The sequence below is a fragment of the Arachis hypogaea genome, chromosome 12 (genome assembly GCF_003086295.3).
Source record: "Arachis hypogaea cultivar Tifrunner chromosome 12, arahy.Tifrunner.gnm2.J5K5, whole genome shotgun sequence".
In the NCBI taxonomy this organism is placed as follows: Eukaryota; Viridiplantae; Streptophyta; class Magnoliopsida; order Fabales; family Fabaceae; genus Arachis; species Arachis hypogaea.
The window spans coordinates 4,144,651-4,260,961 of record NC_092047.1 but is presented as its reverse complement, the minus strand read 5'-3'; the positions used below and the strand labels follow the sequence as shown (position 1 = coordinate 4,260,961).

Sequence of the window (116,311 nt, the reverse complement as noted above, 5' to 3'; positions counted from 1 at the left end):
AACCAAGAAGACACAACGATATTGTGACATCACAAATTAGGCCATATGTCAGAATGTGGTCTATAGGTTCTTGCATAATATAATCTCCTTCCATGGCTTAAAACGGTGAATCTACCTTTCTATGAGCACTTGTGACAAGCAAACAGCATAGATTAAAGTTGAAAGATCAACCGCTAAAAGCAAACGCATACTAGACTTGATTCATTCTGATGTGTGGGAATCACCAGAATTATCATTAGGAGGAACAAAATATTTTGTCTCCTTCATAGATGATTACTCACGAAGAGTCTGGGTATTTTCCATCAAGAAGAAGTCAGATGTGTTTCTAGTATTTAAGGAGTTTAAAGCACGAATATAGCGTGAAAGTGAGAAGAAAATAAAGTGCTTGAGGACAGACAAGGGAGGAAAATACACTGATGGTGATTTCACTATATTTTACAAGCACGAGGGTATTCAGAGGCAATTCATAGTTGCATATACAGCTCAGGAAAATGGTGTTGTCTATTTGCAGAAAAGAAAGAAACAACCGCTATGATTAACATAAACAAAAAGAGACAAGAAAGACTGAATCTTCTTAGACCGGTATGCTACCATGTAAAGGAAGTAATCGTTTGGATTCCACTATCCACAAAGTATTTCAGTAGAGATGTTATATTGATGAAAACGAGTACAAAAGAGAAAAAATAACAGTAGCACTAAAGAAACTAATACAATATACATGAATAAAAGTCTAGAGAAAAGGACACTTCTGAGCAGAACCTGAGCAAGTTGAACAAGGACAGCTGAAGCTCACAGACAACACGTGAACTGAAAAATCACATGATGCCATATGATACTTATCATGATCATATTTTTTGTTATTGAAACCATCACCTTTAAGAGTTTGAAATCCACATTTTTTTATGGATGAGCCATGCAAAAAAAAGAAGCACTAGTAAAACAAGACGTGAGCTTGTCCACTCGACAGAAGAAAGCAATATAATATACGGATCCTACACCCGAACGGTCCCCACCCGTTACCAGGTCCGACTACTTCGCCTTCCAGGCCGAACACCACCAGAGCTCCGAACCACTTTCGAATTCAATGTCTCCCTTATCTTAGCCAAAAAGAAAGAAAATAAATATTTACCATCACTTATAAATAGAGGACCCAGGTCCTCCAGGTATTCATTCATTCCTCACACCTTATACCTCTTAGATCCATTCTGACTTGAGCGTCGGAGTGTCTTTGCAGGTACCACCCCCATTGCTCCAGTCAATAATCTGGCATCCGCCTCGACCCGCAAGTTCTCGATCCATCTCTCAACCCGTACCGGAGACATCTTGTACAGTAACAAATGGATTTAAAAATAAAGTGTGACAATCACGACCAGATAGAAGTTATCGTGCAAAACTAGCGGTGAAGGGATTCTTCTTTTCGGTCGATCTGCTTTGTCATTCTCCATCGTTGCTATGTCTCCTGGCTGTCGATCCTTGTCATCACAGCTGGCCATCGTTGTTGGATACCTAGTCATTGCTGCATCTAGTTTTGATTCATTGAGTTGAGCTTTTGAGTTTGCCCCAGTTTCCTTACTTTGAGCCCCTACTTCTGATAGGTTTTTTTTCTCTTTTAATTTTTTTTGCTTTAGTTATTGCATATTATATTTTTCTATTGTAATGCAAAAGAACATGCTTGGTTTATACTGCGAGGTGTTTTACCAAAACTAATTCTTACAAAGATTAATTGCTTTGAATTGTCTTTGTTTTTAATCCCATGATAATTCTCAAGGCTAAGCTGTTTATATATTATTTCTCTTAGGTGCCTCAGTGAGATGTTAGCATCTACTTATTAATTCCTCATTACAGTATTATAATTAATTATAATTTATGTTTATGCTAAATTCTTATATGTTAATAGTTTATTTAAATGATGGTTCATGATTGTTAGTAACTTGATTAAATTTAATTGTCAATAAACTGTTGAACTTGAATGTTTAATTGTCAAATGTTTTTTTTTTAAGTTAAATACTTTAAGAGTGGTTGTTGAATGATTTTGAATTTGTTAAGGACAGGCAGAGTGCTTGAGAATGTTGGTTATGGAATAAGTTCCTCAATTTATGATGCCATGAAGATTGATGTTAGAAGATTTGAGTTTAGTCTAATACAACTTTTAATCATTGATTAGTTGTATTTCTTTTATTTTGTCTGCTAGCTTTGATTATCTTTGTGTATGTTTTATGTTGTCTTAATGTTGAGATTTAGACTCAGAGTGCTTAATTATAAGTATTTATTATATAATTGTAGAGGATTTGAATGTATAATACTTATTATAACTTATATTACTATATATTTTAGTTTATTATGTGTTTTGGGTTAAAGTTATTAATTTTAAATGCCTAGATTTAAGTAAATATACATATTTTATGTATGACGATATATACATATTTTCTTTAAAAATTCATAACAAGTAAACTCATGCAAATTTATTAGTCTCATGCAAGTTTACTAGTCTTAGGTGAGTTCTACGAATTTTTTTAGGTTTGTGAATTTGACAACTTTGATATGAATTTAGAAAAGACAAATTTATATAATATAATTATATAAATGGCGAAGGTTAAAACCTATTAAGAAACTTTATGACTTAATATAGTAATAGTCTAAATTTTACTATTTATTTTATTCTCATTATAAATCATCGTTCTAATGTGAAATGATATGCTAACAAAGAATGAAGGACGAGATACAAACCTGGTAAGTTATAATATAATCTCCAAATTAAACCTGATAATCCAAGTGAACCTTCAAGAATCTTAGGACTCGAATCTAATTGCCACAATAGAAGAAGGAAACAAATCATGATTATTTCAACATTGCTAATAGAGGTAGAACATATGTTCATCAAAATAGGCCAAGTGTTATAAAGATGTATGTATTTGTACATTTCATATATACAAAATAAATCTAACTCTAACTCTATATTAAGTTGACACCGTATATATTAGAGGAAAAAAGATTTGACATGAAATTGAAAGGGGTGTTAGCCAACTTCAAGTATTTTGATAATCCATTAAAAAATAACTAGTTTTTTTAGTGTTTAATGCATTGAATTTTAATTTAAAAATTATTTATCCATGAAATTTACTACTTTAATAACCTTAACAAATGTTTTTAGGATCCTCGTCATCACTGGTATAAATTAAATAAAAATAATAATAATAATAATAATTACACATTGTAGAGAAAAAAAAACCACTTACGGAAGAGTGTCAAACTTGTGTGCCACAAATAAATTGAGGCGAAAATAATGTATGATAAGTTGCTGAATGGAATTAATTAAGAGTAAGAGTTTAATTTGAGAATGGGATAGATGAGGTGCTGAGAGTGAGAGAAAGGGACTTTGTTCTTTGCAGGATAACATAAATTAAAAGAAGAGCAATTATATTATGAAATCAAACAAAACGGTTCTTAAGAGAATATATCATAAAGCACGCAAAATAAATCTTTCTTCTTGAAATCATTTTAGAAACATTAAACAATAAAGTTAAGTTTGCATTGGATTACTTGGATGATTTCTTCATCAAAGTATATACTATATAAAATGGGATTCTAAACCTTCTCAGTCAGAAAGGTATATGAACTTTTAAAAGTAATAATACATAACATATGAACTTTACTCTACTAATATTGTTTTTTTATCCCATTATATATATATAATGTCAATCTTATTGATGATCAATAATGATACCGAATTAAATTATCATAACAAGAAAGTATAAGGAGCCAATATATGTATATTGTACAATGTGTACAATAAGAATTAAATTATAATTAAAACCAAATCATAATCAATTAATTTTTGAATAGTTTTTAATTTTAAATTTGAAACAAATTAGGATTGCAATCAGTTATACCAACACACAGACTCTCTCTTTATACAGTCTTATCCTCTCTATCTCTTTCTTCTCGGTACTCCCAGCTGTGCGTAGAGGTCACCCACCACCATTGCCTTCCGATCGTGTGCGTTGTTCTCGTCGCACCGCACCAGCGCAACGACTCCAACCAACACCTTTCTCACCGCCGTGCGCAAAGGCCACCCACCACTGGTACATTACGATCGTGTGCGTTATTCTCGCCGCACCGCAGCAACCCACGTTGCAACCATCGCAGCAACTCCAACCAGGACCATAACTGAAGGTTCATTTCAATATGTATCTGGATGGTTAATTATTAAACAAAATAGATAGTCAATAGTCATTCTGCGTATATGATACCACTTATTGCTTACATGATTATCTTTACGCACAAATGTCGGATGTTCTTGTCTACGTATAACTGGATGTTCACAATTACTTTACGCGTGGATGGTTGGTTTAGGAGGTTCGGTTCTGCGGTTTGCGTGGGTGACGATCACTATTCCGGTTCACGCGGCGCCGCAAAGGTCGGATGTTCAACTGCTTCAGGTGCGAAGCAGTTCCTTCCTGCGACAGGAGTAGGCGCGCGGAGGCTGAGCGCTGCAGTTTGGGTCGGGGATGAGGGATGCGCCGGTTTGCAGTGGCGGGATGCAGCTTGCAGCGCACACGTCGGGGTGGGGATGGGGGGTTTTGCGGAGCAAAGTGGGGGTTTGGGGGACTAGGGAAACGGTGGGTGCAAAAGGGTTAATGATGGATAAATTTGAATTAGGGGTAAATGGGTGGTCAATAACACAAAATTGAACAGGCTATTTGGGATTAGGGTAAATAAGGGTTAATTTGCATTTTTAATTTAGATTGGGTCAAATAAACAACCAATTGTACATATTATATAGATATCTCATTGTCTCTCTAGCAGGACTCACAACCAATTAAAAATAAAATATACTTAATGAGAGACATTTCGAATAATTAAGGTTTAATTACTCTGTTGGTCCCTATAGTTTCGCGAAATTTTCAATTAGGTCCTTATACTTTTTTTCCTTTTAATCAGGTCCCTATACGTTAATTTTTTTTTTCAATTTAGTCCCTATTAACGTTAAACGTCAAAAAAAATGTTAGTAAATTGTGAAATTACTTTTATACCTTTAGGAACCTAATTGAAAAGAAAAAAAATATAAGGACTTAATTGAAAATTCGGTGAAACTATAAATATTCAATGAAAAATATTCCTATAATCCCTATTCAATGATTCATTATGTTAAACAAATAATTTTTTTATTAAAATTTCATAATAATAAAAATTAATATCCATAAATAAAATATTATATAACTCAAACAAAATCTTAAAAATATACCTTTTATTATGCTTTCGCTCATTTTCTAACACATAAGGCATACAAAATGTTGCTATCTCTACTCTGAATTAAATAAAACAATGTAAAACAATGAGGCATAGAAAGTCCATTTCTTTTTGCCTCAAGCTTCTCACATAATCTTGGATTTAAACAGTCTCAAATCGTCTGCAAATTTCACATGATTTAGATTGCTCCTTAGAATATTGTTAGGTTGGCAAGCTGAAATCAGAATATTTCTCTGATGACGTTCTTGTCACAGCTACTTTTGATAGTGTCTGTTTAGCTCTTGGCATTGGCTGAGAACCAGCACCATTCCTCCCACTTAAAGCATCCAACTTCAACAAATTCTGTAAATAAGAATTAGTATATATGACCTCCTGTTGTCAATAAGAAGCACAAGATAGCTTGCTTGATATATGGAAGTTGAGAAAGGCACAATAATAAGATAATGAAAATTATCCATCTATAGATATTCCAGAAATCATTTTTTCTATCTGTGATGAAAAAAAGCTCACCTGCATATTAAAATAACCTAAAGCAATAAAAATCATGGGTCAATGTCTCATGAAATCATAACTTGATGATATTAAGGAAATATCTTGTTTAGAGATTAAAGAAGATGCCAAATTTACATACCATCAAGGGATCACGTAGGCTCAGTTAGAGATTCCATAAGTGAAGGATCACTCCCAGCAACACAGATGCGCTTGTGGATCTCTCTGTATGAAACATTAAGATAATTAAACTCCAAGTTGAAAAATAACATATACAAATATCCCAAATCAGTAACTCCAACTATCATCAGTACTTGAAAGCCAGATCCAATACACAAAATAAGAGCATAAATGGATAGTTAAAAAGGAAAAATCTTTTAGAGGGACTAAAATTTTTTTATAAGCTTGTATCTAAACAATGAATCAATGTAAGGAATAGTATATTAAATAGAAACTATCAACTATTGAGTTTCATTCCACCTCATTCATAATTAATTCCTTTGTGGTACTATATATTAAAGATCCACATAGTGGATGAATAGGTCCACATATATCACCTTGAATTTTTATAGGAATTCAGGGGACTCAAATCCAATCTTTACTGGTGATGGCCTTAAAATTAACTTCCCTTGAAAACATGCAGCACAACAAAATTCACTAGATTTAAGAATCTTCTGGTTCTTTAGTGAATGTCCATGGGAGTTTTCAATAATTCTCCACATCATGGTTGTTCCCGGATGACCCAATCGGTCGTGCCAAGTTATGAATTCATTTGGACTAGTAAACTTCTGGTTTACAGTGGCATGTGATTCAATTGCACTAATATTGGTATAATATAACCCAGATGAAAGTGAGGATAATTTTTCTAATATAACTTTCTTATTTGAATCATGAGTTGTGATACATAAATACTCATGATTTCCCTCATTCATTGTCTCAATATGATATCCATTTCGGCGAATATCTTTGAAACTCAATAAGTTCCTCAGAGACTTAGTAGACAATAGTGCATTATTTATTATGAATTTTGTTCTTCCGGAAAATAAAATTATAGCTCTTCCGGAGCCTTCTATCACATTGCCTGAGCCAATAATAGTATTAACATATTCTTCTTTTGGCACAAGATGGGTAATATATATCACTTTTGAGAATGGCGTGCGAACTTGCACTATCCGCAAGGCATACATCTTCATTATATATCATTGCTATTTTCTTCAAAGACAAATAATAATAATATTAATAATAATAAAATGAGTAGTATGCACAGTTAAATTGAATACTTTATCGAAATTATTTTTCTAAGAAACACTGTCCATAATGTCATATACTAAAATTTTATTTTGAAACTTGACACATTTAATGATTTCAAAGCATAAACATTAATATTTTATTATTTATATACATCACATTTGAAACTTTAAATACATAGAAAATAAAAATTTACAATAAGTTTCTTACATTATTTATTAACATGGATGCTTAACAATCTCACATATTAAACCATTCCATCATTAATCAAATGACCAATATTTCCTTCAAGATCCTCAAAGAAATTAGATACATCATAATGAGTAGTAGAATTTTCAGCATCATTTGAAACAAAATTTGTTTCCTTTCCTTTGTCATCCTTTTTCAAAGATGCCTGGTAAAGATCGACTAGCTGTCTTGGGGTACGACAGGTACGTGACCAATTGCCCTTTCCACCATAACGGAAACACTTATCCTCTGTTGATTTATTTTGCCCAATATTTCTTTCTTTATCCCACTTCTGGTGAGATCCTCTCTTTTGAACATAATTCCTTTTCCTTCCATAATTTTTCTTGTTATTAAAACCTTGCCATTTACCTCTTCTGGGGTAATTTGCCGCATTTACTTCAGGAAATGGGGTGGCGTCAGCTGGGCGCGCTTCGTGATTCTTTAAGAGCATCTCATTATTGCGTTCAGCAATAAGAAGGCAAGAAATTAACTCAGAATATTTTTTAAATCCTTTTTCTCGACACTGCTGCTGCAGGTGCACATTCGAGGCATGGAAGGTCGAGAAAATTTTCTCTAACATATCATTATCAGATATCATTTTCCCACATAATTTCATTCGTGAGGTGATTCAAAACATTGCTGAATTATATTCATTTATGGATTTAAAATCCTGTAAACGCAAGTGCATCCATTCATATCGGGCTTGAGGAAGTATCACCGTCTTTTGATGATTATACCTTTCTTCAAGGTCTTTCCAAAGATCTGCAGGATCTTTTAATGTAAGATATTCATTTTTCAATCCTTTGTCAAGATGACGACAAAGAAAAATCATGGTTTTGGCTTTATCCTTCTGGGCAGGGACGGACTTAGAGGGGGGCGAGTAGTGGCCTCGGCCCCTCAAAATTTTTAAAAACTATATTTATATACGAGATATGTATTTAAAAATATAAAAAATATTATATAATTCAGTATTTTTATATGTATTATTTTTTATTATGTGATAGATTTATGTCTTAATTATTTAATGCACTAATATTTTTCACTTAACTAATTTAATATCATATAACTTTTAAATTAGTTTTTATATAATAATCTCTATATTTATTTAAAAAAAATCATTTGTCTATTTTATATTAACATATTTAAAATTTATATTATTATATTAATAATAACTTACGTAGTTATATTTTGGTAATCACAGTATGTACTTTAGATATTCTTTTCTTATAAAAAATACTTATTTTTCTTCTAAATTTACGTTGTTAAAAAAAACTTTTATAAAAATATCTTATATCTTGTATTCTATAAAGGTATTGTATCTTTTAAATAATTAATAATTTATCATTTATTTTCAAATTTTTAAAAATTTTTGAAAGAATTAATTTTAATTGATAAGATATGTGATCATTTTTAACTAAACACGCTATAAATTATTGATACTTTATAATTTTATAATGTACGATTGATATTGTTATATTTTTTTATGTAACTATCATATTAAAAATAAAATTGTGAAAAAATTTATAATTATATATATATATATATTTGATAAATTTTTAAAAATTAACTCTAATAACTATATGTTAATTATTTTTATGAAATGAAAAAAATTTATCTAAAATTCGGCCCCTCCATACTAAACTTTCTGGATCCGTCCCTACTTCTGGGATGCATTATTTTCAGTCTTAATGGTATCTCCAAGATTCATTGAATCAAGATGGATTTCAGCATATAGTATCCATGATAAATAGTTATTTCCAAATATATCAAGAGCATTAAATTCAAGATGAGAGAGTTTCGACATAATGAAAATTGTTACCTGAGTCTTCCTAAAATTTGATTAGAGTCTCGTGCTGATAACATGTTTTAGAATAAATAAATAAGACTCTAATATTAATATTTACCACAATTACTATCTCAATATAATACATATAATTAATGTATTTATTAATATATGTAGTATCTTATATATAAGAGAGAAGAGTATTTGATAGTATAAAGGAGGAATAGAGAATTTTTATTACTGTTGGTGTGTTTTGCTCAGAGGCAAAAGCCTCTATTTATATGCGTATATGATAGTAGTTTTTTAAATTATATTAAATAAAATTCTCCTTAAAAACCTGAGCCTCGTAAAAAATGGACATCCACCTCAAACTATCTTATCACAATCGTTCCTAATATGTTTCTTTCTAATTTTTCAGTTATGGTCAATTTTTTATTGGATAATCTTCACATTACTATGCTTTGATATTGGTCCCACGTTTTTTCTTTTTGTGTAACACCCTAACTACCAAAGCTCGCACTTCCGGCTGTGCGACTCTGATAGCTCAGACATTACGACGACACTTATATTATTTAATACTAAAATATGAGCCTGTTTAAAACTTTAAACCGCAATACCGCTCCCAAAGATACTTTCATTCGATAACGTACATCCATAAATACCATTCAACTTACAACAACTCATACAGAGTACATCCATATATATATATACATAAATATATATAAATAATATTACAAACATAATACAATACAATTCCTATCCCTCTTACAGATTATATCGAGATAAAGGCGAGGGTACAATAAACCATAACTAAAACAATATAGAGCATCATAACAACAATTAAATAAGCTCTTCGTAACTTCTGCGCCCATATCCTGAAAGGGGAAAAATGTAGGGGGGTGAGAACATCATCCTCGAAAGGGTTCTCAGTAGAGGGTTTTTGGGAATTACTGTAATAGGATACATGAAGATAATCGCACCAGTAATTCATAACCGTCTTATGCCTCTTTTCAAAAATAACGGTTTACGATGAAAGTAAAGTCGGAAATCTTTTCAGAAAGAAGAACCGTTCAATTCTCAAAAACTCAAAAGCCTTTCAAAGCGGTTTATCTAAGCGAAACCAAAATAGCCTTTCATATTTTATTCCAAACCAGAAACACAAAACCGAAATCAACCGTCAGTTCATCTCTTTCCAACCACGGCCCTAGGCCCAAACAATCCAACCAACAACCAATCACCTCAATCCAACAGAGTCCCAGATGCAAACACAGATAGGAAGTTCAAGCACAAACAAACAGTTATTACAAGTAGAACAGTTAGCAATTAATCACATAGGCAAACCAAGTATAATATGCACACCCAACCAATGTCACACAAATGCATATGATGCATGCCTGTCCCTAGTGGCTGATGATATCATCTGTCGGTTATAGAGCCAACCCGACAAGTCCTGGTAGCTAACCATTGGACTGTCCCTCTGTCGTGCATCCCCAACTCGAGTTATACTCATCATAAACTTGATCATAATCATGATCCATATCCATCACCCTCACTGGTGAATATTTATCCATCACCATCACTGGTGAATATTTATGGGGGCGAGCTCATCCGGGCCTTTCACAGTGCCCGGCCACACTTACGACATAGGGTCAACAGAGTATCAAGTCTCGACCTGGAGCACGTGGTGGCTAGCCACTGCTACTACCCAGGGAAACTCGTATCTCAGATAGTGGAAGTGCAACATTCATATATATCAATGATTCAGCATAAACATGCATTCAATCTCATCCATGGATCAACATCCATCTCAGCCATCCGGCTCACGGTTCAGTCCAGAACCAGCCAATATTCATATCATACACAGCCATTCCGGCTCACGGTTCAATCCAAAACCAACCAATATGTATAATCATACACAGCCATTCCGGCTCACAACAAAACATCACTTCCACCATTCAACATCATTAAATTCATAAAGTCGGCATTTAAGCCATAAATTATTTTCTCAATTCATTTCACTTTGAAATCGAGTTTCAACTCTTTTCAGCCTTGGCTTTAAAGATCTCATTTCTCAAATCATCTTAGGCTCATAAGCCACTTTTACTCAAGGTAAATTCCCCTTTGAAAACAATGCCACTCTCGGCATCCTCTTTCCAAACTTCCATAACCATGGCAAGTTAAAGATTTATTTTGAAACATTCAAAATCATCCATTCAACAATGGGATTTTATAACAAAGTTTCTCGACAGAGTCCCAAGTCTTTAGGGGAGAATAACATATCTCATTTCACCAAATTCATTTAAAATCATTAAAACATTGGCTTTCTGATTTGAGTAAGAAAATAGGATCTAAGCCAAACCGAGTCACGTAATCTTTACTTCTTTCAAAACCATTTCCTTTACTTAAACAAAACCGGCTTCAATTCCATAATTAAATCTGAAGCGTTTCAAACTGATAAGAGAATCATTTTTGTTGTGTTAAACTTAGAGTTCAAAAGATACTTTGAATCTTATTTAAAACGTCAAAATAATGAGGCTCATCACTCGAAATCCAATTCCTTTTAAAATCACGAAAACTCTCCCAAGGGACAATCTTTGTGTTTAATAGAGAAAAACATAAACCCGTTTTACCTTTTAAAACAGCCTCAAAGCAAAATTCTCTTTCGAATGACTTGTACCCAAAGACATACTGTTCTTCTTGGAAAATAAGGAGAAATCATGATTCTCTTTTCAATAATTCTTTCAACGCATAACTTCATTGCTTTCTTAATTGTTCTAAGTAAAGGTAATAAAAGAAGCCATAATTTCACAATCCTCAAAATAGATAGGAAAGGCATTAAACTTAAAATTCCCCAATTAACATTTCAAATAAGGACTCGGATTCTATAGAAATTTCGGCAGCACCTCCCCTAAAACTTGGACTTTTGCCACCCGGTTCGGGTCCCAACTAAACCGTTTCTCATTCCTTTTCAACAGCTCAAAACCAGAAATCAATTCAAAAGCAAGCTAAATCCAACAATCGCCTCAGTGGCATATCTCAAGGAAACCATTTCAAATATCAACTCAATATCAACCGATTTAACTCATTTCTAAAGCTTTAAAGAATCGGTTCAGCATTAAATCATTTATCAAAACCAAATCAATTAAAGCGACCCAGGCTGACTTTCAAGAGTATTCTATCTTTCACATCATCAAAATAATTGACTCAATTCAAACTAATCCTCAACGGATTAAACTCATATTTCAAATCTTTAAAGAATCGACTTCAGACATTACATTTCACAAAGCCGCACCACAATTCAACCAAACCAACATCCATAGTCATTCGAGTCAATCAAATAATACATAAGGCAGATACAATCACCAAATACACAATATCTCGCACCAGTATCCATATGTAATAATTCCAATAATAAACTATAGTTTTTGGAAAGCGCCCCTACCTCAAAACGCAAATCCATAACTCAAACATGTCACAGAGTCCTTTCCGCCTCAACCCGAACTGACGGCAACTAAAATCTCAGCTCCCAGTCACGTTCGCAACAACCATCGCAACACTATTCGCAACATATAATAATCAGGACTCGACCCCACATTACCCAAAACTCATATTCATTAATCAAACACAACCGAATACCAACGCGAGGCTTTTTGAAACATAATTTACTTACTGAGCTAGCGAAACGAAGCAGCCGCAGCTCCATATCAACCCGGCAGCGACTCCGTCAGCCACCTCAAGCGGCAGCGGCGATGAAAGACTCCGACAACCGCGGCTACACAACAACGTCATAGCGATAAAACCCAGGAATAGAAAGGAATGAAGACCAAATGCAAGGACCCTTACCGGCAGTGGTTTTCCGGCGACTAAACTGCGTTCTCCGGCGGCAGAGATGGCGGAGCAGCTCGAAACGGCCAGCAGCAGTGGCGGCGTTATCCCAGCACCAACATCCACCACCGTTTTCCGGCAACCAGAGGCACTGCGGGGTTTCACGGCGGCAGATCTAGCAGGAAAAGGGACCCTCGGCAGTGGCGCGTCGGCGGCGACTGGACGCAACTCCTCCAGCTTGCATCTCCTTCTCTCCCAGCGTCGCCCATTCTCGGCCTTCCTCCTCCTTCGAGTTCGACAAAAAGGGACCCACGGCGGCGCTGTGCTTCCTCCACGATTGCGGACCCGACGATGGCGCAGCAGTGAGGACGACGGAGCTGGCGGCGAGTCCCTCTCTGCGCGACACTGACAGAGCGGCTTCTTCCTTCCTTCGACTCGGACCTGACGGCGGACCCCAAGACGGCGCGACGGCTGGGCGGCGATCACAACGCAGCCCTTCCCTCTCTGCGCGATCTCCCTTCTCAAGCTCCCTCTCCCTCTCTGCCTCAATTTCTTTCTTTCATGGTAAAGGGAAGCCGTGTGGGTGTGGGCCACGAAGCACAGCTCGCAGTGAGGCGGCTGAGGACGATGGCGGCGCGGTGAACTCCCTTCCCTTCCCCCTTCACGCCGGCGACCCCTCATTCCTTCTCCCTCAATTTCACTTTCTGCTTCTGTTTCCTTCCTTTCATGAAAAGGAGAAAGGAAACCGTGCGTATTGTGGCTGCTGGGGTATGGGCAACAACGGGTAACCGGGTAGGGTTTCAGGGTTAGGGTTTTACTTTTGAAAATTAGGGTTAAGGGCATTATGGTAATTTCACATAAAATTGGGAATAATATAGTAATTGAAACCCAAATTAAATCCAACACTAGTTATATATAGAAAATACTATTTGCTCACCAATTTCACAAATTATTTTCAATAAAATGCCCAAATCTAAAAATTAGAAATAGTATACTTAATTTCTTCATTTTCCAAAATAGCAGTAATAATATTTAAAATATTATTTATCTAATCCAAATCATATAAAATCCTTATTATTTCATAACTATCAATCTTATACTTTAAATATAGAAAATAATCCAATAATTATAAAATTGGATAATAATTATAACTCATCTCAAATCCAATAAATCAAAACTTGCCTTAATTATCTTTAATAAAATAATCTCTGAAATTAAGGCTATAAATTACTGTAGGATTTGAGACTTGATCATAATAAGACTTTTCAAAAGTTTTGGGTCTTACATTTTAAACTTGTATTGGTCCTAAATTTGATTGGACTATTGGGTCAATTTATTTGGAATTTAGTTTTATCTTCAACAAAAGTCCATATTTAGGCCGAGGTTTTGTATTTAATTTTTAAATATGGTAGTTGTTGGGCTTTCTGACATATATTAGATTTGATGTTTATTATTTTTATAGTTATGATCAATTTGTCATTTTGGTATTATGTATTTAATTTTTTAAATATTTTAAAAATATTGATATTTCAGTAATTTTAATCATTAATCTATATATTTTATAATCAATGAATAAAATTACTGAAACATTAGTATTCTTCTTAAAAGGCTTCTTAACTTATATTCTACAAAATCCCAAATACTAAGGCCAAGGCTAATATTTGAATTTGTTTTTTTTTTTTTTTGAACAAATGTAGCTCAACACAATAAAGTAGAGCAGAGGAACAAGGACAACCAAATAAACACAGACATAACTAGAAAGCTAGTATCCGTTGTCATCTCCGACATTGCCATCAACAACCAAACGGATCGACCCCACACCATTCCTTGTAACTCAAGAACGACATGATCTTTACTCCTTCAACACTTGTCTCTATCTGTTGGAAGACTCTGTTATTCTGCTCCAACCAGATGTTCCAAATAACCGCACAAAATCCAATTAGTCATTTTTTTCTCAGACTTCTCACATGTAGCTTCGATCCAGCTCTCATAGAACTCTTTAGTGGTTCCCGGGATGGCCCAAACTCTATCAGAATACGTCAGCCATGCACACCACACCTGCCACGTGAAGTCAAAGGCAAAAAATAAATGATGAACAAACTCTATGTCCTTTTTACACAATACACAAATATTGTCATGATGATTAATAATGCAAGTCTACTCAACCTCTCTTTCGTATTTATCCTGCCTACTAGCACAATTATTTATCAAAAACGGTTGAGAACAATGACCAAAATAAATATTCTAGTTTTAGTTAAAAATTACAGGAACCCAAGCAAAATAATATATTTTCATAAAAACTAAAAGCTTAGTTAAGCCTAAAATATTTCATACAAGACTTTTTTTTTAATTCTTAAAGGATGAACAAAACAAGATCCTTGAGCAGTATTAAATTCTCTATGCAATCAAAACCTGGGAATTTTTTAAACTACAAAATCCAATCAAAAATCGAATTAATCTATAGTAACATTCAGAACAATTCAAACTTAACATATTATTCATAGTTTCAGTCTTAAATAATAATGCAAAATTATATAAAGGATAAAAGTTTCGTAGCTAAAAACATGAATTGTACTCAAAACAAAGCAATTAAAACAGAATCATTAGACAAAGACACTACACATAAAAATAATGCTTTTATTTCCCTTTCTTCTCTTCATATTTGATCTTGATTGCATCTCCTCCATCTTCTTCATCATCATCATCATTCTGGTCTTGCATATCTATCTGCAAAAATTCAAGAGTACACTACCAGCTACTAGAGATGATATATGAAATAATAAATATACCACAAACAAGTAAGTGCATGTATGTAAGGATTTTCAACGCTTAAATAGTCAAAATCGTCTCTGAAGTCTGAAAAATTAATCACTCTCTAAATAGGTTTTTGAAAAATTTTTTAAATTAAATTTGTCTTTTAAACATTTTAAATTAGTCACATTAATCTTTCCGTCACTTTCATTGCTGACGGCGTCAAAATTTGCTATTGTGACACATTAAGTATGAATAAAGTTTTAGAAATTTAAAACTTGTGAATGATAAATTTGATTAAAAAATCTTTTAGAGACTAATTTAAAAAATAAATAATCTTTTAGAGATAAATTTGACCATTTACTCAATTTTCATTAGAAATTTTCATGCAAATATAAATAAAGCATTAGAAATTGAATAAACTAACCTCGCAATGTGGGATATGAGCAATTTTTTTCAAATTCAGACCTGTCTTCCTGTTATACCTTGCACTTAGTATAGGACAATCTTCTATCTCTAAGAATTGAAGATTATGAAATTGATCCAAGTTGTTGGGAAGAAATGACAAGAGTCTACAAGAAATGTATTGAAGTTCTTCAAGAGAATTACTTGGAAAGCATGTGGGAAATGATTCCATTCTTCCTCCCCATATTCTCAAATAGCGCAATTTAGTAGCTCTGTAAAGCCAATCAGATAAAGCTTCCAACTTGAATGATCCATTAATCACAAGCACTTGAAGGTTCAAACTATAGGCTGCCACATTTTTCTTTTTTTCTTCTTCTTCGCCTTCGAAATTCACCAGTTCAGTACACCAATGAATCACTAGCTTCTTTAAAGCAGTTAACCGACCAACAGCACTTGGTACATACACTAACTTTGTACAATACCAAAGAAACAAGAATTTGAGTTGTCGAAAGTGTCCTATGTTCATGGAGGACAAACTTGTAACTTTGACAGTTAGAAAAAAATATTGAAGGCTGATGAGATTTTTCATGTTTGTTGGAAGCTCTTGAAGGTTGTAACATTTAGGAAGGTTCAAACATTGTAGATTTTGCAAGTCACAAATGGAATTAGGGAGTGTTTTTAAACTACTACAACCTTTTAGATTGAGGTATCTCAAGTGTTTCTTCATCTTGGCAAAACAATTATCAGGCAATGAGGTGAATTTCATCTCTTCTAAGTTGAAAACCTTTAGATAGTTGAATTTGTCAGAGGCCAATTCCTCCATGGATGCTTCTTCTTGTTTCCCCAGCTGCACAATGCTTCTAGCTTTGCTTGACTCCTTCATTGTTAATTTTGCAAGTTCATGCACAAGATCATGCATTTTGAGCCTTTTAAATGTCATTGAATTTTTCAAATTAAAGGAGTAGGAAGAAGCATCAATTTGAAGCAAAGAAGCTGAAACTAGCTTATTAATATACAGCTCTCCAATGTCTTCTGCATCTTCGTCTTCGCGTGTAGGTTGAAGGAGTCCATGCGCCATCCAAAACATAATCAACTCAATAACCACAAATGGATAATCTTTTGGGAAACAAGAGCAATATGAAAAACATTGCTTTAGTTCTGGTGGCAAGTAATTATAGCTCAATCTCAATGATGGCAAAATAGTACTATTTTCTTGATCTAACTCCCACACCTCACTATCACTTATTTTTTTTTCCACTCATTTTCATCATGGGATTTTGATCTAAGAAGGCAACCTAAGATTACTATTGCTAAGGGTATTCCATTACATTTTTTAACAACATTTTTTCCAATTTTCTTAAGCCTTGGGTATTCCTCTGCTTCCTTCTCTGCTTATTGGAATGAAAATTTCACAAATAGTTTCCAACACTCACCTTTGTCAAATGGTTTCAACTCAAATTGAAGATTGCTTCCCATAATAGAGGCAACATTTTTGCTACGAGTAGTCACCATGATTTTGCTGCCTTTCGATTCTTTATCGCTGCTCGCTGTGAATAGGTAGTCTCTCAATACTTTCCATTCAGAGAGATTTTCATTCCAGACATCGTCTAGCACGAGCAGGAACCTCTTACCATGTAATTTCTGATCAAGAAGAGATTACAAAGCATCCAAACTAGAATTTTGTTCAACTCTACCTGGTTTTGAGGCAACTTCAACAATTTGGAATATTATCCTCTTAACAACAAATGAGTCAGACACACACACGCACATTAGTACATCAAAATTCTTTGACACTTCAATATCATCTATTTAAATGCCTGTGATTAAACGATTTTCTGTTGAGATTAATATGTTGTGTTTGTTATTTAATTGGTTGATTTCTAGATCTTTTGTGAAACGGATTGAATCCGTGACTTTTAGTTTCCTTTGATTTAAATACATAAGGAATGATCCTAAATGATGGATTTGGAAACGTTGATTTGAAATGTTGGTTTTGATTGAGTTGAGGTTGAAAGGAGGGGACTCGTGATGGGTGGCAAACTTCAGTTTTTAGGGGAGGTGCTATCGAAATTTTCTCAAGAATTTGAAAGAGTGTTGGTTATGGTGTTGAAAATGATTTTTTTTTTTAGTAACTTTAACAAAAGAGATGTGTTTCGAATGCTTTTATAGATTATTAAAGAAGATCAGATTCTTATGATTTTGTTAACTTGTTATTTCAAACTCATTTGATTTCTAAAAACGAAGAGGGTTTTGATTAATTAGTCAAAGACTTTAAAACAGCAAGTTATATATAAATTTGAGGGTTTGGGAATAAGAAAGTAAGTCTGGAGGTTATGCTTGGTGTTGAGCTGTGATTAGTGGTAATTGGCTTGATAGAGAGAGAGAGGATAAGGATGGAGTATAATTAAGGCATGGTGATGATTTTTGGTTGATTATAGCGATGTGGGATGATGACTATGATTAATGATGACGGTGATATTATTGATGACATGATTTTAGATTTAATAAGAAGTGAGTTGATGAGATGATGAAAGTAATGAACGAGGCTGTTGGTCAGCGTTGGACGAATGATCGAGATCCTCGGAGATAAAGGAATTAGAGCGCGGCAACGGAAGCGCACTGAGTAAAAAGACCTTGGAACTACTATGCATTGAATATAAAGGCAGAGTACGCTCATGTACTCGTGGTGGCGGATGGAATTTTCGAGGGTGAAAATTTCTATTAGGGGGTAGAATGTAAAACCCGGTCAAACCGTAATTAATTAAATAATAAATTAAATAGGAGCGAATATGGTTAGAAAATTTAGCAATCAGAATTTGATAATTTAAAAATGCGCACTAAAAATTTGACCGGCAGTATCGACTGCGATCTGTCCGGTACTGTGGCTGAGAAAATTAATTAGAAGTGAATGATTTTAAGAAATAAGAATTTATAACTTGGGAAGATAAAAATATTTAAAATACGATTTAAAACTCTAATCTTAAAGGTTTTGGACCAAAATTGGGCCAACGAATTAAACCAAGTGAACCAGGTCTAAGTGGGTCCAAGACCAAGACCCAACATATATAAACATTAGTTATGAGTATTTCAGCTCATTAACCCTAAAGAAAGGGTGTGGGGCGCTGAAATGGAGAAGAGAGGAAGAAGAGAGAAAATCCTAACTTCATCAAACTTTAAATCACCATAACTTTCTCTTCGAAACTCTGATTGACGAGCCGTTTGCAGCCACACGTCGCTCTTCTCATTCTCTACAATTCTATCGAAGTTTTATGGTGAGAACTCACTGTCCTCTGCCCAGTTTTTTTCCTCCTTAAATTCAAGTTTGGTTATGGGTGTTGACTAATTTTATGATTTTGGTTATTTAGGAGTGCTCTAGTATGAGCCATTGGTGAGTTCCATCAACCAATTTTGTGGGTTACGGTAAGGAACCCTCTAACCCTTGTGATTTATCAATTTCATAAACCCTAAGTTGATTATAACTGTGAAAATTGATTATGTAAGAGTATTGGGTGATTTTGGTGCACAATTGGAAGATTGATATTGCTTGTGGGGCTTTGGTGAGGCTTGGAGTTAAGGGTTGGTGAAGACTCTCAAGAAGAAGCTCAATTATTTTGGCTACAAGAGGTACGGTTTAAGTTTTATTTAAGTACCGTATGATGTGATGATAATTCCTAGGTTAGATGCCCCTAGGATTAAGTTTGGATTGTATAAATGGTTGGTACTAATATGTATAGTTGATATGTAAGGTAAATTAATGATTGGATTGAGAATTGTGTGAATTTGTATATTTGGTGTGTTGAGAATTTGACGAATTGGATAATGAATATTGGTTTGTGGAATATGCATTTAAATTGTGAATTTGGGCCGGAGGCCGTAAATCTTGGGCCGGAGGCCGGAAAGAGGTAAGGAAGGTAAGTGATGTGTGTATTGTGTGATGTCATATGAGATTGAATGGATATTGAATATTGAGTGTGTGAATAAATGGGAGGAATGTGGAATAATAAGAAATTAGGAATTTAGGAGTGGAAGGTGACGAAATTGAATTGAATTGTGTAGATGAGGTAGATTTGGTTTTGGTTGAGTGTAATTTTGTGAATGTGGTTGGATTGTGGTCATTTGGATGAGTGGAAATGAATTTGGCTTGTGAACATTGGAATAATTGGTGATTTCTATTTTTGGGTAAAAACTTATTTTTGACCAACTTCGCCGGTCCGTAACTCGGCTGTCGAAGTTAGGAATTCTTCAAAACTGAATTTTTATGAAAGTTCATTCAACGATCTTTCCAACGGTTCAGACATGGTTGAAAAAGGAATTTTGTAGAAGAAGTTATGTGTGGCGGAAGTTTGAGGTTTGAAAATGAAATTCTGCAGCTTTTTAAACTTAGTAAAATTTTTGGTAAAACGTAATTCGATGCGCACGCGTCACTCACAATTTTTACTCTCTCACGCGTGCGCCTGGCTGATGCGTACGCGTCGCTGTATTGATGCAGGTGCGTGGTATAAATTCCAGAGAGTTGTGATGGTAGCGTGCCGATTTTGTGCGAGGAGCACAAAACGCATCCATGCATATGCGTGGCTGATGCGCACGCGTCACCCTACCTCTCTACTTCCCACGCGTGCGCATGGGCAACGCTTATGTGTCACCTGCTTTTCTCCGCTACCCACGCGTGCGCGTGAGCGATGCGCACGCATGACCCTGTTTTCACCAAAAAAATATTTTTTGAGTTTTTAAAGCCGAATTTCAGACTTCTAAACCTCTATTTTCATCGTTTTAGTCCTAAATTTTTATAGTGTGCCTAGTAATGAAAAGAAGTTAGGACATGTGGTAACTTGTGGATGAAGTAAAGTGAGAATCAATGATGAATGGTGAGAAATGATGATTGTATGAGTTGCTGAGGATGATGGTGAAAGTGTTGTGTATGTTATGAGCCGGATGGCTGCGATAAGCATTGAATTATGGCTGAGTATGTATACGTATATGACTAATGATTAAATGATTATGATTGATTGAGGAAGCTTGAACATGTGGCGAGTATGCCAAAGATGCATATATGGTTAATAAATGAATATGGTAAATGAATAATGATGGAAAATGTTGAATGTGAATATGTTTGTGTTTTCTCTCTGGTTGTAAGGGTGACAGGGCACGAATTCCCTCTAATGGTAATAAGGCACAACAGAGAGACTGTGCCCAGGTAGTAGGCAGTGGCATTGTCCACTTGCTTCGGGTATGAGATGGGAAAGGAGAATTATGATAAATGAGTTTAATTATGAAGTTTTGAATGAATGTATGTCTGTGATACCTGGGTAGTAGCAAGGGTTGTGGTTCGTCCCGCTTGCTCCGGGTCATTGTTTGAGAATTGGTAATAATGAAGAGTGCTATGAATGAATGTGTATTTGTGATACCTGGGTAGTAGCAATGGTCGTGGTTTGTTCCGCTTGCTCCAGGTTAATGTTTGAGATTTGATAATAATGATGATTGATTTTAAACTGAATGAATGTATGTTTCGAGATCCTGGGCAGTAGCAAGAGTTGTGGTTCGACCCACTAGCTCCAGGTCAGAGATTGTGACGCCTGGGTAGTAGCCGCAGTAGTGGTGATTCCATTCGCTCCAGGTTGAGCTTTTAAACACCCGCCTGGATAGTAGCCGCAGTAGTGGTTGTTGCACTGGTTCTGGGTTAAACGGGTAGTAGCAAAGGGGTTGTAGCTCAAGCCCACTTGCTCCGCATGGGTGTTTCTGTCCATGGTTAGCTACCAGGACGTATCGGGTTGGCTATATAACCGACAGATGATATCATCAGTAATAGGACAGGCATACATCATTTGCATATGTTTGAATTGTTTGGGTTTGCCTATTTGTTTTGGATTGCTATATCATATATGCTGTGTTACCTGATTATGTGCTACTTGTTCTACTTGTACCTTAATGTGTATTACTTGCCTGTATTATTTGTGTTTGTACAACTGAGAGGTCCCTCATGCTGGTGTCGATTGACGCTGAGGACTGTTCTTGTTGAGATGGAGTAATGATATGATTTTATTTTTACCTTCTTTTTGTCGATACGTGAGCGCTACGAATTCGCGATTTTATTTTTACTCTTTTCAAGCTTCTCGATTAATACTCCTTTCAATTTTATTTGTAATTATGTGTTAAAATTCCCCTTTGAGAGTTATACCACCTTATTATCATTAACTTATGACTCGAGTATAAGGATTTGAATATTACGGTGTTACATATATAATTTTAATTTTAACAATATATAATCACCATAATAATAATTATCGTAGAATCCAAATTATATATACTAGTATGAATTACTAATATTATTATTATTGTTAGATATAATTGTTTGTGTATATTTTTTATCAGTTTATGTTTTTTTTTTAATAGTATTATAATATAATATCATAATTTTTATAACTTAAAAATTTAAAATTTAATTTTTATTATTTAAAAAAATTCAATTTACGCGCCCTCCAAAAGAAAGAATTTGACCAATGTGATATGAACAATCGGAAAAGTTAAAAAAAAATCTTTTATACCATAAAAAAATATAAAAAAGGAGTATAAAAAATTATGGACACATCATTTCTCACAAGTTCTACCTTGTATTTTTTTTAGGTCTTGAAATTATGCTGCACTTTTAATTTATGGTTGTATTATTCTATTAATTTTAAATTTTAATGCTAAATAAATTTTTTATTTTTGGTTGTATTTAATTTTTAAATATGGTAACTGTTGGGCTTTCTGACATATTTGTTCTAGATTTGATGTTTATTGTTTTTATAGTTATGATCAATTTATCTTTTTGGTATTATGTATTTACTATTTAATTTTTTTTAAATATTTTAAAAATATTAATATTTCAGTAATTTTAATAATTAATCTCAACTATATTTATATATTTTATAATCAATGGATAAAATTACTGAAACATCAATATTCTTAAAACATTTCTTAACTTATATTCGACAAAATTCCAAATATTAAGGTCAAGGCTAATATTTCAATTTGTTATGCTAGTATTTAATATGTTACATCATTATTTATCAAAAACGGATGAGAACAATAATGACCAAAATAAATCTTCTAGTTTTAGTTAAAAATGATAGGAACCCAACCAAAATAATATATTTTCATAAAAACTAAAAACTTAGTTAAGTCTAAAATATTTCATACAAGACTATTTTTTTTTAATTCTTAAAAAGGATGAACGAAATAAGATCCTTGAATAGTATTAAATTCTCTATGCAATTAAAACCTCGGAAATTTTTTAAACTACAAAATCCAATTAAAAATCGAGTTAATCTATAGTAACATTAAGAACAATTCAAACTTAAAATATTATTCATAGTTTCCAAACTCAACATACACACTCAAGCCTGAGGTGGCCAAATACATAGCTTTACTTCAGTCTTAAATAATAATGCAACATTATATAAAGGACAAAGTTTTGTAGCTAAAAACATGAATTGTACTCAAATCAAAGCAATTAAAACATAATCATTAGACAAAGACACTACACATAAAGATAATGCTTTTATTTCCTTTTATTCTCTTCATATTGATCTTGATTGCATCTCCTCCATCTTCATCTTTATCATTATGGTCTTGCCCATCAATCTGCAAAAATTCAAGAGTACACTCCTAGCTACAAGAGATGATATATGAAATAGTAAATATAGCCGTAAACAAGTAAGTGCGTGTAAGAATTGTCAATGATTAAATGATCAAATTCGTTTCTAAAAAAACATTTGTTCTCTAAATTGGTTTTTGAAATATTTTTTTAATCAAATTTGTCATTCAAAAAATTTAAGTTAGTCACATTAGTCTTTTTATCGTTTTCATTGCTGATAGCGTCAAAATTTACTTAAATGACACCGCAGTAGCTACATCATACACCTAACCGTCCTAATTAGGTCTAACATGATAAGTTTATCTAATCTAATTAGGACAATCATCTATCTCTGAGAATTGAAAATTATATATGAAATTGGTCCATGTTGTTGGGAAGAAATGACAAGAGTCTACAAGAAATGATATGAAGTTCTTTAAGAGAATCACTTGGAAAGCATGTGGGAAATGATTCCATTCTTCCTCCCCATATTCTCAAATAGCGCAATTTAGTAGCTCTGTAAAGTCAATCAGGTAAATCTTTCAACTTGAATGATCTATATTAATCTCAAGTACTTGAAAACTTTTAGATAGTTGAATTTGTCAGAGGCCAATTACTTCTTCATTCTTAATTTGCAAGTTCATGTACATGATTATGCATTTTGAGTCTTTTAAATGTCATTGAATTTTTCAAATTCAAGGAGTAGGAAGAACCGAAGAAGAATCAATTTGAAGCAAAGAAGCGAAACCAGCTTATTAATATACAACTCTCCAATATCTTCTAGTTAACAACAAAAATATTATTTAATTAATACACTAAATTAATTATTATGTATTTTTGTATAGGTATATAAATAGTTTAATTTATTTTTAATGTGTATTCTTACTATTCTATATTTTAATATATATTTTATATTAGAAACTAATTTTAGTAGTTAATTTTAGTGTACACCTAACATAGTTGAATTAACAAATATATTAATATTAATTAATAGAATTTCAATAATCCTTTTGTTATTTTAATTATTTTTTGCCATATTTTATAAGTCTTTGATTTTCAAGCTACTAAAAGGTTAATAGATTTTATGAAGCTTAGATCAGAAGTTCTTGTGATCATTTATATATAAATATATATTTTGTTGTCCTAAATTGAAGAAATCCAAACACTCCTATTAAATTTTAGTGAATCAAAAGAAAAGTAATTACAAGAACTAAAGCAAAATAACATGTATTTTATAAAAGTCATTTAACCATTTAATAATTGTAATAAGGATGAATGAAATAAAATGCATGCTTGGATGTAAAATTTGTTTGCACAATCAAATGTGATTAGAAATTTTAGCTGTAACACCGAATTAAAAATTGAATAAAATAGATAGAAATCTAGAACAAGTAAAACCTTGACATATTCAAACTACTTCTAAACTCAACACCCAAAAGTTTGAGGTGCCCAGCTACATAGCTTTCTTTCAGTTTTAAAAGAAAATGGAACATACAAAAGCAATCGACCCACACAAATTAAAGCATTTATAAAGTAGTTGTAGCTAAAGACTGTTAGTGTTGTAAGTGTGAGGAGTGTATGGAGTTAGTTCCACATAAAAAAAAAAGAGTAAAAAATTTATAAGATGAGAGACTCATAAACTTAACATCTTAAGTTTGTGAGTTAGATGTAGTATCTACTCTTGCTTAAATACTAGTCTCTGTCTTAAATACTAGCCTCCAATAAGCATCCTTCTTAATGGTCTCCAACAAAAATATAATCTGAGTTGCCAAACAAAGCAATTATTAGAACACAACCATTAGGCAAAGATAATGCTATTATTATCAAGTATATGTAAAGTTGCAATAATACAGACTAGTGCTTATGAAATTAAAATAACTTGAGCTTTAATTCAACCATGCATGTATATATATATATATATATATATATATATATATATATATATACTATTAAATTGTTTTATAATTTTCTAAATTTCCATTTTCTGTCAATTGACAATAAAAAAAGTATTTCACTATCCAAAAATAAAGATTCATGCATCAACTCCTATAATCACAGTAATAATAAAATTTTGTGCTCATTTTAAATAATGTTGAACCAATATTCAAATGGTTAAGAATTATTCATTCTTTGAATTTCACATAACAATTAGCTTATTGTGGTTTTCAATACAATAATTCATAATACGTAGTAATGGAAAGAGTTACCATTATTAGTGGTAATATTAAGATTCATAACTAAAATTCAAGACATGTGCTGCAGGCATAATAATGTTAATCGATTTCATGTATTTATTTAGAAAGATTATTAAAAAGAAATTCAAACAATTGACAATTTAAAAAGTTCTAGAATTAATTATAGGGAGAGTAAGATATAACTCTAACTGGTTAATTAAACATAAAACATCAACAATTAATTATTCATGCATCATAATAATAATAATAATAATAATAATAATAATAATAATAAAGTTAGATTTGTAATATTATGAGATAGACTATTTGAACTAACCTTGCAATGTGGGATATGAGCAATTTTGGACCAATCTGGACCTGTCTCCTTATTGTACCTTGCATATAATGCAGGACAATTATATACCACTAAATACTGAAGATTATGAGTTTGATCCATGTTGGGAAGAGATGACAATTCTTCACACCGATAGATATAAAGTTCTTCAAGAGAGGTCATCGGCAACCTTGTGGGCAATGATTTTATCCCTGTTTTGTCTATACTCAAATATTGCAATTTAGTAGCTCTTTCAAGCCATTTTGGTAAAAAGTCCAACTTTTTTGATCCAATGATAAAGAACAATTGAAGGTTTAAATTATTTACTACCACATGTTGCTTTCCTTCTTCCTCTTCATCCTCAAAATTCATCAGCTCTTCACACCAAAAAAATCCCAGCTTCTTTAAAGTAGTCAAGCGACCAACTGCACTTGGTACGGACACTAACTTTGAACAATTGAAAAGATACAAGAATTTGAGTTGTTGGAAGCGCCCTATATTCATTGAAGACAAACTTGTAATTTTGATCTTCATCAAAAGCAAATATTGTAGATAGATGAGTTTGTTCATGTTTTTGGGAAGTTCTTGAAGGCTGTCACAATAAAGGCCCAAACTCTGCAAACTTTGCAGCTTACAAATGGAATCAGGAAGCTTTTTCAAACTAGGAAAATTTTCAAGAAAGAGAAATCTCAAGTGCTTCTTCATTGTGGCAAAGCAATCATCAGGAAACGAGCTCAACTCCATATCTTCTTTTAGGTGCAACACCCTCAGATAGTTGAACTTGTCGGAGATCCATTCTATCGATGCTTCTTGTTGCCCCTCTTGCACAACGGTTCTTGTTCTGCTTGACTCTTTCATTGTTAATTTTGCAAGATCATGTACAAGATCATGCATTTTGAGTGTTTTAAATGTCATCAAATTTTGAAACTTAGGAAAAAAGAAAGATTTTTCTTCATCAATTTGAAGTAAAGATGTTGAAACAAGCTTCTTAATATACAACTTCCCAATATCTTCTGCATCTTCATCTTCGCGTGTAGGTTGGAGGAGTCCATGAGCCATCCACAACATAATCAACTCAAAAACCTCAAATTCGAACAATTAATTATTCATGCAAAAATTGAAATAATAATAATAATAAACCAGTATGGTTAGATTTGTAATATTATGAGATAGATTATTTGAACTAACCTTGCAATATGGAATATGAGCAATTTTGGGCCAATCTGAACCTGTCTCCTTATTGTACCTTACATATAATTTGGGACAATAAGATATCTGTAAATATTGAAGATTATGAGTTTGATCCATGTTGGGAAGAGATGACAATTCTTTACACCAATAGATATCAAGTTCTTCAAGGGAGGTCATCGGCAACCTTGTGGGCAATGATTTTATCCCTGACATGCTTATACTCAAATATTGCAATTTAGTAGCTCTTTCAAGCCATTTTGGTAAAGCATCCAGGTTATTTGATCCAGTGATTGAGAATAATTGAAGGTTTAAATTATTTACCAACACATGTTGCTTTCCTTCTTCCTCTTCATCCTCAAAATACACCAGCTTATTACAAAAAAGAAAGACCAGCTTCTTTAAAGTAGTCAAGCGACCAACAGCACTTGGTACGTACACTAACCTTGAACATTTGAAAAGATACAAGAATTTGAGTTGTTGGAAGCGCCCTATATTCATTGAAGACAAACTTGTAATTTTGATATCCGCCAAAAGCAAATATTGTAGATAGATGAGTTTGTTCATGTTTTTGGGAAGTTCTTCAAGGCTGTCACAATAAAGGCGCAAACTCTGCAAACTTTGCAGCTTACAAATGGAATCAGTTAGCTTTTTCAAACTAGCACAATTTCCAAGATAGAGATATCTCAAGTGCTTCTTCATTCTGGCAAAGCAATCATCAGGAAACGAGCTCAATTCCGTATCTTTTGTTAGGTGCAACACTCTCAGATAGTTGAACTTGTCGGAGGTCCATTCTATCGATGCTTCTTGTTGCCCCTCTTGCACAACGGTTCTTGTTCTGCTTGACTCTTTCATTGTTAATTTTGCAAGATCATGTACAAGATCATGCATTTTGAGATTTTTAAATGCCATCGAATTTCGAATCTTGGGAAAGTAGAAAGAATCTTCTTCATCAATTTGAAGTAAAGATGTTGAAACAAGCTTTTTAATATATAACTCTCCAATATCTTCTGCATCTTCCTCTTCGCGTGTAGGTTGGAGGAGTCCATGAGCCATCCACAACATAATCAACTCAATAGCCACATATTCATAATCTTTTGGAAAACAAGAGCAGTATGAAAAACATTGCTTTAGTTGTGGTGGCAAGTGATTGTAACTCAATTTGAGTGATGGCAAAATGTCAGTTTCTTCTTGATCGAGATTCCACACCTCACTATCCCTTATTTTTCTCCACTCATTTTCATCATGGCATTTTGATCTAAGCAAGCAACCCAAAGTTGTTATAGCCAAGGGTACTCCTTTGCATCTTTTAACAATTTGCTCCCCAATTTGCTTTAGCCTTGGGTACTTCTCTTCGTCCTTCTCTTCTTGGAATGCACATTTTGCAAAGAGCCGCCAACATTCATTCTCAGGAAGTCCTTCTAATTTCATTACAAGATTACTCCCCACAATGTCAGCAACTTTTCTACTACGAGTGGTCACTAGAATTTTGCTGCCTTTGTCACCACCTACTTCTAACAAGTGATTTCTCAATTCATCCCATTTGTTGTGGTTTTCATTCCAAACATCGTCTAACACGAGTAAGAATTTCTTACCATGTAATGTTTGATTGAGAAGAGATATCATATATTCCAAACTAGAATTTGCATCCGCAACATTCTCTCTCTTTAAGGCTGCATGAATAATTCTTTGTATTAGCTTCTTCACATCAAAATCATCAGATACACACACCCACATTAAGAGATCAAAATGCTTCTTTATTGGGGTATCATTGTAAACCATTTGTGCAAGTGTAGTCTTTCCCAAACCTCCAATCCCAATAATTGAGATCACATCAATACTATTAGCTTCTGATTTTTGTGTCATCAATGAATTTATAATCTCCTCTTTCTCTTCAAGTCTACCACACAAACGGAAAGGCAATGAAGAAGCAGTCTCTCGCCATGCTAAATTGTGCTCCATAGCTGGAGCGTTGACATGTTGTTCAACTATACCCAACTTTCTCCCTTCTCTTATTTTTTCATCCATCTTCTGTTTCATATCTTTGATTTTGTGGGCCATCCTGATGCGAAATGCAAGTGGATTACTTGTATATGAGAAGAACCGGCGGACCTTGGTGCAAATGCTTCCATACATTTTGATCACTTCATTAAGTTTTGCTTCATACTCTATTTCATCTAATATGTCACCAGCGTCATCAAATGCCTCTCTGAGTTGCTTCAACCACTCATCTATACTGTGGTTTTTTGCTTGCTTGTTCTCAGCATCTATGAGATATGCTTTGATGATTCTCAAAGAACTTTCAAAGTTTTTTACATCATCTTTAAGACCACATGCCAGAGCAATCTCTTGAAAAGATTTTGTTGCTAGATTGCCTAAGAGTGTTGATGCCACACCAGAAACAACATCAGCCATTGGAGAATTAGTGAAAACAACCTAGCAAAAAAGTATAAGATGGAAAAGAAAGGTTAACCACACAAAGGGAAAAAAATTACAATTGCTCAATGTAAAAATTACTAGTAAAGTAGTTAATTTCCTAGTTAATAAAAAAACAACATTGTATACTATAACATAAAAAATCTCCTAATAAAATATAAGTGGTTTATTCTTTGAGTTATTAAAATCGATTTGGTATAATCAATTTGGTCACACTGCTTTATGAGTATATCTGTTGTCTGATTCTTGCTCAAAATTGGAAGTAATTTGATCAGACAAGATGCAGACAATCAACATCAATGTCTGGACATGAGGCCCAATTAATATTAATAAATCCTTTCAAACTAAGGTCAGGTGAGACAGGGAATAGAAGTCCAGTAGCAGGGGTGTTTTTAAGGTACATGAGAACTTAAATTGCTGTTTGGTAGTGTGCAGTGGTAGGACAATCTAAGCATGGACTTAATTTGCCAACAACATAGCAAATATCAGGTCGTATTGTTGTCAAATATACTAATCTGTCCACTAATAGACGATAACCTAAGACGTTAATGTAAGGAAGAGCCACTATCTTGGATAGTTTGGATGTGTATTTCATAGGTGTACTCGTAGGTTTGGCATCACCAAGGCCATAGTCTTTCAACAAATTAGTAACATATGTGAAAAGAAGAAGCAAAATTCTTCTTTTGGTTTGAAATCAACAAAAATGGCTAGAGGTTACAAATGATACAAGTAGAGCATGATGAAGTTTTAAGAAAATTAAAGAACATTATAGAACTTAAACTTGGTCTAGAATCAAGTATGATGCAAATGGTCCTTATTAAGTTAGAAGACTCATGAAACTACTTGCAAGTTGTCCAACTTGTATAGTCAAAGTTCTAGTTGTAAAACCCGTAAAATTAATAAATAAGTATCCAATAAATAAATTATTATTCAAAAATATTAGAAAGTTAAATTTTACAGTTAAATCATAGTTATCAAAACCGAACCGGTAATCGATCCGACTAAGTTACTGGGTTAATGGTTCAACCGATGAGTTACTAGTTGAACCGTTTGACCCGGTAATAATTAAATAAATATTTACAATTATAATAAAATTAAAATTTGGATACATTATATTTAATTATGTAACGCTACGTCAGCAAAAATAATTATTTTTTATATTAACAGCATGAAATGGTTATTCAAAAGAAGAGAGGTGATTGATACTTATGTAAAATATCTTATATTGTTAGTATATCAAAATTAACTATAAAATAAACAAATACAATATTATTATAAAAAAATAAAAATAATATTTTATATTTTTAAATTATATTGCTTTAATTTAAATATAATTATTTTTAGTATAATATATATAATTATTAGTCCTTAGTATGATAACTTAATAAGTGCTTGGTTTTGCTTTTATAATATATATAATTATTTATCCTATTACTACTAAAGGACAAGTTGTCGTAGCGGAAGATCCACCTTGCTTTAACGCAAAGACCTCAGGTTCGAACGGACCAAACCAGTTGAACCGGATCTAAATCGGGCCCATGACCCAACCCAACCCCATTTTACTTAAGCAACTCAGCATCCCCTCTCCCCATATGATGAGAAACACGGTGCACAAGGGAGAAGGGGGAAGAATAAAGCACAAATTTACAAACCCTTGGCTAAAGTTTAACTTCATATAACTTTTGATCCGGAGCTCCGATCGCAGCACCGTATGCGGCCACGCGACCGCAGTGTCAAGCTCTACAAAGCCCAGTACTCAATTAGGTAAGGAAGTCACTTTTCAGTTTTGATTCTCTCCTCCCCCAATTTCAAAAATCCTATGATTTGGGTGTTGAGATTTTATTGGTTTTGATGTTTAGGATCAAGCTAACCTAGTAGGCTTGCCGAGTTTTGACCCAATTTTTCGTTGGTAAGGTGAGGATTCTCAAACCATAGTGAATTTCTTGATTAATTGTGGTTAAGTATTAAGTTTGTGTATATGTATGCGATAATGTATATTAGGTAGTGAATATGTAATTGTGGAACATAATTGAGGTGATTGAAAGCTTGGATTGAGTCTTGGTTGCTGAATTTTGGTGGTGAAGACTTGTGGTCTTGCATATTTAAGGTGTCTTTGGCGTAGAGAGAAATCGGTCAAGGTATGGTTTTGGTTTCCCGTATATAATATATAATGTCTTGTGAAAACATAGGCTAGATGACTATAAGATAGGTTGAAGCATGTATGTATGTTATGAGTTAGTAACCTTAATAAAAATATTGAGTGGTCTTAAAATGGGTTGGTGATTGGTGATTTAATGATGATATTTTAATGATTGAGAATGAGATTATGTTGATTATGAATTCTTGGGGTTGAAATTCATGAATTTGTGTATTGATGGGTCACGGAGTAAATGAGAATTGGTTAGGTATGAGTATGAATTGGTTGAATGAGTATGAGTTGTTATATGTAGAAATATTGTTGTGTAATTATTGATGAGTATTGACTTAAAGTATATTAAATTGAGAATCTTGAATGAGTTGAGAAATTGAGAATTGAATAGTTTAAATGGTTGAATGATTGATTAAAGGTTGATAAGCATTTGGCATTGATTATAAGTGTTTTGGAAGTATTTTGGTTGATAGTGGTTTGGTTTGAAAAAGAAAATTTGGTAAAAATAGAGGTTGGTATTTTTGAGAAAAAATCTGATTTTTTACTGAACTTCGGCGGGCCATAACTCGGCTTTCGAATCCTCAAGTTTTTCCAAATTTGTTTCAATTGAAAATTGCGTCCGTGAAATTTACACCGTTTGAAGAATGATGAAAATTTTTTTTTTTACAAAAAAGCTATACGCGTTGGAAGTTTGGTGTTTAAATGTAAATTCTGCAGCATTAACAGTGTTGAGTTTGAAAAACTAATTTCTGTGATGTACAAACATTATAAGCTAATTATCAATTGTTTGTATAACTTATTTGTTTAAGTGTGCAGGAAAATAAATTAAACATCTTGGCCCAAGGAACAAATGATTAAGCCCATTGTAAAACATACATTGGTCCACCATAATTAAGCCAAGTCCCATCACACATCCATGAACCAAAGAAAGATAGATGGCCCAAATCCTTCAAGCCCATTCGGTAACCTATACTTCCCACCTTCAAATACTTGAACCCTAAATTCATTTCAATTAATTTTCTTGAAGCTTCCACTGAAAGCCAAATCCTTTCTTCTCTCTCCTCTCTCCTTTCACTTCAGTCACGTCATAGACAAGGAAGAAAGAAAGAAAAGGAAAGTGCAGAAGCTATGGTAGGTTGAAGAACAAAAGGTTTGTTTCCAAATCTAAGCAAGAAGAAATTAAAAAGCTACAACCAAGTAGCCAGTTTTCATATGGTCAGAGCATTTCAAGAAAGTATCTTCTCTCATTTGGCTACATCGAGGAACCAAGAAGAAATCCACGAAGTCTCAAGCACAAATCAAGCAACCATGGAGAAAGTGAAGTCAACTATAGTCAGAAGCTCATCCACAGTCCAAATCAAAACCTGGAGCCAAAACAAAGCTCTACGGTCAAGATTGAAGAAGCTTGAAGAAAAAGGATGAGAGAGAAGGGATAAGTTGCATTCAACAAATTCGGATCTCTCTCTCATCACTGACAAAGCCGTTGCAAGCTCTGTAAAGAAGAAGAAGATAGTATGGACCTTGAACTAGCTTCAACCTTGGAAGATTCACTCTTCTATAATAAGAGTGAACGGCCAAGGGTTGAAAGTAAGAGAGAAAGAACAAAGCACAGAGTTCGGTTCTCATAGCTTCCTAAGCTTGTTGATTTCTCCTCCTTCATGTTGTTCATTAGTATTTTCTTTTTCTCAGTTTAATTTGTCTGAGTTTCATTGAAAAAGGCAAACATGGTGAGGTTTGTAAGAAAAAGCCAATAAAAGGTAAAAGGCAGTGAGTTAAATTAGGAGAAAAGGCCATAAGATGTCTCAGATTTTCTTTGTACATCTTTCTGTTTTATTTCATAATCCTGTGGGGATTCCCTTACAAGTTGGGTTAGCACTTGGCTGTTGAAAGATAGGTTGAGTCCTAGTCAAATTTAGATTGGGTTAGAATCTGGATTTGTTCCAAATAGGATTGGGTAGATCCTAGGGAAACATTGGTGTATGTAATGTGTTAAAAAAGTTTTGGTGTATGTAATGTGTTAAAAAAGTTAGTGAAATTCCATCATAATTGTGATGGAGACTGGACATAGGCTACATTGCACTAGGTAGCTGAACCAGGATATATCTGGGTGTTACTCCTTCCTCTCTACTTCTCTTCTATTTCTATTACTCAGGAGACAAAAAGAAAATGTCTCTTAATTTGATACGAGACAAAAGTAAAAATATCTCCTAAGTTTATTTGAAAAAGCAAAAAGTAACAGTCACAAGAAAAGGAGGCTAAGATTCAACCACATTTCTCTTAGCTACTGATAACCATCAAACAACTTTTTGAGAAAAAGGTGTGGGGCGCGTACGCGGACATATGGCTGCGTATGCGACCATTCGCCTCTGTCCAGGGTACTCGCGTACGCGGGCAAGGGTCGCGTACGCGAGTTGGGAAAAATCACCCTTCTGCATACACGGGACATGATTCGCATACGCATGCCCTGTTTTTCAAAAACTTGAGTTTTGTGATTTTAAACATGATTTTGAACTTTTAAACCTCTATTTTTACCCTTTAAGACCCTAAACTTAGTTTTATTCATAGTGAGGGGGTTGAACCTTGAGAAAATGGTGACTTGGAAGTGAAGAAAGTGTGTGAAGTGGTGAAATATGGTTGAGGAAGTGCGAAATTGATCATGACGTATAGTTGATGACTAAATTGAGAGGTGAATGTTGAGATTGGCAATGATTGAGTATGGCCGGATTGGCTGAGATGGTAAGATCTGGGTGTGATCCTGCTTACGTGTCACCTCGAAAATTGTATTGGTGCTTACACCAGGGAATGATGGAGGTTCCAACCCGTTTTGCTCGTGGTTGCGGTGTCCTGATGGAGACGGAGGTTTTATCCCGCCCGTGGTGAGGACGGGAGTTTCATCCTGCTCATGAGGTTTGCAAGTTGAGGACGAAGGATTTTCTCTCTTGTCGTGATGTAGATGTGGGGAAGGTAGAAATGCACTCTCCTTCGTATTGTTTTTTCTCACATTCTTCTCCGGTTGCAAGGTGGAAAAGTACACTCATTCGTAATTCCTCCAGGAGAAGGTGGAAATGCACTCTCCTTCATTTGTGTTCCTCCTTGGGATGCGCAACCTAGAGACCATGTCCAGGTTAGCTACCGGATGTGTCGGGTTCTGGTAACTTAACCAACACGTGAACTCACGGCCAGTAGGAAAGGCATACATCATATGCATATGTGTGTTTTGAATGATTGTGCATTAATTGGATTTGCCTATGTGATCATCATGCTTACCTGCTATATTTGCTACTTGCCATATATGTATCCTATTTGTGTTTGCTTTGTTTGTATTTGCTTGTCTGTGTACTAGAGTTTTGGAGGATTGGAGAAAGGTGGAAATTAGGGCTTAAGTTAGAAAGGAATTAGAAATAAGAACATTAGATAACCTACCCTGTTTATGGTTTTTTATTTATAAACCTTAAGATTTAAATCTGAGTGTCGAAGTTCTAGGATTGCTTTTGGCTTTTCCGGGACCTTGTATATTATGTATGTGGGCACTATTACCATACTGAGAACCTTCGGTTCTCATACCATATATATGTTGTTATTTTTATATGCAGGTCGGTATGCACCTCGGTGAGAATTTGAGATATCTAGCAAACAAAATCTATTTTAGGATTTTATATTTTGATATCATATGATATATTATGATTTAGAATTCTCCTATATGTATATATAGCTAACTAGGTCCCTCTTAGAGGTCGACAATGGAGAAACAGGTCGTTTATTTTGTATTTTGGGATTCCTTCGGGTTATGACATATGTATTTACTTCGCGGGATGAGTCAAGAGCTTGCTATTTTGTATTTTGATCCTCCACTTCTTATTGTGTAGTTTATGTTTTATCCGGTTGCGCTTTTCCATGTGCAATGTGTTTTATTTTTGCGGTTTTTATTTAAACCTTCTTTCAAGGCTCCTAGTTATAAATTTTTTCAACTATATTACGTACATGTTTTCTTTTAGAGGTTATAATATCTCACTACCTCTATTTTATGACTTAAGCTTAAACCTCTGCGTAGTAGGGTATTACATGCAAAATTTGCAACTTGAAGATAAGTTATCTTAGTTGCAATATTTGACTTAGTCAAAGAATGAGTTGTTACATAAGTTGATATTTATCAACTTGTCATACAACTTGATAAAGATGAATATAAAAGAAGACTCTAGTACACACACTTGTGCAATTTGTGCACAACTTGATCAACTTGTAAACCAAATGCACCTCCATAAAATACTATATAGGGAGTTAAGGTATTTGCTAATGTATGTCATGTTTTTGCATAGAATTAGTGAGTGAAACTTAGAGAGAAAAGTAGTAAGGTCTCTCATGTGTGTAATCTCTTTGTATGAATTTCTATAATATGTAAGAGAGTATTATAAACTTCTCTATATATTGTGAGAGACTGTAATTTCACCACTTTGTCATATTATTTTCACTATTATCTATATTCTTGTTCAGTTCTATCTATTTCTCGTCCACAAATTATAGTTGTGTTATTTTGTCTCTATTAAATCTGGTACCTAACAGTGGTATCAGAACTTTAGGTTCTTAATCTTCCGCTGCAAAAGGGCAAGTTGGTATCAGAACCATGGAAACAAAATTTAAGATCGAGAAATTCAATGGGAATAACTTTTTTCTTTGAAAACTGAAGATCAAGGCAATTTCGAGAAAGGAGAATTATAGAAGGCAGGCCTACCGACACTCCTGATGACAAGTGAAAAGAGATGGAGGGGAACGTCATTGCCAATTTACACTTGGCTATGGGCAGATTCCGTATTATCAAGCATATCGGAGAAACAGACAGCAAAGGCGATTTGGGAGGCACTCACTAAGTTGTACGAAACGAAGTCACTTCACAATAGAATATTCATGAAAAGGAGGCTCTATACTCTTCGTATGAGTGAATCTACATCGGTGACGGATTATATCAACAATCTTAATACTGTATTTTCACAATTGACAGCCATGTAGTGTCAAATTGTAGAAAATGAACGTGCTGAACTTCTTCTCCAAAGTTTACCAGACTCGTATGATCAACTTATCATCAATATCACAAATAACAATATTGCTAATCAACTTTGATTTGATGATGTTGCTGCCACTATTCTTGAAGAAGAAAGCAGGCACAAAATAAAGATGATCGAAATGGAAAGTTCTAAGCAAGCAGAAGTTTTGTCGGTGATGAGAGGCAGATCAACAAAATGTGGCTCTAGTGGGAGTCAAAATTGTGGTAGATCAAGGTCTCGAAAGAAGAACCTTACTTGTTACAACTGTGGCAAGAAAGGGCACTTGAAGAAAGATTGTTGGTTCAACAAGAAGAGCATAGAAAAAACTGCTAATGCAACTACCTCACATAGTTGTGTTGCAAACACCTTTGATGATGGAAATGTCTTGTGCATCGAAGTTGCTATTGGTCATGAAGACAATAAACCACTAGCTGATGTCTGGATATTGAATTGTGCAGCAACATATCACATGACTCCACATCATGAGTGGTTTAGCACTTATGAACCTGTTTCAAAAGGATCTGTACTCATGGGAGATGATCATGCCTTAGAAATTTTTGGAATCGGTACCATCAAAATTAAGATGTTTGATGGTTCTATCCATACAGTTCAAGGTGTAAGACATGTGAATGGCCTGAGAAAAAATTTGTTATCCGTTGAGCGGTTGGATTCTTAAGGGTACAAGATTAATATTGAAATTGGATCATTGAAAGTGACTAATGGTGCTTGTGTGATCATGAAGGCAAAATGGCTAACAACCAATCTCTACTTGCTTTCTAGAGATACAGTTCGAGACGCAGAAGCATCAGTTACATTTGTAGACCAAGAAGACACAATGATATTGTGGCATCGCAAATTAAACCATATGTCAGAACATGCTCTATATAGGTTCTTGCATAACATAATCTCCTTCCAGGGTTTAAAACGATGAATCTACCTTTCTATGAGCACTTGGGACAAGCAAACAGCATAGATTGAAGTTTAAAAGATCAACCGCTAAAAGCAAGCACGTACTAGACTTGATTCATTCTAATGTGTGAGAATCACTAGAATTATCACTAGAAAGAGCAAAATATTTTGTCTCCTTCATAGATGATTACTCACGAAGAATCTGGGTATTTTCCATCAAGAAGAAGTCAGATGTGTTTCTAGTATTTAAGGAGTTTAAAGCACGAATAGAGCCTGAAAGTGAGAAGAAAATAAAGTGCATGAGGACCGACAATGGAGGAGAATGCACTGATGGTGATCATTGCATTTTGCAAGCATAAGGGTATTCAGAGGCAATTTACAGTTGCATATATACCTCAACAAAATGGTGTTGTAGAGCGGATGAACAAAACTCTTCTAAGAAGAAGTCGAGCTATGTTGCGGACTGCAGGATTAGCCAATTCTTTCTGGACAGAAGCAGTCAAAACATCCTGTGATTAACAGATCCCCGTCAACAGCAATTGGGTTGAAAACTCCAATGGAGATGTGGCAAGGTAAGCCACCTGATTATTCTTCTCTCTATATGTTTGGATGTCCTATTTATGTGATGTTCAATATCGAAGAAAGAACAAAGCTTGATCCTAAATCAAGAAAGTATATCTTCTTGGGCTATGCTGTTATTCTCAGTAGAGATGTTATATTTGCTGAAAACAAGTTGCAAAAGGAGCAAAAAAACAACAGTAGCACTAAAGAAACTACTACAATATAAATGAATGATAAATCTAGAAAAAAGAACTCTTTTGAAGTAGAACTTGAGCAAGTTGAACAAGGACCAGCTGAAGCTCGCAGAACAACACCTGAACTGAGAAAACCATCATGGCATGCCGACTATACCATAACTTGCCATTATGCATATTGTTTTGTTATTGAAGATGGAGAACCATCAACCTTTCAAGAGGCTGTTGAAAATCCACATTCTTCTTTATGGATGACGGCCATATAAGAAAAAATGGAAATACTATGCAGAAACAAGACGTGGGAGCTTGTCCCACTCCCGGATAGAAGGAAAGGAATTAGTAACAAATGGATTTATAAAATAAAGTGTGATAATCATGACCCGATAGAACGTTATCGTGCAGAACTAGCGGTGAAAAAATTCTTCTTTTTCGGTTGATCTGATTTGTCATTCTCTATCGTTGCTATGTCTCCTGGCTGTCGATCCTTGTCATCACAGTCTTGTCGGGTACCTGGTCATGGCTGCATCTAGTTTTGATTCATTGATTCGAGCTTTTGAGTTTGCCCCAGTTTCTTTACTTTGAGCCCCTACCTCTGATAGGTTTTTATTTTCTTTTTTAATTTTTTTGCTTTAGTTATTGTATATTACATTTTACTGTTATAATGCAAAAAAACATGCTTGGTTTATGGTGCGAGGTGTTTTACCAAAACTAATTCTTACAAAGATTGATGGCTTTGAATTGTCTTTGTTTTTAATCCCATGATAATTCTCAAGGCTAAGCTGCTTATATATTATTTCTCTTAGGTGCCTCAATGAGATGTTAGCATCTACTTATTAATTCCTCATTATAGTATTATAATTATAATTTATGTTTATGCTAAATTCTTAATTATATGTTAATTGTTTGTTTAAATAATATGGTTCATGATTGTTAGTAACTTGATTATATTTAATTGTCAATAGACTGTTGAACTTAAATGTTTAATTGTCAAATGTTTTTTTTTTTAAGTTAAATACTTTAAGAGTGGTTGTTGAATGATTTTGAATTTGTTCATGACAGGCAGAATGCTTGAGAATGTTGGTTATGGGATAAGTTCCTCAATTTATGATAGCATGAAGATTGATGTTAGAAGATTTGAGTTTAGTCTAATAGAACTTTTAATCATTGATTAGTTGTATTTCTTTTATTTTGTCTGTTAGCTTTGATTATCTTTGTGTGTGTTTTATGTTGTCTTAATGTTGGGAATTAGACTCAGAGTGCTTAATTATAAGTATTTATTATATAATTGTAGAGGATTTGAATGTATAATACTTATTATAACTTATATTATTATTTTAATTTATTATGTGTTTTGGGTTGAAGTTATTAATTTTAAATGCTTAGATTTAAGTATATATATATATATATATATATATATATATATATATATATATATATATATATATTTTAAAAAAATTTATAACAGGTAAATTTATACGAGTTTATTAGTCGAATTTAGGTGAGTTCCACGAATTTTTTTAGCTTGTGACTTTGGCAATCTTGATATAAATTTAGAAAAGACAAATTTATATAATATAATTAGGCAAATGACGAATGTTAAAACCTGTTAAGAAACTTTATAACTTAATATAGTAATAGTCTAAATTTTATCATTTATTTTATTCTCATTATAAACAATCGTTCTAATGTAAAATGATATGCTAACAAAGAATGAAGGGCGAGATACAAACCTGATAAGTTATAATATAATCTCCAAATTGAACCTGATCCAAGTGAACCTTCAAAAATCTTAGGACTCAAATCTAATTGCCACAATAGAAGAAGGAAACAAGTCATGATTATTTCAACGCTAATAGAGGTAGAACATATGTTCAAAATAGGCCAAGTGTTATTAAGATGTGTGTATTTGTACATTTCATATATACAAAATAAATCTAACTCTAACTCTAAATTAAGTTGAGCACCGTATATATTAGAGGAAAAAAGATTTGACATGAAATTGAAAGGGGTGTTAGCTAATTAATTTCAAGTATTTTGATAATCCATTAAAAAATAACTAGTTTTTTTAGTGTTTAATGAATTGAAGTTTAATTTAAAAATTATTTATCCATGAAATTTACTACTTTAATAACCTTAACAAGTGTTTTTAATAATAATAATAATAATAATAATAATAATAATAATAATAATAATAATAATAATAATAAAAAATTACACATTCTAGAGAAAAAAAAATCACTTACAGATCAGAAGAGTGTCAAACTTGTGTGCCACAAATAAATTGAGGCGAAAATAATGTATGATAAGTTGCTGAATGGAATTAATTAAGAGTAAGAGTTTAATTTGAGAATGGGATAGATGAGGTGCTGAGAGTGAGAGAAAGGGACTTTGTTCTTTGCAGGATAACATAAATTAAAAGAAGAGCAATTATATTATGCTTTCCTTTTGAAATCATACAAAACGGTTCTTAACAGAATATATCATAAAGCACGCAAAATAAATAACTTGGATGATTTCTTCATCAAAGTATATACTATATAAAATGGGATTCTAAACCTTCTCAATCAGAAAGGTATATGAACTTTTAAAAGTAATAATACATAACATATGAACTTTACTCTACTAATAATTATTGTTTTTTTATCCCATTATATATATAATGTCAATCTTATTAATGATAAAAAATGATACCGAATTAAATTATGACAACCAACTAAAAATAAAATATACTTAATGAGAGACATTTCGAATAAGGGAGTCACTCACATAAAGACGTTTGAAAAGTCTTTTTTTAAAGACGTTTTTTAATAATTAAAATTTAACCTATATAATCGATTAAATTGTGTTATTTTTGTCAAAATTAGACCAAACAAACGAATTTGACCGAAAATCGATAAATCAAATCTTGAACCGATCTAAATTAATATTCTTTTTTATAGAAAATGACTATAATACTCTTATTATAAAAAATGACTAAAATATTCTTATTATTTATATTAATTTTGAAAATCTTAAATTCTAATTCTATGATGACATAGAGAGAAGAAAAAGGTTAAAATTTAGAGTTTTAAAATATATAGTAGAAATATTTTAAGTCATTTTCTATAATAGGGATATTATAGTTATTTTTATAAAAAATATTAATTTAAATTGGTTCAAGATTTGGTTTATCGATTTTTTGGTTAAACCGATTTATTTCATCTAATTTTAACAAAAATAACACAGTTTGATTGATTATATAAGTTGAATATTAATTATTAAAAAAAACATCTTTAAAACAGATGTTTTAAGCGTTTTTATGTGAGTAGCTCCTTTCGAATAATTAAAACATAACATATTCAAACACAACACTCCCGAAAAGTTTGGGATGAAGACGCATAGTTTTAATTCAATTAGAGTGAGTCCCTATATCGTGGGGATGATAAATAAATAATAGTATATAATATATTTTAATAAATATTATATTATTTAAAAATTAATTAAAATATATATATAAATTACTATTAAATTTGATTTTTATATTAAAATATTTTATAATACAAAAATTATTTTATATTAAAATTATACAAAATTATATTTTTATTTTTATTTATATTTTTGTATTTATTTTAATTGATAAACTTAATCTTTTTGTATGATATATGTTTTTTTTATTTTTTTGTTGTTATTTGTTAGAGTAGTTTTTTTCTTCTTCCTGTCATATAGTTTTAAAAAAGCATATTTCTTTTTTGAACTATTGACATGTATGTATTTTTTATTATCTTTTTTATTTTATCTTTATATATATGTTCTTCGTCTGAAGATCTGTTTTGAATTCGTTTACTTTTTTATTTTTAATTTCTTGATTGGTATATTATCTAAGTTTAATAATATTATTAATGTTGGTAAATTTAGTTCCTATAATCAATGAAGAATATAAATGAATAATATAAATGATGTTTTGAATAAATAAAATTTTTGTAATATTATCTATTTTATTTATTGTAATAGAGACTGAGTTTTAATATTTTTTATTAGAACAAATATTTTAACAACAATGTATTATTGAGAATCTTTTTTAAAGTTAAAATTATTTACTTTGACTTCAAATATAAGTATTAAGTTGCATATGTTGTGAAAAGATAAGATAGCCTGAGGTGGATGTCCATTTTTCATAAGGTTCAAGTTTTCAAGAGAAATTACATTTAATAAGGTTTGAAAACATAACCTTATGTATGTATATAAATAGAGGCTTAAACCTCTGAGATACACAACAACATAAATAAAAGTATTTTTCTCTCTTTTCTCTCCATATTCTACTAATACAATATCAATATATTATAATAGTATTGGTGAATATTAATATTAGAGTCTTCTATTTATACATATTTATTTTATATTTTATCATATCTTCCTTATTTATTTTACAACATGTTATCAACACGAGACTTTGATCAAATTTTAGGAAGACTTCAGGTAACAAATTTTCATTATGTCGAATCTCTCTCATCTTGAATTTAATGCTCTTGATATATCTGAAAACAACTATTTATCATGGATACTAGATGCTGAAATCCATCTTGATTCAATGGATCTTGGAGATACCATTAAGGCTGAAAATAATGTATCCCAGAAGGATAAAGTCAAAGCCATGATTTTCCGACGAAGGATTGAAAAATGAATATCTCACATTACAAGATCCTACAGATCTGTGGAAAGACCTTGAAGAAAGGTACAATCATCAAAAGACAGTGATACTTCCTAAAGCCCGATATGAATGAACGCACTTGCGTCTACAGGATTTTAAATCCATAAATGAATATAATTCTGCAATGTTTTGAATCACCTCACGAATGAAATTATGTGGGAAAAAGATAACTGATAATGATATGTTAGATAAAACTTTCTCGACATTCCATGCCTCGAATGTGCTCCTGCAGCAGCAGTATCGAGAAAAAGGATTTAAAAAGTATTCTGAGTTAATTTCTTACCTTCTTGTTGTTGAACGCAACAATGAATTACTTTTAAGGAATCATGAAGTGTGCCCAGCTGGCGCCGCCTCATTTCCTGAAGTAAATGCGGCAATTCATAACCCCAGAAGAGGTAAATGGCAAGATTTTGGTAACAAGAAAAATTATGGAAGGAAGAAGAATTATATTTACAAAAAAGGATCTCACCAAAAGTGGGATAAAAAAAAAACTCTGGGCAAAATAAATCAACAGAGAATACATGTTTCCGTTGTGGTGGAAAGGACCATTGGTCACGTACCTGTTGTACCCCAAGGCACCTAATCGATCTTTATCAAGCATCTTTGAAAAAGGATGACAAAGGAAAGGAAATAAATTTTATTTCAAATGATGCTGAAAATTACACCACTCATTATGATGTATCTGATTTCTTTGAGGATCTTGAAGAAAATATTGGTCATTTGATCAATGATAGAATAGTTTAATATGTGAGATTGTTAAGTATTCATGTAAATAGATAATGTAAGGAACTTATTGTTAAGTTTTATTTTTTTATGTATTTAAGTTTTAAATATGATGTATATAAATAATGAAGTATTAATGTTTATGTTTATGTTTAAGAATTTTGAAATCACTAAATGTGTCCAGTTTTAATAATAATAGTGATAATAATAAAATTTTAGTGTATGACATTGTACAGTGTTTCTTAGAAAAATAATTCCAATCAAGAATTTAATTTGACTGTGCATGTATTACTACTCATTTTATTATTATTTATCTTTGAAGAAAATGGCAAGAATATATAATGAAGATGTATGCCTTGCGGATAGTGCAAGTTCGCACACCATTCTCAAAAGTGATATATATATATATATATATATATATATATATATATATATATATATATATATATATATATATATATATATATATATATATTTTACCCATCTTGTGGTAAAAGAAGAATGTGTTAATACTATTATTGGCTTGGGTAATGTGATAGAAGGTTCCAAAAGAGCTATAATTTTATTTCCTGGAGGAACAAAATTCATAATAAATAATGCACTATTATATACCAAGTTTCTGAGGAACTTGTTGAGTTTCAAAGATATTCGCCGAAATGGATATCATATTGAAACAATGAATGGGGAAAATCATGAGTATTTGTATATCACAACCCATGATTCAAATAAAAAGGTTATATTAGAAAAGTTACCATCACATTCATCTGGGTTATATTATACCAAAATTAGTACAATTGAATCACATGCTATTGTAAACCAAAAGTTTACTAGCCCAAATGAATTCATAACTTGGCATGATCGATTGGGTCATTCGGGAACAATCATGATGCGGAGAATTATTGAAAACTCCCATGGACATTCACTAAAGAACCAGAAGATTTTTAAATCTAGTGAATTTTGTTGTGCTGCATGTTCTCAAGGAAGTTAATTTTAAGGCCATCACCAGTAAAGATTGAATTTGAGTCCCCTGAATTCCTAGAAAGGATTCAAGGTGATATATGTGGACCTATCCATCCACCATGTGGATCTTTTAGATATTTTATGGTCATAATAGACACATCTTCGAGATGGTCACATGTGTGTTTATTGTCTTCTCGCAACCTGACGTTTGCGAGATTACTTGCTCAAATTATTCGATTAAAAGCACAATTTCCAGAAAATCCAATCAAAGCAATTCGTCTTGATAATGCTGGTGAATTTACTTTCCAAGTTTTTTATGCCTATTGTATGGCTAATGGAATAAGTGTTGAACATCCACTAGCTCGTGTTCACACACAAAATGGGTTAGCAAAATCACTTATTAGACGCCTCCAATTAAATGCTAAACTCTTACTTATGAGAACAAATCTCCCAACTTCGGGTTAGGAGCATGCTATTTTACATGCCGCAGCACTTATTCGTTTAAGACCAACGAGTCACCATAAGTTCTCTCCTATGTAATTAGCTTTTGGTAAGCAGCCAAATGTTTCCCATTTAAGGATATTTAGGTGTGCGATATATGTTCCCATTACACCACCTTCTCGCACCAAAATGGGACCCCAAAGAAAATTGGGGATATATGTTGGAAATGATTCTCCCTCTATAGTAAGGTATCTTGAGATACAAACTGAGGATGTATTTAAAGCCCGAATTGCAGATTGTCATTTTGATGAATCAAAATTTCCAACATTAGCGGGAGAGAATAAGCTTCCTGAAAAGGAACTTAATTGGAATGCATCATCCTTGATGCATTTGGATCCTCGATCAGTGCAATGTGAACTAGAAGTTCAAAATATTATATATTTGCAAAGAATAGCAAATGAATTGCCTGATACATTTTTTGATACAAAGAGGATAACCACGTCTTATAAACCAGCGAAAAATGCCCCAATTCGAATTGATGTCCAAGTCGGACAAATAGCCACTGACACAAATTCACGCCAGAAGCATGGCATGCCTGTCGGTTCCAAAGACAAAAATTCTCGAAAAAGAAAAGAGGTAAATACTATTCCTGTTGAAAAAGACATAGTAAAGACACCTACAGTTGTCCAAAATTTTGATATAGTTTTAACGCCAGAAGACGTTCAGGTACCTGAAAATTGAGAAAAAAACGAGATCTCGATAAATTATGTCTTTACGGAAAAAAATGGGACCGAAATAAGACAATTGTCAATGAAATATTTACATATAATGTGGCATTAAATATCATGCATGAAAGTAAGGATCTTGAGCCAAGATCAGTCGAAGAATGTCGATAAAGAAATGATTGGCCAAAATGGGAAGAAGCCATGAAGGTTGAGCTAGACTCACTTGCAAAACGTGAAGTCTTTGGACCTGTAGTCCGTACACCAGAAGATGTAAAACCTGTTGGATATCGATGGGTATTTGTGAGAAAATGAAATGAGAAAAACGAAGTTGTACGCTACAAAGCTCGACTTGTAGCACAAGGTTTTTCACAAAGTTCCGGTATAGATTATGAAAAAACATATTCCCTTGTAGTGGATGCAATAACATTGCGTTATTTGGTCAGTTTATCTGCATATCATAAACTACATATGCATTTAATGGATGTGGTAACAACCTATTTATACGAATCATTAGATCGTGATATCTATATGAAATTCCCCGAAGGACTAAAGATATCTAAACTATCCAATGAATATTAATAGGGATTATACTCAGTTAAATTGCAAAGATCTTTATATGGTCTGAAGCAATCTGGACGAATGTGGTATAATCGTCTTACTGAGTATCTGGCCAAAAACGGATTCAAAAATGATGATATCTGCCCATGTGTTTTCATAAAGAAATCTGTATTTGGGTTCATTATAATTGCTGTGTACGTTGATGATTTAAATATCATTAGAACTCCTGAAGAGATTCCAACAATTATAAAAACTCTAAAAGAAGAGTTTAAGATGAAAGATCTTAGAAAGACTAAATTTTGTCTCGGCCTGCAGATCGAGCATACAAAAAAAGGGATCTTTATTCATCAAACAACATACACAGAAAAGATCTTGAAGAGATTTTATATGGATAAGTCACATCCATTAAGTATCCCAATGATCGTAAGGTCTTTGGATGCGGAAAAAAATCAATTCCGTCCTAAAGAAGAAAATGAAGATATCCTTGGTCCTGAAGTACCATATTTTAGTGTCATTAGAGCACTAATGTATCTTGCCAATAATACAAGACCCGATATATCATTTGCTGTGAATTTACTAACAAGATACAGCTCCTCTCCAACCAGAAGACATTGGAATGGAATCAAACAAATCTTTCGATATCTTCATAGAACGGTTGATATGGGATTGTTTTATCCATATGAATCCAAGTCACAATTAGTTGGCTATGCAGATGCTGGATACTTGTCTGATCCAAATAAAGGGAGATCTCAAACAGGATACCTATTCACATATGGTGGTACAACTATATCATGGAGGTCCACAAAACAGACAATAGCAGCAACCTCCTCTAATCATGCTGAAATACTAGAGATTCATGAATCAAGTTGCGAGTGTTTTTGGCTCAGGAGTTTGATCCAATATATTCTGTCATTATGTGTGGACTGATTGATCATAAGATAGCTCCAACTGTCCTGTTTGAAGATAATATAGTATGCATTGCTCAACTTAAGGGTGGATACATTAAAGGTGATAGAACAAAGCATATTTCTCTCAAATTCTTCTTCACTCAGGATCTTCAAAATTAAGGGACAATTGATGTCCAACAGATCCGCTCAAGTGATAATCTGGCAGATTTATTTACGAAGTCACTCCCAAAATCCTCCTTTGAAAGATTGGTACATGAGATTGGGATGCGCCGATTTTGAGACATTAAATGATGTCGACAAGAGGGAGAGACTGTACTTTTTTTTCCTTGGTCAGGTTTTTTTCCATTGGATTTTTCTTGACAAGTTTTTAATGAGGCAGTCCCTATCAAAGAATATTGTACTCTTTTTCCTTCACTAAAATTTTTTTTCCATTGGATTTTTCTTTAGTAAGGTTTTAACGAGGCATAATCTTAAATGGTCATCTAAGGAGGAGTGTTGTGATAAAATAAGATAGCTTGAGGTGGATGTCCATTTTCTATAAAGTTGAAGTTTTCAAGAGAAATTACATTTAAAAAGGTTTGAAAATATAACTTTATGTATGTATATAAATAGAGGCCTAATCTTCTGACGAGATACACAATAACATAAATAAAAGCACTTTTCTCTCTTTTTTCTTCATATTTTACTAATATAATATCAATATATTATAATAATATTAGTAAATATTAATATTAGAGTCTTCTACTTATACATATTTATTTTATATTTTATTATATCTTCTTTATTTATTTTACAACAGCATACAATTTTTAATTCGGACAGTGCTTCAGTGTCACTATTAGGGGTGGCAATATGTACCCTACCCGCGGGTACCCAATCCGACCCCACCCGGTCGGGTAGGGTTGCCAACCCGATCCGCAGCGGGTAGGGTTATCGTGCGGGTTGGGTAGGGTGCGGGTTGTGCCTCAACCCTACCCGACCAACCCGCACCCTATATATGTATATGTTATATACTTATATAAAAATATGTTTTAAGTGGATGTTGAACCAAAGACCTCTCACTAAATGCAAAAGATCCTTAGTCATTAAAAGAAGATCATTAATTGATAATTTAATATTTTTTTAACATAAAAGTCAGTTCTTTTTTAAATTATCATCAAGTTATATAATAAGATTGCATCTTTTTTTATAATTCGCGTGTAGGGTCGGATATCCGCGGGTTAAGAGCGGGTAGGGTTAAGATTGAGATATTCTCAACCCGCGAATAGAATTAGAGTTGGTTCCAAACCCTATCCTACTCCACCCATTGGCACCCCTAGTCACTATTGTCTTAGAGATCGGACCAAATACTTTACAAAAGACTTTTTTAATTCAATGCATTTGCAAAAATTAATGGATCCGTACATTGCACTAAGGCACTATAACTTTGGCAGTCCTTGCACATTAATTTAGCATTAAAAGCATTACATATATTCCACACAAAATTGAATAATTCAAGAGCTAATTAATAGGTTTTCAATAATCCTTTTGTTATTTTAATTATTTTTTGCCATATTTTATAAGTCTCTAATTTTCAAGCTACTAAAAGATTAATAAATTTTATTAAGCTTAGATCAGGTGTTCTTGTGGTGTTATATAGAAATAAATACCAAATCGATATTCGAAAGATTATGACATTGACAAAATAGTACATAATTTTTGTTATTGACAAAATAATCCCTAAAAAATTTTAAAATTTGACAAACGTGTTCCCGAATTCGTCGGAATAAATCTCCGACAAATACAATACTGACATAGTTACCGTATTTTAATAACCTGGCAAACCACTCCCAAACCCTAGCTAATCCCTCCCTCCCCAACCCAAACTCTCCTCCATCTCCCTCCTCATCGCAGCCCTCCCCTTCAATGGAGGAGGGGGTTGCATTGGGTAGAGGGAGGACTGCGATGGGGAAGGAGATGGAGAGGGAGTCTGCGTTGGAAAGAGAGGGATTAGGGTTTGGGAGTACGTAGTTTGCCAGGTCACTAAAATACGGTGGCCATGTCAGCATTGTGCTTGCCGGAGATTTGCTCCGGCGAGTTTGAGGACATGCTTGTTAAATTTTAAAATTTTTTAGGGATCATTTTATCAATAACAAAAGTCTGATACCATTTTGTCAGTGTCAGAATCTTTTGAGAATCGATTTAATATTTACCTCTCATATATATTTTGCGGTTTTGTTGTTTATCCTTCATTGAAGAAATCCAAAAACTTCTATTAGGTTTTAGTGAATCAAAAGAAAAGTAATTACAAAATTAAAGCAAAATAACATGTATTTTATAAAAGTCACTTAACCATTTTATAATTGTAATAAGGATGAATGAAATAAAATGCATGCTTGAATGTAAAATTTGTTTGCACAATCAAATGTGATTAGAAATTTTAACCGTAAAAATTGAATAAAATAGATAGAAATCTAGAACAATTAAAACTTCGACATATTCAAACTCAACACCCAAAAGTTTGAGGTGCCCAGCTACATAGCTTTCTTTCAGTTTTAAAAGAAAATGGGACATACAAAAGCAATCGAAGCATTATAAAGATATTAGAACACAAAGATATTACACAGAGATATTAGAACACAACCATTATATTAGACAAAGATATTACACAAAGAAAATGTTATTATTATCATTTCTCTTTTCTTCATTCATATCTTTTATTCAATCATCATCTTCATCATCGTCATAAATTCTTCATCATCATCATCATCATCACCATCACCATCATCATCATTATCATCATCTTCATCAATCTGCAATAAAGGCCAATAGACTAGTGCTTATGAAAATAACTTGAGCTTTAATTCAACCATGCATATATATACTAAATTTCCATTTTCTGTCAATTGACAATAAAAAAGTATTTTACTGTCCAAAAATAAAGATTCATGCATCAACTCCTATAATCACAGTAATAATAAAATTTTGTGCTCATTTTAAACAATGTATAACCAATATTCAAATGGTTAAGAATTATTCATTCTTTGAATTTCACATAATAATTAGCTTATTGTGCTTTTCAATACAATAATTCATAATACGTAGTAATTGAAAGAGTTACCATTATTAGTGGTAATATTAAGATTCATAACTAAAATTCAAGACATGTGCTGCAGGCATAATAATGTTAATCGATTTCATGTATTTATTTAGAAATATTATTAAAAAGAAATTCAAACAATTGACAAGAACTGCTTTCTTCTTCTTCACTACCATACCTTTTATAGATAAATTATACGCAATTATTTAGAAAAAAAATTAGATTGTCAATTTAAAAAGTTTTATAATTAATTATAGGTAGAGTAAGATATATAACTCTAACTGGTTAATTAAACATCCAACAAATAATTATTCATGCATAAATTGAACTAATAATAATAATAATAATAATAATAATAAAAAACAATCAGTATGGTTAGATTTGTAATATTATGAGACAAATTATTTGAACTAACCTTGCAATGTGGAATATGAGCAATTTTGGACCAATCTGGACCTGTCTCCTTATTGTACTTTGCATATAATGCGGGACAATCATATACCACTAAATACTGAAGATGATGAGTTTGATCCATGTTGGGAAGAGATGACAAATTTTTACAATGATAGATATAAAGTTCTTCAAGAGAAGTCATGGACAACCTTGTGGGCAATGATTTTATCCCTGTTATGCTTATACTCAAATATTGCAATTTAGTTGCTCTTTCAAGCCATTTTGGTAAAGCATTCAACTTTTTTGATCCAATAATTAAGAATAATTGAAGGTTTAAATTATTTACTACCACATGTTGTTTTCCTTCTTCCTCTTCATCCTCAAAATTCATCAGCTCTTCACACCAAAGTAAGCCCAGCTTCTTTAAAGTAGTCAAGCGACCAACAGCACTTGGTACGGACACTAACTTTGGACATTGAAGATACAAGAATTTGAGTTGTTGGAAGCGCCCTATGTTCATTGAGGACAAACTTGTAATTTTGATTCCCATCAAAAACAAATATTGAAGATGGATCAGATATTTCATGTTTTTGGGAAACTCATCAAGGTACAAACTCTGCAAATTTTGCATCTTACAAATGGAATCAGTTAGCTTTTTCAAACTAGGACAATTTTCAAGATAGAGATATCTCAAGTGCTTCTTCATTTTGACAAAGCAATCATCATCAGGCAACGAGCTCAACTCCATATCTTTTTTTAGTTGCAACACCCTCAGATAGTTGAACTTGTTAGAGGTCCATTCTATTGATGCTTCTTGTTGTCCCACTTGCACAGTGGTTCTTGTCTTGCTTGACTCTTTCATTGTTAATTGTGCAACATCATGTATAAGATCATGCATTTTGAGTCTTTTAAATGTCATTAAATTTTGGAAATCAAAGAGGCGAAAATGATCATCTCCATCATCAATTTGAAGTAAAGATGTTGAAACAAGCTTTTTAATATATAACTCCCCAATATCTTCTGCGTCTTCTTCTTCGCGTGTAGGTTGGAGGAGTCCATGAGCCATCCAGAACATAATCAACTCAATAACATGAAAGTCGTAATCCTTTGGAAAACAAGAGCAGTATGAAAAGCATTGCTTTAGTTGTGATGGCAAGTGATTGTAACTCAATTTGAGTGATGGCAAAATGTCAGTTTCTTCTTGATTCAGATTCCACACCTCACTATCCTTTATTTTTCTCCATTCATTTTCATCATGACATGTTGTTCAATTATACCCAAGTGTCTCCCTTCTTTTATTTTTTCATCCATTTTCTGTTTCATATCTTTGATTTTGTGGGCCATCTTGATGCGAAATGCGAGTGGATTACTTGTGTATGAGAAGAATCGACGGACCTTTATGCTAATGCTTCCATACATTTTGACCACTTCATTACGTTTTGCTTCATACTCTATTTCGTCTAGTATGTCACCAGCATCATCAAATGCTTCTCTGAGTTGCTTCAACCACTCATCTATACTGTGGTTTTTTGCTTGCTTGTTCTCAGCATCTATGAGATATGCATCGATGGTTCTCAAAGAACTTTCAAACTTTTTTATTTCATCTTTAAGACCATATGCCAGAATAATCTCTTGGAATGATTTTGTTGCTAAATTGGCCAAGAGTGTTGATGCCACACTAGAAATAACTTCAGCCATTGAAGAATCAATGAGTGGAACCTTATGGTGATAAAAAGTAATGTTAGAGGCCAAGAATATATATATACATATATGTGTGGTGGGTTTTCTGGTAGCATTGTTTTGGGTGGTTAAGGATGATCATGTATTGACTGATAAATAATCTTGTAACGAATTATACATATGGTAAGCAATATATTGTTAATGCTGGTTGATTGAAAAGTATATTAAAGGAGTGTGTGGTAAATGGCAAACTTGAAATGCAATGACAAATATGAAAATTTGCTTCCAAAAAAATAAAATATTTTAACGTGTCATTGGATTAAATTGGAAAAAACAGGACTCAAATCAAATTACTATTTACCACACACTTTTTTAATACACTTTTCAATCATCCAGCATTACCAGTATATTAATTACCATACATGTCATTTAATTTATTGTAAGATTATTTGTAAGTTAACACATGATTATTTTTATTCACGGTGCATTGACGTGGAATATTAATAACACGTATCATATGATAATATGGCCGTATGTAATAATATAATAACGGTTAGTTCATAACACATGGTATTCTAATGTAGACGGTAATGTTATGTATCACAGTATTATTTATTCACATATCAGTTTATTATGTCACATGTCATAATATTATTCGTTCACGTTTCATATATTATGTCATTATTATAGGTATATTAAATTAGTCTTTGACTTTGTACCAAATGATTTATTTTAGTCTCTAAAATTAAATGTCGTGCGCCAAATTAGTCTCTTCATGAGTTTTTTTTCCTCTTATTTGTAAATTTAAAATTCTCAATATCTTTGGATGCACTCATTTCAATCATATTTTCACATATTTTTTAAATACAAGTGCTTTTATAAAATATTTTTAAGATTTTAGTTTTAATTATCCAAATTTTTCTATAATAATTTAATAGACATAAATTTTGTAATATATAAAAATGTTATTTTAGTAAAAGAATTATATGATTGATTAACACACATTTTTTATTTTCATCTAAAAATATGCGTATTTTTCATAAGAAATTAAGAATTAAAATACACAATTTTTTTTTCAGTTCCTATTAAATACACATTTTTTGGATTAAAATAAGAAATATATTTTATAATCAATTAATCAATATAGCTCTTTTATTAATAACATAATTTTATATTACAAAATTTATCGATGTTAAATTATTATAAAAAAATTATATGATTAAAACTAAATTTTGAAATTTTTAAAGAAAAATGTTAGAAGATCATTAGAATTTATTATTTTGGTTAATAGTTAGCCATTAATATTTAAAAGTGTGGGCTAAAGTATATATTGTTGTATTACTAGACTAAAAGAGGTTGGCTAAAAGTGATAACTAAAAACAATACATTCTGATGGCTTTCTAACATTTATTTTCTATAAAAACACTTGTATTTAAATAATTTGTGAAAAATAAGAATTAAAATTAATGCATTTAAATATATTAAGAATCTTAAATTTATAAAAAAAATGAGAAAAATAATGAAGAGACTAATTCATTTATGGCATTCAATTTTAAAAATTAAAATGAGTCATTTAATACATTATCAGAGATTAATTTAATACATCTATAATGATAACATAACAGATGTCAATAAATGAATATTATTATTATACGTGTCATAACCATTTATACCATCATGACACGTGTCATTAATCGACTCATTATTATATTACGTGATATTAATTAATCTCATTATACCGTTATACATAATCAAACTATAAAGTAACATGTAACTAAAGATTTATATATATCATCAAGTCATATTAACGCATTATTAATGAAAATGATATCAGAAACTAAGGTGGTGGTTTTTTGTCAATCTTAAATGCATAATTGGTGTAACTAAAGTTTCAAGAACAATTTAAGTGCATAATATCATTCTCAAGTCTACTTTAAAAATTTACTCGTACTTAGCATAATGTTCAGCTTTCTCTCGTGCCATTGTCTTAAAACATAAAAACAAAGCTTTAATTCAAAATACTTTTTAAGTGTAAAAAGAAAACATGAAAATCTATTTTCAAAAGCAGTCTCAAAATTCATAGTTAGTCATGTTATAATGTATAATTATTTGTTATTTTTAATTTTCAAAAAATTTAAATTTTAATTTTTATGTTATCTTAGAGGACTATACTTTATATTAATTTTTTCAACATCAAAAATTTCGCTAATGATTCTTTAAATACTAATGAGTCAAATGATGATTTTTAATAAATTTTTAGAAATCGTTTGTTGTTCCATTTTAAATTCATAAGTTTATAAAAATACAGATTTTCTGGAATTTAAACTAAAACACAAAATTGAATTTCTATTCTTATTGGTTTTGATTTTTTTGATATTTTATTTGAATTCAAATGGAGGATATTTCCTTATTAATATTTATATTTCAAAGTCAATAATCTGTACAGGTAGTAAATCGAATCAAGCTGATTCGATTTACTATATATGTATTGTGTATTGTGCAGTAGTAAATAGAATAAGTTAGATTCGACTTATATATATTTAGTGTACTAGTAATAAATCGAATCAATTATATTCGATTTAATACTATAATGGTTAATTCGAATTCAATGAATTCGATTTATGTACATATATGAAACACTGCTAATTCGAATCATATTGATTCGATTTACATAAAAATATGCATGGAGACATTTAGTATTGTACACGGATCGGATTAGATCGAATATAGCCTATAATTCTATCCGATCCGCACTGCACTTATTGGATCGGATTAGATATTGGGTATATCCGCATAATTCAAAAAAAAAATTTAAGGTCCTGTCGGGATGTTTTTACAAAAAAAATGTCCAAAAAATCCATTTTTTCACTTGTTTAAGCCTATTTACTCCTAAAATATTATCAATAAAAGTTCTCTTGAATAACAAAAATAAAAAAAAAACACAAGATTTAATTATTCTAAGTTGAAGTATAACATAAAAAATAAAAAACAAAATATCACAAAATTATAAAACAACACACTAAAATTCATATCACATTAGGGTTTACTTTCTTAAACTATGATATTTATATGATGAGATATGCGCATTTGCGGATTGGATCTGATCCGATCTGATGGCTCTATAGATCAGATAACATCCGTAAAATTTGGATTAAATGCAGATAATTACTACGAATATACGGATATTATCTAATTCATGTGCAATTCTAGAGACATTCACATAATATTTTTTGTTTTGAGGAATTTATGTAAAATTGAAATGTGTTTAGTTTATGAACGTCATTTACCTTTTATTTTATGTGTAATTTACCCTATTTAAAATGTGCAATCCAGTATTCTGATGAAGTTGTCAAATAGTACTAGAAAGAGATTTTATTAATATTTTGTCCAAAATTATTAGTTCTTATTTTGTCAATATATAAAATATTAAAAATACTTTTGTACATTGAAATCAGCTATTAAAATTAATTACTATATATATATATATAAATATATGTATAATTTAATTTATTTTTAATGTATATTTTATATTTTAATATGTACTTTATTTTGAGATCAAATTTTAATGTACATCTAACATAATTGATAAAATATTTATGTAAAAAAGATTTATTAAAATAAAAGTTCTGAAAGTCAAATTAACAATCGAATCAGCAGAGTTAAAAATTTAAAAATTCAATCAAACTTAAACCACTTTAAATTAAATATAATAAAATAATATATTTATATATAATAATTTTTTATATTTATTATTTTAAAATAGTTAATTGTTAAAACTCAAACTGATTCGACCGATTGTTTGATTGCTTTTCTTCGTTTTTTTATTAGTTTATTGTCAATTAATTTTTATCCCCACCAAATTGAATCCATAATCAAGTCTGGATTAACCAGACCAATTTCAATTCTAGAACAATGATTTGGAAAACATAGAAATTAGCATCTTTTTTGAACTTCTTAACAATTCAAGCGGTTAAATTGCCCACTAGAAGATTTACGATATTATGTTTTTTTTTCTTCATAGTTTAGTTAGTCTACCATTATTGATATTAATTTATTTTTTAGTACTTAATTTTCATTACTTTTAAAACAATTAAATAAACGGTGGAAATTGAAACATAACAAAAGAAGCATGAGAAGATGAGATCTAGATCCTTACGCTGGAACTAAGACTGAAAATTAAAAACTAAAATTGAAAACTTAAATCTAAATTCTTATTTTAAAAACTAATCAATATATCATACCTCCTGACGTTGCTGAAGTGTGATTAAAGCCAAAGAACATCAAACAACAGCTCATCATATATTTTGCACTGAAGAAATTCCCACCAAAGAAATGTTAAAAAATAAAAACTTTATTAGAAACTTGTTGCATTTGGGAACTACATATTGAGTTTAGTAAACTTAAAAAACAAAAAATAAATTAATATAAATAAAAAAAAATAAGAAAACAAACCCTTCAAGTAGTGAAAATTTTGGTTATTGCTTGCTTGGACACTCTTGTAATAAGTGCAAGAAAATTTAATGAGTAGTGAATATTATTGAAGAAGTGAGCAATGGAGAGATAAGAAGAGTTTTTTTTTTTTTTTTTTTCCGACAGAGAGATGAGAGGTGAGTTCTATGTATGAAGCTATGGAAATTGAAGATAAGGTGTGTAATGGGGGTCACATTCACATACTTAATTGACTTACTATTCCTGATCATGCCCTCATCCACTGATCTTCCTTCAAAAAAACAAGGACATTAAAGAAGGATCACTGGCCTCAGCCCAGACAATTAATACTCAGTCTAAATGATGAGTCATTTTTGCATACATTTTTTTATTTTTAGTATTAAACATAATTAATAGCTAATGAGGTATAGCTCAAATGACATAGTCTATTCATACGCATCAGAGAGGTCGTGAGTTCGAGTCTCTCTATTTTTGATTAAAAAAAATTAAAAGTAATTAATAAAAGATAAAAAAATTTGTATCTTTTATATTATAATTAAAATATTAGAAAATGTGTAAAAAATAATGCAAATAATTTGGTGATTTGATTCATATATACAAGAACTCATTTGAAGAGAAAAAAATATATATACATAAATTTTTTTGCCTCAAATTAATATGATAGCGTTTCGTTTGTGTAATTGTATTCTACTCATAAGTGAAAAAAAAAAAAAAAAACTGACGAACTAAACTTGTCTCAGGATGTCAATTTAAGAATTAAAAGTTATTTTTGACCCAAATAAATATTTTAATTTTGGCCATTATTTTCTTAAAAGGTATATCGTTGTCTTTTATTTTATTTTTTTAATTATAACAAATGTATCCTCTCTCTCGCAACCCATGCTAAATAGTATGAGAGAGACAATTATACTTAATTAATATATATAATTACTAATTTACTACCCACGAATATTACATTGAATCTTGGAATCTATCTCAGCATCAATCGATGTAAGGCTAACCTGATACTTTTGTAAATTACAATCCTTGTCATATATCATATATCATATATATACACTAAAGGCACGAGCAAAATTGTGTTTATTATTATTATTAGTTGATTAATTAATAGCCACTATATAGTAATCAAATTCCGATGAATTAAGATAGTAATTTTTTTTTGTCTCTTTCAATTCAGTGATTTTAGATTCAATTTTCTTTTAAAAAAAGAATAAATTTCAAATAGATACCAAAAGTAGTGATTACGAAGAGGTAAAAAATTGATTATTGTAATCTTCTCTTTTATTTTTTTTTATGTCTATTTTTTTATCTCTTGAAAGTTTTTATATATAAATTAGTAAAATTTATTTATTAAAAAAATTTAATATTTATATTAAACAAATAATAGCAAAAATCTTAAAAATTGTTGATTCCAAGTACCTTTTTTTTATATATAATTGATGTTATAGTGGTTACCATTATAATGATTTGAAAATATTTGATAATAAAAAAAATAGCCAAAATCAGTTAGAACTTATTTTATTTAATATTTATTAATTATTATAAAAATTAATAAATATTAAATAAGATAAATTTTGATTTTTATTTTGACAATCTAACATTAAAGTAATATTTTTTAATATTTAAAAATATTTTTTATTTAAAAATAAAAGTAAAAAATATTGCAATAACATAAAAATGTATAATTTAATTTTAATAATACTACTATAACCGCCATAATAATAGTTACCGTAAAATCCAAATTATATATATATATATTAGTATGAATACTATAATTATTTATATATTTTTTTTATTAATTTAAATTTTAAAAAATATTATCATAACATAATTCAAAATTTTTATAACTTAAAGATTTAAAATTTGAATTTTATTAATTTAAAAAAAAAATTCAATTTACGCACCCTCCAAAAGAAAGAATTTTGACCAATGTGATATGAACAATTGGAAAAGTTAAAATTTTTTATCTTTTATACCATAAAAAATATAAAAAAAAAGAGTATAAAAAATTATGCACACATCATTTCTCACAAGTTCTACATTGTATTTCTTTTTTAGGTCTTGAAATTATGCTGCATTTTAATTTATGGTTGCATTATTCTTTTCGCAAATTGCGTGTGGAATTATGGATCCCTGGCATCATGATCAACTCGTGGAGCCACCACAATAATGATGAAGCTGTCTGATATTTATTAACAAAAATATTATTTATAAACATTAAAATTAAAATTAATCACTAAAATTAATTATTAATATATTTGTATATAGAAATATATATAATTTAATTTATTTTTAGAGTAAAGTATCGTTTTTGTCCCCAACATTTGAGGTAAGTCTCAAAGTTGTCCCTAATGTTTCAATCGTACTATTTTTTTCAAAAGGATCATGCTAGGGAGACAATGGACTATTTGTACAATGTGTACAATATAGGTTATTGAGTTACAAAATGAACATTCCCAATACTATCTAGAATAACCATCCGAGTACTAGGGATAATAAACATCTTCCCAAAACATAAACATCTTCCTCTAATACCATATCATGATACCACTCATCTCAAAAACTTCAGCCGATGGAAAAAAGTAACATTAATGGTTATATCTCTAATACTCTATAAACCTCCATTGTACACATTGGCTCCTCATACTTTCCCTTTTCAAAATTGACTCAATGTTGTCCTGCCATTAGGGATCCGTTAACAGAATTGACAGCGAGACAAAATTGAAACGATTTTGAAACGTTAGGGAGTTAAATAGGACGAAAACGTTAAAGACGAAAACGATACATAAAAATAAATTTTAATTTAATTTTACCTTTTAATAATATTAATTTTTTACTGTACATAATATTCAATTATTTTTTAATTACATATAAATAAATTACACTTTATCACACTACTTTTTTTTAAATAAATTTATTTTTTTTATAATTTTAAAGAATTTTGATACATTAAAGACAAAAAGTATAATTTATATTTTATTGTATATATATTATTTTTTTCTTTTCTGCAAGTTTATATACTAATTATTCTACAAACATTTCACGATAACTAAAAATCTTTAAGAGTAAAATTATAAAAAAAATAATTTATTTAAAATGCAAGTAATATGATTAAGTGTAATTTACTTAGATGTGATTAAAAAATAATTGAATACTATGTATAGTAAAAAGTTGATATTATTGAAAGATAAAATTAAAATTTATTTCTACGTATCATTTTTATCCCCAACGTTTTCGTCCTATTTAAGTCCCTAACGTTTCAAAATCGTCTCAATTTTGTCCCGTTGTCAATTTTATTAACGGATTTCTAACGGCATGACAATATTGAGTCAATTTTGAAACGTTAGGGACTTAAATAGGATGATTGAAACGCTAGGAACAACTTTAAAACTTACCCCAAACGTTAAAGACAAAAGTAATATTTTATTTTTATTTTTAATATATATTTATATTTTAGCATATATGTAAACCCCGGTTAAATTAGTTAATAAATTAGTTTTTAATAAGGAGGATTAGAAATGCGAATATTATATCAAAATAGGGTAGAGCTCATCGAAACGAGAATTTTGACACTAATTTTGAAAAAAACGGCCCAAAATTGGACCGAAATGACCGAACCGGTTGAACCGGATCCGAACCGGGCTGTCGGTTCAACCGGACCAGCCCTATTAAATGAACCCAGCTTTGTCTTCTCCCTCATTACTGCAGCAACGAAGCTTTCAGCTTCCAGGGAGAAGAGAAACGAGAAACATTCCCGTAACCCTCACGTTAATTTCCGATCCCCGTAACTTCTCCGTTCGAGCTCTACATTTCTATCGGAACAATTTCATAGGTAACTTATTTAATCACTCTCAGCTTCATCTTCCCCCAATTTTCGAATTTTAAGTGGGAATATTGAATTTCTTTGATTTCTGATGTTTTAGGATCCAATTAGCTTGAGAAAAACGTTCACTCTTGCTTATGTGAAGCTTGGGTAAGGTGAGGATACGATAATTCTATTTTATTTTCATTAAATTTGAGCTTTGAGTATTAAATTGGGTATATATATATTATGAATGTGTATTAGGTTGAAAATAAATAATTGGAGCTTGAAATTGTGAATACTGGAACTTGGAGGAAGCGGATTAGTTGAGTTTTGAGGGGTTGTCTTGGTTTTGAATAAATAGCTTTGGTCGTTACGTGGAAATCAGCTAAGGTATGGTTTAGGTTTCTTGCATTTAATATATAATGTTCTGTGAAAACTTAGGCTAGACGGCCATAGGATAAGTTGGAATGCAGGTGTATGTTTAATGTTTAGTAATTTGTCGATGAATATATTTGGTTGAAGTTTATTGGATAATTAGTTATTAATCTTGGATGGTGAATGTTATTGTTGATGAACATGGTTGGTTTAGTGCTAATGATTTGGTGAATTATTGATTTGAGATATTTTGTATTAGAAGCCTAGGATTAGTGAACTATGATCCTTAGTTGAATTTTGGTTGTTGGATTTGAATATTGTATGAATATAATTGTTAATCTGAAGTAGATTTATTGTGGTGACTGTTATGATGATGAGGAAGGGTATGTTGAATTGAAAAGAAAGCAGGTTTGGACCCGAAAAGGGTGGCAAAGTCCGAGTTTTAGAGGAGATGCTGCCGAAATTTTATAAAAAATTAGAGATTTTGTTTATATGATTATTTAAAAAGATTTAGATTCAAAAGTTATATGGTTTGATTTTGAGTTATTAAGAAAATGAGCATGTTTTAAGTTTGATTCATTTAGAAAAGAATGAATTATGTTTTGAATTGGAACTATTGATGGACGGAATGGGAGGTGTGATAATGAAGGATAAGGATTGAATATGATTGATGTATGATGATGAATGAAATGCGATTGAGAATGATGTTGATGTTGATGAATTATAATTGAATTATTTATATGGCTTGTGAATTTGAATAATCTGAGATACGAGATTCCCTGGATTAAGTGCCGTGGCTTGCCGCCACGTGTACCAGGTTGAAAACTCGATACTCTGTTGACCCTACGACGTAAGTGTGTGACCGGGCACTATATAAATTCCCGGGAATGTTACCCCCATTGAGTATTATTGATTAATTGAGAAAAAACTATGCATAGACTCTTGGGGATGCACGTCGGGGGACAGTCTAAGTACAATTCAGACTTGTCGGGTTGGCTGGATAACCGACAGATGAGCCTCATCAGCCATAGGACAGGCATGCATCATATGCATATTACTTGAATTACTTGCTTGTGCTCTAATTGGGTGTGCCTATCTGTATTTGCCATGCTAAATGTATATTTGTTATCTGCAGTACTTGTAACCTTCTTGTGTTTGCCTTTGTCTGTTTAGTTGTCTGTGAAAATGCATGATGGAGTTGGAGGTATGGAGGAATGGCAGTATGGGATTTAGATTTAAGGTTAAGTTAAGTTAGGATTAAATATTTTTAGAGAACCACCCTTTATGGCTTCTGTTTAATACTTTAAGCTCTATAATCTGAGTGTCGGTGTTCTAGGATTGCCTCTGGCATTCCCAGGACCTTATATATTATGTGTGTGGCACCTTTACCATACTGAGAACCTCCAGTTCTCATTCCATACTATGTTGTTATTTTTCAGATGCAGGTCGAGAGGCATCTCGTTAGGCGTCTGGACTCTTGAAGCGGAGTGGTTACCGGGATATTTTGTTATGCTATGATGTATATATATGTACTTAGTTTTCTTTCCGCATGACTTATTCTTTTTGATCCTCTTAGAGGTTTATGGAGAGGCAGAATTGTGTATATGTACTTTTGGGTTTTGGATATGTATGTATATATGTGTAAATATTCTCCGGCCAGTCTTGACTTCGCAGGTTGAGTTAGGAGCTTGATATTTTGTATCTTTGGCACTCTATTCCCACTTCTGTTAGCTTATGTTTGATAGTTATGGTTTTCTTAGCATGTAAGTTAACTCGTTCCTTGAGCGTTGCGCCTTTATTGTGCGATTTTTATTTTCCCCTTTTCTTCAAGGCTCCTAGCATATTATAATTTTTCTGCTATTATATGTACTCATTTTATTTTAGAGGTCGTAATACCACACCACATTCGTTTTACGACTTAAGCGTAAAGTTTAGTGTAGTAGGGTGTTACAATATATTTTATACTAATAACTGATTATAATAATCTAATTTTATTGTACTCATAACATAATCATTTAATAATCATTAGTAAAAAAAACTGATGCTGGAACTTGTAAATAAAAACAAAGCTCTACTTCCAAATAGTGTATGGCACGCCATTAGTGTACCTAATCTATTTTATTATATTTATAAATAATTTGTTTATAAAATAATCAATATATATTTATTAAAAAATTTATTTATTTAATATATAAAAAAATTAAGTAATAAATTTTTTTATTATTTAATATTTAATTTAATTAAAAAAGAATATATTAGTTAATATTAATTTATATTTTTTAATTAGTTAATTTTTAAAATACATTTTAATTAAATTTATAAAAAAATAAATAGATAAATTTTACTATTATATAAATAAAAATAACCATTAAAATTATTTTCACAGCAGCACCAACTATGAGAAATTCACCAATCTACATGTAATGTGTGAACAATGATAGTTGGGTCCCATAGTCGGTAGCAATTGCGAAGGCTACGAACTTAGAAATGGAGGGAAAATTGAAGAAATGACTTTAAATTTTTGTGGAAATCCATTAGGTTTTTTTCATCTTTTTTTTCTTTCTTTTTTTATAAAAAAGAAAGAAAAAAAAGATGGAATTTGAATCTTTATCTTTAGAAAAATTTAGAAAAAATCTACATATTGAGAGTAGGTTCAAAGATGTATCTAGGGATTAGTCTTTTCAAAGTAAATTCTCCCTATATACTCATTTTGAGGAGTGCTACACATACAAGTCTTTTTGACTTACAAGTCTTACAAGTTACTAGGTCTTTTAATGCGTTATTCAATGTTTCCTATTTTCAAAGCGCTAGACTCAGAACGGTTCTTCTTCGTTTTTTTTTTCGATTTTCATAGTTTCTGAAATCAAGCTTTGAAATCGTTTTAAAGAAGAAGAAGCAGCAGAAGATGAGGAGAAAGAGAAAGAGTTCTGAATTATGCAACAAATTTTGGGTGTATTTTTTGTAATCCTTTGGGTGTATTTCTGTAATCCTTTTGAAGATAATGGAACTTCAGAAATACACCCAAACGATTACAGAAGTACACCCAAAATTATTACAGAAATAAACCCAAACGGTTACAGGAATTTACCCAAACGATTATAGAAATACACCCAAAGGATTACAGAAAATACACCCAAAGGATTTAAAGAAATACACCCAAAATTTGTTAAAATACATCTTATGCATAATTCAGAACTCTTTCTCTTTCTCCTCCTCATCTTCTACTGCTTCTTCTTCTTTAAAAACGATTTCACCATGAAAAATCGAAAAAAAAAAAGATAAAACAGAGAGAAAGAACGTAAATGAAGAAGAAGAGGAAGACGATGTGGAAGAACGTGCAGAAACGAAAGAAAAGGAGAAGAAGAAGAGTAAGAGGAAGAAGAACGTGCAGCAAGAAGAAGAAGAAGAAGGAGAAAGAGAAGGCAAGAAACGAAAGAAAAGAAGAAGGAGAAGACGAAGAGGAAGAAGAATGGTTCGAAGCGTGTTTTGAGCGTTAGTTTTAATTGAACTTGTAAGGCTTACAAGCCTTAATCGCTTGTATGCCAAGAATTACTCATACTGAATATATATGAGATTTTAATTCACTTATGTAAAGGTATTAACTGTCAATTCTTAAATATTTAAACAAAATATTTCTAATTTTTTTAGATTATTAGTATAAACTCGACTAAATAAAAAGAGAAACAAAACTAGCTAACATATAACAGTTATGTATTTTTTTTGGTATTGCAAACATGGATAACATAGCCTCCAAAAAATAGTTTCAAACAAGAGAAACAACAACTTAATCTAACAATAAAAAAACTATACATCCAAAATAAAACAACAATTAGTAATTTCTTTTGACCACCAATGTTACCATTGTACCCATTTAGTGAAATTGCTTGCAATATTAGAGATTAGCCAAGTACGAATTCTCCTAAGTCAACATTTTAACTTATTACATCAACATTTAATTTATGATATTATCACTTATTTAACAAAACCTCTTAACAGCAATGACTAATAGAAACCTCTTTTATGTTTTAAGTAACACGTATTTTATAAAATCTAAAGCATATTTTAAGCCTAAAATATTTAATTTAATTTGAATATTTATTTTATTTGTAAAAATGGACAAATAAAGTAGTTATTGAATATAAGTTTCTGCAGGGTAAGGTCAAATTTAATTGCAAATCTTTAAACAATAACACCCACTTAAAATTTGAATAAACCTATAAAGAAATTTAGAATAATAATTTAAACTTAAGATATTCAAACTTCAAACTCAATACTTGTACGCGTACATAGCTTTTATTCAGTTTTAGGAGAAGATGGCACATACAAAAACAATAGAAGCACACAAATTAAATTAAGGTGGTCATTATGTGAAGATATATCATTTTGACCATTGGATAATAGATTGTAGGGTTTGATCTTATTTGAAATAAAAATGTTATCTTTATTTAAAATATTACAAAATAAATAAGTTACACTTTTTAAACAAGGATCATCATGAAAAGATGTTTTTAACATCTTCATAGGAGTAGCTGCCTTAAATTAAAAGCATACATAAAGTTGTAGCTAAAAACATGATCCAACTAGCCAAAAAAGCAATTAGAACACAATCATTATAGACTTATTTGGGTGAATTTTTAAGAAAAAATCTTTTTTCGAGTTATTTTTTTTTAAAAGATTTTATGAAAAAGTAAAATAATTTTATATTTGGATATCTCATGCAAAAAGATCTTTTTATTTATCAATTATATTTGAATATAACAATATAAAAGGACATATTTATTTATTTATTATATAAAAAAGATCTTTTTTTTTTTAAAGAAAAAAATATCTTTTATTTTTCTAGTGCTTTTATTTTTACTACTAAAAATTTGTCAAACACATTAAAAAATAAAAAAAATCTTTTTTCATTAAAAAAGATCTTTTTTATCAAAATAATAACACACAAACAAACATTATATTAGGCAAAGACATTACACAAAGATAATGTTATTTTTATTATCTTTTTTTTCCTTCATATCTTTTATTTAATTTTCATCCTTTATCTTCATCGTTTTGGTCAACAAAATCGATCTGCTATAATTCAAGGTAGATCAATCGGAAAATAGATTAGTGCTTATGAAATTGTTCGAATATAATTAGGATCAATTAGCATATCTGAATATTTGATTCTCCAATGAAAGAGACTTGGCATGGACATGAGGAATCAGAGCTTTCACCCCCAAGGAAACGGCAGAAGGATGTTGCAAGAGGGAGTTCTCACCGTCATTCACCTAGCCTTTCTGAAAAGTCCAATGCAGCACCTGTCAGTGACAGAAAAACAGGTTTGATTTCTGGTAAAGATATCAGAAAAGAGATTGACAAAAAGAAGAAGGATGATTTGATGAGATTTAAAATGATGAATCCTTCAATCAGTGGGCGTGGTGCTGAACCAGTGTATCGTGATAAAGTAAAAGGAGTACGCATTTCCAAGGAAGAATACTTGAAGTCAAAACAGAAAGTAGAAGAAAAGCCAAAGGAGAAGGAAATAGAATGGGGCAAGGGCTTGGCTCAGAAGAGGGAAGCTGAGGCTAGGATGAAGGAACTAGAAATCGAGAAGGACAAGCCTTTTGCACGCAGCAGGAACGATCCAGAACTTGACAACATGCTCAAAGATAGATTAAGATGGGGTGATCCTATGGCACATTTGGTAAAGAAAAAATATACAGAGCCTGTTCTTCCGGATTTGGGAGAAGGTGAGAATATGAAAGAATCAGGTTTTGTTGTTCCGCAATTGAAAAGAGGTTTAGATGCTGCACCAAATCGCTATGGGATAAGGCCGGGGCGACATTGGGATGGAGTTGATCGTAGTAATGGTTTTGAGAAGGAAAAAGAGAACAAATGAGAGGCAAGCTCGAGACCCAAAAGTTTGAGTCTTTGAGGTGACTAGCGCAGCAACATAGCTTTAATTTCTTTCACTTCTAAAAGAAAATGGGACATACAATCAAAATTCCCTGAGATTTAAATTTAAAAAACAATCAAAATAAAACATTTGAATCTATTTTAACTTTTTATTTTAATTCTCTTCTTTTATTTTATTCAAAAAAAATTACTTTAGTCTTTTTCTCTCCTCTCTAATCCAATCAGTGAACATCATCTCATTGCCACCTCAAAATGTCGCGCCTCCACCACCGTACAGCCCCGCCACTCGCCACGATGCTGACGCCCTGCCGCAACGCTAGCCTGAGGCAGAGACTCCGATTGCGACATTGATTTAAATTTTTGGGCATCAACTCCCAAACTCATGCGGAGCGGTTAGAAACCAGAAGGAGCAGATGGAGTTTCTAACCAGGCTAAGCGACGGTGATGGAGGTGTTGCGAAACCAGGAAGCCACAGCGATGGAGGTGGGTTGATGGTGGAGGTGGATCTCGGTTTCTCCGGGCCACAGCGACAGCGGCAGTCATGAGAACCACGGATGAGCACTTGAGCAGTAGCAGCCATGAGGATCAAAACTATGGCAGTGGTTTCTCTACAGCTTGAGTGCGGGTGTTTGCAAGCTTCAACGATGGCAGGTCATAATAGAGACACACGAACTACGGGAAAGGATAAAGTTAGATCCGGATCGAGTAGGATTTGAATCGATAGGGGTTAATTTTCTGTTTGTTTGGATAGATTGGGTGTGTTTGAAATTTAAATTTAAATATAAATTTAAATAGTTAAATATAATTTAATTTTTAAAATAATTAGACAATTCTAATAATCCTAAAATGGTATATTTTTATTTTTTATAATTAAAATAAAATGAGTTGTGCTCTTTTTAAAATTAAATTAAAATAAATTTTTAATTCAAATTAAATAACTTTAATTTTAAAAAGTAATATAAATTTTGAATCTTTTAAACAATTAAACAACTCTTATTTTAAAAAAATATTTTTATCTTTTTAAAATTAATTACAAAATTATTTTATTTTTTATAATTAAATTAAATTTTTAATTAAAATTAAATAAATGTAATATTAAAAGATATTTTATTTTTAAAATTAATAATAAAAAATAATTTTTTTTATCTTTTTAGTTTTTTATTTTTGTAATAATTTAATATCAACTAAAAAATAAAATAAATTCAAATTAAAATAATAAAATAAAAAGATTGTAACTAAATAAAATTTTGATGAGACACCAACAAAACAAAATTTTGATGTTATTATTATTTTTTTTTTTGAAAAATATAACCGAAAGAATAATAGATTGAAGAATTTTGGTGCGTAAAAAATTAAAGTAAGATTACTAGTTATTACTATTATTATTTGTTAGTATCGCATACAAAATATATATACATAAATTAGTATAGTAATCAATATCTACTATAAGACGAGCTATGGCCATATCCATATAGGCTCAATTTTTTAGAAATGGGGGCATGTGTGTGCTTTGCTCCGATATGATTTAGGGGTGAAACAGACATATTTGTGGGACAGAATTTTTGTCGGTGTGGACAAAAAGAAATCGGACCCTGCGTTTTTTTTTTAATCTTAAATTTTTAGTAACAAATCGAAGGGTCCGATTTGTTTGAGTGAGAGATGAAAATTCGTATGCATGAAATCGGACCCAACGATATCACAAGGAAGAATTTTGCATGCAACTCGGAGGGTCCGAATTCCACTCCAAGCAGATACAAACGCAAAGAAATCGGACCGTGGGTTTTGCTTGCTGTCCTCGAAGGGTCCGAGTTCCTCCTACCCTGAACCCACATTTTTGTTAGACACCTCCCACCCCCATATCATTCTCATACACCAGCATGGGTCCAATATCAATATTAAAAAGCGTATCCATATATACCTATACTTCCCAGATTTGTTAAATTGTCACAATGCTTCAGAAATTAATATTTAAAATTAAAGCGTTTAAATTTCGTTGGTTTTTAAGATCCTCTAAAATCTGATATATATATATATATATATTGATTTACCTAAAATTGAACTAGTTTTAAGTTGGAGTGTTAATTAACCATACGGATAAGAGAGAAAATAGGGTTATTTTCTGCCTTGTTCCCCAAGGCTCAAGTTCTGACATCTTACTGTACAAGTTGCATTTGATGACGTGTCAAATCCTCATTGGTTCTAACTGAGCAAAACGAATAACTACTTTCTAAGGAATCTCAGGTGGTTACAAACGTAGAAATCTTTCTGCGTATTTAAAAGCACCCGCTAGGAGTTCAGTTGAACTCATCACAATAATATTCATTATTCAGTTATTGATGATGGTCCTTTTTTTATTCCCAAAACAATGACATTAAAAACAAATGCACTTTTGTTGTTTCAAAAGAATTTGCCAAAAACAAGATTGTCTTCGTGCATGGTTTTGCTTCTTCGAGACATGATACTGCCATTGCACATTGCAGATATCCTTCGTTCCGTATTTCTTCCTTTCATATTCACTATTTCTTTTAAAATAACTTTATATTTTTATTTTTTGTTTTAAAATTTTAAAATTACTAAAAATAAAAATACCAATTAAACTGCCCCTAAATTTGAGATAGTTTAATTTTCATGAGAGCTGAGTAATATGCAATGGTGGTGAACCATGTTAGAAATTAATTAAACTTCATGCATGCTATTAATCATAAATAGATCAATATTGTAAATGCTAATATGTATCTTGTCTTTCTCATCAAAGAAATAAAATAAAATGGCATTTTTGTTATGAAAAATGAAATCACATATAACATGTAATTTATAAAATTTAAAAGCATATTTTAAGCCTAAAATATTTTAATATAAATTGCCTATCTTTTTTATTTGTAAAGATGAACATAATAAAGAAGTTGAATATAACTCTATAAGTTTTTTACAAGGAGAAATTTTTAATTAAAATTTGAATAAGCTTATAGAGGAATTTAGAATAATTATTTAAACTTAACATAAAAGTTCAAACTCAACACTTATACTTATACGTACATATTTGTTCAGTTTTAAAAGAAAACGGGACATACGAAAGCACAATCGAAGCACACAAATGAAAGCATTTATAAAGTAGTTGTAGCTAAAGACATGATCTGAGTTGCCAAACAAAGCAATTATTAGAACACAACCATTACACAAAGATAATACTATTGTTATCATATGTTTTCTTCATATCTTTTATTCAATCTTCATCTTCATCAACTTCATCATCATCATATCATCAACGTGCGTTAACATCAACTTCACCATTAATAAATCTGCAATAATTCAAGGCCAGTAGACTAGTGCTTATGAAAGTAACTTGAGCTTTAATTCAACCATGCATGCATATATATACTAATTAATACAATTAAATTATTTTATAATATTCTAAATTTCCATTTTCTGTCAATTGACAATAAAAAAGTATTTCACTATCCAAAAACAAAGATCCTATAATCACAATAATAAAAAAATTTTGTGCTCTATTTAAATAATATATAGGCAATATTCAAATGGTAAAGAGTTCGTTATTCATTCTTTGTATTTCACATAATAATGAGCTTATTGTGCTTTTCAATACAATAATTCATATATACGTAGTAATTGAAAGAGTTACCATTAGCGGTAATATTAAGATTCATAACTAAAATTCAAGACATGTGCTGCAGGCATAATAATGTGAATCGATTTCATGTTTATTTGGAAAGATTATTAAAAAGAAATTCCAACAGACTAACAGAAGGGATTTGTTTTTTTCATTTAATAAAATCAAACTAAAGCGAATGTATAGTAAAAAATAAAATAAAATAAGATTGATTTTAATATCTTAATATCATCATTTTCTTAAAATTAAAATGAAACATGTTTAGGATATTTATAACTTATATATATTATATTGCATTTTCAAAATTTGGAAGTATTCCATATTATAATGACTAATTAGTTCATTCTACGATGCCTTTTATATATAAATTACACACAATTATTTAGAAAGAAAATTAGATTGTCAATTTAAAAAGTTTTAGAATTAATTATAACTCTAACTGGTTAATTAAAAATCTAACAATAATTAATTATTCATGCATCATAATGATGATGATGATGATGATGATAAAAACCAGTATGGTTATATTTGTAATATTATGAGATAGATTATTTGAACTAACCTCACAGTGTGGGATTTTAGCCATTTGGGGCCAATATGGACCTGTCTGCTTATTGTACCTTTCATATAATGTAGGACAATCATATATCGATAAATACTGAAGATTATGAGTTTGATCCATGTTGGGAAGAGATGACAATTCCTTACAATCATAGATGTAAAGTTCTTCAAGAGAGGTCATCGGCCTTGTGGGCAATGATTTTATCCCTGTTGTCCTTATTCTCAAATATCGCAATTTAGTAGCTCTTTCAAGCCATTTTGGTAAAGCATCTAACTTTTCTGATCCATAGATAAAGAATACTTGAAGGTTTAAATTCACATGTTGCTTTCCTTCTTCCTCTTCATCCTCAAAATTCACCAGATCTTCACACCAAAGAAAAAACAGCTTCTTTAAAGTAGTCAAGCGACTAACAGCACTTGGTACGGACACTAGCTTTGGACAACGAAGATACAAGAATTTGAGTTGTTGGAAGCGCCCTATGTTCATTGAGGACAAACTTGTAATTTTTGTCTCCATCATAAACAAATATTGAAGATAGATGAGATTTTTCATGTTTTTGGGAAACCCATCAAGGCGCAAAATCTGCAAATTTTGCATCTTACAAATGGAATCAGTTAACTTTTTCAAACTAGGACGATTTTCAAGATAGAGAAATCTCAAGTGCTTCTTCATTGTGACAAAGCAATCATCAGACAACGAGCTCAACTCCATATCTTCTGTTAGTTCCAACACCCTCAGATAGTTGAACTTGTTAGAGGTCCATTCTATGGATGCTTCTTGTTGTCCCTCATGTATAACGGTTCTTGTCTTGCTCGACTTTTTCATTGTTAATTGTGCAACATCATGTACAAGATCATGCATTTTGAGTTTTTTAAATGTCATTAAATTTTTGAAATCAAGGAAGGGGTCAGAATCTCCTTCAATTTGAAGTAAAGATGCTGAAACAAGCTTCTTAATATACAACTCCCCAATATCTTCTGCATCTTCTTCTTCGCGTGTAGGTTGGAGGAGTCCATGAGCCATCCAGAACATAATCAACTCAATAAGCAAGTACTCATAATCCTTTGGAAAACAAGAGCAGTATGAAAAACATAGCTTTACTTGTGGTGGCAAGTGATTGTAACTCAATTTGAGTGATGGCAAAATGTCAGTTTCTTCTTGATTGAGATTCCACACCTCACTATCCCTTATTTTTCTCCACTCATTTTCATCATGAGATTTTGATCTAAGCAAGCAACCCAAAGTTGTTATAGCCAAGGGTACTCCTTTGCATCTTTTAACAATTTGCTCCCCAATTTGCTTTAGCCTTGGGTACTTCTCTTCTTCCTTCTCTTCTTGAAATGCACATTTTGCAAACAGCCTCCAACATTCATTCTCAGGAAGTTCTTTTAACTTCATTGAAAGAATACCCCCCACAATGTCAGCAACTTTTTGGCTACGAGTGGTCACTATAATTTTGCTGCCTTTGTGACCACCTGCTTCTAACAAGTGATTTCTCAATTCATCCCATTTGCTGTGGTTTTCATTCCAAACATCGTCTAACACGAGTAAGAATTTTTTACCATGCAACATTTCATTGAGAAGAGATATCATATATTCCAAACTAGAATTTGCATCCACCACATTCTCTCTCTTTGAGGCCGCATGAATGATTCTTCGTATTAGCTTCTTGACATCAAAATCATCAGATACACACACCCATATTAAGGGATCAAAATGCTCATTCACTCGGGTATCATTGTAAACCATTTGTGCAAGTGTAGTCTTTCCCAAACCTCCAATCCCAACAACTGAGATCACATCAATACCATTAGCTTGTGATTTTTGTGTCATCAATGAATTTATAATCTCCTCTTTCTCTTCAAGTCTACCAGACACACGGAAAGACAATGAAGAAGCAGTCTCTCGCCATGGTAAATTGTGCTCTAGAGCTGGAGTGTTGACATGTTGTTCAACTATACCCAAGTCTCTCCCTTCTCTTATTTTTTCATCCATCTTCTGTTTCATATCTTTGATTTTGTGGGCCATTCTGATGCGAAATGCAAGTGGATTACTTGTATATGAGAAGAACCGGCGGACCTTCGTGCAAATGCTTCCATACATTTTGATCACTTCATTAAGTTTTGCTTCATACTCTATTTCATCTAATATGTCACCAGCGTCATCAAATGCCTCTCTGAGTTGCTTCAACCACTCATCTATACTGCAGTTTTTTGCTTGCTTGTTCTCAGCATCTATGAGATATGCATTGATGGTTCTCAAAGAACTTTCAAAGTTTTTTACATCATCTTTAAGACCACATGCCAGAGCAATCTCTTGAAAAGATTTTGTTGCTAGATTGCCTAAGAGTGTTGATGCCACACCAGAAACAACATCAGCCATTGGAGAATTAGTGAAAACAACCTAGCAAAAAAGTATAAGATGGAAAAGAAAGGTTAACCACACAAAGGGAAAAAAATACAATTGCACAATGTAAACATTACTAGTAAAGTAGTTAATTTCCTACTTAATGAAAAAACAACGTTGTATACTATAACATAAAAAATCTCGTAATAAAATATAAGTGGTTTATTCTTTGAGCTATTAAAATCGATTTGGTATAGTCAATTTGGTCACACTACTTGACGAGCATATCTGTTGTCTGATTCTTGCTCGAAATTGGAAGTAATTTGACCAAACCGGATGCAGCTCTCTCGCAAACCACATGACAATCAGCATCAATGTCTGGATATGAGGCCTAATCAATGTTAGTAAAGCCTTTCAAACTAAGATCAGGTGAGACATGGAATAGAACTCCAGTAGCAGGGGTGTTTTTAAGGTACGTGAGAACTTAAATTGCTGTTTGGTAGTCTACAGTGGTGGGAGAATCAAGGCATTGAGTTAATTTGCCAATAGCATAGCAAATATCAGGTTGTATTGTTGTCAAATATATTAATCTATCCACTAATAGACCATAACCTAAGACATTAATGTATGGAGGAGCCACTATCTTGGATAGTTTGGATGTGTATTCCATAGGTGTACTTGCAGGTTTGGCATCACCAAGGCCATAGTCTTTCAACAAATTAGTAACATATGTGAAAAGAAAAAGCAAAATTCTTCTTTTAGTTTGAAGTCAATAAAAATGGTTACAAGTTACAAATGATACAAGTAGAGCATGATGAAATTTTAAGAAAATTAAAGAATATTATAGAACTTAAGCTTAGTCTTGAATCAAGTATAATGCAAATGGTTCTTATCAAGTTAGAAGACTCATGAAACTATTTGTAAGTTGTCCAACTTGTATAGTCAAAGTTCTAGTCAAAATTTGCAACTTGAAGATAAGTTAGTTTAGTTGTAATCTTTGACTTAGTCAAAGAATGAGTTATTACATAAGTTAATATTTATCAACTTGTCATACAATTTGATAAAGATGAACATGAAAGAAGATTCTAGTACACACACTTGTACAATTTGTGCACAACTTGATCAACTTGTATACCAAATGCACCTCCACAAAATTCTATATATAGGGGGTTAAGGCATTTGCTAATATATGCCATGTTTTTGTATAGAATTAGTGAGTGAAACTTAGAGAGAAAAGTAGTAAGGTCTCTCGTGTGTGTAATCCCTTTGTATGAATTTCTATAATGCGTAAGAGAGTATTATAGACTTCTCTATGTATTGTGAGAGATTGTAATTTTACCACTTTGTCATATTATTTTCACTATTATCTATATTCTTGTTCAGTTCCATCTATTTCTCATCCACAAATTATAGTTATGTTATTTTGTCCCTATTAACTCTGGTACCTCACAGTGGTATCAAAGATTTAGGTTCTTAGTCTTCCGCTGTAAAAGGGCAAGTTGGTGTCAGAACCATAGTGACAAAATTTAAGATCGAGAAATTCAATGGGAATAACTTTTTTCTTTGGAAAATGAAGATCAAGGCAATTTTGAGAAAGGAGAATTATAGATGGCAAGCCTACCGGCACTCCTGATGACAAGTGGAAAGAGATGGAGGGAACGCCATTGCCAATTTATACTTGGCTATAGCAGATTCTATATTATCAAGAATCTTAGAGAAACAAATAGCAAAGGAGATTTAGGAAACACCCACTAAGTTGTACGAGGCAAAGTTACTTCATAATAGGATATTCATGAAAATGAGACTTTATACTCTTCGTATGAGTGAATCTACATCGAAGACAGATCACATCAATAATCTTAATACTGTATTTTCACAACTGATAGTCATGGAGTGTCAAATTATAAAAAATGAACGTGCTGAACTTCTTCTACAAAATTTACCAGACTCGTATGATCAACTTATCATCATCACAAATAACAATATTGCTGATCAACTTCGATTTGATGATGTTGCTGCCGCTATTCTTAAAGAAGAAAGCAGGTGCAAAATAAAGATGATCGAACGGAAAGTTCTAAGCAAGCAGAAGTTTTGTCGGTGATGAGAGACAGATCAACAGAGAGTGGCTCTAGTAGAAGTCAAAGTCGTGATAGATCAAGGTCTTGAAAGAAGAACTTTACTTGTTACAATTGTGGCAAGAAAGGGCACTTGAAGAAAGATTGTTGGTTCAACAAGAAGAGCACAGAGAAAACTACTAATGCAACTACCTCACATAGTTGTGTTGCAAACACCTCTGATGATGGAGATGTCTTGTGCATCGAAGCTGCTATTGGTCATGAAGACAATAAACCACTAGCTGATGTTTGGCTATTGGATTGTGCAACAACATATCACATGACTCCACATCATGAGTGGTTTAGCACTTATGAACCTATTTCAAAAGAATCTGTACTCATGGGAGATGATCATGCTTTAGAAATTGTGGGAATCGGTATCATCAAAATTAAGATGTTTGATGATTCCATCCATACAGTTCAAAGTGTAAGACATGTGAATGGCCTGAGAAAAAAATTGTTATCCATTGGACTGTTGGATTCTTAAGGGTACAAGATTAATATTGAAAGTGGATCGTTGAATGTGACTAATGGTGCTCGTGTAATCATGAAAGCAAAACGGATAACAACCAATCTCTACTTACTTTTTGGAGATACAATTCACGATGAAGAAGCATCAGTTGCATCTGCAAACCAAGAAGACACAACGATGTTGTGGTATCACAAAATAGGCCATATGTCAGAACGTGGTCTACAGGTTCTTGCAGAGCATAATCTCCTTCCAGGGCTTAAAACGGTGAATTTACCTTTCTGTGAGCACTGTGTGATAAGCAAACAATATAAATTGAAGTTTGAAAGATCAACCGCTAGAAGCAAGCACATACTAGACTTGATTCATTCTGATGTGTGGGAATCACCAGAATTATCACCAGAATTATCACTAGTACTCAAGAAGTTTAAAGCACAAATAGAGCTCGAAATTGGAAAGAAAATAAAGTTCTTGAGGACAGACAATAGAGGAGAATACACTGATGGTGATTTCATTGCATTTTGCAAATATGAGGGTATTCAGAGGCAATTCGCAATTGCATATACACCTCGTCAAAATGGTGTTATGGAGCAGATGAACAGAACTCTTCTAGAAAGAAGTCGAGCTATGTTGCGGACTACAGGATTAGCTAAGTCTTTCTGGGCAGAAGCATTCAAAATAGCCTACTACGTGATTAACAGATCGCCATCAACAGCAATTGGGTTGAAAACTCCAATGGAGATGTGGTAGGGTAAGACACCTGATTATTCCTCTCTCTATATGTTTGGATATCCTATTTATATGATGTTTAATATCCAAGAAAGAACAAAGCTTAATCCTAAATCAAGAAAGTATATCTTCTTGGGTTATGTTGACAATGTAAAGGGGTATCGTTTGTGGGATCCCACTGTCCACAAAGTTATTGTTAATAGAGATGTTATATTTGCTGAAAACGAGTTGCAAAAGGAGCAAGAAAACAACAGTAGCACTGAAGAAACTACTACAATATACATGAATGATAAGTCTAGAGAAAATGACTCTTCTGAAGCAAAACCTGAGAAATTTGAACAAGAACAAGTTGAAGCTCGCAGAACAACACGTGAATTGAGAAAACCATCATGGCATGTCGACTATGTCATGACTTGTCATGATGCATATTGTTTTTTTATTGAAGATGAACATAAGATGTAATAACCCACATTTTTGAAAATATAAATATAAATAAGTTATAATTTATTTTATAAATTGGAGTTCTTTATTTTAGAAATTATTTTACTATAAGTAATTAAATTAATTTTATAATTATTTGAATTCAACCAAATTCATATTTTTATATATATTTTTGTTTGATGAAATATTTTACATAATTAAAACTATAATTCTAGTAATTTATTAATAATGAAAATTATATGTATATGTTAATTTGAGAAATTGATATTTTTAATTTAAAAATAGAGTTTAGTTAATAATATTATTATCGAGTTCGATATCTGTCGATATGAGTAAATATCGATACTTTTCGGTGAACTTAGATTTACTAATACTTCACCATATATCTTTCATCCTTTTGTTACTAATGTCATTTATATTAGCAACTCATATATATTATTACTTGGATTTTAATATATCCAGCTTTCATAAATATTCGTTTATGATATTCATAATTTGATTCACTGACTTAGTAGCTTGGTTTCGTGACACCCAACCCTTTCCATTTAATACTATGACACATAGCCATCAAACCACTAATTATCATCCTCATTCCATCTTCATTCATCGAAAAGCATCTGGAGAAAGAAAAGAAAGAAAATAGAGAGAGAACTTCATGGAAACAAAATTTTTTCGGCTTTGATTTCTTGAAATTCGTAACTACAATAAAAAATCTAATCAAATAAAAGTGTTTGTATCCTCCTCCTCTACACGTTGGCGTCACTTTTATTCGGTAGAAGTTGACGGTGACATAGCTCCCCTTCCCCTTGAGTTCAGCCAATTAGAGTTCTAGGAGGCACAGACGATTTCTGACATTTTCTTCTTCAGCAGCTCAATCAAAAAGCTTCTCCGAAATTTTTGTTATATTGATTTCATATGAAGGTAGGATTTAGTAATTTTATAATAATTAAATATGAATTTGATAAGTGAATGTTGGTTTGATTGATTATTGTTTGAGTTTGATTAAGTTTATGTTAAATGTTTGTTGAATTATTGTTGTTTACTTGAGATTTTGGTTCGGTTATGTATGAACAGCCAGCTGGGGTGTTTTGATGATTGTGGAGCTATTGTGATTTGGTATTTTGAGATAAATTTGATGAGGTTTGATGGCCACAAGATTAAATTAAAAGTTATGAAAAATCGGTTACCGAAAACGTTGAAAAACTAGTTAAAAATCAAGTAATTTTGATGAACTTTTGATGAGTTTGATTTGGTTCTTTGAAAAACACAAAACCCTCATGTTTTGACTATTTCGTGGCCAAAATATGATTAAGAAAAAGTTTTGGAGCTGAAAGTTAAATAAAAGAAAGTTTGTGAGTTAAAATAGAATTTTTAGAAGTTTAGTGATTAAAGTGTAATTTCTAAAAAATTTGGGGGTCAAAATGAATATTCGAAAGCTTTAAGAATTATATTAGCTTATTTTGAATTATTAAAAAAAATGATTTGATTTTGGAAGCAATTGAATTTTGAGTTGGTTTGATTTTGAAAGAGATTTAATATTTGGATTGGTTCGATTTTGTAAATGATTTTGCTGTTGGAAATGGTTTGGATGGGACCCGAGAAGGGTGGCAAGGTTCGAGTTTTAGGGGAGGTAGGTGCTACCGAAATTTTTAGAAGAATTTTGAGAAGTTTTATTTTGGTTAATTTGGATTGAAGAATTGTTTTATTTGATTTTGATTTATTTAAGAAAAGAATGAATTATGTTTGAGTTTAAATAATTTGGTTTTGAAATGAGATTGGTTGTCGCTCCCCTAAAAGTCTAGAGGCCTTGTCGAGGGATTTAACTAATATATGATTATTCTTTTGTATTTTGAAAGAAGAATTGATTTTAAGTGAAATTGTTTTGAAAGTTTTTGGAGAATGTCACAAAGAGGAGATTTAAGATTTGAATTACCGGGTAAGATGCAGTGGCGTTGTCCACTTGCTCTGGGAAATAAATGAGAAAGAAGAATGAATATGATAAATGAGACATGGTTGAGATTGATTGATGACAATTATGTATGTGTTTTCTCTCTAGTTGTAAGGATGACAGGACACCTATTCCCTCTAATGGCGATAGGGCACCTAATCCCTCTAATTGTGACAGGCACATAATCTCTCTAATGGTGACAGGGCACGTATTCCCTCTAATGGTATTAATGCGCAACAGAGAGACAGTATCCAAATTAGCTACCGGACATGTCGGGTTTAGCTATATAACCGACAAATGAGTTCATTAGCCATAGGGATAGACATTCATCATATTTGTTTGTGCATACTTCTCTATGATATGTGTTTTCTGAGATTGTGTATGTGTGCTTCTTGACTTATGATTTTTTCTATATTTCTAGTTTGTTAAAGTTGTTCGTATTATGAGGTTTGTTGCTATTGGCCATCTGTTAAAGATTGTAAGTATTCTATTGTGAAATTTCTATGTAGCAAATAATAAAATCACTACAAGACTAATATTTATTTGAGGGAGTATTTTGGTAAAGATTTTTAAAAACCTCCACAATATATCTTATTTATAGCAATTTAAAAAATCCCACACATAATTAATTAAAATTCAAAATTTTGGAAATAAATCTCATTTTTCCTTATTCCCGAAATAAAAGGCGCTGAGTTAGCTAAGAGAGTGGCTAAGGAACCCTAGGTTTTCTACCGCCATTTTCGCTGTCGTTCCCGCTGTCGTGTCCGTTGCAGTAGAGAGCTTTTGGATTGAGCCACCTCTTCTATCAATGCGTTTTCAGATCTGTTCTCTCTATACTATCGTTGCTGCCACTGCTGCCACCACAGTTTCCACCACAGTTGTCGCCACAGTTTCTGCCGTCGATGCCACCGTAGTTGTCGTGGTATAACGCATTTTCAGATCTGTTCATTCCCGAGCTCCTTCTTTAATGCCGCTTTCTCTCACTCTAATTTCTCCTTTGAACTGCCACTGGTACTTCTTTTTCTTCTTTTTCCCAATTAATTTGCTGATATTTCTTCTTTGTTAACAATAAATTCTCGCCTCCTCAGTTCTGTTGCAACTTTCGTACCGATACCCCATCTTGTTCTCTCAATTTGTGGAGGTTTTAAACTGCCACAAATGTGACTTAAAACAGTCACAAAAGTCCGATAAAAAACTCTCACTAAACACACACAAAACTCCCCACTGAATAAATTGTGGAGGTTTTTAAAAACTCCCACAAAAGATGTTGTGGCACCTCAAATTTTGGGAGTTTTAAAACCCCCCCCCCCATAAATCATTTGGTGGGGGTTATAAACGTCCACAAATAAGAAAGAAAACTGCCACAAATAAACAAAAACTTGGTAGTAAATGAACATAACTATACACTCCGACCCTACTAAGAACTCCGCAGTTCTTATCCCCTATTTCTACCCCCTTTCAGCCACAGGTGCGAAGGTTTAGTGCGGAGCTATAGGAGCATAGAAAATTATGTTTACGAGTTGAGTCGTTAGAATTTATTTTCCCTTCGTCTTATTAGTTAGAGTTTTATTCAGAGGGGTAGGTTTTGTAATTGTTTTTGTATATAATACTATAATGTATTATTAATATTAAATATGTTAATAGGCGATATTTGTTCTTGTTGAAAAATTTTTAAATTTTTAATAAAACCATCAATAGATTTACATGTAAAGGTTCATACTTTATTATTTAATATATGAAAGTTATCGTAATACCTCCGCTATCAGAGTGGCGCACCCGAAAGCGTAATATTCTGATAGTAAAAGTGTTACACAAGATATGAGAGCTTGTCCCATTCCCAAACAGAAGGAAAACAATTAGTAACAAACGGATTTACAAAATAAAGTGTGACAATCACGACTAGATAAATCACGACTAGATAGAACATTATATGTTAATAGTTTGTTTAAATGATGGTTCATGATTGTTAGTAACTTGATTAAATTTAATTGTCAACAGACTGTTGAACTTAAATGTTTAATTATCAAATGTTTTTTTTAAGTTAAATACTTTAAGAGTGGTTGTTGAGCGATTTTGAATTTGTTTAGCTCAGGCAGAGTGCTTGAGAATGTTGGTTATGGGATAAGTTCCTCAATTTATGATACCACCATGAAGATTGTGTTAGAAGATTTGAGTTTAGTCTAATAGAACTTTTAATCACTGATTTGTTGTATTTCTTTTATTTTGTCTGCTAGCTTTGATTATCTCTGTGTGTGTTTCTTTTATGTTGTCTTAATGTTGGGATTTAGACTCTTAGAGGGCTTAATTATAAGTATTTATTATATAATTGTAGAGGATTTGATTGTACAATACCTATTATTACTTTACTATTTTAGTTTATTATGTCTAGATTATTTAAGTAAATATATATATATATCTTTTATATATATGTTAAAAATTCATGACAGTTAAATTAATGCGAGTTTACTAGTTGAAATTAGGTGAATTCTATGAATTTTGTTAGATTTGTGAGTTTGACAACTTTGATATGAACTTAGGAAAGACAAATTTATATAATATAATTATACAAATGGCGAAGGTTAAAAACTATATATTAAGAAACTTTATGACTTAATATAGTAATAGTCAAAATTTTATCATTTATTTTATTCTCATTATAAACCATCGTTCTAATGTGAAATAATATACTAACAAAGAATGAAGGACGAGATACAAACCTGGTAAGTTATAATATAATCTCCAAATTAAACCTGATAATCCAAGTGAACCTTCAAGAATCTTAGGACTCAAATCTAATTGCCACAATAGAAGAAGGAACCAAATCATGATTATTTCAACATTGCTAATAGAGGTAGAACATATGCTCAAAATAGACCAAGTGTTATTAAGATGTGTGTGTATTTGTACATTTCATATATATATATAAAAGATTTAACATGAAATTGAAAGGGGTGTTAGCTAATTCACTTCAAGTATTTATTGATAATCCATTAAAAAATAACTAGTTTTTTGTGTTTAATGCATTGAATTTTAATTTAAAAATTATTTATCCATGAAATTTACTACTTTAATAACCTTAACAAATGTTTTTAGGATGGTCGTCATCACTGGTACAAATAATAATAATAATAATAATAATTGCACATTGTAGAGAAAAAAAATCACTTACAGAAGAGTCAAATTTGTGTGTCACGTATAAATTGAGGCGAAAATAATGTATGATAAGTTGCTGAATGGAATTAATTAAGAGTAAGAGTTTAATTTGAGAATGGGATAGATGAGGTGCTGAGAATGAGAGAAGGGACTTTGTTCTTTGCAGGATAACATAAATTAAAAGAAGAGCAATTATATTATGCTTTCCTTTTGAAATCATACAAAACGGTTCTTAACAGAATATATCATAAAGCACGCAAAATAAATAACTTGGATGATTTTTTCATCAAAGTATATACTATATAAAATGGGATTCTAAACCTTCTCAATCAGAAAGGTATACGAACTTTTCAAAGTAGTAATACATAACATATGAACTTTACTCTACTAATAATTATTGTTTTTTTTTATCCCATTATATATATATAATGTCAATCTTATTGATGATCAATAATGACACCCAATTAAATTATGACAACCAATTAAAAATAGAATATACTTAATGTGAGACATTTAGAATAATTAAAACATAATTTGTAAGACCCATAATTTTCAAAAAAATATTATTATGAGTTAATTTCAATTCATTTATAAATTAAAGACTTTATTTTAGAAATTATTTTACTAGAAGTAATTAAATCAAGTTTTGACAATCAAATTAGAAATTTTACTCAATTTTATAGTTATTGAATACTTTTCTATATTTAAATTATACAGCTTAACAGTTACAAAAAAATAAGAATTTCATACGATTTAGTTAAGTAATTGAGATTCTAAAATTTAATACTTTAATTTTATAAACAAAGAAAATTAATTATATTGTCTTTAATTTTAAATTAAAATATTTGATTAAATGTTAATTAGTAAATTAATAATCAAATAACATTTTCAAAATAATTTTAATAGATTAAATTAGGTTTTAAACTAATACTCTATACCCCTAATTTTATTAAAATTACCTAAACTTTCCTAATCCTAACTTTCTAACCCACCGTCATTCCCTTCCCCCAAACCTAATACCTAAACTACTTCAGGGAACAAGGAACAATACAAAAGAGAGAAAGAAAGGAAAATAGAAAGGGAAAATGGGAAAAAGAAAGAAAGAAAGAAACGTTGAGGGAGAGAGGGAGAAACGAAACACAGTTAGAGAAGAGAGAAGAGGGGGACGGCTAGCACTGGTGGCCCGGGCTGCTCGCCGCCATCGCTCGTTAGCACCGACGCGGAGGAGAGAGCCGAGAGGAGAAGAGGGGAAGAAGGCGCACCGGCGTTGTTGGGTCTCGCCGCCACCGCCACCGTCGCGTCCTCACCGAACCTTGGAGGAAGACCACGCCGTTAAGCCGCTTCACCGCCGAACATGTCCAACCGTGTCACCGCCGTCGGATCTGTCATCGCGCCGCCGAGGAAGAGAAGAGGAAGACCCGTGAGAGAGGGAAAGCGTCAGGAGAGAGGAGGAGCCCGCGGGAGAGGAGCTTGTTGCCGCCGCTGCCATGGCTTCCTTGCCGTCGCCGTGGTTGGGTAGTCACCGGAGGGAGCCGTTGCTGTCAGCACCGCCGTCGGGGTTACCGCCGCCTCTGCCGCCGGAGAACACCTCTGCCGCCACTGAGATCTGCTGCCGGTAAGGTTTTAAGTTGGTTTTTGCTTTCTTTGAATTTCCGGGAGCTTAATCATCGCTGTATGTTTGTTTCAGTTGCCGATGCCGGAGTTCTGGTCGCCGCTGCCGTTCGAGGTGGCTGCCGGAGCTGCCGCTAAACCAATTCAGCGACCACCGCTGTTTCATTTTCTTAGTTTGGTAAGTATTTACGTTTCGGAAAGCCGTGTTAATATTCTGTTATGTTTGGTTATAAACTCTGAGATTCTGGTAACGTAGGGTTGTGTTTTGAGCATTGCATGTTGCTTTTAAGTTGCTGTGAGTGCTGCAAAAGTGATCAGGGACTGAGTTTGCGGTTGCTGTTGGTTTCGGGTTAAGAGAAATGGTTTCGTTGACGCATTTTAAGTTATGGTTTCGACGAGTCGAGGTAGGGGTTTTTCTTAAAATCTAATTTATATTACAGAGTTGTGATAAATAGATATTAATGTGAGAGAACATATGCCTGTGATTATAATTGCCTTCTGAATGTGGTTGTTTGCTGGACTGAATGACTGATTGCTTGACTGCTTGAGTAGTTTGTGATTGCTGAAAAGAAATTAGTTTGAAAGGTTATTTAGTTGATTATTATGAGAAATGGCTTTTCTTGGTTTTGAAGCTATTTTTGATGATGTAAAAGAATTGGCTTTGGAAATGGTTTAATTTTGAGTTAGTGACTTTATAAATGATTTAGTATTTGAGCTGGTCTGATTTTAAAAAGAGATTTATTATGGGCACTGATTCGCTTTGAAAATTATTTGATGTTGGAACTAGCCGAATCTTGGAAAATGATTGAGGTTTTGGAAAGGTTTGAGAAATGTTTGGATGGGACCCGAAAAGGGTGGCAGAATCCGAGTTTTAGAGGAGATGCTGTCGAAATTTTATAAAATTAGAAGTTTCATTTGAAGTAGTTATTTTAAAAGGTTTAATTTTAAGCATTAAATAATGATTTAAGAATACTTCATTTATCAAAGAAGGATGATGAGGATTGATTTGAAATATGATTTTTGAATGAATTTGGAAATGGATATGGATTGACGAATGATGATAATATTGAGAATGGCTTAGATATTGATGAATGATGAATGAATTATTTATATGGCTTATGAATTTGAAATATCTGAGATACGAGGTTCCCTGGATTAAGTGCCGTGGCTTGCCACCACGTGTACCAGGTTGAAAACTCGATACTCTGTTGACCCTACGACGTAAGTGTGACCGGGCACTATATAAATTCCCGGGAATGTTACCCCCATTGAGTAATATTTATTATTTGAGAAAAAGCTATGCATAGACTCTTGGGGATGCACGTCGGGGGACAGTCTAAGGACAATTCAGACTTGTCGGGTTGGCTGGATAACCGACAGATGAGCCTCATCAGCCATAGGACAGGCATGCATCATATGCATTTGTATGCTTTGCTTGGGTTTGAACTTGTTTTGGTTTGCCTAATTGCTAAACTGTTCTTAACTGCTACTTGAACAATTTGCTGTAACTGCTACCTACTTGTGCTTTCCTTGTTTGTCTTGCCTGTGTTTGTCCTGGTGTGCTACATTTAAGAATGAACCTTGGTGCTGAATTAATGACTTTGTTGTTTGATTGTGTGGTTGGTTTCTGATTGAGATTTGCTTATGAGAAAGGAAAGACTTTGAATTTCTGAAAATGTTAAACACTGCCTCTTTGAAAAGGTTTTAAACGATTAGCTATTGAATTTTAGAAGTATTTATAAGACAATGATAATTACAGAATCTGAAAACAGTTTTCTTATTGAATATCTTCTTATGACAACTTTGAAACTCCGTGGTGAGACCGTGTGGTTAGGTTCTCACCCCCCTACAGCTTTACCTTTTCAGGAACCGGATGAAGAAGCGTTAAGAAGAGTTATACTGCGTTTGGTTGATATGTTGTTGTATTAATTAGATTATTTTATTCCCTCGTCTTTGTTATAACAAATTTGTAAGAGGGATAGGAATTGTATGTTCTATATGTATATTATATTATGGGTTATTATGTAAGGAGTCTTGTATATGAATCTATGCCTGTTTGTATTTTTATTAAGATAAAGTGTTTATTTCCGGTTTTTAAGGAAATCAGCGATACAGTGTCGAGTCACAGGCTCCTATTTTAGTATTTAGTATGTAAAGTAGTCGTAATACTCCTTGCTATCAGAGTAGCGCAGCCGGAAGCGTGATTTCTGATAGTGAGGGTGTTACATAATTGTTGAGAACTTTTTCTAGAGTTAAAATCATTTACTTTAATTTTAAATATTAGTGTTAGGTTGTATACAATTTTTAATTCGAATGGTATTTTAGTGTTATGATTGTCTTGGAGTATAATTAGATTTAAGCCAATTGTGTTTAATAATTTTTTTTCTATTAAATAGCACAAAAATTGTTGTAGTACTTTGATATGAAATTTTTAATTTAATTTTGAATTTATAATAATTATTGAGTTAGTAATTTATAATTTGATAGATTTTTTATGATAAGTATAATTTGATGAAATTTTTTATAATTTGAATTTATAATAATTTTGTATGTTGTAGCACAAAAACTTCATTTTATCTATTTTTTGTGGATTTTTCCTTAACATTTGCTTGTTCTTCTTTTCTTAGTACATACAGTTTTTCAATGACGTTTATAATAATAAGAATAATTTTTTTAGTGTATATATATTTTGAATAAGTTATGTTTAGTAAGAATAATTTAATTAAATAGCATAAAGTAAAAATATATAATGTTAATATTTTTAAATTTACTCTATAAGACAATATCTTAAGTGATATAAAATCAAAATAATATTAAAAAATAATCAAAATTGATTCTTTGATTTGAATAGCCTATTAAAATAAGTATAATTATAAGGATTTTAAAATATAATTATATGTAAAATATTATAAAATAATAATAAAAAATATATAAATAGTAGGAGTAATAAGAATATTTTTTTATAAATTTGTTTTAGAAACAAAATAAATATTTTTTTATCTAATCATCTAATACAATTATTTTTAAGTAGATAGAATCTTCTCTATTTATTAGTGTAAATATTTTTCATAAGCGAACTACAAATTATAAAATAAAGTAATAGATATAAGAACTTTATGTATGATATATAAGTAGATCAAATAATATGAAATTTAAATATTTTATAATTTAAAATTTGTTATGATAATATTAACATATTATTATGATACTTTTAATGTAAATATTTATTACATTTAATTAATATTTTATATTTTTATTGAATAATAATATTAATAAATTAATTAATAATGAGAGTTAGGTTTTAATTTTTTTTTAATATTTTGCTTTTTGCTAGAAAAATGTTAGATAATCAATATTTTAAAAAATCGTGTCAAAATAGGATATTGAGCAGAATATCTAATATAGGACAACTCATTTCTAATTTAGTATAGAAACTTTAAAATATGTAATATTAAGTTTTAAAATAGTTGGGAGAATTATTGAGCTATAAGTTGCATGAAATAAATTAACTCAGTACAACGTGAATAGTGCCCAACCTTATATATTTTTAAGATTATTTAGTGCCCGATTTATGGTAGAGACGCTAATTAATTGAAACAAATTAAGTTTATACGCTATTTGCATTTAGGACTGGAAGTGAGTTAAACTGAGTCAAGCTAGACCAAGCTCAAGCTTGCCTCGCAAAAATTGAGCTTGGCTCACGGCTCGACTTATTAACAATCGAGCCTATTTCTTAAACTCAAACTCGACTCACCGAAAGCTCACGAGCTGGCTCGAGCTCACGAACTAGCTGGAGCTCACGAGCTAGCTCAAATAATAGAAACATAAATACATAATCTATAATTCTATATCAATAAATGATAACTTATATATTTTAAAAAATATTTAAAAAGATCAATTTTCTATATTATTATCTATCAATAAATTATAAATTTTTTATTTATGTCCTACATCAAAATTATATGTAAAAAATAAATAACAAATTTTAAATAATTCAGATTATATATATATATATAATCGAGTCGTGAGCTAATGAGCTGAGCTTTTCCAAACTTAAACTTGACTCATTTAATTTATGAGCTCAATTTTAAGCTCAAGTTTGGCTCACTAGCTCACGAACTTAGCTTATCGAGCTATTAACGAGTCGAGCTCGAACTAGCTCATGAGTTGGCTTGACTCACTTCCAGCCCTATTTGCATTGATCACTCTAGATCAAATTTAGAATTAAATAACTGATACAAAAATGTTTGAAGTTTTAATTAAAACAATTATTTAATGCACGTATGTAATTTTTAGAAGCTAAAGTCTCCAGAAGGTGTATCGCCCGATCCATAAAAAGGGGGAAAATATCACAAGTGTTTCATATTTTAAATTATAACATATTTATTATTAATTTCTCTACATAATGATATATGTCGTGCAGCAGTGTACACACTAATATACTCTATATTATATGATCAAGGTATCCTCATGCTAACTGCTAAATAATATTCAAGTGAAGTAATTATACTTTATTGCAACCCAACTCACGAATATTGAAATCGAGATCCCATCATCAATTAATTAATGTGATTGTAATTTGATTATGAGAAAGTATAGGGAACAATAATTTTTTAAATAATAAATTAAAAAAAGTTTATTTTAATTTTAAATTTTAAATTTAAAATTAATTAGATTTATTTATATTTAGTAGAACTAAAATATAATCTATGATTTATATTATTTACAATTTTTGTTATTAACCTAACGAAATTGTTTAATTATACACTGTCATAGTGTCATACACTCATTTTGGATTATAAATTGACTAATTTAAATTGAGAAATTGTAGTTAATTATTTATTATAGTAAACAATTTCTCAATTTAAATTAGACAATTTGTTTTTAAAATAAAATACGGTAAAAAATCTAACATCATAGTTATATCAATTGGTTTTTTAATTAAATCATTTGTATAAAATAAATCAATTTTTTTTAAAAATTAAATGGTAACACGTGTCATTCATCCAAAAATAACTTCATGTGAAATCAACTGCAGGTAAGTTTTCACCTTATTCATTAGTCTGTTTAAATAAGTGTCGAGATTCGAATCACGTTTTGTACATACAACAATTCATTAACCAACGATAAATTGTTAAACAGAATTTTAATTTACAACAAATTAATCTTTGACCTAACAAATTGGAGGTACCCTAAAATAAAATGTAAACCATATATTAGATATTAATATTATGGATCAAATGCTAGATATTTAGAACCCGAATACACAAAAATTAATGTAGCAGTAAAACTTAAGATTATTGCATGAATTGAAGCATACACACTAGTGAATGTTCGATATTAAAAAAAATGTGTCATTATTGGTTATTGTTACTACTCTTAATTAATTAAAAATACAAGTATATAGTTGACCACAACCACGTGAAAGACAACAAAACAAAAGCAGCCACCATTATAACTATTTAGTCTATTTTAGGAATGTCAACGGAGCAGGGTGGGGTGGGAGATGCCTCCCTGCTCTCCATTTTCGCCCTTAGATTTGCTCCTCATTCCCTTTCCTATTTTCCGCTGTGGGGAAATATTGTTCTCCATCCCATTCTCTACGGGGCCCCATTTTTCGTGGGGACCCATTCCCCATCTAGATAATAGTTCTAACTAATTATTAGTTTCCATATGAATATAGTTGCAAGTATCTATCTTATACAAAAACTGCAAGATTTTATACAAAAAGTCTAAATGACACGATGGTGACTTCTTTCGAAATGACGCAATGGGGGGACGCAACGACGAGGCAAAAGACAACGCAGTGGACGAGGTGGGAGACGCGACAACAGAAATAAGAATGAACACGACGGCAGAGTTACGAAAAGGAACATTGCAAATAGAAATTACGACGCGGTAAGGGTGATGGCACGGTGAGGTGTGACGATGCGGTGAGAAGGGTGGCGAGGGGGTGGTTGGCTGGCTGCAGAGAGGTTGGATGAAGTATGGACAACGTTAGGGATCTCTGAATTGAAGAAGAGTTATGTAAATAAAGATTAGGAGTTTTGGGTTTCTATATATATGTGTGTGTGTGACAAATGACTAAAAAACATATATGAGAAATAAACTATTAAGGATAATTCAGGAAATTCATACATTTCGGGGAATAGCGGGGACGGAGTAGGATCCCCGCTCGGGTCCTCGCGCCTGCTTTGGGAGAATTTTGTCTCCCATCCCCATCCCCGCAAAAAAAATTCCCCACAATCAGATCTCCATTCAAAACAGTTCTTGCAGGGATCCCCGCATCTCAAAAAGTTTTGACATCCCTAGTCTGTTTGTGAAATAGACCAATACAGCTATGTACAAGCTAAGCCAACAACATTAGGAGCATCGAAATATCGAATGATTCGTTTCTATTTGTTTTTTTATTTATTTTCGTACCAATGATTTTAATTTTTATAAAAAAATTACCAACGTTTTAGCTTCGAATGATTCGATTATAGCCATGGGAATGGAAATTATTATATATGTGTATAATCATTTGTCTATAAGTTTATTCATTTTAATTTGCATTTTATGGTATATTTTAAGATGAAGACAACTGTGAAGAGAAAATAAATGAGTTAAATCATTTCAATATATAGTAACGAGTAAGACACAGAGATATTCTAATTTATGATTTACTATTTTATTAGTAATAGTATTTGGCTAATTGCTATTGTGATGAATTATTTATTATCTTATACAGCTAATTCTGGTATGTGATTGGATAATAAACTAAAAATTATTTTAAATTGACAATGTATTAATTAAAATAATCTCACAATCATTAAGGAGAGTAATACACCTTAGAGACTTTATTTTTTATAGATATCACGAAACTTGTAATACACTCTTTTCACGTTCATGAATGATCGTTTAGAATGTGAATATTTGCAAGTATATTACAACAAAAATTATTTTTAATGGCAAGTTTTTAGCAACAATAATATAATGACCACTATATCTCTATTAATTAATATTTTTATGGAAATTATATATTTGTCATTATTACAATTCTATAATTGCCGTTAAAATCTTTTAGCAACAAACACCATAAAGGACATGTCGAATAGCGACGATTTTTAACGCCGCAAAACAGCAAACCAGCAGTTTGGTAATTATTGCGGTTTAGGGCGCGAGCATTTGATTTTACGGCAGTTTTTAAGAACCGCTAGTATAACCATCACTAATCAGGTTGATGATTTGCGGCGGTGTATAACCGCCGCTATTTAAGTAAGTGGATTTTAAAAATAATTTGCGATGACCGCAATTTCATACACGAGCTTTAAAAAATAAATGACCAACTATAATAGTTTATACCATTTTTCTTTACTATAACCTATTTTCTTTACATCATATTTACTAAATTTGAGATATTAACATAAAAAATATGAAATAAACAATATTAAACTTTTCTAAAATGTTAACTAAAAAAATACTTATTTGTGAATTATTTACTCAAAAAATATTTAACAATACAAAACTACTACATCTAAAGAGATTGTGAAGTCAACAAAGCACTTACTTAAAGTACTAAAATACATGAAAATGAACATTTTTTGGTGACTAAAAAAAATCAAACAAAACAGGCCACAAAACAAGCCTAAAACTAAATAGGCAAGTCATTATAGATAACAGCAGCAAGAACATCTCATCGCTCTATCCATTCAACATATTCTCTTCTGTTCCTAGCCGCATACTTTGCCATAAAATCCACAGCTTTATTTGTAAAGCGTTGAATTAATTTGCCGCACATGAAGTTGAACATCAAGTCAATGTAAACTGCAAAAAAAAGGACATTGATTATTGGGTTGTTGATGTCATAGGTATTCTTCTGATGCTTGCTTCTTAGTAAATGTAATGATTCTTCTCCGTGCATTATATTCTCTTAGTAAACTAACATTTGTATTTTGTTCATTGCTGTTAGAAAATGGTATGATCTCTTCTATGGAGCTGACTGTTAAGGAGACATTAGCACTTCCTCCTGGAAAGAAGATTGTTCTACACCATAACAGAGAGTTGCAACAAGTTGGTCAGGCAGCGGGCTTATTGAGTGGGTTCTTGGGGACATTGGGGTCTGATTTTCAACAATTACCAATTTGTGCAAAGAGTTGGAAGACAATGAGCAAGGCTTCCAAGGAGCATGCGTATGACCAGGTTAAGGTAATGTTTACTCTTTTGTTTGATAAAGTAAGGCGCTACCAATGCTCGGTGTAAATTGCTGTTTTTTTACATATTAAATGAACAATAGAAGGAAAGGTTCAGACGCACACACATGATATCGACCATACAAATTTTTGTAGAATATTCGATAAATTTCTAAGGAATTTTCTGTATAGTTTAAATTGCACTATATAATTATACATCTTAATCCCCAATTAATCTGATCCTTCGTGTATAGCAATGTAACTAATAATTGTAGTAATAATAATAACAACAATAATGAAGAAACTTATAAACCTCATGAGAATGTTAAAGCTGCTCCTATTGCTATTAATTAGAGAGTGACTAGCTATTATTTATGATTTTTGGTTAGATGAAAATGCCTTTCAAAATTAAAATTGGAACACATCTGCACAAGTTGAATATGTTACCGTTCTAACTTTGAAATTTTGAATGATTATGTGGTTTTAATTTTTTCTTGAGAGATTATTTCATTGTTTCCTTTCTATGGGGATGCTGTTTTTTTATGCAGCAACTCTCCGTTAGTAGGTGGATACACAATTGGTTTTCTATTTTATTTGTTTTAGTCTGGTAAAATAGAGAAGGATAGTGCATGTTGGGTTTCTTGTAGTTGACTTCTGTGAATTTTGTTGTCGAGAATTGTTAATGTCATAAAGTATGTATTTTGATAATACATAAGTCTTTTTGAGGTGGTTAATTATTATATGTTGTCTTTTGATTTGAACTACTTATAGCGAGTCTTCTACTATGAGGACGATAAAAGAGGGTGGATAAAGCAGGAAATTTTACAAAGAATAGAAAACTGCTGGAGGAATTCAAGAAATCATTTGTTCCATAAGATTTATGACGAAGAACTAACTTTTGAGGAAAATATCAAGCGTAAGCCAGTAGGAATAGAGGCAAATCACTGGAAAAAGTTTCTTCAATATCGAATGGATGATGACACGAAGGTAACAAATATGTAGTTAAAATTTCAATGTATGCGATTTTAAATGGTAATGAACTACTACTAAATATGCTGAATTTATTGTGATAGTGGAAAAACTACTACCCAAAAGTTCATCACTTTATCATTTTTTTGTTTCCTGAAGTTGTACGCTCAAGGCTGATTTATAGAATCATTAACAGTGTAGTAATTTATTCCGATAACATTTATTTTTTTCATTTTGTGTGCAGGAGAAGTGTAGAAAAAATGCCGTTAATCGTTCAAAGCAACAATACACACATACCGGAGGTTCTAAAACGATGGCAAGAAAGAGACACGAAGAAGTAATTAATTTAACTTCAGTTCAACAATATTGACGTGTTTCTGGTAATACAGTGTTGTGTTTAATACAAATGTGTGTTGATGATTGTTATAGGAGCAACGACTGGGAAGGCCTATTGGGAGAGGAGAGGGATGGACCATAAGTCATAAAAAAAAGAATGAAAAGTATATGAATGAAGAAGCGCGTTTGGTTGGGGTAAATCATGTTCATTACTTTTTCAAATTTCCTTTTGCAATTACTATCATTGAATTTAGATTAGTGTAAATCCGGACCTCACATGTTTGCAGGAAGCAATTGAATTTGTTGAGAGCCAAGACCCCTCTAGCAAGGAATTTTCACAGAATGATTCCCTTGCACAAGTGCGTGGAAAGGAGCACCCAGGAAGAGTTCGTGGACTCGATATTGGTACATGTCCGAGTCGGTGTTTTCGTAACATTCCAGAGCAGTCGGACTACGGTGTACAGATTGAGGAGTATCAAATGGAGATTGTGAAACTCAAGGCAGAAGCAGCAGAACTCAAGGCGGAGGCAGCAGAACTCAAGGCAGCAGCAGCAGAGGAAAAGGCAAAGAGACAGAGAATGGAGGCAGAGGCAGCAGAGGAAAAGGCAAAGAGACAGATAATGGAGACAGAGGCAGCTGAAGGGAAGGCAAAAATACAGACAATGGGAGATTTGTTGACATACGTAATCCAGCAACAAGGAGGTAATTTGCCACCTGAAATAGCTGCGGGTTTAGATTCTTTGAGAAGTGCACCAACCTCATCCCATGCAAGATGATGTGTGAACACTAATGATTTGACTTATCAGTGTTGGAATCAGAATACTCTTTTATTATTTACTTTCGTAATGACTTTTGAGATATTTATTTGTAGTTTTTTATTTTGTTGACTTTATTTGTAGTTTACAGTAATGGATGCAAATTATCGTTATAATGATTCACCTTTGCATTTATTAATTATGTTTTGTTTCGTGTGTTATTTTTGGATTAGTTGTTGGTTATTTTAATAAATTAATGCAGTTGAGTGGATGAACATATAAAAAATAAAAGAGTTGTCATTTTCTATTATAAATTATGGTATTTTTTTTAAAAAAAGTGTTACTCGACATTTGGCAGCGGTTTTAATTTCGCTGCTATATTCATAACAGGATTAGTAAACGTATGGCATTTTGCAGCGGTTGACAACCGCTTCAATCTCCCTTAAATCATATTTTGACGATTTAGTAGCGGATGAAACCACTGCAAAATAATTCTGCTGCAAAATACCATTTAGTAGCGGTTGTTCCAGCGGTTACTAATAACCGCTGCTAAGGGTTTAGCCGCACACTATCTTTCAGCGGATTTATCAATCGCTGCTATCTGCCGGATGTGGTGTAGTGTCAGCTTGATTAACACCGGTCTGGTTTTGAATTAAAAGGAATGCTTCATAGCTATCAATTTCACAAATCACATCGCGACAACTCTTCTCCCAAGCAAGAACAAGTCCACGCCAGATAACAAACATTTCTCCACGTATAACATTGTTGAACGGTAGAGAACCTGATACTCCACATTTTAAAATATTAATTTAAAAAAGACATAAAATAAAAGGTTCATTACTCACTCACTGCTGCAACATAAACTTGAAATCTTGAATCAAAGCCAAAAAGTATATTTCCACTCAAGATAGGCTTAATTGCAAAATAAAATAGTAAAACAAAAGGAAAAAAATAAAATTAAAATCAACTACTATTCTTTTCTTCTCACAAGAAATCTAATTAAAACATAAGGAATCATAGCGTATAGTTCAACTTTAAGAATCAAGTATAATTATTACAATTAAACTTGTTGTCTATAGAAAAATCCTTTATGCTTGTAATCTCTTCATATATTTGAAAAATTTTCGATCTAGTAAACAATTCAACTTTTTTTCTGTAACTGAAATAGAAAAAAACATTAGTAAGAATCTATTCACAGAACACTATACATATTGTAAATTTGACTTACAATTATGTATAAGTTTTTACATATATACCTTCAAATAGCTTTGGATTCAAACTCAAGCTTTGCCAAAGAAACGTTCACTTTGAAATCTGTAAACAATGAACCATTATAGTTAGTAGTAGAACTATTCTTTTGTCTTTCAAGTATAGCTTTCAACACTTTTCGAATAGAATGAAATCAAGGTTCAAGAATTGTCATTGAGTGTCCAAGCTTTGGAATTGGATATAGAATAATCAATGATAATTGGTAAATAGTCCAACCTAATCTTTAATTTCCCATCAAATTCAAATCTAAAAGGTTACAGTAAAACACTAAAACTAAATAAGCACTTTCTCTTATAGAATATTTTGGTACTTAGACCTCATTTTTTAAAATCCGAAAGCCAATAAATGCCACTTCTATAATTTTTTATACTCAAACTCCACATCACAGACATATTAATAAACACTTAATCAACTTTAACTAAATAAATATTTTACTAATTATCTCTCTAACAGAGTAGTGACTATTGGACATCATTATATTACCTTGAGAACAAACTCCATGACCTTAGAGATGAATTCAAACCAGCCTCCGTTCTTTTGCACAGTGTCTTGGCGGGCATTGGTGGAATTCCATATGAAGCTGTTAAAAAATCAAACACCACCATTTAGTTCTAATGTATATGGATATAGAAACCATTCTTAAATGCAACACTTCAACTCAAGACTTGAAATAGTTTAAGTTGCAATTGAATCAAGGTAGATCTAACAGTTCATCCTAATTCCTAATAGATAACCCTCAGAGTAACAATGAACAAATTATAATGCAACAGAGCATCAGTAATACTCTACTGTAATAGAACAAGGAATAAGTTGATGATTTTATGCCTGCTGATTCTGAAAAGAAATGATCCTCCAACAAGCCAACAAGAACGATGAACGCGACAATAGCAGTAATAAAATTTCTTATAATTAGGTAAGATTTAGAAAAGTTCCTACCAAGGTTGTCAAATTTGCGAGTGTAAGTAAACTCGTGGAACTCACTTAAACTCGACTCCTAGACTGGACTTTACCTGTTATGATTCTTTAAAATACAATTTTAAAAGAAAAAGTCTAGGGGGCCAGCAACTTTTTCAAATTCTGGCCAGCAAGTAACCAGCAAGGAAAAATGAGCCATTGGATGAAATCTCACACCAATCTCACACCATTAAAATCATCATTGATGGTTATTTGATGGTTACAAATACCAAAAGTTGTTGGCCCCCTAGCACTCCTCATTTCAAAATTAATAATTTCAACTCTAAAATACATCATAAACTAAAATAGTAGTAGAAATTATAAGAAGTAGTACATTCAAATCTTCAACAACTATGCAATAAGTACTTATAATTAAACATTTTAAGAATCTAAATTAGGACAACATAAAACACATTCAAAGACAATCAAAGCATCATGTAGTAGATAGCATAAAAAGAATACAACAAATCAACCCTTGAACATTCAACTTCAACTTGCAATACTAATTCAACTGCACATCGTTCATAGCATTACGCTGCTATATCAAAATTCTGGTTTATGTCAATCACTCTTTTGGCTGTTCTATTTTAAAATTTTTATTTCTATCGTATAACAATATAAAATAATCAAATCGGGGCACTAAAAAGTTATGCATTCAAGTTTGATTCAACAATATAAACAACCAAAATCAATAGGCTAAACCTAAAAGAAATAAAATTTAAGAAAAAATATATGAAATAGAGTTAAATTATGGAAGAAACAGTGGCTAGAAACTCAAATCAGGGGGCACTTGACCCGCATAACTCAGAACTTAGGAGTTAGGAGCTCCAATCTCAAACCCCAATTAGTGAGTATCTGAAGCAGAAGCAGATGCAACGACATCAACAACCACAAACCTAGCAACGACGACCAATAGGGACAACAAGGAGGCACCACCGACGGCTAGGGGGAAGCAGCAACGAAGACCGACTGGACGGTTGAGACGGAGGCATGAAGCAGAGCAGAGATAGGAGAAGTTGAGAAAATGTAGGATAAAGATGACGGCCGCCAAGCTCCACGAAGAAGCTGCGAGGTGGAGTGAGAGGTTAGGGCTACACGCAGTTCTGCTGAAGGAAGAAGATTGGAGAAGGGGATGGAGGTGCAGTGGCTCGACGAATGAAGAAAAGTCCCTGCGTACGACGAACGGGCAGTTGTTAGACGGATAGATGGACCGTCGAAGAGAGGCTAGGGTTCTCAGACCTTGGTTATGAGTTTTGATGAAAGGGGGATAAGGGTCTTAGCTCACTACTGCACTGAAATGATTTCTTTTTTTTTAAAATATAAATGAAACGACATCGTTTTGAATGAACCGGTCAGTTTTTTATCCAATCCAACTAGCCGGTTCTCGGCCAATTTAGCGGCTCATGTTAGATTTTGAAGGCAGCAGTTTTTCAAAGCAAATCAAACCGTCTATGTTGTTGGTTCACAGTTGGATCGGTCCGATCAGCCAATCCACCAGTCCAGTTTTCATAACCATGGTGACGACGATGTCACGTTGAGTGATGATGATGACAGCGCAGTGAGAGGCGACGGATTGGTAAGGGTTTGTTGGAGAAAGAGGATTTGTGAGAGAGACGGGTGTTTGAGAGAGGTTCGAATAGGTAGAGGGAGAATAATGAGAAGGTGCCAAATTAAAATTGTCTTTTAGTGGCGTTTAGCTGCAAAACCGCTGCTAATTTACCAGATTTTGCTTCACTCGATAAAATTGCCGACCAAACCGATGCAATCTTTCAATTTGGCGGTTGTTACGTAAACCGACGCTGAATAGTCGCCACAATCCTCCACCTGTGTTGTAATAAAAGTATAAGATGGATAATGTCTAATTGTCAGTAAATATATTAGCGACTATTTTTATTGTCACTAAAAACAAAATAAATAACTGCTACAAGTAATTTTTCTAATATAGTGATAATCCAATAATATTAAATTGGATAGACTCTTATACAATATTAGAATTGAGATTGAGTGGGTTAAACTTAATCCTAAAAACTAATTCATAGAATGAGAAATATCTCACACTTATAAACTCTCTAGAAACTTTATTCTTAAGAAATATAAGACATATAATAAAAAGTATCTATTTTTTTGTTTGATCCTTGTAAATTTTCTTTGGTTTTAGTTAATCCTACAGTTAGTTTCGTTAAATGCTGCGATAACATTTTAAATGTTTGCAGCATCTTTTGTCACGTTAGTATTTCAGCTTGTCACATCATCAATTAACCTGCTAAGACAACACTTAATAAAATAAACTAACGGTAGTGACTAAATAAAACTTGTCATTTTTTTTAGAACAAAACCAAAAAGAATTACAAAAACCAAAACATAAATATTTTATAAAAATTAAAAACTTATTTAAGTAAATATTTTAAGCATTACTTTTAGAAGAAAAATCATTCCCGTAACGAAAGATACAAATGATACTCGATATATAAAATATGTTCATGTATGTGAGACTTGTACTTTTCTAATGCAAATTCATGCAATAATTAAAATTGAACGTGCGTGACCTATTCATCCGGTCCCATAAATAATATTATAGCCTTATTAACCGTCTATAAAACCCTCTCAATTCCCATCAAAACAACACACACCATCATCTCCACCTTAAACATTGTTGCTACATAGAAATAAAATCAACCATCATTTGTTATAATGGAATCCCATGTTAAACAACGAAAACAACAACAACAAAGTCTTATCCCATTAGTATTCATGATGCCAAGTCCCGGCAAGGGTCACCTCATTCCAATGATTGAGTTCTCCAAAAAACTCACTAAAAATTACGATCTGGGGGTAACTATTATTATCCCCAGTAATAGTCCTCCTACAGAGGCGGAAACCACCATGCTCCGCCACATCAACCACATCTTTCTCCGGCCGGTGCCACTTTCTGACCTCCCATCTACCACCAAAATTGAGCTTCTCATCTCACACACCATCCATCATTCTCTCCCTTCTATTCGCCAAACCCTACACTCCATCACCTCCTCCGGCCGCCACCGTGTCACTGCCTTCGTCGTTGACCTCTTTGGCACTGAAGCATTTGACATAGCATCCGAATTCAACATACCCTCTTATATCTTCTTCACTTCCACTTCCATGTTCTTGTCCTTCTTCTTCCACCTTCCACAATGGAAAGCAACTCAATGTGAATCTAATGGCTCAACCGAACTGGTTCAAATCCCGGGTTGTGTCCCAATTCATATAAAAGACCTAGCTGATGGGCTTAAAGATGATGAAATTCTCAATGTTATCATTCAACATGCTAAGCGGTTTAAGTTGGCTCAAGGAATCATTGAGAATAGTTTTCTTGACCTTGAACCGAGTACCATCAAGGAATTGCAAAAGGTTAAACCGGGTAGGCCTCCGGTTTATCCGGTTGGACCGTTAGTTAATATGGTTAATGATCAAACCAAGATGCATGGGGACAATAATAATGATAATGCATGTCTAAGGTGGTTAAATGAACAGCCACGTGGCAGTGTTTTATTTGTGTGTTTTGGAAGTGGTGGAACCTTGTCTAGTGCTCAAATTGATGAGCTGGCACTAGGGTTAGAGATGAGTGAACAAAGGTTTTTATGGGTTATCAAAAACCCTAATGACAAGATTTCTAGTGGGTCTTTTTTCAATGTGAATAATATCCTTAATGATCCTTTGAACTTTCTACCTAAAGGATTTGTAGAAAGAACTAAAAGGAAGGGACTAGTGGTGCCAAATTGGGCCCCACAGGCCCAAGTCTTGGCCCATGAGTCCATTGGTGGATTTTTAACTCATTGTGGTTGGAATTCTATTCTTGAGAGTGTGGTTAATGGGGTGCCCTTAATTGCATGGCCACTATATGCCGAGCAAAAAATGAATGCGGTTTTGATCACTAGAGATATGAAGGTAGGGTTAAGGCCAGAGATTGGTGAAGATGGTTTGGTTGAAAGAGAAGAGATTGGTAGTGTTGTGAAGAGGTTAATGGAAGGAGAAGAAGGGAAGAAACTTCGTTATAGAATGAAAGAACTTAAAGAGGCAGCTATTGAAGTTGTTGGGGAAAATGGGTCTTCAACTAAACAAATTGAAGAGTTGGCTCTCAAGTGGAAGAAGGTCTAAGATAATTATTGTATAATTAATTTAGTTAGCTCAATTCAAATGTCCATGTCGCATTATTACTTTGTGTTGTCTTCAGTTATATAAAATTCTCAAGCTATTCATTTTATGCTTTATGTACACACAAGATATATTTTCTTAGTTGAATATGATTAAAATTGATTGGTGGGGTACAATGGTATATATAGAGTAATTATTATTAGGTACATGTGAATATATATTAATCATTTATGGATAATTAATCTTAATGTTTCGCTCAAAACTAACATGAAAATAAACTTATCATCTTGTCATCGTCTAACATTGGTTCATCACCAATAAAAATATATATAAGTTAGTCGAGCACTAATTTATTTATCTGTTTAAATAAATATTAGGGGACTAACAACAAATTTTTACATAGAATTTAAATCTGTTCTAGATTAGTTTTTTACGTCTTGAGCTGGGGGTACCAAACAAACATTGGTTCATAACCTTTTCTTTTGTTTTGTTGGTTGATAACCTATTAACCTTTTTTTTTTTTTTGGACGGAAGAACCTATTAACTTAACTATAGCAATTTCATTACGCCAATGGTCAAAATCAAAACCTAATGTATATAGAAAGGAAAAGCCCAAATAAATGTTTATGTAATCTTCGTACGTATATACTGAGCAAAGCCGCCATAGATTGCGATTGAAACATTTTATTAACTTTTATTTAACTGAGAAAAAAATTTATGTAATCTTGGTATACTACGCCAAGTCGCCAAGCCGGCAGATTGCGATTAAAATGTTTAATAATATTTGTTTAATAATGATTTAACTTTATATATATATATGTGTGTATTCATACCCAACACTAAGGCCGGGTTTTTAAAGATTAGCCTTCGCTATCAACCGACCTCCTTAGAAGAGGTCGAATTTAACAAAGACTTCACTCCAAAGAAGTCGGGTTCGAAGGATAACTAACAGATAACACTTATTTAAATAAGTAACTGTCCCTAAAATCTCTCAACCCACTTCTAGGAATCATATTCCAATTTTCCTAAGATAAAGGGACGGTTACCCACCTTAAAAGGTGGAGCTACTCCAACGGTGGTTATTAGTTCACCACTATAAATACACTCACACCCCTCAGGTATCTCAAAGTTCCAATACTCTCTGAACCTGCTTAACCCTTTGCTGACTTAGGCATCGGAGTGTCTTTGCAGGTACCACCCCCCCATTTCTTCACATACACAGGTCGGACAGCGGCTCCCAGACACAAATTGAGTCGGAGACCACCTCTTCTTGACGTTTGGGCCAACCTTACAAGACCAGTCCATTAATCTCCGGTTACCCAACGTAACATTGGCGCCGTTGTCGGGGACCTGGAGATCAACCCATGATGGCAGACAATTTGAACGAAGACGGAAATATAGCATCTGATTCGGAGCAAGAGAATCAAGACGCTTGTAACAACGACAGGGCTATAGTCTCTCACCAAGGAGCGACTAATCAACACCAAGAAGGCACCTCAGGGGTAAAAGACCCAAAGAGAAACTCCTCTGAGGATCACGAATCAGGCAAAGAAGGACAACTCCAGGCAACTGATTTTATGGGATTGTTACATGGCCACCAAGGACGGCTCAAACAGCTGGAGCAAGAATTGGAGCGACAGCGAGAAGCGGAAAGGAGCTTGAGAAGAGAGGTCGAACGACGGAAAGAGCTTGAAGAAAAGCTCTCAAGACTAGAGTCCGCCCTCCGAGCCAGAAACTCCTGCAGCGACTGAGAAGACTCTCCCTTAGGAGGGAAAGATCCCTTCAGTGAGGACATAATGAGGGCGAAAGTTACAAGGAACTTCGAAAGTCCTGATATGGACTTATATGATGGGACCATTGACCCAAAGCATCACCTAAACAATTTTAAAAGTCGGATGATATTTTTCTGCCATTGGATAAAGCAAATAGAAAGGGTCAGAAATGCATTAATGAGGAATAATTACAGTATAGGCAAAGGTTACATTGAGAATGATACCCCCTTTTCTCCAAAAAAAAGGCACCCCGCTGCAAAACATTCTACATTACACAAGGTCTAGAGAAAGACTGCACCTCAAAGGGTGTAATGCAGGCAGCCTAATCTGATACAAGCATCAGTGATTAGCTGATTCTAAAGCTTGAGTTCGCGTGGAAACAACTCAACTGTTATTTTAAAACTCTCTTAAAATTTTATTTAAAAAATAAACAAAATAAAAAACGCTTCACCTCAAAACAATAAGGCAAGGTGGGTGCCTCTTGAACCATAAGTGGCCAAATTTAACGAAAATGAGAGAAAGGGGTGGAGAGAAGGAGAGGGAGAGGAAATTCAAGCAACTTAACACAACCAGTTGAACTAGATTAGAATCAAAAGCTATCATAGAAATCTCAAGCTACAATACTGATGCTATTTTGTCACACTCCTTAAACTATGATGGTCATAAAATACTCACTAAAAATGGAGTGAACTAACCTTCCTTATCGTGAAAAGATAGCTTTACACCATTAACTCCAGGAGAAAGCTGATCAACATTACTGATCAATTTACTTTATCGCTTTGCACATCTGATAAAGAGATCCGCCTAAAAATTCAGCTCAATGGCACTTAGACACAAGAAAATTCAACTATCCAAGAGTTATGTACACAGGCTACACATTTTCTTTTCACATACCACTATATCAACATTAATTTTAGTTCACCCAAAAGATTAATTTTATTTGCAAATTATCTTATGTATGATATCAAATGTGTCGTGGAACATTACAATCTGTACATATAACTCAAGCTTAGGTTGTTTCTTATAAAAATCATACAAAGTAAATAAATATTTAACTACATTGTAGTCATATCTCCATATCACGTGACACAATATTAAATAAATGCAGCTAAACTTTAATATCAATTATTTATTAGATAATAAAAAACTTTAAGCTCCATCATTTTTGTTGCTAATTTCTTCATTTTGGTAACAAATATTCACACCGTCCAAAATCAACATGTACAATAGCAAAAACAAAATCTTTTGCTAAAAATCGGGTCAGCTACGCGTGAACAATGTCTAAAGACAATCATTTAATCTAGACTTTTTTTATGGTTTTATCTATAATTTTTATTTTTTATGGTTGCGTGGCGGCAGCGGAAGCGGAAGCGGGGGAAGCGGCGGCAGCAGAAGCGAGTTGCGCGACGAAGATGAGCGGACGAGAGAGATGGCAGAGGGAGAGGAAGAGACAATGACAATAGTAGTTGAAAGAAGGGTAAAATCCTATCAGAGCAAATGACTCACTACTTTGAATTTGGGATCAAAATAAAAAAGAGAAAAAATGTATAAATTAATAAACATAGGGATTAATTTCTAATTATTACTTTTTTCAAAAATAAAAAAATAGGATTCAATTCATAATTATTTTTAGGTGGGTTAATGATACTTCCACATGAAATAAGGAGTAAAGAATCTATAACCTAAAAAAACATACATCTTTATTTTTAAAATGTGATTATTTTATTTCAAATGGATCATTTTTGTTATTATAGTGACAAAAAATATTTTTAAAATAAAAAATTTTAAAAATCAAATTTTTATTTTGTTTTTTTAAATAGTTACTTAAATATTCTCAAAATATTTTTGATAAAATACATAAACAATTTATTAAATACAAAAATCATTTAACACTTATAAAAAAATTTAATTTTTTTTTATATTTTAAAATATTTTAAGAATAGTTTGTCATTAGTAAATTCGAAAACTATTCTTGTCAGCAATTTAATAATTCTAGAGACATTTTAATGGTTTACTCTCCAAATAAAATGTTTTAGGAAAACCAATATATAATGCTAAGTGATAGATAGTTAGTAAAATAAGTCTATAATTTACCTTAGGAAATATACACTTGATGATGGAATTTCTCTCATTATTCTTGAATTTTTTTTCCAGCTACGCCACCATTCTTACATGTGACAAAAATACATAAATAAAATGTACAAGGAAATAACATTGCCTATATTAGTGGTGGAATTTCATAATATTATAATATGATATTTGACAATATATATTGTAAAACATTTACTAATTTTTAGACTTTGTTTAATCAATGATTTAATTTTTGTCCCATATCAAAAATGTTATTCTTATAAAAAATTAGCCACCAATATATTTATATATAAATACATATGTGATTTAATTTATTTTCAATATATATTTATATTTTAACATATATTTTGAATTTATTTCTCAATTAATTAACTAAATATAATAAAATTAATTATCACTATTTTTTGAATTTATTTATTTATTTTTTATACTAAATCAAATTTAACAACATAATTATTATTATCTATTAAATTTAACAAAATATTTTTTTAATATAAAATACAAAAAAAATTATTTATATTTTATTTTAATAAAAATATAATATAACAAGTGAGTCCCTCCCTGCAGTTGGGTTGTAACTAATTTGCATGGGTGCAAAACAAGGCGGCATGCAGAGCTTGGTATTGTCTCAATCGCTTGTAACTAATTTGCATGGTGTCTGTGGTTTGCATGGGTACGAGTATTAGAATATCATAATTAGGGAACAAAATTAGGAAAATATCAAAGAGGATTAGAAAAAAATTAATATAATTTATTAGGATATTATTCTATAATAAGTGTACTCTTAGCGTACTCTTGTAAATTAAAGAAATAGACGTTTTAGAGATAAAATTAAAAGAGTGTACTCTTGCATATGAAATTTAGTTTTGCTGTTAGTGCAAAAAAATGCCGCATCATCTTTCTTCCGCATTCTTCACCTCACAAACTCCACTGATGACATTTTTTGAATAGACTCCTACATTCAACCGACATAAACCAAGATTCCAGTGTCTTAAAAGTAGGGGTGGGTATGGTTTGGATTTTTATAAATCCAAATTGGATCCACTTCAGAATCAGTTTTATGGTTCATAAAATCAAACCAAAATTAGATTGAAGAGAAAAATTGTTTTAAAAAAATAAAAATCGATTTTAAACCGATTTTAAAATTTAAATTTGATTTTACTTACAAATCAGTTTTAAATCTAGTTTTACTTATAAACCGATTTTAAATTCGATTTTTTTAAATCCAAATCTAAAATTTGATTTTTTTTTATAAAATCCAGTTTTAAAACCAAATTTTTTAACAAAAAATCCAATTTTAAAACTACTTTTTGAAAATTCATTTTTAAAATCAGTTTTTTCAACCAAAAATCCAGTTTTAAAACTAGTTTTTTAAAATCCAATTTTCAAATCAAATTTTTTAACAAAAAAATCCACTGTTAAAACCAGCTTTTAAAATTCAATTTTTAAACCATATTTTTTTAAAGTAAAATTGATACTAAAGTCATTTTAAAGTGTATAGATTCATTACAACTAAAATTTGGTTCTTTATAAATCTAATGACAATGGCTAATCTATATAACATTTAATCATTCTCAAAACATAAAAAAAATATCATAAAAAAATCTCTCTAAAACAATATAGCTTCAATATAGCTTTTGTTTCTTTCCCAACCACATAAGAATGAAAAAGAATAAAAAAAAGGGACAAAACAAAAATAGTGCATTGGATGAGAGATAAAATATTCTTAATAACACAAAAGCAACAAAATAGCTCAGAAATTCAGCATGATCAAACCAATAAAGATACTGATCCTTATTATCAACCAGTTCATAACTATCGAATCCTGTGGGAGGATTTGCTACAAGAAGAGTTCAGGTTAGTTATTTTGGCTGAGGGTGAACCAGAACCGAACATTTTGGGCTGTGGGAATAGCGTTCTTCGTAGACGAAGAGGAGGAAACCTAATAAAATGGAAAGAGTACATAAAGAGTACGCAAAGATAATAAAATTGTGAAAGAACAATGAAAAAAAAGAAAAGATGAAGAAATTTTATTGATTGTTGATTGATTGAAAATTGTAAACTATGAAGGTAAAACTAAGTATATATAGAACATTGGTCTATGAAAGATAAAAGTAAATAAAGATAAGATAAAGATAAAGATAAAGATAAAGATAAAGATAAAGATAAGATAAAGATTAAAATTATAATTGAATTTGTGTATTCTATTGGCTGAATTTGTGGGCCGTGAGACGTCTTTATTGTTGTCATGGGTTAAGGTGGAAGTGTGGTTTAATACGCCGCCGCAAGCTGGAGGATAAAAGATGTCAACAACACTAAGCTTATTCAGATTAAGATGGAAGGGTTGAGAAGATAAAGACTTGATAAAGATGTCAGTTAGTTGCCCAGAAGGGAGAATTGGGAGAAGTTTCATCACTCCAACTTGAACTTTTTGTCGAACCAAGTGACAATCAACCTCTAAATGTTTGATCCGTTCATGAAAAATCGGATTAGCAGCAATACGAAGAGCACTCTGATTAGTGGTGCCAAATTGGGCCCACAGGCCCAAGTCTTGGCCCATGAATCCATTGGTGGATTTTTAACTCATTGTGGTTGGAATTCTATTCTTGAGAGTGTGGTTAATGGGGTGCCCTTAATTGCATGGCCACTATATGCCGAGCAAAAAATGAATGCGGTTTTGATCACTAGAGATATAAAGGTAGGCTTAAGGCCAGAGATTGTGAAGATGGTTTGGTAGAAAGAGAAGAGATTGGTAGTGTTGTGAAGAGGTTAATAGAAGGAAAAGAAGGGAAGAAACTTCGTTATAGAATGAAAGAACTTAAAGAGGCAGCTATTGAAGTTGTTGGGGAAAATGGGTCTTCAACTAAACAAATTGAAGAGTTGGCTCTCAAGTGGAAGAAGGTCTAAGATAATTATTATATAGTTAATTTTTTTTTAGTTTGCACCAGGGTATCCATCAAGCCGGCAATGACTAATCTCTTGGGTACAAACTCCATTTCCATTCTCCAGTGAGTATCGAACCCGAGAGAGATAGTTAAAGGAGACAGACCCTCATCCATCTGTACCAACTTGCGTTGGTACTGTATAGTTAATTTAATTAGCTCAATTCAAATGTCCATGTCCCATTATTACTTTGTGTTGTCTTCAGTTATATAAAATTCTCAAGCTATTCATTTTATGCTTTATGTGCACACAAGATATATTTTCCTAGTTGAATATGATTTAAATTGATTGGTGGGATTACAGTGGTATACATAGAGTAATTATTAGGTACATGTGAATATATATTAATTATTTATGGATAATTAATCTTAATGTTTCGCTCAAAACTAACATGAAAATAAACTTATGATCTTGTCATCTAACATTGGTTCATCATCAATAAACATATATATAAATTAGTCGACTTATCTGTTTAAATAAATGTTAGGGAATGGTCAAAATCAAATTCTAATGTATTGAAAGGAAAAGCCCAAATAAATGTTTATGTAATCTTCGTACGTATATACTAATAAGCAAAGCCGGTAGAGATTGAGATTGAAACATTTTATTAACTTTTATTTAACTGGAAAATTAATATTATATTTATAAAAGATGAGATCCTTTTAATATAATTATTTTAGCGTTAAATTTTTGTTAATTCAATTAAAAATTATTAAAAAAAATTCAAATTACTGCTTCTATCAATTTTATCTCTAAAACACCTATTCCTTTTTCACACTCTTTCAACACTATCAACCTTTTTTTTCCGCCATCATTCTTCATCAAAAACAAAAAATTAAATTAGAAAAATCCAATAACGTCAAATTAAGATCTAATTTAATAATATCAAAATAATTAATCCAAAAAATAAATATAAATAATATAAATAATACATCAGCACATATTAATAGAGATGTGAAATTGTGATCCAAAAAAAGATGCGCATTGAAGTTATCAATACAATACACACTAGACTTGCTCACATCATTTTTCAAATCTTTTACCTCTAACCTAGTAATACACACCATTAGAGAATTCATTTTACAAAAGAAAAGCAAAAAAGACCAAATAAGACAAAAAGAAATTAAATAATTAATAAGAAGCTAATAAGCCACCATGGATCAATTTCAATAATTTTGACCTATACACTTGTTTGACCCTTCCACTTGTTAGCCAACTCCACAATTTGCTTTGTTGAAGCTCCATTTTCTCCAAGAGTTTTAGTAGCTGCCTCTTTAAGATCCTTCATTCTATGACGAAGTTTCTTTCCCTCTTCACCCTCCATTAAACTCTTCACAACGCTAGCAATTTCTTCTTTTTCCACCAACCCATTTTCCCCAATTTTTGGTCTCAATGCCACCTTGGTATCTTCGGTGACCAAAACCGCATTCATTTTTTGTTCAGCATAAAGTGGCCATGCAATCAAGGGTACTCCATTGACCACACTTTCTAAAATAGAGTTCCAACCACAATGGGTTATAAACCCACCAATGGACTCATGGGCCAAGACTTGGGCCTGTGGGGCCCAAGATGATACTACTAGGCCCATCCCTTTAGTTCTCTCAACAAATCCTTTGGGCAAGAAGTCAAAAGGGTCAGCTTGGCTTTGAGCATTGAAATAAGATGCATTTGCAACCTTGTCATTTGGACTTCTCACAACCCACAAGAATCTTTGTCCACTTTTCTCCAAACCTAGTGCCAGCTCATCAATTTGGGCACTAGACAAGGTCCCACCACTTCCGAAACAAACGAATAAAACACTGCCACGTGGCTGGTCATCCAACCACCTCAAACACTCGTGATCTTTATCACCGGTTCGACCATTTTCAACATTCACCAATGGTCCAACCGGATAAACCGGAGGCTTACCTGATTCCGCCTTTTGTAGCTCATTAAGAGCACCCGGTTCAAGTTCAAGGAAACTATTCTCTATAAATCCGGCTGCCCTTTTAAACCGGTTTACATGGTGGAGTAACCACTTGTAGGCTTCATCGTTCCGGTCTTGAACCGGATCTGTCAAGTCCTTTCCATGAACCGGAACACATCCCGGAATTTGAACCGGTTCAATTAGATCTCTATATTCACCTTGAACCATTTGGTCTAATTGTGGTAAATAGAAGGAGAAGGACAAGAGCATGGAAGTTGAAGGGTAGTACACATAAGAGGGAATGTTAAGGTCATCGGCAACGTCGAAGGCGTCGGTGCCGAAGAGGTCCACGACGAGGGCAGATACACGGTGGCCGGAGGAGGCGAGGGAGGCGAGGGTACGACGTAAGGAAGAAAGGGAGCGAACCACGGTGAGAGAGATAAGAGGCTCAATCTTGGTGTCTGAAGGGAGGTCAGAGAGGGAAATTGGAGGGAGGAAAGTGTGGGAGATGGTAGCCGGGAGGGAGCGGAGCACGGTGGTTTGCGCGGCGGAAGGAGGGCCGTCACAAGGGATGATGAAATGAACATTAATAGTATTGTCATTGTGGGTAAGCCTTTTGGCAAACTCAATCATTGGAATAAGGTGTCCCATGCCAGGACTTGGCATCATAGTAACTAAGGTTGTTGTAGATTGTTGTTGTTGGTTTTCCATGATGTTGTGTGTGTTGAATACAATTGGCAATGGCGATTGTGAATTATTGTGTATGTGATTTGGGTTTGGAGATAAGATTATGGTTTGAATGAGGGTGAAAAAGAGAGAGAAGGGGATTTTATAGAGTTTTTTGTGGGGTTCGATGATTGATGTTGTGACATATGAAACTACGTCGTAGTGCTTACATTATTTTATTAGTCACATGCGTACTATACAAGTGCATGAATTTAATTAGCCATCATCATAATATATTATAAAGAAAAAGTCTAGGAACCAACAACTTTGTTAAATTCTGGCCAGCATGTAACCAGCAAAAAAAAAGTGAGCCATTGAATGAAATTTCACACTAATCTCACACCATTAAAATCATCATTGATGACTACTTGATAGCTATAAATCACAAAAGTTACTGGTCCTAGCATTCCTCTATTATAAATACATGTATCTGCTGCTTTTTTTTTTCCCACATGTTTTGTTCTTGGCTAAACTACAAGAAAGTGGTTGTTGACCTTAATTACGTAAGATATGTGTGGACAATATTATGCAATAATGTACGTGAGAAAGATAATAACAAAATCGGATGTTTCAATTAATAGCATAATTAACATAGTATATTCTTAAAAATATTTTTTAATTTATTACTAATGTAAATATTTTAAATTTAATCACAAATTATATATTATTATTAATGAATAATTATTATATTTTAAAACAAGTAAAATTATTATTCATTAATTTTATTATTTTTACTATTAAAAATAGCTAAACTTTAAATTTAATTAACTCTATAAGATATTTTATAACAAACATTTTTATACATATTTTTATTTAAAAAATATTATATATATTTTTATATATTATTCCGTACAAGAGACGGTATATGTCCTAGTTAAGTAATTAAACAAAGAGAACTATTATATATAGTATTTTTATATATATTCTTGTATATTTTTATTGTTTATATTAAAAATATTCATAAAAAGTAAGAAAATAATTTGTTTGTAATATCATAAAAAGAAAAGATACAAAACTATCTACACAAAAACACAATAATAATTTATTCTAAACAAATATCATATATTAAGAAATATTATCTACGTACTTTTATATATACATTGAACCCAAATTATTCTTATATATTTTATTTACTATATATAATGGAAATATGAAAAAGTTTGATATATAAAAAAGTTTGAACCCAAATTATCATTCTATATATATATGAATTTTCTTTGTAATTTCTAGAATTAAAATCAAGAGTTCTTGTTACTTAATGTAAATCGTTTGTTATTTTGATGATTAATTACAAATTTATTAATTATGAAATATTTTTAATAAATAAAAGAGTAAATTCACACACACACTTAGTGACTACTATGTTATAATAATACTTAATATAATAATATGGATTCTTATAATAATTGGATTAAGGTTTTATATATGGTGCATTATTTGGGTGTGACTTTTCCTATTTTGTCCCCACTATTCTCTACATGAAGGAAAGGGTGATGTCAATCCAAACGTAAGCCACATGTGATAAACTTATATAAAATTAAGTTGGATAATATTAATTTCTGGTTTTTCCCAATCTCAAAATTCTTTGCGGTGGAAAAGTCTTACATTCAAACTTTGTTGTCTTGGATTTCAATAATTGGTGGTGGAAATTTCTACGTCCTGCTGAAATTGAAGTGACCTTGAAATGATGAAATCATCATTCTCACCTAATTTGTAATCATATTGTAGATTACAAAAGCCTTCACATATTAATTATTTTAATAATCACGGTTAAGACTCTGAGTAACTAATAATTAAAATAATAGAGTAGTTTATTGATTAAAAAATAGAAATAATAAAAATGAATTTAAAAACAGGTGTATATCCTAACAATGAAATAGTCCGTGCATCACAGTTCATATTTAAATTGTATGATAGTGGTTTTTTAAATTGAACTCCAGGTATCATAATAATTTTTAGATTCTTTTCAACTTCAAATTAATAAATATAGTGATAATGTGCCTAATTTTTTTTTGTTATGGAAGAAAAAGTGGTGATATACTTTAACATGGTAATTTTTTGTATTTTTTAAAACTGTAGAAGTACACAAATTCCTGGCACCGATTTCTGTACTTAAAATTTTTTAATTTTTTTTAACACAAATTCCTGGCACCGATTTGTGTACCCTACACAAATCCCTGGCACCGATTTGTGTACCTCTCACAAATCGGTCGGTCCGATTTCTGCTTCTCCAGTTAAACGATCTCATATTTAAGTATAACACCCCAACAATCCACATTTAAGAAAAACACCACTACCACTCTAATATTAAAAATAAAAAATTCTGATAATATGTCTTATTACGTTAAATTGGTGTAAAATTTAATCCATTAAAATATAACTCTAAGATATTAGATAACTTGAGCCAAGTTATTAGAAAACGAACTACTATGACCTAGTGTTTGGACTATATTTTTAAAACACAAATACAAAGTTAACAACATATTAAAAGTAGAAACAAAGATTAAAAAAAAATTACAGAATTTGGATCCTCTAAATTTTAAATTTGTATTTTAGAGGGTAAAGTGTAATCTTCTATTTTTGAATGGTTTCTCTCTCATATTTATTCTTGGTCTCACCTATAAAATAAATGGTGAGAGATCACATTTTAATCTCTAAAGTAAAATTTAAACTTTAAAGAATCCAAATCCAAAGTTACAGGTTGAAAAAAATTTATCCTTATTATCTTCATTTTTTTCATTGCAAATATATTAACATACAAAACTTTTATAAGAGAATACAAAAAATATACTCAATATATCTATATTATATTTAGGGTAAAAAACATAGATAAACCAATAGGGGAACTTGTTACATGAATAAGCCAAACCAAAAAGAGATCCACGAATCAGCCAAACACTATTTATATACAATTCGAACCTAATTGGTTCGAACCCTATTTACACATAATTCGAATCTAATAGGTTCGAACTTCAAGTTTATAAATCAAACTTAATTGGTTCGAATTATGAGTGATTGTGCTATATAACGAGTTCGAATCAAGCAGATTCGAATCAGTTATCCTTTTCCATACCCCACCAAATCCCAGAGAAAACGACCCAGATTCGATCCGAGAAACAGTAGAACCGAAGACTCAGCTGATGGGGGACGATCCTGCAAGACTGTACCGGTTGGATGGGGTTGCTCATATAGCTGGGGTCATCAACGACGAGGTTAGTACATAGAAAAGTTTTTGCACACGGTTTATTTGAGTTAGTGGTTTTGCATGTGGTTTTAGCGGTTCTATATGTGAGTGGTTTATCGGGGTGGCATTGCAAATGGTTTAGCTTAGAGGTTATTGCATGCGGTTTTTGGTAAGTGGGTTTTTGTAAGTGGTTTTATATGCGCTTCTGTGAATAGTTTATGTAAGTGGTTTATGTTAGGTGGTTTTGTTTGTGGTTTGTTGTAGTGGTATTGCAAATGGTTTAATTTAGTGGTTTTGCATGCAGTTTAGTTGGTGGTTTAGGATAAGTGGTTTATTGTACGTGGTTTAATAATGTGGTCCATTTAATGCGCAGCCACAACGATGCATCAGGAGCATGCGGCGGCAACAAGGCATGCCACTCGACGAGCGTTATGTTCCGTACCTGCAGATGGCCGGGTTATACCATCTGGCTAGACTGAACGATAGATGGTTCCGGTTAGACGAGCCCCTTGTCAGCGCCTTCGTCGAGAGGTGGCGTCCTGAGACGCATACCTTCCACATGCCCTTCGGAGAGTGCACGATCACGCTTCAGGACGTGGCATACCAGTTGGGGTTGGCAGTGGACGGGCGTATGTCAGCGGTTGCCTTACAGACTTCCATCTGTATATCGAGGGTGGACGTCCAGCTTGGGTGTGCCTAGTTGTATGTTACCCATGTTCGTCTATGTATTTTGTTACCAGTGTTACTTTGTATCCACCTTTAGATGTATGTCTGTGTTAGAGAGAAAACATTTGTACTTTGCATTTTGATGTTATTTAATTGCCGCATCATGTCTTCATAATGTAACTCGTACACTAATTTATTTTCATGCGTGTTCAGCATACATTTCGTTTAATACTACCGAAACAAAACGTATTCATAAATTCCGATCCCATGCATGTAACATATGCAGCTTCGTTCCTTACTAATTCGAACCATCTAGCTTCAAATTGCATTGAACGTAGTTCGAATCAATTAGGTTCGAATTACTTGAGGGACAAAATCGGTAGTAATTCGAACCAATTAGGTTCGAATTATAAACTTGGAGTTCGAACCTATTAGGTTCGATTTATGTGTAAATAGGGTTCGAACCAATTAGGTTCGAATTGTATATAAATAGGGTTTGGCTGATTCGTGGATCTCTTTTTCATTTGGCTTATTCATGTAACAAGTTTTTTCCCTTAGTTTATTTGTGTTTTTTACCCTTATATTTACATCCTAATAATTACATGTGATTATACTTAATTTAGTTACATAGTATTCCATGAGAAGTCAATATTGTTTTTTTTTTTTCTCAAATTTGATATCATTTTCCGTTCTCTTACTTATTGCAACAATTATTTTGCACGTGCACGTTGTGTGTGTTTTTTATATTACACACGGTATTTTTCAATCTAAATTAAAGATTAATCTGTCGTAAATCTGAGTTTCATTTAAAGATCTATCGTTAGTCAATGAATTGCTACATGCTCAAACAGAATTCAAATTTTTGACACTTGTTTAAGCAGATACGTAAACTGACCGATCGACTAACCCAAATTTATTTTCTTTTGTCTTTCTTAATTCCTCTTAGATGGCTAGACGCTAAAGGCAGCTTTTCAATTCATGAAGTTGAGTTCACCAAATCTTTTCTTTTTTGTCAAACACATCCAATACTTTGTTCGTTTTTCATTTGAGTTTTACCTTTATTTTATTGTTTTGTGAAATCCATTGATTTATCTCTCCTATTACTAAAAATTTAACTACTTCCATTTATATGTAGAGCTAGCTACTAAAAAGGTATTAATTCTCTTGAACATTGAGCTACGAATGAATTTATTTTAAATTAGCATTTAAACTTTTTCGACGGTTGATTCCTCCCAATGAATTCCTTTCTATTTTTTATTATCATTTTTTTTTTGGATGAATTTTGGAATGGCACCTTTCTTCTTCATGGTTGAAGTTTGTAATTTTATTAAAAAAAAAGTTTGTAGTTTTAGTATATATTTATTTGCAAATTAGAATTATAAAAGGGGAAAAAATATAATGTAAAATTTTGCACAAGACACCCTCTTGTATATTTTTTTATTCTAAAATTTTAACTCTTAATAAAGAGTTTAATTTTGATGTATTGATAGTCTAAATAATTTTATACATAGAAATTAAATTTTAATACACCTAAAAGAATAAAAACTACTTATTAAGAGCTTCCTTGTTCAAAAAATAAATCACAATATCCTTCAACCTGACAAAACAAAGATTAATTCGTCGCGAATCTAAGTTTTATTTAAAGGTCTACTGCTAGTCAATAATTTACCGCATATACAAGGCAAAATTTGATTTCTAAAGACTTGTTTAAACGGACGAGTGAGGTGATCGTTCGTTTGAACAACCCATTTGATCAACATTATCTATATTAAAAAAATAAGATGGACAAAAATCAAACGAGAAACCATTTTCCATGTTTGTTGAACCCATTGCTAATCTTCCTCTAAAATAAATCTCCCAAAGGTTTTTGGACCTTTAAAATATGTTGAAATGGGCTATACATAAAAGCAAAAAAAGAATAGTATTGTTGGGCCTAAAAACCCCTTCCAATTTGAGGTAGGGATTATTTTGGTAATTTCACCTTTCACCATGTAAAAGAAGGAACTTGACACTGCTAGAAACAGAGCTAAACAAAGAAGAAGAAGAAGAAGAAGAAGAAAATGATTCACCGAACATGGAGTCTCCTTACCGGTCCTGCCACCCTCTTCGGCGGTATAGTCGCCACCGTCGCCGTCGCCAATTTCATCCTTGTCAAAAATGTAAAATCCTCTCCTTTTT

The 116,311-nt window shown here is 32.0% G+C and overlaps 8 protein-coding genes, 2 long non-coding RNA genes and 2 pseudogenes across 12 annotated transcripts in view; 4 read left to right on the top strand and 8 right to left on the bottom strand.

The window, feature by feature from the left end:
- Nucleotides 1-3,424, bottom strand: part of LOC112726475 (putative disease resistance protein RGA3) — a 23,140-nt gene extending 19,716 nt beyond the window's left edge. Inside the window, exons 1-2 of one of the 2 annotated variants that reach the window (XR_011868193.1) lie at nucleotides 3,237-3,392; nucleotides 2,728-2,802 (exon numbers count right to left, since the gene is read on the bottom strand). The gene's annotated coding sequence lies outside the window, so the exon portion shown is untranslated. Of the gene's footprint in view, nucleotides 1-2,727; nucleotides 2,803-3,236 lie in introns of both variants that reach the window. The other variant, XM_025775872.3, reaches the window with a different exon arrangement.
- Nucleotides 3,425-9,638: 6,214 nt separating this feature from the next.
- LOC112726473 (uncharacterized) lies at nucleotides 9,639-13,504 on the bottom strand. The gene is made up of 4 exons (XM_025775871.3): nucleotides 12,842-13,504; nucleotides 12,669-12,770; nucleotides 12,441-12,554; nucleotides 9,639-9,873 (listed from the first exon to the last, which is right to left on the bottom strand). Exons 1-2 carry the CDS (start codon nucleotides 13,502-13,504, stop codon nucleotides 12,732-12,734), a joined length of 702 nt encoding a protein of 233 aa, XP_025631656.1. The 3' UTR covers nucleotides 9,639-9,873; nucleotides 12,441-12,554; nucleotides 12,669-12,731.
- Nucleotides 13,505-14,495: 991 nt separating this feature from the next.
- Nucleotides 14,496-16,818, bottom strand: LOC140177259 (uncharacterized). The gene is made up of 2 exons (XM_072210423.1): nucleotides 16,002-16,818; nucleotides 14,496-15,550 (listed from the first exon to the last, which is right to left on the bottom strand). Exons 1-2 carry the CDS (start codon nucleotides 16,800-16,802, stop codon nucleotides 15,461-15,463), a joined length of 891 nt encoding a protein of 296 aa, XP_072066524.1. The 5' UTR covers nucleotides 16,803-16,818; the 3' UTR covers nucleotides 14,496-15,460.
- Nucleotides 16,819-16,890: 72 nt separating this feature from the next.
- Nucleotides 16,891-18,630, bottom strand: LOC140176574 (putative disease resistance protein RGA3; annotated as a pseudogene).
- Nucleotides 18,631-24,977: 6,347 nt separating this feature from the next.
- On the bottom strand, nucleotides 24,978-57,461 carry LOC112726470 (putative disease resistance RPP13-like protein 3). Its single transcript, XM_072208551.1, has 5 exons — nucleotides 57,185-57,461; nucleotides 56,974-57,041; nucleotides 27,291-29,665; nucleotides 26,106-27,185; nucleotides 24,978-25,354 (listed from the first exon to the last, which is right to left on the bottom strand). Exons 2-5 carry the CDS (start codon nucleotides 57,029-57,031, stop codon nucleotides 25,280-25,282), a joined length of 3,588 nt encoding a protein of 1,195 aa, XP_072064652.1. The 5' UTR covers nucleotides 57,032-57,041; nucleotides 57,185-57,461; the 3' UTR covers nucleotides 24,978-25,279.
- Nucleotides 31,231-33,817, top strand: LOC112726472 (uncharacterized). The gene is made up of 5 exons (XR_003165265.3): nucleotides 31,231-31,490; nucleotides 31,586-31,640; nucleotides 31,728-31,864; nucleotides 32,692-32,837; nucleotides 32,956-33,817. It is a non-coding gene; the product is annotated as an uncharacterized lncRNA (long non-coding RNA).
- Nucleotides 50,035-53,647, bottom strand: LOC112729538 (probable disease resistance protein RF45). The gene is made up of 2 exons (XM_072208552.1): nucleotides 51,075-53,647; nucleotides 50,035-50,372 (listed from the first exon to the last, which is right to left on the bottom strand). Exons 1-2 carry the CDS (start codon nucleotides 52,125-52,127, stop codon nucleotides 50,277-50,279), a joined length of 1,149 nt encoding a protein of 382 aa, XP_072064653.1. The 5' UTR covers nucleotides 52,128-53,647; the 3' UTR covers nucleotides 50,035-50,276.
- A 3,418-nt stretch (nucleotides 57,462-60,879) lies between the features above and the next one.
- Nucleotides 60,880-63,105, top strand: LOC140177258 (uncharacterized). The gene is made up of 4 exons (XR_011869084.1): nucleotides 60,880-61,013; nucleotides 61,105-61,159; nucleotides 61,248-61,376; nucleotides 62,801-63,105. It is a non-coding gene; the product is annotated as an uncharacterized lncRNA (long non-coding RNA).
- A 3,429-nt stretch (nucleotides 63,106-66,534) lies between these two features.
- LOC112726469 (uncharacterized) lies at nucleotides 66,535-67,287 on the top strand (annotated as a pseudogene).
- A 3,058-nt stretch (nucleotides 67,288-70,345) lies between these two features.
- On the bottom strand, nucleotides 70,346-82,861 carry LOC112726468 (putative disease resistance protein RGA3). Of its 2 annotated transcripts, none has more exons than XM_029290507.2 (4): nucleotides 82,666-82,861; nucleotides 82,214-82,288; nucleotides 71,450-73,852; nucleotides 70,346-70,558 (listed from the first exon to the last, which is right to left on the bottom strand). In XM_029290507.2, the coding sequence occupies exons 3-4, from the start codon at nucleotides 73,829-73,831 to the stop codon at nucleotides 70,550-70,552; spliced, it is 2,391 nt and encodes a 796-aa protein (XP_029146340.1). In that variant the 5' UTR covers nucleotides 73,832-73,852; nucleotides 82,214-82,288; nucleotides 82,666-82,861; the 3' UTR covers nucleotides 70,346-70,549. The 2 variants fall into 2 exon arrangements, with proteins under 2 accessions (XP_029146340.1, XP_072064650.1); XM_072208549.1 differs by having other exon boundaries at nucleotides 71,450-73,791; nucleotides 82,666-82,802.
- Nucleotides 82,862-99,353: 16,492 nt separating this feature from the next.
- LOC112726467 (hydroquinone glucosyltransferase-like) lies at nucleotides 99,354-101,010 on the top strand. Its single transcript, XM_025775867.3, has one exon. The coding sequence runs from the start codon at nucleotides 99,406-99,408 to the stop codon at nucleotides 100,846-100,848; it is 1,443 nt and encodes a 480-aa protein (XP_025631652.1). The 5' UTR covers nucleotides 99,354-99,405; the 3' UTR covers nucleotides 100,849-101,010.
- A 7,601-nt stretch (nucleotides 101,011-108,611) lies between these two features.
- Nucleotides 108,612-110,490, bottom strand: LOC112726466 (hydroquinone glucosyltransferase). The gene has a single exon (XM_025775866.3). The coding sequence runs from the start codon at nucleotides 110,266-110,268 to the stop codon at nucleotides 108,832-108,834; it is 1,437 nt and encodes a 478-aa protein (XP_025631651.1). The 5' UTR covers nucleotides 110,269-110,490; the 3' UTR covers nucleotides 108,612-108,831.
- Nucleotides 110,491-116,311: the final 5,821 nt, after the last annotated feature.

Bases quoted from the DNA above. Each gene is read 5' to 3' on its own strand.
- LOC112726466 (XM_025775866.3), bottom strand. From the start codon at position 110,268: ATGGAAAACCAACAACAACAATCTACAACAACCTTAGTTACTATGATG.
- LOC112726468 (XM_029290507.2), bottom strand. From the start codon at position 73,831: ATGGCTGATGTTGTTTCTGGTGTGGCATCAACACTCTTAGGCAATCTA.
- LOC112726470 (XM_072208551.1), bottom strand. From the start codon at position 57,031: ATGATGAGCTGTTGTTTGATGTTCTTTGGCTTTAATCACACTTCAGCA. The intron at 29,666-56,973 runs GTATGATATATT...CAACACTCTTAG, and splicing joins CACTTCAGCAACGTCAGGAG to GCAATCTAGCAACAAAATCT. The intron at 27,186-27,290 runs GTTAGTTCAAAT...TTCGAATTTGAG, and splicing joins CTCATATTCCATATTGCAAG to GTTTTTGAGTTGATTATGTT.
- LOC140177259 (XM_072210423.1), bottom strand. From the start codon at position 16,802: ATGGAGGAATTGGCCTCTGACAAATTCAACTATCTAAAGGTTTTCAAC. The intron at 15,551-16,001 runs GTTAGTTTATTC...GAATTTTTGCAG, and splicing joins CTCATATCCCACATTGCGAG to ATAGATATGCAAGACCAGAA.
- LOC112729538 (XM_072208552.1), bottom strand. From the start codon at position 52,127: ATGTTCTGGATGGCTCATGGACTCCTCCAACCTACACGCGAAGAAGAA. The intron at 50,373-51,074 runs GTTAGTTCAAAT...CCTTTATTGCAG, and splicing joins CTCATATTCCACATTGCAAG to ATTGATGAAGATGATGATAA.
- LOC112726473 (XM_025775871.3), bottom strand. From the start codon at position 13,504: ATGAGGGGTCGCCGGCGTGAAGGGGGAAGGGAAGGGAGTTCACCGCGC. The intron at 12,771-12,841 runs GTAAGGGTCCTT...GTTGTTGTGTAG, and splicing joins TCGCCGGAAAACCACTGCCG to CCGCGGTTGTCGGAGTCTTT.
- LOC112726467 (XM_025775867.3), top strand. From the start codon at position 99,406: ATGGAATCCCATGTTAAACAACGAAAACAACAACAACAAAGTCTTATC.